Raw genomic sequence first — 144,179 nt, forward strand, 5'->3', positions numbered from 1 at the left:
CAAAAGTGTTGTCCCTTCGGAAAAGGAACAACAAATACAAATGTGTTGTTCCTTCAAAAAAAGGAATAGCAGAAAACCAAAGTGTTGTCCCTTCAGAAAAGGAACAACAAAAGCAAAGGTGTTGTTCCTTTGGAAAAAGGAACAGCATAAAACAAAAGTGTTGTTCCTTCGAAAAGATAATAGCAAAAACGAAAGCGCTATTCCTTCGGAAAAAGGAACAACAAAAAAATGCAAGTGTTGTTCCTTCGGAAAAAGGAACAGTGAAATGGTGAAAATGTTGTTCCTTCTGAAAGGAATAGTAGAATGCAAAAGTGTTGTTCCTTCAAAAAGGAACAACAAAAATGATGGAACTTCTGTTCCTTCGAAAAGGAACAGCAAAATGAAGAGGTGCTATTCCTTGAAAAAGGAACAACAAATTGGTGAGAATGGCGTTTCTTCCTAAAAAGAATGGCAAATTACAAATACAAAAAAAATATATACAGAAAATAATTTACGCTAACAAAACAAAAGAAGTATGTATAGAATGTAAGAACAATTGAATCACTTAATGAACCGGAGGTGAGGAATATTTCTCTTCCTCCACCAAAATATGCATGTCGGAGTCTTCGCGGAGTTGTTGGTAGAAGGATTCCCGAGTAAGTGGTTTGCGGTATAGTCGAACTCGGTGGTCGTTTGCCTTAAAGGTATGTCCAGATCCATCAATGGTGGTTAGAGTAATGGTGCCATTATCATGTACCTTCAGGATTTCGTATGACCCTAGCCAACGAGTCTGAAGTTTCCCCAGAAAATCGTGAAACCTAGAATCGTATAGTAGCGCCCAATCTCCTTCGCAGAAGACTTTCTTTTTAATGAGGGTGTCATGCCATTTAGTTCGATGTTGTTGGATCAACGCAGTGTGTTGAAGGGTAGAGAGAATGATTTCATCTAGCTCATTGAGCTTCTATAATGTATTAATCTGTGCCTCATTTAGATCTAGACTGACTTCTTGTGTTGTTCGCAGTGTCTGTATTTCGAATTTTATCAGAAAGATGGGTGTTATCGGGAAATCTAGTGTCTATGCAGAGCTGCTAGTCCCACTAAGGCTGGTAGCTACCTTAGAAACAAATAAACTAAAACCACTTTCGTTTTTCTTTATGAGAAGTAGATGAGAGAAGAATAAAGGAGAACAACCTCAGTCTTGCGCTTGGTTCCTTGCTTGATTCCTCTCCCTTCTAATAGATCTTTGCCACTCGCTTCCTCGTCTACCCAGCTTCAAAGAGTACCTGTAGAATCAAAGCAGCATAACACTATCCGAGAACAGAGATCTACTATCCTAAACAATATAGGACCAAATATATATTGACCACACAAATGCATAAATCATCAATCATACAAGAATGTGGAGGAAAACTTGAATAGTTTTATTGATAATCAAGAAAGAGAAAAGAGGATTACAACTAATTGTTCTGAACCAGTGTCATCCTCTCAGCAAGAAATCCCTTCTTCACCTCATGAAAAGCTTAGATCACCCAACAGTATGATGTTACACCAAGAAATCAGCAGCACTTCCTTACAAGATACAAAATTCCAGCCTCAAGATCTCTGGGATGAGGGATCCATATATAGATGTTTGTAAGGGAGGTGAGTCAGCTTCTGAGATTTGATTAGTGTCCTCTCTCTGATAGTTCTTGATTCCACTTGGAGATTGATGGTCTCTTACTCATCCCTGGGCGAATATAGAGAGGCAAGTGTCACAGGAAAAGTTTATGGAAGATTCCATGATCCTCCACGTTGCGGATTGAACTTGCCATTTGTCCACTCTCACCCATCGCACCTCATAGAAGGGATTTTCAACATGCATCACACCTACTGTGTGTCGGTAGGTGGGATGCAACGCACTTTGACCATGGAGCAGGTGAAATGGTCCAGTTCTGACCAGTTCTGAGTAGTTTTTCATGGAGAACTTTTGGGAGATGCTGTAATCAATTGACCTTGTTCTTTTAGGGTTTGGAACAACACCTTTAGGGACTTAGGAGCCCTTGGTTTATGGACATTTATGTTTGGGGTTGCAGTGCCCAAAAATGTCTATAACAGTTGCCCCCTAAAGCATGAGGTCGTTAATCTTTTGATGTCGGGTTAAATGCTTTATCATGAGGATCCAAAGTTTTTTCAAGATGGAAGGCGACCTGTAATAAGATACAATACAATACATTATCTTCATAATCTTTTCATGATCTAGCTGAGGTGGGCATTTCCCATGCTCAGCTTTATAAATTCATTTTCATGTACATAGGATAGACAATCGTCTGAGTGTAGACTGATGATTCTGGTAGAGCCATCATCCCTTAGATTGGATGATTATCTGTGCAGCAATGACGTACATTTGATGTCTTTATTTTCCTGAATATATATCGTAGCCCGGATGGATGAAACTAGATCCGGGGTCTTCAATCTCGTTCGATCTTCACTCAAAGTACAGGTCGATCCATGTGAGAGATGTTCTGGAGTCGAACATGGAAAGACATCGCCTGATTACCAACCAATGATGTAAGTTGTTAACAGGCACGAGAGGAATCATCGATAATGATGATGACCCTCAAGGTACTACAGTACAATTCACGTGGTGTGAATAAGGGACTTGGTGTCGAACACCACGAAAAATCTTTCGGATGAAGGCCATTGATGTAAACCTGTCACTGGAAGTGAGAAACTTGCCATTGAGGCATGCAGGCTTCAAAGTACTGAAAGGGTTGTTCCTATCGACTTCTTGGATAATGAGCTGATGTCGACAAGAAGTGATCCATCATAGGAGGGCCTTAGCTAATCCCACATCAATGACACGGAACGGAGCAAATGATTTTAATGGAGGTGAAAACAATCTGATGACATAAGGTTCAGGGTGGCGGTCATGAAAAGAATGGAGCGTGAATGTATTGCAGCGAATGAGACACAGGTGAATTCTCTGAGCAAACTTCTCTTGAACATATCGGTGACACTGACATGATGGATCGGTAGCATTAACCCCAAATATGGATGGTGTGATGGAACCATGGCGATGTGACCAGTGAATGGAACAACCCAACCTGACTCGGATGCGGAGTGAAAGTGTCATGTTCAAGAGCGACTTGCTACCAATAAAGTTTCTTCAAGTTTTCTTCCCAATTTTTCCCCAGTCATTGCTGACCAGTACCTCTTTATTTTTGTCAAGCTTGAGGAGGATAACATATGCTTGTTCTATAATTTTCCCTTCGGGCAAACCCATCGCTATGTTTTAACGAGCCTAGCAATAGTGAAACTCGTTCTTGTCTCTTATGGGCAAGTTTTTCGCTATTCGGTCTTAACGAATTTAACGACAAAGATAACTCTGTCCTTTTTAATTTTAGAGAGTTTGAAAAGGGACGTAAAGAAAACTCCAAAAATCCTTTTTCGTCACATAATCCCTTGAGTCCGAAAAAGTATAAAACAATACAAATGGGATGAATTTTCGGTACTTTTAACGAGCTGAACAAAACAAGCGCTCGATCTTTTTGTGTAATAATCCCTCAAGTCCAAAAAAGATTAAAATCTAAAGGAGGGATAGCACTTCCGGTCTCTTTAGCGAGCTGGAGAGGCCAATGGCTCTGCAATATTTTCATATTTTACGAGTCAGTTGAAAAGAGCTTAAAGGAGACTCGTTTTTTGAGGAACAAATGATAAATTTGGGTAGAAGCTAATTCCAGGTAAGGTTTGGAATTTTCCAATCACGGCAGTGTCACAAGGATGGCTAACAAGATCACTCTTCACAGCTATTCCTCAAAAAGGGTAAACAATCAAATGGAGGTGAATGATCGGCCAATACAGAGTGGAGGTGATGATGAGAATACGACCAAGGCTTCAAAAGTTGATGATAATATATTCACGATGGTTATTTACCAGAAATTGGTTCATTCAATTTTTTTTTAATGAGCTTAAACTCTGGAGGAACATCTGCTCATTGCTTATGTTTATTTTTTAATAAGCTTGAATTCCACGTTAAAACTGCTCGATAATCCAGTTGTATAATAAGGATGTCTCATATAAACGACATTTTTTCAAAGCTTTTCCCCGCATCCTTTCTTTATGCAAGTTAGGATACGACCAATCCTACGAGTTTAAAGGGTTAGAGGACCTATAAATTTAAAAAATAAATGGTCACTCTTTGCTTGCACGCCAAAAGGTTTGCATGCCCCCAGGTATAGTGAAGCAGAGTTTCGAGGTTACCCCTCAATTTGCAGACAAAACATTTTCTTTATCAGGAAAAGCCTACCTTTTCAGGTTACCCTTCAATTTGCAGACAAAACATTTGTTCTATCGGGAAAGGCTTACCTTCTCGCGGAGGTATCTTATTCCGGTCTAATCCCATTTTCCAAAATGGACGATTGTGTCAGACTAGTCATATATCCTCCGTGGAAACCTACCCTATACCCAAGGTTTTCCTGTCGAAACAGGCCAAGGTGCATGCCCCCTGGGTTTCAGTCATATCCTTCGAATCACTCGCGCTCATTGGGTGGACGGACTGGGGATTGATGAGACATTCCTTGCGTGAAAAGACCATTTAGGGATGCTGTATGACTATTTGCTATGTGTGAACCGTGGAATGAAAGCTAGTATACGAGCTTGACCACTCTTCCTTCATGCGGAAAACACATTACTCTAAAGAGTGACGAGACAATGGCTCCCATGCAATAAATATAGTCTCGTCCAAGGAGTAGATTATAATCCAAGGGTCCTTGGACTACCATTACGTTCATGTGAACGGTTTTCCTTCTCAATGTTATCGGCACATTGGGAAGGATCCCTAACAGTTGACTAGTTCCTTTGTCAAAGCCTGTTAGATTTCTCATCTCAGGAAAAAGTGATGGTGAACCAAGCGCTTTCCAAGCAGTTGAGCAAAGGATACTCACAGAAGCCACTTCATCTATGATGGTACCGGCCACGACCATTCTATATATTTGAGCAATGATTCGAAATGGTACACTAGCCAGTGAACGGGGTCTGCCTAGTAGATTCAAGTCAAAGGAAACAACCAGGTTGCTTGGAGGTGGGATCGAACAGACGGCTGGATATGACTTTGACGAACTTCCTTCCTGCGGTAAAGGAATGGGTAGACTGCCCCCATGTTCATCGGAGTTTGTGCTTACGAAGAGAATTTGAATGATGTCATTCTTGTTCTCTTCAGTGACTATATCATCTGAAGATTGATCCTCTGAAGGCAAGACCGTTTCAACTGCCACCTCGACCTTTTGACTTTCATCTAGTGTGGATTTAGATGGTTTATCTTCAATGATAGACGCTTTGACCGACCACAAGGGCGTGTCAACCAGATTTTCAACTAGTGACGGACTCGGAAAGAGTTTTTTATATCTAGGAGGAAGCTGTAACGGTGAAACCGGAAGGTCGTTCAAAACTCTTTTAGCTTCTTCTAAGAAGGGACAACGGTGGACGGCGTTATCGCCTTCACACAATTTACAAGGAAATTTATATTTTCCTTTTTGTCTAGGGGCTTCACTTTCACTAGTTGACGGTGTATGCTCAACATGATCATTAGAGGTTGATGACACCAGATTGTGCAAACGAGGAGACCAGTCCCTTAAGATCCGAGGGATGCAAGGGAAATCTCGATGATAGTGGTCTCCTTTGCAAATGACACATGGCGATTTAGGCCTAGATGGTGTAGTGTGTGGATTTTCGCTAGACGATGACTGGTCGCCCCTTTTCACCTTTAGCTCCTTCTTCTTCTTCTCTTTCTTCTTCTTCTCCTTCTTCTTCTCGGTTACATTATTTTTGGCTTTACCAGCTTCATCAAGCGAAGAGGAAGGAGGAGAGGAATAATTGGATGAGGTAGAGGGTTGGGGGGTAACTCTAGTATCGTTTATTTGCTAACTTGATTGTTCAGGAATCACGGTGTTCTGAACGACAGAAGTTGAGAAGAGCCATACGGGCAAGCCGATTTTCAATCCTGGAAGAGACAATGTGGCCATATGGGGTGCACCAACATCTCCCCAAGAGGAGAAGGGACTAGGATTTCCTCCAAAAGGAACTCCTTGGTTGGTGGACTCCATTTTTCTCAACCTAAGACCAACGTAGGAAAGGTGATGTTTATTCCGATTAAAATAAATTTTAGACGCTTTGACACAACTTGTTTTTTCAATTTTTAAGAGTCGAGAAAAAACAAAAGATGACTCTAGTCGCCTTCGATTTTTAATGAGCTTGAAGTGACAAGTGCTCAGATGGACCTTTTCCTTTAAGGAGTATGAAAAGGAATGAAAGAGACTACTCTGGAAATCTAGACAGAGGGATTACCAAACCAATCGCAAAACTGTAGAATACTTTTTATGGTACGGCAGTCAATCTTCCCGAATGCTGTGTTTAGTGCATTGCGATCGATAAGGTGGTAGACACGGCTTCCTATGGATAAAGGATATAGCCTATTGTGGTCTCCCAAAATATACTCGACGGTACGTGGGAGCACAAGTCCGTACTGGCGATTGTCGTCTCAAAGTGGAGGAATCACCCAACCAACAGTGAAAACAACAGTTACCAGGCTTTACGACGCCAGAATACGTCTCTAGCCTAGACTTCTAGATGTTGTGCGTTAGGTTCCAAAGCGTTTTTAGATTCATTAAATTTATTTTATAGTTGATCTTGCTTAAGAAATTTGCCTTTCAGGTTCACCGCGTGATGTAGATGTACAATTCCTAAAATGGAATCTAAGATGATAAACAATCGTTTAATATTCTTTTTGCAATGAAAATCCTAGCTACTAAGGAAAGAGAGATGATATTCTTTCAACATAGAGTAGAGAGCATATACTATATGCATTGTTCTAAATCAAACCAACAAACAGTCTAAATGCAAATGCAAATGCATGTATTTGTTTTCAGCCTTCTTAGTGTGTGAATGATAAAAGAAAGCTAAGTGCAAATCTGAATTATTTTTCAAAGCGACAATTACTAACAAGCTTCTTTTCAAAACAAAATGAAGACAATGATGACACTTTGCGATTTGGAATTGAAAACTTGCTTTTGACACTTGAAAAACTACTAATTCAAATCAAATACAAGAGTAACAGTGTAATCGACTTATCAAGAACAATCGAATTCTCTTCTATGAATGAAAACGACACTTGCGACACTTTCAAATCAAGAAACGACAGTTCAATTACGCTACTTCTTTGTAAAAGAGAACTGATAATGGCTCAAAATACATAAAAACATTTACTGTTCTTTTCATAATGGAGGTGGAATAATGGCAAGGAAGGGGGTTTCCAACAGAGGTGTACTGACTACAAGCAACAAAACTCTTGAATAGAGCTGAAAAGAGTGAACACAGAAGCCAAAATCTAAGAGCAAAAGAGGTCTGATCAGCGCACCTGTAGCACAGGGAAACTAAGATGCAACGCACCTACTACACTCGGGAAGTACGATGCATTCAGGTTCCAAAGAAGAGACAGTGCGATGGACCAGGGATGAGACTTTAGCTGGGTTCTGGGTCACAGTTTGCAGGTCAGTTCAGGGATTTAGGCCGAGCAAGTGGTAATCAGTAAATGAATCACAGGGGTAGATCTAAGGAGGTTACTAGAGCCACCACAAGGGCAATTTGAGAGCTTGTAAATCAATTGTTCAATTCATAAACAAAACCCGGAGATAGACTGAAGTAGCATTGATCTACTTTGTACTTGCATAGCAAATGCAGTTCGAAGGCTAGATGGCTTGACTTCAGGCTCTGTCTGTAAGTTTATAAAGTAAACAGATGCAGATAAACAAACAATCTATTCGCTCCCCAGCAGAGTTGCCATCTTGTTATCGGGAAATATAGTGTCTATGCAGAGCTGCTAGTCCCACTAAGGCTGGTAGCTACCTTAGAAACAAACAAAATAAAACCACTTTTGTTTTCCTTTATGAGAAGTAGATGAGAGAAGAATAAAGGAGACCAACCTCAGTCTTGCGCTTGGTTCCTTTCTTGATTCCTCTCCCTTCTGATAGATCTTTGGCACTCGCTTCCTTGTCTACCCAGCTTCAAAGAGTACCTGTAGAACCAAAGCAGCATAACACTATCCGAGAACAGAGATCTACTATCATAAACAATGTAGGACCAGATATATATTGACCACACAAATTCATAAATCATTAATCATACAAGAATGTGGAGGAAAACTTGAATAGTTTTATTGATAACCAAGAAAGAGCAAAGAGGATTACAACCAATTGTTCTGACCTAGCGTCATCCTCTCAACAACCTCATGAAAAGCTTAGATCACGCAACACTATGATGTTACACCAAGAAACCAACAGCACTTCCTTACAAGATACAAAATTCCAGCCTCAGGATCTCTGGGATGAGGGATCCATATATTGATGTTTGCAAGGGAGGTGAGTCAGCTTCTGAGGTTTGATTAGTGTCCTCTCTCTGATAGTTCTTGATTCCACTTGGAGATTGATGATCTCTTACTCATCCCTGGGTGAATACAGAGAGGGAAGTGTCATAGGAGAAGTTTCTGGAAGATTCCATGATCCTCCACCTTGCGGATTGACCCTGCCATTTGTCCACTCTCGCCCATCATGCATCATAGAAGGGCTTTTCAACATGCATCGTACCTACTGCGTGTCAGTAGGTGGGATGCAACGCACTTTGACCATGGAGCAGGTGAAATGGTCCAGTTTTGACCAGTTCTGAGTAGTTTTTCATGGAGAACTTCTCGGAGATGCTGTAATCAGTTGACCTTGTTCTTTTAGGGGTTGAAACAACACCTTTAGGGACTTAGGAGCCCTTGGTTTATGGGCATTTATGTTTGGGGTTGCAGTGCCCAAAAATGTCTATAACAATGGTTTCCTTTCCAAATACTAGTTGGTATGGTGAATAGCTGGTAGTGCTTCTCCATGCTGTTTTGTAAGCCCACAGGGCTTCCTACAATCTTGTAGCCCAATCGCGTCTGTGTGATGCAATGGTTTTTGTTAGGATTGCTTCTATTATTTTATTCATGCTTTCTACTTGACCATTTTCCTGTGGGTGGTATAGTAATTTTATGCTGGATATGATAGTTTTTTAGTGTTGCAGCAATTTTGTTACCAGCAAACTGTGGTCTGCCATCAGTAATTCTATCTCTTGGGAGGCCATATCACACAAATATATGGAACAGGAACTGTATGACAGAATCCTCTGTAGCTCTCACTAATGCCTCTGCTTCAACCCATTTGGTGACATATTCTATTGCTACCAAAATATATGTTTTCAGGTTTGATGATGGGTTAATTGGATAAAAAAAATTGAGGGCCCATTGCTCGAAAGGTTCAATGACTAGCTGTGGGTTCAGGGGCATTTCGTCAGACTATCCAGGGCATCCTGCTCTTTGGTAGCTGTCACAAGCTTGAACAAACTTCTTTGCATCTTTGAAGATCATGGGCTAATAATACCCTGTTTGCAACACCTTGTGACCAGTTCTTTGATCGGCGAAATGTCCGCCACACGGTTTGTTGAGACAAGCTTTCAAAATGTCAAAAATTTCATCTTCACGGACGCATCTCCTGATCTGCATATCTGCCCCTGTATGGAACACGTAGCCCCCAATCCAAGAAAATCGAGTACTACGCTGGACAATCTGTTTTTGTTCATTGGGGGTTAGATGTTTTGGTAATTTGCCTACTGCTAAATAATTTGCAACATCAGCATACCAGGGTGTTTTAACAGTGACAACAAACAAATGTTCAACTGGAAATTGATCTTCAACTGCTGCTGTGTCCATTGGTTTTGGCATTCGTGAGAGAAAGTCAGCTACAGGATTTTCTTTTCTAGGTCGGTCCTTTATTGTGATATTGAATTCTTGCAATAAAATCAGCCATCTGGTTACTCTACCATTTGTGATTGGTTTATTTGCTAAATATTTTATGGCAGAGTGATTTGTATACAAGATAACAGGATATCCAGTAATATAATGCCTAAATTTATTGACAGCATGTATTAGAGCTAAAAATTCCTTTTTAGTAACAGTATAGTTCAATTCAGCAGGAGATAAATTCTTTCTAATATAATAAATTGCATATGGTTTTTTATCTTCTTCCTGCCCAAGGACTGCTCCAATAGCTGTGTTTGAAGCATCTGATGAAATTTGAAGTGGCAGGTCCCAATTTGGACCTCTAAGTACTAGGGCTTTTGACACAAGCTTTTTTAGATCCTCAAAAGCATGGTCACATTTTTCTATCCAAACAAAATCAACATTACCTGTTAGTGCATATAGAGGTGCAACAATATGCGAAAAATGTTTTATAAATCTTCTATAATAACCAGAAAATCCAAGAAAACTGTGTACCTCCGTCTAAGTGGTAGAAGTGGGAATTAGCAAAATTATTTGAATTTTGGCCGGGTCTACCTGTATTCCAGCTGCTGAGATATAATGGCCTAAACTAAGTCCTGCGGTCATCATCATATAGCATTTTTCATGGCTCAAACAGAGCCTGGTGTTAATGCACCGCTGTAGCACTTTTTCTAGTGTGTCTAATGCTGGGTCAAAATCATCTTTGTATGGTGTAAAATCATCCATGTATACTTTGAGCCCTTCATTTATTAAATCTGAAAAGATGCTAACGAGAGACCTTTGAAATGTGGCAGGGTCATTGCATACGCCAAAAGGTAGAAATCTATAGGCAAACTTTCCCTAAGGACAAGTAAAAGTAGTTTTGTCTTGGTCTTCAGGGGCAATCTGAATCTGATTCTATCCATTGAAGCCATCTAAGAAAGAAAAGAATTTATTTCCTGCTAAAGTGTCTAATACTTGGTCAATGAATGGAAGGGGAAAGTGGTCTTTTTGTGTTGCTTTATTTAGTTCTCTATAATCTACACGAATCCTACATTTTCCAATCTTCTTTGGCACCACAAAAAGTGGAGAGACCCATTTACTATCGAAGAGAGGGTATATGAAGTTCACATCTAAAAGTTTTTGAAGTTCAACTTTTACAATGTATTTTAGATGAGGGTTAAGTCTCCTTTGTGGTTGGCGAAGAGGTCTTGCATCCTTCTCTATGTAAATGTGGTGTGTACATAACTGGGGATCGATTCCTTTCATGTCAGGGTAATCCCATTCAAATGCTTCTTTGTATTTCCTTAGTAGTTGGATCAGCTTCTCTTCTTGTTCGGAGGTCAAGTTGGCATTAATGTTTAAAGTCTTTCCTAGCTCAATTTCTATGGTTTTTCTATTTGAGACAGAGGTAGTAGGTATTGTTTGATCATGAGCATCTTTAAGAGGATCTTCTTCTAATTCATTATCAAACGCTGCTTCTATAATGTGACATTGTATGTGGGGTTTGGATTCATCTTGGCTAATAAAATTGTTAATGGCATCATCCTCTGTTTGATCATTGAAGTCGAGGGCATCTTCTATGGTTAATGGAGATCTAATATTTTCAGTGAGGTATGATACAGGATGTTTGTTAGTTTTTATTATTGTGACACTTGGTTGGGCTGGAGGATATAAATCTAGATTCTTGATATTAGCCCCCCTAGTTATGGTCATGCTACCTTTTCGGCAGCTAATATAAGCGTCACCAATTGCAAGCCAAGGTCTTCCTAAAATCAATGGATGTCCATAAAGTCGGTTTTTGGGGTTTATATCAGAAAATCGGCAGGATACGCCCAGGAATCAATGGATACCATGACATCATGCAGTGTGCCTTCTAGCCTAACCATGGATTAGTTAGCTAGTTCCAATAAAGTGGAAGTCGGTTCTACTAAAGTAATGCCCAGTTTTTGACAAGTGGTGGTTGTTAAGATATTGATTGAAGCTCCTAGATCAACTAAGGCATTTGAGAAGGTTTGTCCATTGATTTGTACTGTTACTATTGGATTACCTGGGTCTTCATATTTAACGGGTGTTTCTCTTCATGATAATAGATGGGATAAGGTACCAACTACTTGGACTGTTGGGTTATTTGTTATTTTCCTCCTTGGTTTTTTTATACATAGTTCTCTGATGGTCTTTGCATATGTTGGGATGTCTTGGATGGCTTGGAGGAGTGGGATTTTTATGTACAGATTTTTTAGTGCTCCTAGAATGTCAAAATCAGGATGTTGTATAGGTTGAGGTATAATTAATCGTTCTGGGAATGGGGGAGAAGATGTGGTTGCTTGATCATGAATTTGTTGTCTGGTCACATCCTCTTCTTGTGGTGGTTATTCTATAGGTAACTTATTTTAAACTTTAGCAGTTTTATTTCCCTCTGTCTCTACAATGCTCCGAGATCTTAATTGAAGATCATCACAATCCTTTAGATCGGTTTTCTGGTTCTGGTGTTTCAATTATTTGGATATATTGGACCGATCTATTATTTGGATTAGGGTTGGGCTGGGCCGAGAGTTGTGGTCTTAGGTTAGACTGAGGGTTTTGTTGTAATGTTGGCAGTGTAGGTTGAGGGAGTGGAATGGTTCCTACTGGCTGATTCATCGGTCTTTGCTAGTTTGTCTGCCAGGCTTGACTCTGTGAAGTAGGAGGGGACCATTGTGCTGGATATACATTGTTTTTCCAATATGGTGGAGTATAGGGAAAATTTCGCCAATTGTGTTGACTTGCTTGGTTTGGCCATGGTGATGATGAAGGAAATGGTTGTTGTGACCAATTTGAGAAGGGAGGTTGATTTTGCCACATTGTATTATATTGTTGAGCATGATATTGCGAAGGCTGAAAAGAAGAAGTTGGATCTGGGAACATACCTGATTGTTATGGCTTCCATTGATGGTGCTGATTGAGTAGGTACACCGGTTCTAGCTCTTCTTCTGCTTCCTTGTATACTGATTTCAATCCAGGAAGTGAGGGACAGCTCTCTGTAGAGTGGTCTTTTGTACAAATGGTGCAAACTTGGACTGCATCTAATGGACACTCCTTGTGGCTGTGTTTCTTTTTTCATCTGGGACAGAAGATTGCCAAATTCTGTTCTACCTCTGCTTGCTTCTGTTTGGCCTGCATAATATCAAGTTGTGTTGTCAGTGTCCCCAATATGTCAGTTTTAAAATTTTCTAATAAATTTCCAATTTTTGCATGAGTTACTCCTTCTGTAGAGATCTTGTTGTCTCTTGTAAACCTGTCATGTTCCGCTAGTTTTAGTCTTGTGCTACCTCTCGAGCTCCTGATACATAAATCAATAATGTCAGCAAAAGTTTCCTGATAAATATCTCCTTTTCCCATAATATTTAGTGTTTCAATCCATTGTTTCTTCATTCCTCTAATTAATGTTGTTTTTAATACATTATCATGTAAGGGTAATGATGCATAAGGAGATCTTTGAAGATTATACTTGAAACATTCAACATACTATTCTAATGTTTCATTCGGTCTAGCTACCATCTAAAATATTTCATCTTTTAATTCTCTAGATCTGCAATAGTCCTGATATTTCTTTAGAAAAGCATCTTTCATTTGATCCTAGTTGTTTATAACACCACCACCCAATCCCATAAACCATCTTAAAGAAGCCACTTTTAATGTAGAGGGAAACAATTTCAGTTTTTGGGGATTGGTGGTATAGTCATATCCTCTACACAACACATCAAATTCAAATAAGAATGCATCTGGATCTTTTGATGTAAAGCCATGGAATGTAGGGATATGCTGGAGAGGAATTGCGTTCATAGGTGCATTAGCTGCAGTATCCACAATGAGGTATTGCAGTGTAGAGGTTTGGGTGTTTGGCTGGTTCTGGGCCATTTGGTCAAATATATGCCAATAACCTTTTGGGATATCTAGGAGGGTATTCCTAGGCTGTCGAGGGGGAATGGCTTTAACAGGAATGGCCTTAACAACACTTCCTTTATCTGGGATGATGAGAGTGCCTAATGTCTGGGGGGATTCTGGTTCTTGAGGTTCTTCAACTTCGTTATAAATGATTTTTGCAGCACTTCCCTTATCTGGGCTACTTAATGGCTGAATTATCCCAAGAGGAGATCTTGGTTCTTCAATTTCTCCTGTTTCTCCTCTCCCTTCACAGAGGTTGCTAAGGTTCCCTTCTTGCAATGATTTTGGGCTAGAATTCTCAATTTCTTGAAAATCTTTCTCTTCGGTTTGACTATGCACCTCAGCAAAGGCTACAGATGGTGATCTTGTGGCCTGAAGGGAACTAGTAGGTTGTCTAGAAGCAACATGTCTAGGTCCTACTGAAGGTTGAGATTATGCTTTCTTAAGAATTTTGTCTATAAAGGTCGATCGGCCAAGGGTCACCGACCCCTTAGCTTTATCAGATTTGGGTAGTGGTTTATGATTCTTTTCAGGCTTTTTCTTCTTTGTCATGCACACAAATCGAATGCTATTTTCTACCCAAAGAACTGAAAGAAAATCTACAGGAAAGTGGGCAGGGAAGCAGGGCTATTACATGCTCCGTATGTAGGTTCTTACCTTCCATTTTTAAAACCCAGTTCTCTCCTAGCAGGTTCTTACATCACTCTGGAAAAGAAACAAATGGCTACACTCTTCCCCAGCAATGGCACCAAAATGTCGAGCAGTAAAAAGAGTCTTTTTCACCTCTACTTACACTAAATTAGCTTATCAATCCAAGAATGATTTTTTATCTCAAAGAGTGTACTCAGTTTGAGGTGGTCATTTGTCAGAGTAATGCTAGTAGTATAGTGCTCTAAATATAAGAGTAAATGGATGCTTGAAATAAGATCTACTTACAAAAAAGAACCTTAAAACTCAAATCATGCACTCATAAATCTATAGAAATTTATTAGTCAAGGGTACAGTAATGGTAACTCATCCCTCTGTAAACTGATGTAATTAAAAGACAATCAAGGAAAAGATCATCAATCTCAGAACTATAAAACATATGTCAATGCACACTACGGTCTCAGATTGTTCTGCACACCAAAGCAATGATAATACAAATGACAGGAAATGGAAGAGCAACTATTCTTCTCAACAAGATTGAACAGCAAAACCTTGATCTACAGAAATTAATGCAGCAATTATATCCTACAGGAATTAGGTAACAATCCTTACTTTGAAGATAAATCGGACAACAAACGGAAATAGAACGACAACTAACAGAGATGAAATATAGAACAACAACTTGAATCAATACAAATGTACAATAAACCAAGACGAATATCACACACAGCATGCTTAATATTGAAAGGGACAGTAATATGACTTCGATACAAAAAGTATAAATCACAGTTATAAAGAATAACAATTGTGATTTGTAATGGAACAACAATCCCAGTTGAACAATAATCGCGGTTAAGTGTAAACCATAGATAAATACAATAATACATATTTATAAATGTACAACACGGTTACTCTGTAATTAAGCAGCAATGGCAATCTGCAAGGAACAACAATGTTATATCAATGGTTAAAGGAACAACAATGTGTTATAAAATCAGAATGAACAACACAGCATTCCTGTTACAGAGAACAACATTACTTAGTTGAGCATAAAAAAAGTATAACAGAGTCGTTATATAAAATAGCAAAGCATGTCAGATTACTGAAAAGAGCTAATAACAAAAACCACACACGAATTAGAAATAATGGTATAGGAGCAAGTGTTCCACCAAGGTCAAGCCCTTAGCCTCTAGGGACACACCGCTTGAGATTACTCCAAAATCAAAGATGGAACGACAACCAGATTTATATTACAGCATTAAAACAGAGTTACAGTGGATCACTCTTCAACGAGAGTCGATGATCAAAGTTCCAAATACAAAGGAGAATTACATAAAAACAACAACAGTTCATTCCTCAGGCTAGTAGTGCTCCCCCTTCTTATAACATCCGAGCAGAGATATCAACGATACAAAATAACTAAGATAGCGATCCCTCAGGATCCTTGAGATTACTCCAGAATCAAAGATGGAACGACAACCAGATTTATATTACAGCATTAAAACAGAGTTACAGTGGATCACTCTTCAACGAGAGTCGATGATCAAAGTTCCAAATACAAAGGAGAATTACATAAAAACAACAACAGTTCATCCCCCGGGCTAGCAGTGCTGCCCCTTCTTATAACAGCCGAGCAGAGATATCAACGATACAAAATAATTAAGATAGCGATCCCTCAGGATCAAAGGATCCTGAGGGATTCACCAAACTATTAATTCTCACTTATCCTCTTGTTCTCTTACGCTGATTTGGTATCTCCTTTTCCCTTTCCTGGCTGATACGCTCCAATTTGGATCGCCTTGTTTGCATGCGGTTCCCTGTCAAAGGGAAAGCAGTTAACTTTGTCCTGTCTTTTCCTTTGGGATGACAATCTTCTGTTTTCTCCTTTTCCTGCATAAGAAAAGGGAAATTATTAGTTATTTTACATTACATACAAATCCTATAGATTTTATCATAATTTCTTATTATCTACCTAGTTCATGATGCAAAGAGGTTATGAGTTTTAAAGAAAAGATGACAAAATAAATGATAATAACATACCTTCTCCAGTGCTCAACAAAGACTACAGATCCAATCAATGATAAATGCTAGGTTTTGTCTTAGGAAAAAATTAAAATGATCACCATATTATATTTTCATGTTCTTGCTATTTTAATATATTTTTGCAAATTAGCTACAAAATGCAACCTCTTCTGCAGCTAACTATGGATTCCATAGCTACTCTCATGGTTTGGAAGGTTACAGGTGTCAAATGAAGAACTGGGCCACATGGGCACTTCCAAAATCATCTCCACATGGATTCTATCCTATTCACTTGGTCCAGATCGACAGAAATGGGTGCCTAAAGTAATTGTCAAAGATGGAGTCAAATACATTATCGAGAAGTAGTAGGACTCTTGATTTTCTCTTTTATATCTAATCAAGAGTCTAACAGTTCTATTGAAGATTTAATTAGAATTAAGCCACATGTAGTTGATCAAAAGTTAAATAGTCCTATTACAATTCAAATTAAGCCACCTATAGCTGATCCGAGGTTAAACAATCCTATTATAATTCGGATTAGCCACTTGTAGCAAGTTTTTCTCTTAAAACAATTATGTTATTTTCCTATAAATATCAGTTGCATGAAACCGAGAAGTATTTAGAAGCTAGAAGGGATTACATGCTTTTCACTGATACTTTGTATTCAGACTTTGTTTTGTAAAAAATACAAACTTCATTTTTGTCAATGGTGGTTTAAACTGCGTCTTTAACTAGCCAACATTCTAGCCACATCAGTTTTACAGGGCCCCTGCACTGAAGGAGGTTTTTCACTTGTTGTTTTCAGTTTAATTTCTATTACTCTTTTTTCAACAAGTTTGTTTTCTCTAATTTAGAATGATGTTTCATTTTAGTTTATAACCAATAGTGTAAGGATAAAATCACAGCTGTGTAGCCTTGTTCTTCTGAGATATATTATGGGAAAATGACTAAATGAAGATTGAAGTAATAAGAATACATAGTTTCTTAGTTTTCTTATTGTTTTGTTACTCATTTTCTTAGCACAGAACTGTCAATTAGCTGTATTAATAGATGTTCTCAAAAACCATTTCAAAATTATGATGATCCTAACTTAAATGGTTAAATATCTAATTCATGCGGTGATTGAATTTACTCAGTACATTGTTAGTTTTACATGCTTCTACCTCTCCTTTTGTACTTTCAGGTCCTTACTTAGTTGCATCACTTGACATTTCGAAAAATCATTTCAAGGAGATTGATTTCATCATATTCCAAGATTGAATGGTTGAAGGTTTAAATGAACACAATTACTGAGTTACCTTCAGCATCAATATTACTTATAGTTTTAAGAACTAGATCCATGGAGTAGGACAAATGATAAGATAAGATAAATGCTTTGTTTTCTTATTAGGTTCTAACTAGTTAACAATTCTTGGTCTATTTTTAGGATATTAGACTAACTTAGGAACCTTTCCTTTCTTTTAAAATTCACTAGATCCATAGATTGTATATTCTTAGACATCAAAGAGTAGAAACCCCCCAAAAAAACATAAAAATACAAAAACAACAAAGTAAGAGAAAAGATAACTAAGCATATATAGTGCATCACACTTCATCAGTCTACAAAATCCGGTTGATAATTCATGCAAGAAATTTAGGACACTAAATTGAATAAATATTTTGGCACCATTATCGGGGAAGTATAATTAGGTAACTTAATCTCTTACATCCAAAAAACGATGATATGCATAGAGATAGAGACTCTAGGGGTAGATTCATAGCTACAAGCAGGATTTCAATTCCTATAACACCAACTACTCCACCAAGACTAAGAAGAGATACATCTCCATCCCAAAATCATATTCACAGCCATAGAACTCCTGAAGTTGAAAGGTCAGAAATTCAATCAAAGGATCTCCTACTTCATCTACTGAGGCAGTCCTAGAGGAAGAAAACTTGAATCTCCAATAGAAGGAGTAGCCTTTTTCACCTCTACAGGAGAACATATTTTAGTTGAAGAATTAAGAATACCTAGTGGAGAAGAATAAGTAGAACTTTCCTTCCACATACCATTGATAGAGGAACCAACGGAAGAGAAACTAACCTTGCAGGTTGAATCTTATAATAACTCTGAAGAAACTATAATGGCAGAAGAAGGAGAGGATGGAGAATTTTCACTATTTGGAGGAGGAGGAGTTACAGGAAGAGGTAGAGGAAATAATGGAGAAGGTAGAGGAAATAATGGAAGAGGTAGAGGAAATAGGGAAGTTTATAATTCTTTTGGATTCCTTATAGTTGATGAAGAAACAGATGCCACAATGTAAAATATCTCACCTTCTGTCCTCCCAAATTTTCATGGATTAAGAAGTGAAGATCTTGAAACCCTGTTATTCGAATTTGAAGTCTTGTGCAGAACTTACCATTATTTACAAGACTCTCAAAAACTCAAATTGTTTTCTTCAACATTGAAAGGAGATGATTTAAAATGGTTCATGGGATTGGTCACTCGGTCTATTAGAACATGGAATGACATGAAGAAAGTGTTTTTCGACAGGTATTTGGATTATTGCATGCCTATCAATCACAAACATGAAGTATTCAAAATGATGCAAAGAGAGGATGAAAATTTGGAGGATTTAACTGAAAGATTCAACTATAACTTAAAAGGAGCAAAAATGGATAACTTAGATCAAGATACTTTAAAAGCTCTTTTATAAAATCCATTAGATATGAGTGGATAAACATACTTAACATGATGGGGAAGGGAGATATCTCTCAACTCCCATTAAGTGACATTTAAGAGTTATGTGTTCATATCTCAAGAGGAAAATCCAAAATTGGGAGATGTCCAAGAGATCCTTCTATTGTTAGAGTGAATAAATCTGCAACTAGTCAGTGAGTAGGACAGAAATTGGAAACATGCTTGATGAATTTAAAACAGATATTCTAGGGAGCCTTAGTGAACATATAGACACCCTTAAATTACAAAACAAGAAGAAATCTGACACTGATTCTTTAAATATTTTCTGTCCCAAATGCAGAAAGAAGCATGCTTTAAGAGAATGCCCTTTGGATGAAAAAATCATAGAGACTTGTGTGATTTGTTCAGAAAACCATGAGACCAAAAGTTGTCCTTCAATTCCTGGTCTTAAGGTTGTTTTTCAAGAGGAAACAATTTCAAATCCAACAAAATCTCTTTGCTTTGTCTCTAGAAGACCTTGGCAGGGGCAACAAAACCAGGGTTTTAACAACCAAATGTATATGCAGCCCCCACCAAATTGGAATTCTTGGTAGCAACCTTGGCCTCAATCTCAATCTCAAACTCAACCTTGGGCTCAAGGAATGCAAAATCCTTATGGAATATTCTCTCCATACTATCAATATCCTCCATCATATCTAAACTATCCTCCCCAACAAATTCTTCAACAAAATCAACAACCCCAACTTCAAAACCAAAACCCTCAACTTTCAATGCCATTTCCACAGAGACCAAATCAATTACCTACCCAACCATTACCAAACCCCAACAATAAAAATCCTCATAATTCCTATATGGTGGAAGGACAACAATTTCCAACTTACACAATCACTCCTTTAGATCTCAATGATGTCCAACTGAGATATGGTAGGATATTAGAAAAGAAAATGCCTTCTGTAGTTATTCAAGAAGAAGACAATTCTGAGGAAGATTCTCTACAAAAAAACAAAAGTTTTGAAGGAACATCTCCTCAAAACCAGAATACTAAAAATGAAAAATAAAAAGAACCAATAAACTCAACTCCTATCATAGAGCAACCACCAGTATCCACTTCTACACCTCCTTTTCCTGAAAGATTACAAGTTGATAGAGGGGTAGAAAAGCATATTATGTTGTGTAATTATGATTTTCTAGATGAATTGAAAAATGTCTATATCAAAATCACTTTGCTACAAGCCATTAAGGAGATTCCATTTCTAGCTAAAACAATAATGGAATTAAGCATGAAGAAACCAGGAAGAAAAACAAAAGAAGTAAAAATAATTCAGCTAGCAGGAAAAATAGTAGACATAATGATAGGAAAATTTTCCATACAAAAATATGTAGATCCAGGAAGTCGAGTTGTAAAAACACATATCAATGGAGTTGAAATTCCAAATACATTGATTGATTTAGGAGCATCAATAAACATTATGAGTAAACAAACCATGGAACAACTCAAAATTCCTAATCTTCTTTATACACCTACATTATTGCAATTGGCAGATAGATCTGTAATCAAACCAAATGGTGTATTAGAAGATATTTTAGTGTCCTTAGACTCTTGGGAGTACCTTATTTATTTTATGATCCTAACCCCAAATAACAATCTAGGAGGACATCCACTTATATTAGGAAGACCTTGGCTGGCTACAACTGATGCTTTCATTAGCTGTAGAGTTGGTGATATGTATATCTCTGATGGTAATTCAACTAAGAAATTCACTTTATATCCTCCAACAAGAACAATCATAGAGATAGATGACAAAGAATCGATTGATGATGAAAATGGTAATCAAACTTTCTTTACTATTTCAACCATTAGTGAAGATAGTCAAATCTTAAATACAATGGAAAATTTTGAATCATCTCCAGGATATGAACATGATCAATTTCAAGAAAAATCCAATATTGAATATCTGTCATCTAGGAAGATGTTTCTTTATTCTATGGAAGAATTTGGTAGCTCTATAGTTGAAATCTTTCCAGGAAAAACATTGAACATAAACAATAACTTGGAAAAATTACAACCGGAAAAGCTAATAAAAAATTTACAACAACATTCTTCTGCATATGCATGGGAATACAGTGACATGAAAGGAATTAGTCCTAGGACTTGTATACATCACAACTACATTGAGGATAATTATAAACCTATTAGACAACCTCAAAGAAAGATGAATCCAAATCTTAGGGAAATTGTGAAAGAGGAGTTGCAAAAATTGCTGAATGTAAACATCATTTATCCAATTTCAGACAACCAGTGGGTTTCTCCTCTAGTGATTGTGCCTAAAAAGAATGGTAAATGGAGGGTATGTGTTGATTATCAATAATTGAATAAAGCTACCTTGAAAGATCATTTTCCTTTGCCCTTTATAGATCTAGTGTTAGATACATTAGTAGGTAAGAAGTATTTCTCATTTTTGGATGGTTTTAGTGGTTACAATCAGATTCAGGTAGCACCTGAAGATCAAGATAAAACCACACTCACCTACCCACGGGGAATTTATGCCTACCAAGTACTCCCTTTTGGATTGTGCAATGCACTTGCAACATTCCAAAGAGTAGCACTCGGAATTTTTTTTGATCTAATACATGATTGTGTAGAGGTGTATATGGATGACTTTATAGTTTATGGGGATACATTTGAAGAAGCTTTAGAAAAATTGGAAAAAGTTCTTAAGAGATGTAAGGAAGAAAGCCTTTCAATAAGCGATGAAAAATGTTTTATGATGTTTACAGAAGGGATTGTTTTAGGACATCACATTTCAGGAGATGGAATTAAGGTTGATAAATCTAAAGTTGAAGTCATCTCTAAATTATCAATTCCAAGTTGTCAAAATGATGTTAGAAGTTTTCTAGGATTCACAGGATACTATAGAAGGTTTATAGAAAATTTCACTAAAATAGCATCCCCACTCTTCAAATTACTCACCAAAGATTGTGAATTCAATTGGAATCTTGATCACCAGTTGGCATTTGAGACCTTAAAAGAAAAAATTTCTCAGGCACCCATCTTAAGAGGTCCAAATTCAAAACTACCTTTTCACATTTCAACAGATGCTTCAGATACAGCTTTGGGAGTTGTATTAGGACAAAAATATTTCATCCCTTATGCCATCTATTACATGAGAAAGAATTTGACTCCCACTGTGTCAAATTACACTGTAACTGAAAAGGAATTCATAATTGTTGTTCATGCCATCAACAAGTTTAGACATTACATAATAGGCTATGAAACCTTTGTTCATACAAATCACTTTGTAACTAGGTACTTAATGAATAAACCTTTTACTAATGGTAGAGTTACAAGATGGTTATTACTCCTGCAAGAATTCAACATCACTGTTCTAGATAGACCTGGAAAACAAAACATAGTTGCTGATTTCTTGTTTAGAATTCAAAATATCAAAGATGACAGTCCAGTTGAAGATAAATTTCCTGATGATTATCTTTTTGCAGTAACTACTCAAAACCCTTGGTTTAAAAATATTGCTAATTACTTAGTCATAGGAAAATTACCTTTACATTTGTTTCCTAAGCAGAAAAAGAAAAATCATTCAAACAAGTGCAAGTTACTCATGGATTACTAATGAATTGTATAAAACAGGTCCAGATCTCATGATTAGAAGATGTGTTTGAGAACATGAAATGCCTGAAATTCTTAAGGCATGTCACGATGAACCTTGTGGTGGACACTTTTCTAACAAGCGGACAGCCTAAAAAATCCTTCATTTAGGATATTATTGGCCCTCCATCTTCAAAGATGCCAAAGAATATGTCAAAAGGTGTGACAGCTGCCAAAGGGTATGGAAACCTGCTCCTTCAGATGAAATGCCACTACAAACTCAGGTACTCATTAAACCTTTTGAAAAATGGTCCTTGGATTTTTTTGGACCAATTAATCCTCCATCTAAACAAAAGAAGTATATTTTGGTATGCACTTGATTATGTCACCAAATGGGTAGAGGCCAAAGCATTACCTTTTTCTAATGAAAAAATTGTAGTTAGTTTTATTTTTGAGGACATCTTCACTCGTTTTTGTGTTCCAAGAGAAATTGTGACAGATCAAGGATCTCAATTTACATCTAAAATGGTTGAGAGACTTGTGGAAGAATACAAGATAAAACATAGAAAGTCTACTCATTACCATCCACAAGAAAACGATCATGTTGAATCTACCAATAAGGTAATTGAAGGAATTCTCACTAAGACTATACATCTACACAAAGGAGATTGGGCAAAAAGGATTCCTGAAGCCTTATGGGCCTACAGAACTACATGAAGGAGCACAATAAGACATACTCCCTATGAGCTTATTTATGGGAAGCAAGTCTTGTTTCCTATAGACTTTCAAACCAGAACCTTCAAGATGGTAGTCCAATTAGGACTAGATTTATCAGATGCATAGAAACATAGATTGGAGCAACTCAATGAGCTTGATGAAATCAGGCAAGATGCAGTTCAAAGAACTAGTTTAGTCCAAAATAAAAGAGCTAAATGGGATGATAATTATATCAAGGAGAAGAAGTTTCAAGTAGGGGATTGGGCACTTTTGTTCGATTCAAAATTGAAAGATTTTCAAGGAAAGTTTCAGACTCATTGGCTTGGGCCATATGAGATTGAAGAAGTCTTTAATAATGGAGTAGTGAGAATAAGGAAAATAGATGAAAGAAAGGTACCTCTTCTTGTGAATGGTCATTGTTTAAAGATATATCATAAGCCAATTTCAAGAGAGGATTTTGTGAGAATTTTCCAAGATAACACTGAAATGAAGTTGGTGAAGAATAATTTTTCTTCTCTACTAACTTAGTTTTTCTTGTCTATATATATATATATATATATATATATATATATATATATATATATATATATATATATAAGTATGAAAACCAATTTTTCATTGGCATACTATACAGAAAATATAGGGTGAAGATTAGAGATTTCAGACATCCTATATTTTCTATTTTCTTTCTGTAACAAGTAGTGACATAAAGCTACATTCATTTGCAATTCCTAAACTGAAAATTCATTTCATTTCATTTCATCTCACTTCACTTTCATTCCCTTTCACTGTTATATTCCATTTCCATTTCATTTCACATTCATATTCCATAACCATACTTCATTTTTATCATGTTCTGCAGCTAATTTGATTCTGCAGCCATATCCCATTCCGTAGTTCTGTTCCAAACAAATGATGATTGCAAGGAATTGAAGAATCTTGTTTTTGAAGACTGATATGCTTAAAATAGTATCTGCAGATCAACATCAAAGAAAACAACAAACGAAAAGGTTAAGTTCTAAGAGGTAAAGTGCAAAAATTTATTTTAAATAGCAAGGTTAGAACATAAAGCATATATAATATGGGTATTCATATGTTTCCTTGATGAATCATCATTTGATTTGATTGCAATATCGATCCTACTGCATATCTGCCACAGCCTCCATATTTTGTCACATAACGGTTCATAATTAACTCCCTCATTGTTTTTAATGGTCATGACTACGATGTGACATACTTGTCCACGTTTCTCCAAAACCCCTACCATCTATTTATTTCATACAAACTTGTAGTTCCTTTCATCGTATTCACAGTCAGTCCATTTCATAAACCATGAAGGGTAATTCTGAAGGTTAAATAACTCTACGTAGTAGAAGGCATGGGGCTCATTGTTAGATGAGAACCGATAGGAGAAAAGTATATGGAGGGATACCCATAGCTCAAGGAAATATTGCAGAAGGCTGGATGGTTCAAATTCATTGAGAAAGTTGATGGTTTTCATAAGGAGATTACAAAATCCTTTGCTAGATCTTTTGATGGCACAGAGGTAGAAATTGGAGATATTAAGTTTGTAGTAACTGAGTCATTCATAACTGAGGCTACAAAACTTCCAAGGCATGGTGAAATATGGTTTGAAAATAAGGAATTCCACAGTGAATCATGGAAAGTAATACTAAAAAACCTAGGTATGGCTATCTCTATTTTCAGAAAAGGAATTCCCATTTAAGCTCTTAAAAGTAAGTGGAGGACCATGCTTTTGATATTACAAAAATTTATCACCTGTGAAGGGAGATTCAGTTGCATGTATGTATACCATATCCATTTACTAATAAATTTCCTAGAAAATAGAGAAATAAATCTTCTTTTATTCCTGCTAAATAGTTTAACAAGGATGGCCAAATATGTGCAAAAGAAAATAGAGTTCATAGATACAACCATGTGTTATAGCTCCAAATCTCACTCTTGATGTTTGTGATGCCGCACTCATGGCCTAGGGCAACCCTTCCTTCCAGACCTGGTCCAAATACTTAAAACATAGTGTTTTACTCCCTATACGCGACATTTCCCTGAGCTAAATGTGTGTGTCCATGGGTCTGTGTATACCCAACCTGCGTATATGTCTTAAAACACTTAAAAAGATTAAATCTCCTTAATTTTGGGTGGAGATTGTGAGTTTTACCTGCTGATTACCTATTAGTGCCTATGGCCCAACTGTTCCCAATGAATTCCCAACTAAAAAACTACTTTGGGAGAAGTATAAAAAGGCTTCAATGGGAAGGCCTAAAGGAGGAGAGAATAGAGAGAAAAATCACTCTGTTGAGATTATCCCAGATCAGGTCTGAAGATCCCTGTGCTTCCAGCACTTCCCCCATTACAGGAAACCCTTGTTTCCTTGAGTTATGATGTCTTTCCATTTGTTGAGATATCCTTGAGTGAGTTATGGAAGGAGATTGCTGAAAGATTGATATTGGACAAATCAGGAGGACGGTTCCGCTTGGAGCCTGTGAAAGGAAGACTTAGGTGAAATCATTCATTTCTGTACTTTAGTTATCTATAATAAAAGAAACACTTTTCTTGTTCCTGATATGAATCTTCTTCATGTTTATGATATCAATGTTATGATTTACAAATGAATGATTATTTCAATTGCATAACTAACTTTCAATATGATATGAAGTTGATTTCTTTATGATTTTTAGTCCATATACTGTTGTGCTTTCTTGAATTGATTGTTTTGCAGGTTGAAGGAGAAAAAGGAACTCCAAGAGGGTTTGGACCCTAGCTGGATCTTCCCAAACGAAGGACCCTTAGGTGCACCCCTCTTCTCGTAGTTTGTTTATATTAGCATCATGGCTGTGTGGAATGCTTGTTTTTCTTTATAGATAACCCCCATTTTGCTAGGGTATTAACCCAAGACCCTAGGGGACACTCTCCCTTAACACCATGTATCATCATGGGTTGATAAAGGTACTGATTAAGTTTCATTTAAAAGTTATAGGAGATACCTGGGAGAATTTCCTCATTAGAAACCATTTCCAAGAAGCACCAAAGTCACCTAAATAAGATAATGTTAGAAGAAGAAAAAGAAAGAAGATTGGTATAACTATTAAGAATGACCTGAGTCTTCATTACAGAAATATGATGAAAAATTAATCTCTCAAGAACTGATAGAAATCAGGAAGAAAATCAGCGCAAGAGGAAAAATAAGACAAGAACAAAAGGTCATAGAAGAGAAGAATGTAAGTCATCCACAACCTAGAAGAAGCTCTAGACTCCGAGGTTTGGTAAAGAAAACATCGTCAAAAGGGGCAGAGTTTATAAACCTAGACGGAGAAACCCCAGAAACATCTCCTTTTAGCATCCCTTCTGCACATAGTCCTCAAAATTCTCCTAATCATCATTTTGAAGGTAGCCCAAGCAGAACATCTCAAGGCATAGATCTAGTGTAGCAACAAATATATGATTATATAGAATCAATGGAGAAGAGAAGTGCCTCAATGAACCCAGAACCTTCTGTCAATCCACAAGAACCTCTAATTGACTCTCTCAAACATGAAATTTATGAATTAGAGATACTGAACAAACATATCAAACAGGGGAATGAATCCTTGAAGGAACAAAATAAATTGGACAAGGAAATTCATGATAATACCATTCTGCATCTAGGATTGTGGTATAAGAAAAACAAGTAGTTGAAAAGAAAGGATAAGATTCTAAATAGAACAATCATTAACCTCAAGTACAGGCTTCTTATGAAAAAACCCAAAATGACAGTCACTTCAAAGAAGAGCAAAAGAAGAAAATTGGATGTATTAGCACAGGTTTCTGAGCAAATGCATTAAAGAAGAAGAACTCACATTTTTGGCAAATTGCATGAGGACATGCAATTATTTTGTAGTGTCGGTATGTTGAACCTCAAAATTTCCTTCTCCTTAAAAATTGTTCTCACCTTTTTCTCTCATTTTCTCATAAGACTACAGATCCAATCAATGATAAATGCTAGATTTTGTCTTAGGAAAACATTAAAATGATCGCCATATTATATTTTCATACTCTTTCTATTTTAATAGATTTTTGCAGATTAGCTACAGAACGCAACCTATTTTGCAACTAACTGTGGATTCCATAGCTACTCTCATGGTTTGGCAGGTTATAGGTGTCAAATGAAAACTAGGCCACATGGGCATTTCCATAATCATCTCCACATGGATTCTATCCTATTTACTTGGTCCAGATCGACAGAAAAGCATGCCTGAAGTCATGGTCAAAGATGGAGTCAAATGCGTTATTTAGAAGCAGTAGGACTTTTGATTTTCTCTTTCGTAGCTAATCAAAAGTCTAACAGTTTTGTTGAAGAGTTGATTCAAATTAAGTGACCTGTAGCTAATTAGAAGTTAAACAATCCTATTACAATTTGAATTAAGAAACCTGTAGCTGATCAGAAGTTAAACAGTCCTAGCATAATTAAAATTAGCCACATGTAGCAAGTCTTTCTCTTAAAACAGTTATGTTATTTTCTTATAAATATTGGTTGCATGAAAACAAGAAGTAGTTAGAAGCTAGAAGGGATTACAGGATTTTTGTTGATAGTCTGTATTCAGACTTTGTTTTGTTCATAATAAAAACTTTGTTTTTGTCAATGGTGGTTTAAAGTGCATCTTTAAATAGCTAACATTCCAACCACATCAGTTGCATAGGGTCCCTACATTGAAGGAGGTTTTTCACTTATTGTTTTCAGTTTAATTTCTATTACTTTGTTTTTAGCAAGTCTGTTTTCTCTAATTTAGAATGATGTTTCATTTTAGTTTATAACCAATAGTGTAAGGATAAAATCACAACTGTGTAGACTTGTTCTTTTAAGATATTTTATGGGAAAATGACTAAATGAATATTGAAGTAATAAGAATACACAGTTGCTTAATTTTCTTACTGTTTTGTTACTCATTTTCTTAGCACAGAACTATTAATTAGTTGTATTAATAGATGTTCTCAAAAACCATTTCAAAATGATGATGATTCTAACTTAAATGGTTAAATATCTAATTCATGTAGTGATTGAATTTACTCAGTACATTGTTAGTTTTACATGCTTTTACTTTCAGGTCCTTACTTAGTTGCATCACTTGACATTCCGAAAAATCATTTCAAGGAGATTGATTTCATCATATTCCAAGATTGAATGGTTGAATGTTTAAATGAATGAAATTACTGAGTTACCTTCAGCATCAATATCGCTTCTAGTTTTAATAATTATATCCATGGAGTAGTACTAATGATAAGATAAGATAGATGATATGTTTTCTTATTAGGTTCTAATTAGTTAATAGTTCTTGGTCCATTTTTAGGAGATTAGACTAACGTAGGAACCTTTCCTTTCTTTTAAAATTCATTAAATCCATCGATTTTATATTCTTAGACATCAAAGAACAGAAACCCCCAAAACAAACATAAAAATACAAAACAACGAAGTAAGAGAAAATTAACTAAGCATATATAGTGCATCACACTTCATCAATCTACAAACTCCGGTTGATAATTCATGCAAGCAATTTAGGACACTAAATTGACTAAACATATTCCAAATCAATTTGAGTAGTAATTTATGGTTCCCTTTTATGTGATTGATAATACTTTCAGCAACCTCTCTCTTGTTTTCAACAAATAATACCAAACAGTGATACCAAAGAAAAATGAATAATGATGTCAAAGTTAGATAAGATTTATTTCGATACATTGTTGTAAACACATCATATGATCATTGTAAACAAGATTACATGTATGCATCATCGTCCATCACTGACTATTTTTTGGGAGAAGGAACACAAAACATAAAACAATTTAGAAAACTCACAAAGATTTCTAGCACCATTGCTTGAAAATAATTCTTTATTCGTACCTACCACCAGTTCAAAATGAAACAATCCATACACTGCACACCAACCATTGATCCACTGCACACTAATATGAAAATAACTAATTCAATCCGACACAACTTTACCTAACTGAAATGAAAATCTGCACTGTTAGGTGTAATCTTCTTTCCAATGTAACCAAGTGAGGAGTGGATTTATTGGTAGATCACTTTGCGAGAAGTTGAAAACTCGAAACATATTTACAATATAAAACTCAAACTCCACAGGCAACAGATACTTACATGTGGACTCAGAAAATTACATCCTTTCTTGATGTTTGAAACTTCTAGTCATCATCTAAAAGAAGAAAGACATTTTGTTGAATGCAATTATCGCTATGAAGATGAAAAACATGTAGTTGCATGCTATTATTATAGCCAGATATGAACTTATCATTTTGAACCAGCTGAATCTGGAAACCAATGGATTCGTCGTATGCCAAAGTGGAGTCATAGGTGAAATCAATGCAACCAATATAAATTGCCTAGTCTTTATTGACGAGTAAAGAGTAGATCTAGTCGTTATCGTTATCCAGTGAAAAATTTATTCGTCACTTCAATCCCTCGCAACGACACCAAATGTTGTACCTATTTCTCATAGGCATTCCTTGGCTGCAAAAACTATGCTAAGAAACCAACTCGACAAATCTGTAGGTTCAAGATGGCCCTTAAACCAGAGGGGACTCCCTCAATTTTTACGAGGCTTTGTTTAACGTTGTGTTCAAGATGGCCCTTAAACCAGAGGGGACTCCCTCAATTTTTACGAGGCTTTGTTTAACGTTGTTCATTATCACAAGCCAGTACCCTATGGAGTACAATGGCCAGATCTATGATTTAATTTTGGGTGGTTGCTGATGATTGTGCAATCTCTATTCATGAATAAATCCCTCTCTTGCAGAGTCCTTGGTCAAATCTTTGACATCTAGTTTGACATAATAACTTGTCATTTATATAATTTGACAGAAGAATATGAAATAATTCATGATAATTAAGCAATCATACTAAATACTTAATCAACTAGACAGTGGATGCATGTAGAATATTTCTACAGCTAAACAAAACACATTCAAGAGATGATAGAAGGCAGCAAACAAAAGATGTAGACGAGCTATCTCAAACATATTGTCCAATAAACTAATCTCTTTAAATGAGTATAACTTTGCAGGGGATTTCAGAGAGATTGAAACTCAATCTATTCTTACCCATAATATCCTATGTTACTTTGAATGTGTGCAGAACTAAGTTATGAAAACACTAGAAAAACATATAGAAAACACAAATTTTGTCATGAACTAGAGCCATAAGGATTTAATTAGGAATTCTGTAATAATTTTTTTACAAAGCTGATAGGTTTTGGCATCAAAAGCCAACCCTTGTTTATTACAAATTAAATAATGTATATAATAAATTTCTCATAAATTGTTACAATAATTCTGGAATAAAATGTTGAACAATAACTAAAAATAAAACAATATCTCTAATTTATTTGCTAGAAACGTTTAACTCTTTGCAAGTTCCATGCATTGAAATCTGGGATTGGTTCACTAACAATTGGAAATCTGGAAAATGATCCTCAATATGCTAATCTTTTGTTGTTATGTGTCTTAAAAATCTGATTTATTGCCTGGAGATATTGGTTATGATTTTTTTAATAGATGATGCTATTTGTCATCTAAAATTTAAGCTTCTAAATCTCTTCCTTAAAACCTTGAAACTAAATCCTTCATTTTGATCTCGAGAAAAATCTAATTCCTTTTTTATGAATATCTGTCTCTTCTTACCCTTCAAATTTTCCTTTCTTTTATTTTTATATTTTGAATATTTGAGTCAACATTTGACTTTGAAAGGGCTAAGAAATTTGTATTTGTCATGGATTTCAAAATGTAATCACCAAAACCCTCTTCTTTAATTGTTTTGCTTGCAACAAAAACCTTCGACTTGCCAACCTTGTAGACGACATTTCCTACAACCATTGATGGAAACACAAACACATTAACTTGTAAAATTCAACAATCAAAAAGGAGTTCCAAGGTGTCCTGTCTAAAAAAAATTATTCCTTCTTACTGTGGCAACCATCTTTGGCAATTTTGCTGTCGTCAGTGTAAGATTTTCCGAAATGTCAGAACAAGTTCTGACTTTTAAACCCTCAGAAGAAATTGCATCTCACTTCCAGATAGACCATAGATCAACAATGGAACAGTCCATAAGATGCTACAAGTCATAACCCGTTTCGACAAAGACTCCAACATACAAGGTTAGGAGCACTTGCCTAGTTAATATCAGAATCACTCTCCATACTATCAATATGTTCTCACTTCCTAGCACAATATTTAGCAATTTTGTTGCAACTTATAACTCCACCACCAGAGATAGACAATAAATTATCTAAAATTACTTTCTCTTTTACTCCAAATTTGATCTGATGTTGCACATCTTCTATGCAGATGATAGATTGTCTATGCATACATTATTTTTCTCCTGTGACTTCATCCAGTTCTATTGCATCATTCTCAAAAACACACACAGTTGTACTTCCACTAAATGAGGAGTAGCCAAACTCATCTCCTTTCTTCAGAAAGTTACCTTCATTTTTGGTGAATGTAATGCTTCCCACCATTGTTGCTCCATTGGAAAAAAAGGCCATCTTTATGAATTCTTCACTAGAGATAATGCAGAATGCACACTTGTTCTCAGTTGACACATTTCAATATTTATTATTTACCACTATAGGATTGACTGTATATAGAGGGCCAGGAATCTCAATGAACTTCCCTACTACACCACTGATAGGAACATGGAAATGAAGATAGTTCTATGGAGCCAGTCGAAAGATAACCAAAGATCCTTCACCAAAACCAGTTGAATATGCTTCATCTCCCAGGAGACCTCGAACATAAAATTTACGACCCTTTATCCAGAAATGTTTACTGTCATTTTCTCACTGAAATACCATCAATCGTGAATCATCTCCACAAACAACAACATAATCCTTGTCTTCATAAGCGATAAATCGATCACCTGGCTTGGTCTCTCTGATAAATAACTCATTGAATGTCTTGAAATGTTCAATGGGGATATTTAAATTCATCCAAAATTACGCAATCCTCAAAAATACTTGATGAAATTTGGTATATTTTTGGTGGAATCTGTAGTGTTGAGGTGCTTCCCCTCTTTATTCGATAGATTTTGTAGAAGTTCCCATGTACCTTTATCAATAAGACTAAGCCCAAGCACGTGTTGGTAAAGACCCCTCAATGATAATATAATCTTTCGGTCTATTAATTCCTCAACTATCATTTTTGTTATCTTGTTAAAAACTAGAATATGTGATGCATTTGATCCAGACTTCAGTCCAACATCGTAAGTAGAGACATGAGCCCATTCACTTAATTTGAACATTCATCCGTAAGATGCTTGATTTTCTGCCAAAATTCCCATGTCATAATCTGGTTTCCAGTTCCCTCATCAAAGCATAGATTGACATGAACCATGTCATTCAGACTATCTGATATACTCAGAGTCTCTCCACAAATTGGACACTTATTGATTAAAACTTCCTTTCCCTGATAAGTGACAAGAATGTTAGAAAGTTCATCAGTAGTAACACCGCCATTACCAGCATGGTACGCTTTCTGAAAAAGCTTCTCCAATTTATGGCTTGACACTTTATTTCCAAAAGCCTTGATCAAAACATATAAATCTTGTTGCGCAAATTGTCCATCTTCAATGTAATCCATAATAGTAAGTAGGCGTCGTGAAAAAACTCCTTTTGTAGTTAGTGAATCTCAGCACTACATGAGACCAGAATTTGTCCTACACTTTTAGTCATTGTATTTGGATAAAATAAATTAAGAGTTTCATGAGTATGATCAGCATCAGGATAAAAAATATTAGTTAAGTCAATTTCAAGTAGATCACAAGGTTACCCTTCTAAACAGGCTTGTATGTGTGATCTTAAATAACAGTTTTAAACATCTGCTCTCCTAGAGAGGCACACACAAACCATTTGTCTTTTTATTTTATTTCCGCCTTAATAAGTTCAATACAGGCTATCCCACTGAATTGATCTGTAGTGAAGGATTTTTTGTTATTGGAGTCTTTGTCATTGACACTGTCAATTCCACCTTTATTTCTCTTCAATTTGAAAAAAATTCTGCAACAAGATGAAGAATTTTCATCCTCTGTGTTGTCACTGAAACCATAAATGGATTTCGAGGGAGGAGAGGAGGGGGCGGTCTCTGCTGGTAAATGGTTTTGTTGCAGGGGGTGCCAAAATTCACCAAAGCACACCACATAATCATAAGTTGTTTCGAAAAAAAAACTTATTTCGAACCCACGTCCTTTATTAAATGTCAGAAAGCCTGTGGGGGCTAAAATCGTATATATATCGTTGATATTCATTGACTTTGTGTGGACTACTTATCACCGTTGAAACCTGAAATCCATTTAATCAACATCCTTACGCCGCTCACCAATGGCATACACAAGTCATATGGTGAGAGTCACATTTTTTCTTTTCTTCAATGTTTTGACTGCCTTCACAATGGCAGAACAAAAGTGTCCATCATTGCCATAAAAATTCATGCCTTCGTCTGGGGATTTTTCCATGAGCATACCAATCTCAAGATTGGCTTCATATTTCATAGTCACCTCATGTGGATCGTTGGGTATTTTATATTTTTCTCCTTGATATATTATTCACAATAGCCTCAATAAACCTGAGTTCCAAATATTATGGAGTAAGTTTTAATCTGTTTGCTTCAATTTATTTCATAACATTGTCAAAGTAAGAATCTGCAAGAATTCTTTCATGAGCCAAATATATTTCATTTTCTATTTCTGGTTGCATTTTTATGCTCTCTTTACCTTGTGGCTTGTCATGTTGTATTAGGCGCTTCTTTGGTGGACTAACACCAATGAATAATGAAAATTTTCATATAAACTTGAAGATTGGATGCTTGGTCCAATATTTTTTATGTTTCTTTTAAAAAATATAACCCATTAATAGCATTTTTCCCATAAAATTTGCATAAGCCTTAAGGTTTTTACCTATAATTAATTAGCAATTTTTTGAAAATTTGTAACATATTTTTGGTGTAAAAGAAAGTTACAATAGAACATATAAGAATACCTCCCTCATGTCGATTGTGGGCCTCACATAGAAGAAAAATATGATGATAGTCCTCCCTTCTACATTACCCATAATGTTCATAATAAAATGTTGCACAATTGTATGCTAGACTCGAGGGTGTCTCATAACCTCATGCCCAAGTCAGTCATGACATAATTGGACTGGACATTACCTAGCCATACCACAACCTTTACTTATTTGATTATCGAAGAGTAAAGTGTCTTGGTCTCATCATGGATGGTGGTTTCCCTCACCCAAATACCAAATAAGAGTTTATTCATGGATATAATTCTTACTGATATTCTAGCCTCATACAACATGCTTCTTTCGAGATCATGGTTTAAAAAATTAGGGGGAACCTTCCAAATGGACCTATCATACACTCCCATACTTATATTTATAGGGAAATAACATAGACTCTATAGAGAGGCCAAGATCTTATAGGCCATAAATGATGTGAAGAAGTCTAATAATATACCGGTCTATGACGCAAAAGAATCAATGGGATGTTATAGCCTATCAATCATCTGTGAATTTATAATTGAGACAAAATCCACCCTCGCTGAACATGAACAAACATATATACTATGTTATAGGGAATTTTGTCACATTTGGTCAATAGTGCTTCAAACAAGATCATTCACATCCTTTTAACACTTTGCTATCCTCCCTACACAAAGCCCTACGAATTCCTCTCTCATATCCTTGGGATTCTACCTAAAACTGCTTCATTTTAGTCATTTTTAGGACCAATGCACCCTGGACCTTAATTGGACAATGTTGAGTACTAGGTTATCCTACTCTGCATCTGCGCTGATCACCAACAAGTTTCTAAGTCTTGGGGGTTCCTTGATTCTAGACATTCTAGAAAACAAAAAATAATCCCAAAGCATCCTCTTCCAAAAGCTTCCAATATTTGTTATAACTATTTACCTACGATAAAACTCTTGAATCCTATCCTATTCCACCTTGGAGTTTTCATCCCTTATCCCTTGAGCTCATCCTCCCATCAAGAGTAGATCTCAAGCCAAGATTCGTAAAAGGATAATAATTCAAGAACTACCTCCCTCATCTATATAAATTTTACTACCATCCATTGAAAATGGGTTGGATTTTGGAGATTGATCTACCCTTGTGCTGCTAATATAAGAGATATTATTCCATGCATTAGGGTGACTAGAGGTGTGATTTGTGGCAAGAAAATGACAAGTCAACTTGGAGGAGCTCTTCTATAAGATGAACACCTATTTTTGGTTGTAACTCACTCCATTTCTATTAATGCAAAGAGTTTTGTGTTTTCCTATATATGATGTGTTGGGATGGGGTCCCTGGGGTCAATTTTGTTAAGTTTTGGGAAAATTTTGTAGTATCTTTTGTAATGAATGTAAATTCTCTGCAAAATGTGGAAGTGGAGCGTGAAGCTAGTAGAAGTCAAAAGCGGCTTTAGTCCCTTAGTTGCGTAGGTGATAGAGTTGTTTTGAGACCTGCATAATGAGTCTAAGTGGAAATCTAATAGTGAAGAACCATTATAAGGGCAAGGTGTTGAGGCATGAAAGGTCTATTTCTTGTACTTAGGCAAAAGGTGAAGGCTCCTATAGCTAAGTGTGCGGAGACCTTGGTAAGTTTGCAGGCTGAGTTCACAGGCCCCTGCAACTGAGTGCTCAAGGATAAGAAGTCTATAATTGAACGTTTATACTCAATAAAGACTATTTTGAGATTATTTTGATGCATCTGTGCCTTGTTAATTACTTTTGCTAAAGTGTATGTATCTTCTCTCTATGATATATTTTATATGATTTAATGCTTATTTGTTGCGTTAGACTAGTAGATCTGTAATATTTATGCATGATAAGTACAATTATCTACCTTCCTGAAGATCTGGAAGCCATATAGATAGATTTGCAGTAGTTATCTATTCGGAAGGATTAGAGCTACGTGAAGGCATATCTAAGCCATAAGAAACTCAGGAAACCATCACACAAGCCTCTCGATGCAAAAACTTGGTTCTAGCATGCCCAAATATTGCTTTAGGTGAGACTACACCCTGCCCTATGCAGGTTTTTCTAAAGGGATAGCAGTTAGGGTTTTGTTGGTTGATGCAGTTAAAGCTGAACCTGGGTCAGGCCCCATCAAGCCAACAAACGGTTCCATTTCCTAGACGGGGATTTATCTGAGGAATGTGTGATGTCAAATAATGGTTCCCTACCGAGAAGGAAATCAGAAAGTGGCTTGATCGAAACTTGCACGTGTTTGCAGCTCAAGAGAACAAAAATCCACGGTTATCCAAGGAGCAGTGGTGGAATAGATACTTGTACACAAATGAAACTGAAGCCCTTTTTTGTTTCTTCCCCTATGAACTACACGAGTGGCTATCTAGATTAGTGGACAATCAGAGTACATGGAGACTTGACAACCCTATTGTGTGCACTCCAGAGCTGGTGAGGTGCCTAAAAGCTTCATAAAAAAACATTGTGTGGGTTGTTGATTGCATATCAGGAGGAGTTTTCACCAAACTTGGGATTGACATGACCATCAGCTATAGAGAAGCAGAGCGCAGGCTCTTCAAGGGACCATGAGGTAAGTACTTAAAATATCTGAACACATCGATTAACATGTTAATATGTGAAAATTGGGTTATGCCATTACCTTGATGTTTGAGACTACGCGAAGTAGAAAACCCTTCAGAAGGAATGAAGAATCAGGCTCTGAATACAATTCACTATTAGGATCTTCTTCTAGCGATGACGAAGGGGCTATTCTGAGCACACCATGAAGCGCATTGTAGATAGTAAGTCAAGGTATCCTAAGGATACCTCTTGCATCCACTCCACCTCCACATCCACCTCCGCTGCATACACCTACACCTTCACCTCCACCTCCACCTCCACCTCTATATCAACCATTCAACATGGCGAACGTAATGAAGATGCTAATATTTAATGGGGTAGGAAGTGAAGACCCCAAACAATTCTGTTTTTTTGAAAATGTTGTGTGGACAGTGCAACAGATTACTGATGATAATATAAAGAAAGTGCAACTGGTCACAATGCTGCAGGATAGGGCGTTGACTTAGTATATTAAATTCTATCAAGATAGACCTGGTGTGACGTTGGCAGAGACTCAGAAAGCATTGAACAATGAGTTTAAGAAGCCCAAGTGTCAGGCGCAGTCATTAACAAAGTTTAAGGAGATAAAAAAAAGGTAAATGAGTCCTCGTGGGATTTCGATCAGAGGCTAAAATGCCTGATCCGGTAGGCTAATATGAACATCACAGATGATCAACACAGAGACTAGTACATTGCTTTGTTGTTGCCTCATCTAATATTACCATTATCACAACAAACGGCAGGAATGCATGTAGGGGTTGTGGATATCGGGATGAGGTTGGAAGCTGTTACACAGTAATTTGTCACCATTGGTCACCGTCCCTGTTACCCCTTTCCCGTACTTTGGAGGACTCATTCCGGGACCTGTGACCAGTGACATAGCTTAAAAACACTTGCATTATGTTCCCCTAAGTATGGACTTCATGTGCCCTGAAGACACCTCTTGCAAAATATCCCTGAAAAGTGCCCTTTTTCCATTGGCGCGGGTCCACAATATACTATCCGCGCCAATGAATGAGATCCTCAAAAGAAGGTGCGACCTTTGGCACTCTGTCTTAGAGTAACACCCGCGCCAACCAAGTTTGGAAAAGGTTTTTAACAAACGCGCGCCCAAATGTTTTTTCCCTTCAAGTCATGAAGTCTTTTGAGGATAAAGCTCATCTTCTAAATGTCGAGAGTCATCATCTATCCCTTACATCTATCCACAGTGGCTTTTTGGAGATAATGCCAATCTATAATGGGTGTCTTGATGCATTGTATCTTCCTCCCCTTCTCCATCTATAAAAGTCTGTCCTCATGCATTTGACAAGCTAGTTTTTGGAGTGATGCTAGTAGTGATAACGCTTGTCTTGAGTGATAGTAAGAGTCTTGGAGCATAGGGAGGTTATGCTGCCGGAAGTCTGAGAGAGAAAGGTCTATTGCAAGACATATATAGCTGCTCGCCCAGCCAAAGGAGAGATTCAACGTCAGAACTTTGGTTGTATCTTTCTCTGTTGATTATTCATTAATAAACGACTATCATTATGGTTCCGATCTTATTGTTCATTATGATAATGTTTGATCTATTTCCTTTCTGACTGATATATATTTGTATTTAGTGGATTTTATGCTTGTATTCGCTTCGTTCTTTGCATGTGCAGGTATCCATTCGCGGAGATCGTGAGGATCGTGACCTGCCGGAGCAAGGGAACGGGAGCATCAACTCTTCTATGACACTAGCGTCGGACTCCAGGTTGGTTCTCATAATCCATTTTCATTTTGCAACTAGGAACTTGCATGGTAGTGTTAATTGATTGTTGCTAGACCCATTTTGGGCTAGTGGGATTGCCTCTGTCCACATATGGGATTTACCTCACCAACAGAAGCCTCATGAGTACAGGATACGAATGCTAGAGTACAACAGATTCACACGTAGCCAGCAAGTCTGCACATGGAGTTGCAGAGCTTACTGATAGGGAAGGAAGATTAGCCAGAGGTGCGCACTAAAGTATGGTGTATAAAATTCAAAGATAAGGGACCTCATAAAGAAAACTACCCTGTTTATCAGAATTACTTGGTTAGAGAAGGTCTTGTGCCTCTAAAACTTTTTAACATCGTGGGACCAAGCACGAGAGTACCATTATAGTGCGTTATCTGCCAGATAGATGGGAAGCACAAAATTGATAAATGTCATCTCTTGAAAAAGTTCATTCAGACACCGCAACAAGTTTTTTGTACATTCTGTAAATCAGTTGGACATGATGAGTGAAACAATCGAAGTTACAAACTGTTGATGGAAAGGACCCCTACCGATCGAATGAAGGTAGAAAATTAACCTCAGGATCAGGGTGCCGGTGTAATGCATGGAGGATTTCAAGGCCATGGAAGAGGAAGAGGAGGAGGGGCTAGTAGAGGTCATGGAAAAGTTATTTGTTATAACTGTGGTGAAGTTGGACATTTTGTGCATGACTGTCAGAACCCAATGCATCCATCTTGTCAATATTGTAGATAGTTTGATCATGTGATAGAAGATTGCCCAGTACTGATTGCCAAGCTGCAGGAGAAAAAGACACAACGACCTATGCAAAACATATAGATGATGAGGGCAGATCCTCATGAAGAGGATCATAGCATCAATATCGTAACACGAAGTGGTATGGCCACAGGAGAAGATAAGGGAAAATGGCCAGAAACCGAAGGATGGGTATGCAAGGCTACTGAAGAGGAAGTCAGGTTTGACCTCCAACGAGCTAAAGAAACTTTTATGGAGGCCAAGAATAATTTTTCTAAATCTTCTACGTTAGGGAGTCAAGAGAAATTAGTTGGAAATGGTGACGTACAGGACGTGGATCCTCGCTATTAGCCACTTTTCTAAAAACTTGTATGAAGTTGTTAAGGGATAAGAAGGGAGTGGAAGGGGTCCAGGAGCTAATATACAATTGTACAGGAAAAATTAAGATTCTTTCATAACAAAACGCTATGAGGAAACTGGGTAAGCATAAGAAGTGAACAGGGTGTGAGATGAGGCTGACCAGGGAGATTGGAGAATATGAAATGGATTAAGTCATCCTGGATTTGGGTTTTGATGCGAACGTAATACCTAAACAGGCATGGGAGAGGATGGGGAGGCCTATGCTACAATGGTATCCTATACAACTATGCATGGCCAATCAATAGAAGATCATTCCTATGGGGTTCCTGGATGGGGTTACAGTAGACAGTGAAGGACTAAGTGCTCTAGTCGATTTTTAAGTAATTGAAATAATGGATGACAACAATCCTTATTGTGCGCTATTATGGATTGATGGGGCCTTCAAAATGGATGCCGTAATTAACTTGAAGAAACAAAGGATGACATTTGAAAGGAAGGCACTGTGATTTATTGTACCACTAGATCCTGTGGAGGGAGCACGCTACACTGAACCGGTCCACGACTATGTGGAGGACGATGACTTGGATAAAATATACAATATTACTACATGTGATGAAGATTGGATGAATTCCACTATAGATGGGCGATCACGTGGGATAGAGAAATCTCCTGTAACTCAGACTCAGATGAAGAGCTCGAACACTAGCATAATAGGTTGCATGAAGTCTCTACGCTACGTTGCAATATGATGACAAAATTGTTGTGGTGCATATCTATAGAGGTAAGGAATCTCCCGCATTATGATGGCTTAAATGATGTTAATTTATTTTTGGATGATTTTGGGAGGGAGGTCATAAGGAAAGCTTCGCTGACTGGAAGGAATACAAGTGAATGATGAAGCTACGTTTTGGATACACTAATACCGGTATGACTAAAAAATATAGTGGAAAGGATGATCCGCGTGAAGACTTGGTGCGTGGACTAAAGCTTGGGGAGAAGAGCCACAACCGGAATGAGCACATATCTTCTGTCACACCTTAGATAGTATTCCAATGAATTGGTACTTGGAAATAGATCTATGTCATGGGATGACCAAATGGGATATCTTGAGGGAAAGTTTCTTATTAAATTTCAGCTTTAAGGATGGATTTTAGTGCATTGATGAAGCACTCCAGAAAATTAAGGCCACTATCCTTACAATGCATGAAGAACTAGTAAAATGGACTCAACCGGACTGGAGTACGCAACTTTGCCATGCACTAGAATACTACAACGTAACATCAAGAGAATAAGAAGAAGATCCACAAAAAATCAACATTTCAGAGACTGAAGGATAGCGTGCGGTTGAAGTTCCTAAAGCAACGAACCCTGGTATAACAGAACCTTTGAAGACCAGGCAAGTAAATAGTGGGTTTGACGCATAGCCTAAGTTTGCAGAGACAAGTGATTATTGGGATGAAGATATAGTTGATAAAGTTGCAGAGTTTCTGCGCAAGTAAGAGGACTTGTTTCCCACCAAGTTCTCGGACTTGAAAGGAATAGTAGGGGATCTAGGAGTGATGAAGATCAACTTAAAGCCCGATGCGAAGCTCGTAAAATAGAGACCCTACCACCTAAACCTGAAGTATGAAGAGAAGGTGTGCAAATACCTGGACAAAATGCTGGAAGCTGGAATTATTGAGCCAATCGAAGAATATGATTGGGTGAGCCCTATGGTCGTTCAAGAGAAGAACCAGCACGGTGAAATTAGAATATGCATAGACCTGAGAAAGCTCAATGATGGATGCGTTCATGACCCATTTCCAACACCATTTACAGATAAATTTTTGGAGAATGTTGGAGGATAGAAATATTATTTGTTCACTAATGGGTTCTCAGGGTACCATCAGATTAAGATCACGCTGGAGGATCACAGCAAGATGATCTCCGCGATGGAGTTGGGATGCTTCTAGTACATAGTAATTCCATTCAGGCTGAAGAATGCACCCGCAATCATTTCAAGGGTTGTAATTGTAGTGTTCAAAGAATTCATCCATAAATTCTTCAAAGTGTATTTTGACGACTAGACTGTGTTTGGATTGGTAAAGTCCCACGTTACAAGTCTGTGCCTTATGTTGGGTACTTTTTGTAGATACCAAATTGCTCTGAACTTGAAGAAATGTATCTTTTGTGTACCTTATGGGATATTTCTCGGCCATGTAGTCTGCAAGTAGGGATTAATGGTAGATCCAACAAAGATTGTGGTGATTTTCAATTTAGAGGCTCTGAAGAATGTAAAGCAGTTGCACACAATGTTGGGCCACACCGACTACTATAGAAAATTTATCAAGGCTTATTCACAAATAAATATGCCGATCGAGAAATTACTAAAGAAGGACGTGAAATTCTATTGGGATGAAGAGTGTCAGCGCAGTCTAGATGTATTAAAGGAAAAGATGGTGACTGTGCCCATTTTGGTATTCCTAGATTGGACGAAATAATTTCATGTTCACGTGGATGCCTCTTGTATTGGATTGAGTGTGGTATTGACCCGTCCAGGCAAAGGTGAGATATATCACCCTATAGACTTCGTGAGCAAGAAATTGTCAAAGGCCGAGAAAAATTATTCAACTACAGAGCACGAAGGATTGGCAATGGTCTACGCACTGTAGAATTTTCGACATTACCTGTTAGGTGCATATTTCAAAATGTATACAGATTACTCCACTCTCAAGTACCTCATCAACAAGGTTGTGTTGGGGAGAAAGATCTGCAGGTGATTATTAGTATTTCATGAATATGATTTTGAGGTGATTATGAAGCATGGGCAGTTGAATGCAGGACTAGATCATCTATCCAGAATTGAGACAGGTGAAGAACCTACTAGTTTAGAAGGATTGACGGATGCAAAACTCTTCACTGTACATGTAGAAGATGATCTTTTTGCTTATATAATCTAGTTTTTGACTATTGGAATAGCCCTAGAAGGATACTCTACACATCAGAAAAAGGATTTGGTGGTCTGCGCAACTGACTTTTCTGTGATTGCGGGACATTTGTATAAGATGGGAATTGATGAAATACTGTGCCGATATGTTCTAGATTTCGAATGCTTTAGCATCCTCGCCGAAGCACATGTAGTAGTGGCAGGAGGACACTATGCAGGCCGAGTAACTGTGTAGAAGATTTTGTGCACAAGATTATGGTGGTGAATAGTGCATAAGGATTCTAGGACATATTGTATGGCATGCGATGCATGTCAAAGGACGAGAAAGCCATCATGAAGGGACGTATTGCCCTTAAATCCTCATATTTAATTACAGGAGTTTGAAAAATGGGTGATTGACTTTGTGGGTCCAATACAACCACCAGGGAAAAAGACGGGCACGTGATACATTATTATTGTGACGAAGTATTTGACAAGATGGGCAAAAGCACAATCACTGAAGGACTGTAGCACTTCTATAACTAGAAAGTTCATGTTTGGGTATGTATTGACAAGGTTTGGGTGTCCTAAGATACTGATGAGTGATAGGGGTATGCACTTTCTAAATGAAACTATTAACACGATGCTCTAAGAATTTCAAGTTTATCATCAAAAGAGTATGCCCTATCCTCCTCAAGAAAATGGTACAGTGGAAGAATCCAATAAAATTCTGGAAAATGCATTTACGAAGGTCTGTAATGTGCAGAGGAAAGATTGGGATGTGTGCATACCAGCAGTCCTATGGGCATATAGGATGACGTGTAAGAGGTTGACAAGACAAACCCCATTCAGGTTGGTCTATGGGATAGAGGCTGTGATGCCCATGGAGTATATTGTGCCAAGTATGTAGATTGCAACATTTATTGATATGGTGGACCGCAAGACTATGGAGGAGAGCCTCACACAATCGTTGGAGCTCGAAGAAGACAGGTTTTGAGTAGGATTTCAGCAACAGGTGCAAAAGGAGTGTGAAAAGACATGGCATGATCGACATATTAAGTTGCACACCTTCAAGGTGAATGATCTTGTCTTACTTGATGATAGAAAGTTCAGAAAGTTCCCTGGGAAGTTTCAGATGCACTAGTTGGGACCCTATATAGTCAAGGAAATTACAGATGGTGGCACAGTTCAGCTCGTGCAACTAAATGGGGAATTGTTTTCAGGAAGACTCAATGGAAGTCGACTGAAGTTATATCAACGGGATCCTGCTCCTACGCAATGACTACATGATGGCTGGGTAGTCTTAGTAATCCAGGTAGATGTGAGGCAGTAAGGACTATAAACTACAGTACCTGAAGACTAGGAACATGAAGTAAGGGGGTTGCGCGAGGGAAGCAAGACGTACAAAAGAGTTGCACCATGGATGATGGTGTTGTATAACAGGGTCCAAAAAGAGTTGTTGGATGCACTGTAGCTAATTGGATGGCGAAAATACTGTTAGGAGGACTGGGTACGCTACATTTATGGTGAAAATATTTGGAAATCTACTCCCATAGATTCATTTATGATTAGAAATTGGAGGGAATGATCGGATTTGAATTTGGAATTACCTATAAATCTGGCATGTTGGCCTGCAGTAGAGCACTTTTCCTTTTGAAAATTTCTTGTGAATTTTCTTGCCTTAAGTCTATGAACCAATAATATTGGTAGTGACTTTTTTCATAGCTAGAGTTCGTAAACTTGCTTGATTGGAGTCGTAAGATCCTCCTTGAGAAAATGACTAGTCCTACAAAAGTCGTTGTCTTTGAAGTTGCTCTCTCTAAAGCTGCAACCCCTAGAATTGCTTCGGTAATGGAAGATACACCACCTATTCCTACAATGTTGAGGTCGCCTAGGCCTAAACCATCCACTGCTAAGGAGAAACAGAAGAAACCACATGTTGTTCTAGTGAGGGAGTCGCCAAGGAAGAACCCTATGGAAGTTTGGCAGAAAGGAAAGATGGATAAGTCAAAACAACCACACGAACTCCTAGATCTGAACGAAGAGGAGCTTCATGAAGGGGTTGAAGATCTGGATGCTAAGGAGGGAGAGACTATCACTAGGCTCCCGAAGTATATCCCTTCCCAAAAGGTCAAAGCGAAGGTCTGAAAAGATGCTGATTCCAGAAAGCTTATGGTCTCTACACCGCTATTATCGGAGAAAGTTCCATTTGAATGCGCGCTCTTAGGGCACATTCCCGCACTCAAAATGGAGGATTGGGATATAGATAATCATGAGAAATTCCTATATTTGGAGACAAACAAATATTTGGTGAAGATATACTATGAGGAAACCAAAGTCAAGTGACTGGAACCCATGAAGTGGGTATTGGGGGCGGAAAAGGTTGGGTTCCTAATTATGATATGGGTACCCAATTTTTGCAAAACCACTATCAACATAGTGTGCATATGCCAATTCCTTACACTGGTTCATGATGGGTGTCTTTGGATGCGAGACCCCATTCCCATCACAAATATGTTAATCCACCGTATCACCATGTTTCCCTACCAGGGGGTGGATCTAGCTGAGGAGTTTGGAGGCAAGATTAAAGAAAAACAACTCGTGGATAGAATGAAGAACGAATTTGGCTTAGTGAAGAAGTCACATATATATTCTATCTGTTCCATCACAAACAAGGCGGTGTAGTTTTTCGCCCAAATTTTGGCTTGCAAGGTCATGAGAAAGTGTCGCACAGATGAGGTTCTGACGCCAGTCATTTCAATGGCTACATAATGCGTGAAGGGGGTGCAGTAAAATTAGGTGTAATATCTATGCAAAGAGTTTCTGTTGAATTATCGTGAAGCATAGGATGACGACAAGGAATTCCACTATGCCTAGTTGTTGTTGTTAATCACCCTAGTTGCATGGAGACTTCTAGAAGATAGTCATTTCCCCCCGCACGATGCCTATTTACTAGAGGCCGCAATGTTTTCTTCACTGTGGGAAAGAAAGGATCCAGAGAGGGTCATGGAGATGAAGATATTCTGGGTGATGGTTGAGATGGACCTCTACACAATGATAAGCGAGAGGCCGAGGCTATCGCCTACCCTATTTGAGCAGTTGGAGGCCTACATGAGTTTAAAGCTTATTTTTACAATGTATCCATCTGCGCGAAATGAGATACTAAGAAAGTATGGTACAAGTTTCCATACCTAATCACTAACGCAGATGTATAGGAAGTCATGGGAAAATGGCCAGGTGAGTGGTGGGAGCCATCAAATCTCGACGCAAGAACAAGCAAGGTCGGGGAAAGTTCATCCGCGCAGGCCACAATAGCACAGGAGCAAAAGGAAGCTAAGTAGGTTATTGCTCGAGAGAAAGCACTGTAGAAAAACAAGGAGGATGAGAAGGCAACAACCTAAGAAAAAGCATCACAGAAAAAGAAGGAAGATTATGCCAAGGTAGTTTCTACTAAGGAAACAGCCCAAGAAAAAGCACCACAGAAAAAGAAGGAAGCTGCTACCAAGGCAGTTTCTACTAAGGCAACTGCTAACAAGGAGCTTGTTGTGAAGGAGGTCACATTAGAGGTTAAGGAGTCTGCTTCTCAACATACTACAAACAAGGAAGGGTTCAATGAGGAAGGTGGTGGTGGTGAGGAGTAGAGAAATCCTTTCAAAATCACAAAGCACCAAAAGGAGATGACTTCCAGACCTAGGAAGAAGTAAAAGTAAAAAAATCACATACATGTAGATCCAATGGTCCTCACGGAGGGGGACTTGGATGTGATCAGAGATAAGGTCGATGACACAACAACGGAGTTGTGGAAATAATTTGAAAAACAATACCAACAGGCATTAGGGAATGTGCAGAAGGATCTACGTGCCTTGCAGATTCAAATAGGTTGACTTCAAGCGAGCATGGGATAGCCAAGCGGGATTCAAGTGAGAGTGCAGCAAGTGTTACAGGGAAAAGTGTCTATGTAGAACTGCTAATCCCACTAAGGCGGGTAGCTACCTTAGGAATAAACAAAGTAAAACTACTTTCATTTTCCTTTATGAAAGATAGATGAGAGAAGAATAAAGGAGACCAACCTCTGTCTTGCGCTTGGTTCCTTGTCCGATTCCTCTCCCTTCTGATAGTCCTTTGCTACTTGCTTTCTTGTATACCCAGCTTCACAGAGTACCTGTAGAATCAAAGCAGCATAACACTATATGAGAACATGGATCTATTATCATAAACAATCTAGGATCAGATGTAAATTGACCATACAAATGTACAAAACATAAATTACACAAGAGTATGGAGGAAAACTTGAATAACTTTATTGATAATCAAGAAAGAGCCAAGAGAGTTACAACCCGTTTTTCTGACCTAGCATCATCCTCTCAGCAAGTAAGCCCTTCTTCACCTCATGCAAAGCTTAGATCACCCAACACTATGATGTTGCCTCAAGAAACCAACAACAATTCCTTACAAGATGCAAAATTCCAGCCTCCAACCTCTGGATCTCTGGGATGAGAGATCTATATATAGATATTTTCAGAGGTGTGAGTCGGCTTTGGGTTTTTTATTAGTCTCTTCTCTCTGATAGTTCTTGATTCCACTTGGAGGTCTCATTGATCTCTTACTCATCCTTGGGTGATTCTGAGAGGCAAGTGTCACAGGAGAAGTTTCTGGAAGATTCCATGATCATCCACCTCGCAAACTGTCTCCGCCACTTGTATTTTCTCGTCCATCACACCCCATGGAAGGGATTTTTGAAATGCAACTCACTTCCCATGTGTACAAGGTGAGATGCATCGCACCCTGGCCATGGAGCAAGTGAAATGATCAAGTTTTGACCAGTTCTGAGTAGTTTTTCATGGAGAACTTCTGGGAGATGATGTAATCAGTTGACCTTGTTCTTTTAGGGGTTGGAACAACACGTTTAGGGACTTAGGAGCCCTTAGTTTATGGACATTTATTATTGGGTTTGCAGTGCCCAAAAATGTCTATAACAGTTGCCCCCTAAAGCATGAGGTCATTAATCTTTTGATGTCGGGTGAAATGCTTTATCATGAGGATCTGAGGTTTTTTCAAGCTGGAAGGTGACTTGTAATAAGATACAATACAATACATTATCTTCATAATTTTTTCATGATCTAGCTGAGGCGGGCATTCCCATGCTCAGCTTTATAAATTCATTTTTCATGTACATGAGACAGACAATCGTCTGAGTGTAGACTGATGATTCTGGTAGAGCCATCATCCCTTAGATTGGATGATTATCTGTGCAGCAATGATGTACATTTGATGTCTTTATTTTCCTGAATATATATCGCAGCCCGGATGGATGAAACTAGATCCGGGGTCTTCAATCTCGTTCGATCTTCACTCAAAGTACAAGTCGATCCATGTGAGAGATGTTCTAGAGTCGAACATGGAAAGACATCGCCTGATTACCAGCCAATGATGTAAGCTGTTAATAGGCGCGAGAGGAATCACCGATAATGATAATGATCCTCAAGGTACTATAGTACAATTCACGTGGTGTGAATAAGGGACTTGGTGTCAAACACCACGTAAAATATTTCGGTCGAAGGCCATTGGTGTAAACCTATCGCCGGAAGTGAGAAACTTGCCATTGAGGCATGCAAGCTTCAAAGTACTGAAATGGGTGTTCCTAGATCGACTTCTTGGATAATGAGCTGATGTCGACAAGAAGTAATCCATCATAGGAGGGCCTTAATGAATACCACATCAATGACACGGAATGGAGAAAATGATTTTAATGGAGGTGAAAATGGTCTGGTGATATAAGGTTCAGGGTGGCGGTCATGAAAGAATGCAAATGTATTGTAGTGGGTGAGACACAGGTGAATTCTCTGAGTGACTTCTCTTGAACATATCGGCGACACTGACATGATGGATCGGTAGCATTAACCCCAAATATGGATGGTGTGATGGGACCATGGTGATGTGACCAGTGAGTGAAACAACCCAACCTGACTTGGATGTGGAGTGAAAGTGTCATGTTCAAGAGCGACTTGCTACCAACAAAGTTTCTTCAAGTTTTCTTCCCAATTTTTCCCCAGTCATTGCTGACCAGTACCTCTTTATTTTTGTCAAGCTTGAGGAGGATAACATATGCTTGTTCTATAATTTTCCCTTCGGGCAAACCCATCGCTATGTTTTAACGAGCCTAGCGATAGTGAAACTCGTTCTTGTCTGCTATGGACAAGTTTGTCGCTATTAGGTTTTAACGAGTTTAATGACAAAGATAACTCAGTTCTTTTCAATTTTAGAGAGTCTGAAAAGGGACGTAAAGGAAACTCCAAAAATCATTTTTCATCATCTAATCCCTTAAGTCCGAAAAAGTATAAAACAATACAGAAGGGATGAATTTTCGATACTTTTAACGAGCCGAATAAAACAAGCGCTCGATCTTTTTGTGTAATAATCCCTTTGGTCCAAAAAGATTAAAATCTAAAGGAGGGATAGAACTTCTGGTCCCTTTAACGAGCTGGAGAGGCCAATAGCTCGACAATCTTTTCATATTTTACGAGTCAGTTGAAAAGAGCTTAAAGGAGATTCGTCTTTGAGGAACGAGTGATAAATTTGGGTAGCAGCTGATTCCAGGTAAGGTTTGGAATTTCCCAATCACGGCAGTGTTACAAGGATGGCTAATAGGATCACTCTTTGCAGTTGTTCCTCAAAAGGGGTAAACAATCAAATGGAGGTGAATGACCGGCCAATACAGAGTGGAGGTGATGATGAGAACACGACCAAGTCTTCGAAGGCTGAAGTAATACATTCACGATGGTTATTTCCCGGAAATTGGTTCATTTTTTAATGAGCTTAAATGCTGGGGGAAACACTTTCTCATTGCTTATGTTTATTTTTTAACAAGCTTGAATTCTACGATAAAACTGCATGATGTGGGTTTATTTTTTAATGAGCTTTAACCCTGCAGTAACCCTGGTGGTGGGTTTATTTTTTAACGAGCTTGAACCCTGCAGTAACACTGCTCGTGATAAGTTTGCATGCCCCCAGCATGATAACGCAAATCGAGGTGCATGCCCCCCAAGCTTCATTGCATTCAACTCGGTGGTTGGAATGAAGGTTTACATTTGAGATTTGGAAAGGGGATTTGTTTCATTTTTTAATGAGGTTGGCACAGTAAAAGAACTATCCTCATGACTCCTTGTTTCATTTTTTAACGAGGTCGACACGAGATAAGAACCATCCTCAACATCCACCGTATTTGTAGTATTTGATAGAAAATCAAAAACTGATGGATGATTAAGGTTGCTGGAATAATCTTCATGGTAATCCGGAAGATGGGAGCGATGGTGGTAATCTTCCCATGGTGCCTCTCCTATCATCATTGATTGAATGATTCCTTCGTCTGTAGAATGTACATGCGACCAAGGATCTGAAGAGGTGTCATATTCCTTAGACCTATCTATCCAAACACTCGATGAGCGTTGATTTGGGTTTGCCCCCCAAGCCAAGAAAATTGATTGCTACAATATTTCTAAAATGGTTATGATCCATGCTGACAAAATGTTTAGGAATCTTCCGAATCCAATAGATATAGAAGATTTCATATTGCAGGTTTCCACTGTGGCCACTTCCGCCAAATTACTCGGAGGCGGTAGGGCAAAAGTACCCATTAAGGCAGGGTCTTTTAGGAGGCCTACTCCAATATTTTGAAGTGAATGATTGCTTCCATGGATCATTGGAATGCTTCCCGTAACTTGTGAACTGTTGGGGAGAAATGTTTGTTGGTCGACGATTGTAATTCCTCCTTGAAAGGGAAATGCAATCTTCCTGAAGTAGGTCGACACAACTGCGGCGATCGCATATATCCAGGGCCTTCCCAGTAGGATGTTGTAATCGAGGTTTCCATCGATTACTTCAACATCAATTTATACTATTTCCCCCCTAGTTCAACTTGCAAGTTACTTAAATCCCATATGGAGTGTATGATCGTCCATCAAATGCTTTTAACATTGTTGATGATCGCGACAAGGGTGGTGAGCCTAAATTTTTCTAGCAACCCATTGACATAATACATGTAGATGCCCCCTCATCAATAATTGTTCGATGAACAGTTTTGTTGAGGGCTTTCACTTGAATAAGGAAAGCTAGTTGAGCTGGTAACTGAGGGTCATATTCTTTGTGATTAAAGGATACAAGATTGGAATCTGTTGGGTCAATCCCACCTATTACTGATAATAGATCCTGTTTTTGGGAGAGGCAATTTTGTGGTACCTTAAGTGTCGACATAGCGGATGGCGATTGGGCCAGGTCCTCTACTATATTATAATTTTGTGCTACTTTGGCACAAGGATTAAATGTCGACTTGTGTACTACTCCCTTTGGCGGCTTTATCATTGATTCAGGAATGATGGGTGGCACAACTTCGGTCAAAATTGTCGTTGAACTACTAGGTTGTTCATTAGCCTTGTTATTCGACAGCTGTGGATTCCTGTAATCTTTATTCCTTGTCAAAGCATCATTTTGCTGCTTTGAGATAGACAACATAAGCACATGGGATCGGGAAGCATTTTGATTAGCAACCAGTTTGGTTCCCGGGTTTGGAAACAGATTAGTCAATACCGCTGAGTTTTTTGAACTCTTAAAGAGTTTCTTAACTTTAGCTTTATGTTGACAATCTCTCGTCTGATGATCCTCATCACATATCTGACACCCCACAGGGGTTTTCCTTTGCCCAGAAGGGTTTGCAGAAGGTTTTTCAGAAGATGACTCATCCTGCTTCTTTTTTCTCCCTTTCTTTTTCTTCTTGCCCCCTAGTTACTTCAGTTGTTTCCCCTTCATTTGCATTTTGAATAGAAATCTTACGGGCCTTTTTAGATGTAGCCTTTGTTGATTTCGTGTTTTTAGTACCAATCACGCCATCGCCGGCATGAGAGTCATTATTCGATTTAGGGGGAGGAGGAACGAAAACTTCTGGTTTGGGAGCGTCAGGGATTTTATCGTAGAGCGTGCCAGACTGAGTATAAATCAAGTCTAAATATTGCGCACAAGCAATAACTTACTCTTCAGTGACGACTCCTCCCTTTGCCACATCTTCTGTTATGGAAGGTAATAATGACTTAATAGACCATTCAGCTAAAAGCTAATCAAGAACGTATGTTTTTACCATTCTACGACGACGTTGCCACTCATGAATATGATCAGATATGTGAGTGGCCGTTGTCTGTTTGAAATTGGTAAGAAGCTATGTTCCTATTTCGTACCTTATTGGTAACTGAAAATGGGTTAAAACGGTTGTGGCTAAGGTGCTGAAGTTATCAAATGAAGTTCTAGGCAATTCGATATACCATTTTGCTGCTGGACCAGTTAACGTTCGCTGAAAAAGGCGAAGCCTAATCGAATCATTGTTTAGAGTGTTAGATGAACACCATAGATGAAAGGTCATCACATGATTCGACGGGTCTTCACTTGGATTTCCATTAAATTTAGGAATATCTGACAGAAGTTTATGCGGAATCGCTGGCCACCAAGGGGCATAAGCAATTGGATCATTCGTCAGCCAGTTTAGATCTGGTAATTCTAGAGTTGCTACAAAGGGTAATTGTTGATTCAGGTTAGGTGAAGCATACCCAGGATAAGATGGAATCGCCTGCGCAATGGGTCTTTGCATACCAGCATAATGTATTTGATGCTGGTAACTTTGATAAGGTTGATGGGCATAACCATTATAATACGGTTGTTGATAACCGCTTTGGAAATGCGGTTGCCCATTACTTACAAAGACTTGTTGCTCAGGTCCTTGATATGATTGCTGGAATTGCAGTTGTTGAGATTGAACCAGCCCTGGTTGTTGGACCATTTGCTGTTGTCCAATACTGGATGGTTGACCAAGATGAGGAGTCATAGTACTTGTTTGAGCCTGAGTTGCTCCAGATAAGGAGGCACTAACCTGAGGTTGTGATTGAGTCATTGAGACAAGAGGCTGTTGTATTGCAACCTGAGAAACTTGGGGTTGACATATAACAGGTAGCGCTTGTACTTGCGACACAGTCACCATAGCAGGTATAGTGGGAGTATTCGACACAGGGTGGACTGGTTGTATTGAATATACAACCCTTGGTTGCTGAGGCAGTATTGGTACCCAACCGCTGGATGTAATTCCAGTTTGACCTGAACTTTGTTGTAAACTCCCATATGGTTGTTCTCCGAGAGGGAACAATGAAAAAGCATACTGCCCTCCATATGGTGGCAATCTAGTACTTAAAGGGTAGATTGGCCTTTGAAGACACATTGGATCAATTTGTTGAGTTTCAACATAAGAAATACCAGTTGATAATCCACATGAAGAAATAGGAACTGACCATGTCGTCGAAACAGTCCCTGATTGGACTCCGGCTTGTTGTTGATAACTTTCCGGGACAGATGGTATACCGGTGAACATTGTTGGAGTAGCAGCAGGAGGCTTGTTATAGACATTTTTGCGCCTTGCAGCATGAAGCATGAAATGTCCATAATCTAAGGGATCCAAAGTCCCTAAACATGTTGTTCCTACCCCTAGAGGAACAAGGTCAGCAAACCACAGCACTGAATATCAGTTCTCCACCTGAAAACACTCAAAAACAAGAAATTTCTAGATCATGTCAACTGCTCCACTGAGCATCTGCGATGAATGTCAACTGCCCCTCTCTGTACCTGCGTTGAATGTCAAATCCAACAAAGGCTACCTGCGCTGACCGAGATTGGACAAGTGGCACAGTCATTCCTCAAGGTGTCAATGCCCAGGAAGCTTCCAAAATGACACTTGGATCAGGGAATTCGCCTAGTGATGAGTAAGAGGTTCTTAAACTCCAAGTGGAAGCAAGGATCTCCAAGTGGACTCAATAACTGAAGTATAACTGAAGTGAGAGAGGACACTAGTCAGCTTGAAGCCAGCCTCAAGCTGACTCACCCTTTCTCCAAAACTCCTATATATAGAGCTCTCTCATGAGGTCTAAGGAGGCTGGAATTTTGTGAATGTAAGGAAATGCTGTTGGTTTGAGTTTAGAGCTATTGGGTGATTGCTTTGAAGGAGGTGAAGAGGAGATTTCTTTCTGCTAGGAGGTGTTGCTGGATTGGACCTCTTATGGTTGTAACACTCCTTGAACTTTACTTCTTCCATTAATAAAGCATTTGAGGTTCTTCTATATGCATGTGTCTCAATGGTGTATTGTTATACTTGTGTATTTGATTTATTCTAATCCTTGAATGAATTATGAATGTATGCTTCTTGTAGTTTCCCTCTCTTGCCTTTTTGCAGGATCTTTTTGTAGCTGAGCCAGTGAAAGAGCAAGGAGCTGGGAGCAAGCAGCAAGGAGAGAAGATTGGATCAATCATTAGCGAAAGACATCGGTTAGTGGATCCCTTTCTCCCCTGTTTTACTTTCATAAAGAAGAAATCTTAGATAGCTTTGCTTCGGTTGTTGCTGAGGTACTATCACCCTTAGAGTGGGATAGGGTCATTCCGTATTGGATACTTTTCCCTACAACAAATTGGCGACTCCACTGGGGATCGTATCTTGTTGGTTGTTTGTGTTTTTGCTATTCATTTCATAAACACAGGGAGTACCGAATTGAACTGCATTTGGATATTTCAAATGCAAAGTAGAGGGCAGCTACTCTAGCTCAGTTTCTGGGCATGTTTATGATTTGAAGAGCTGATCCACAAGGACTCTAAACAGCTCTTAGTGATAGATTTTCATCCTCCTAATTACCCTTTAGTGTGTACTTGATTGATAGCTTCTGATTTGGCCAAAAACTGTGAATTTTTGAGCAATCTGTAACCCGGAAACCAAGAGAAACGAAAGTTTCGTTCTTCAGTGCAGGCACTGTGAAGGTAGTCTGCATTTCAGCGCAGTTCCCGAAGGGGCTACCTGCGTTGAATGTCAAACTGACAGTGTACTACCTGCGTTGAACCAGTCTTGCCTTGTGCTACTGAGGTTCCCTGCTGTTTCTTGCTCTGTTTTCACCCTTGTTTTGCAGCCTGTTACCAGTCAATATACCTATCTGAAACCAACTTTCCTTGCCACTATTCTGCCTCGGTTGTATAAAGAAACTGTGTTTGTTCTTTGTGTATTTCTTACATCATTTACAGTTTCCCATAACGAAAAGCGAACTAGTCTTGCTGTGACCTCTTAGATCCAGAACTGTGATAAGTGTCGTAGTGATCTTAAGAGTTAGTTTGTTTGTTGTTCATAGCTGATTGAGCTTTTTCTTTCGTCATATGGTTTGAATTTATATATTTCTAGTGTCGAAACAAGTAAATCTTAAGGTGTCTTTTGATTTTGGACAAGCTTGTTTGCTTTCACTTGAAATTGAATTCAAAGTTATACAACAACTTTCTTTTTGTAATACATCAACATTAAGAAAGAGAAAAGAAATACCTGCATTGTGCATGTGCATTTTGACAACTTGCATGTTGATTTAGGGAAAAGTGCATTAGTGTGTGCTCTATGATCTGTGTGAAAAGATGATGTCTTTCTTTTCCCTCAGTAGTTAAGATTTTCAAAGTTGAAAGATTGAAAAGCTTGCTTATCATCTTAGACTGCATTTAGGAAGTTGTATATACATCTCGTGGTGATCCATAAAGGCAAACTGCTAAACAAGATCAACTTAAAATGAATTGAATTTACATAACAACACTTTGAAACATAACGCAAACACATAGAGGTCTAAGCTAGAGATGTGTTCCGGCGTCGTTAAACGTGATATCTTAGCGTTGAGTGGTTGGGTGATTCCTCCACGGTGAAGCAATAAGTATCAATACGGACTTGTGCTCCCACGTACCGTCGTGTATATATTGGGAGACCCCTATAGGAACAAAGCCTTTATCCTTAGGAAGCCGTGTCAGCCGCCCTACTGATCGCGATGCAGTGAACACAGCATTCACGAAGATCGACCACCCGTACTGTAAAACGTATTCTGTGGTTTCGCGAAAGGTTTGGCACACCCTCTGCCTAGATCTCCAGAGCAGTTTCTTTTGGCCTTTTTCAAACTCTGTAACTGAAAAAGTCCAACCGAGCATTTGTCACTTCGGGCTCGTTAAAACATCGAAGGAGACTAGAGTCATCTTTAGCTTTTTCTCGACTCTTAAAAAGTGAAAAAGCAAGTTGTGTCTAAAGCGTCGTTATAAAATTTATTTTAAACGGAACATAATCACCTCCTATTCCTGCGTTGATCTGTAGGTTGAGAACATGGAATGCCCCAACCAAGGAATTCCCCATGATGGAAATCCTAGTCCTTTCTCCTCTTGGGGAGAAGTTGGTGCGCCCCACATGGCCACATTGTCGCTTCCAGGACTGACAATTGGCCTGCCAATTTGGCTATTCTCAACCAATGTAGTTCAGAACACCATGGTTCCTGAACAGTCAAGTCAACAGTTAGATCAGTCTAGAGCTGCCCACCAGCCTTCTACTTCCTATAACTCTTCCTCCAATCCTTCATCTTCGCAAGGTAGAGCCGGCAAAAGCCAAGCTCCCATGGAGAAGAAGGAAAAGAAGAAGAGAGAAAAGAAGAAGAAGGAGCCTAAGGCGACTGGGGGCAAGCAAAAGACATCTGACAAAAATCCACACACAGCACAGATCGGGCCTAAATCGCCATGTGTCATATGTAGATGAGACCACTTCCATAGAGATTGTCCCTGTATTCCCCGGATACTAAGGGACTGGTCCCCTCGTTTGCACAATTCGGGAGCATCAACCTCTGATAGCCATGTTGAATGCTTACCGTCAACCAGCGAAAGTGAAGGTTCAAGACAAAGAGGGGAAGTAAGATCTCCCTACAGACTGTGTGAAGGCGATCACGCCATCCACCGTTGTCCCTTCTTAGACGAAGCGAAAAGAGTTTTGGAAGATCGTCCGGTTTCACCGTTGAGACTTCCTCCTGGATACAAAAAACTCGTGCCAAGTCCTTCGTTGGTTGAAAATACAGCTGGCCAGCGCAAGTGGTCGGCTGAAGCATCAGTCACTGAAAATGAACCTACTGAATCCAGACCGGACGAAAGTCCAAAGGTCGAAACGGCAGTTGACCCGGTTCTCCCTTCAGAAGTTTCATCTTCAGATGACACCGTCATTGAAGATTCATCTTCAAATGACACCCTCACTGAAGAGAATAAGGATGACACCATCCAGATTCTTTTCATCAGCACAGACTCTGATGAGCATCAGGGCAATGCGCCCATTCCTTTATCGCAGGAAGGAACATCGTCAGGGTCATATCCGGCCGTATATTCGGTCCCACCACTAAACAACCTGGTCATATCCTTTGATTGGAATCAACTAGGCAGACCCCGGTTGCCAGCCAGTATACCATTCAGAATCATAGTCCAAATCTACAGAATGGTAATGGCTGGCACTATCATTGATGAAGGGGCATCTGTGAGTATCCTTTCCTCTATTGCTTGGAAAGCACTGGGTTCCCCGGCGCTTTTGCCTGAGATAAGAAATCTCTCGGGTTTTGACAAAGGAACCAGTCGACCATTAGGGATCCTCCCCAATGTGCCTGTTACATTGAAAGGGAAGACCATTCAAATGAACGTGATGGTCATTCAAGGACCCTTGGATTATAACCTACTCCTTGGACGAGACTATATATATTGCATGGGAGCAATAGTCTCCTCACTCTTTAGAGTAATGTGTTTTCCACACGAAGGAAGAATGGTCAAGCTCGTAGACCAACTTTCATTTCCGGGATCACGCATCGCAAATAGTCAAATACCAACCCTGAATGGTCTATTCAATCAAGAAATGTCTCCACCCCCAGTTCTTCTTCCCGATGAGTGCGAGTGATTCGGAAAGATGGGACTGGAACCCAGGGGGCATGCATCCTGGTCTGCTTCAGGCAGAAGAAACCCTGGGTATAAGATAGAATTTTCGCGAAAGAATATGACTAGTCCGTACCCCGTCCGTATTTGGAAGAGGGGTTGTTCTAGAATAGGATTCTTTTGTCAAGGTTATGTGTTTGACAACAGTCATTCACCCTTGTCTATTTCGATAGACATTGCCGAGGAAGTGTTTTGTTTGAAATATTAACGAGACAATCTTTGCGTAACCAGAAAGGGGTAAGCCTCACCCTTTAAAACAAATGTTTTATCGGATAAGTAGGGGCAACCTTGAAATTGTATTTTATACCTGGGGGCATGCAAACTTTTTGGAGTGCAAGCAAAGAGCGGTTATTTATCTGTTTTTTGGATTGGTCGTTTCCGAACTTGCATAAAGAAAGGATGAAGCGGAGCATAGCTTCGTGAGATAAAGCTCCATAAAAAATAGCTATCTCACAGGAGACATTCTTATCTTATGACTGGTATAATCGAGCAGTTTTAGCACATAGTTCATGCTCGTTAAAAAATAAACGCAAGATCCGAGCAGTTTTAGCACATAGTTCATGCTCGTTAAAAAATAAACATAAGATTGTGAGCAGGCTTTCCCTTAGAGTTCAAGCTCATCCAGAAAAAATGAACCGGTAAATAACCATTGTGATCGTAAATTCATCAGCCATAAAAGCCTTGGTCGTGTTTGTGTACCGTCACCTCCACTTTTCATTTTGCCGATCGTTCACCTCCATATGAGTGTTCACCTCTTTTGAGAAACAGCTGCGAAGAGTGATTTCACCTAGCCATCCTTGTGACACTGCCGTGATTGGAAAATTCCAACCTGTACCTGGAATCTGCTGCTATCCCTGTTTATCACTCGTTCCTCAAAAGATGAGTCTTCTTTGAGCTCTTCTCAACTGACTCGTAAAATATGAAAAGTTTGCCGAGTTTTGGCCTTCTAGCTCGTTAAACGACCGGAAGAGCTATCCCTCCTCTAGATTTTAATCTTTTTGGACCTGAGGGATTATTGCACAAAAAGATCGAGATCTTGTTTTGTTCGGCTCGTTAAAAGTACCGAAAACTCATCCCTTCTATATTGTTTTATACTTTTTCGGACTTAAGGGATTAGATGACGAAAAAGGAATTTTGGAGTTAACTTTCTGTACCTTTTCAAACTCTCTAAATATGAAAAGGACCGAGTTTTCCTTGTCGTTAGACTCGTTAAAGTGATTAAATAGCGACAAACTTGTCTTTAGACGAGAACGAGTTTCCCTATCGCTAGGCTCGTTAAAATATAGTGATGGGCTTGCCCGAAGGGCAGGTTATAGAACAAGCATATGTTATCCTCCTCAAGCTTGACAAAAATAAAGAGGTACTGGTTAGAAATGACTGGGGAAAAATTGGGAGAACCTCAAAGCTTTAATGGTAGCTAGTCGCTCTTGAACATGACACTTTTCCTCCGTACCACATCGGGTTGGGTTGTTTCATTCACCGGTCTCATCACCATGGTCTTCGCCAAACCATCCACATTTGGGGTAATGCTACCGATCCATCACATCAGTGTCGTTATATGTTCAAGAGATGTCGTTCAGAAAGAGTCAACCGTGTCCCATCCACTGCCATACATTATCCTTCATCCATCCATGATCGCCACCCTGAATCATATGTCACAGATTGTATTCACCTCCACTAAAATCATTAGCTCCGTTCCATGTCACTGATGTGGGATTCATTAAGGCCCTCCTTTGACGGATCGCTTCTTGTCGACTTCAACTCATTATCCAAGAAGTTGATCTAGGAACACCCCCCTCAGTACTTTGAAGCTTGCATGCCTCAATGGCAAGTTTCTCACTTCCGGCGACAGGTATACATCAATGACCTTCGACCAGAAGATTTTGTGTGGTGTTCGACGCCAAGTCCTTTATTCACACCACGTGAATTGTACTGCAGTACCTTGAGGATCATTATCATTATCGGTGATTCCTCTCGCGCTTGTTAACGGTTTACATCATTGACCGGTAATCAAGCGATGTCTTTCCATGTTCGACTTCAGCGCAATTCTCACATGGATCGACTTGTACTTAGAGTGAAGATCGAACGAGTTTGAAGACCCCGGATCTAGTTTCATCCATCCGGGCTGCGATATATATTCAGGAAATATAAAGACATTTGTCATGTACATCATTGCAGTGGATGATCATCCTACTCAAAGGATGATAATTTCAGCAGAGAATTATCAGTCTACCATCAGACGATCGTCTGTTCTATGTACCAAAATGAATTTATAAAACTGAGCATGGGAATGCCCGCCTCAGATAGATCATGAAAGCAGAATGAAAAATAATGTATTGTATTGTATCTTATTACAGGTCACCTCTCAGCGATTGAATGAACTTCGGATCCTCCTGATAAAGCATTTCACTCGATAAACGACCTCACGCTTTAGGGGGAAACTGTTATAGACATTTTTGTGCCTTGCAGCATGAAGCATGAAATGTCCATAATCTAAGGGATCCAAAGTCCCTAAACATGTTGTTCCTACCCCTAGAGGAACAAGGTCAGCAAACCATAGCACTGAATATCAGTTCTCCACCTGAAAACACTCAAAAACAAGCAATTTCTAGATCATGTCAACTGCTCCACTGAGCATCTGCGTTGAATGTCAACTGCCCCTCTCTGTACCTGCGTTGAATGTCAAATCCAACAAAGGCTACCTGCGCTGAGCGAGATTGGACAAGTGGCACAGTCATTCCTCAAGGTGTCAATGCCGAGGAAGCTTCCAAAATGACACTTGGATCAGGGAATTCGCCTAGTGATGAGTAAGAGGTTCTTAAACTCCAAGTGGAAGCAAGGATCTCCAAGTGGACTCAATAACTGAAGTATAACTGAAGTGAGAGAGGACACTAGTCAGCTTGAAGCCAGCCTCAAGCTGACTCACCCTTTCTCCAAAACTCCTATATATAGAGCTCTCTCATGAGGTCTAAGGAGGCTGGAATTTTGTGAATGTAAGGAAATGCTGTTGGTTTGAGTTTAGAGCTATTGGGTGATTGATTTGAAGGAGGTGAAGAGGAGATTTCTTTCTGCTGGGAGGTGTTGCTGGATTGGACCTCTTATGGTTGTAACACTCCTTGAACTTTACTTCTTCCATTAATAAAGCATTTGAGGTTCTTCTATATGCATGTGTCTCAATGGTGTATTGTTATACTTGTGTATTTGATTTATTCTAATCCTTGAATGAATTATGAATGTATGCTTCTTGTAGTTTCCCTCTCTTGCCTTTTTGCAGGATCTTTTTGTAGCTGAGCCAGTGAAAGAGCAAGGAGCTAGGAGCAAGCAGCAAGGAGAGAAGATTGGATCAATCATTAGCGAAAGACATCGGTTAGTGGATCCCTTTCTCCCCTGTTTTACTTTCATAAAGATGAAATCTTAGATAGCTTTGCTTCGGTTGTTGCTGAGGTACTATCACCCTTAGAGTGGGATAGGGTCATTCCGTATTGGATACTTTTCCCTACAACAAGGCTCTGCCGCTGCTGCGTCAGATGACACAATCCTGGATGTCGACAGTTTTTCAGACATATCTAGTCTATCCAAAAGATTTCCTAGCGATTCTACAAGAACATGCGATGAAGGGAGACTAACTTCTAAGACCAACGAGGGAACAATGACGTTATTCTGATTAAAATAAATTTTAGACGCTTTGACACAACTTGTTTTTTCAATTTTTAAGAGTCGAGAAAAAACAAAAGATGACTCTAGTCACCTTCGATTTCTAATGAGCCTAAAGTGAAAAGTGCTCAGATGGACCTTTTCCGTTAAGGAGTTTGGAAAGGAACGAAAGGGACTACTCTGGAAATCTGGACAGAGGGATTACCAAACCAATCACAAAACTACAAAATACTTTTTACGGTATGGCAGTCAATCTTCCCGAATGCTGTGTTCAGTGCATTTCAATCGATAGGTCGGCAGACACGACTTCCAACCTGGACCATAACAGACAGGGATCCAGGGTCTTGCGCTCCGTCCCGATCCGAACAAAGTACAAGTTCAAGCATGTGAATATATGGGTTGAAGTCGAACATGCATGAACATCGTCTGATTACCAGTCAATGATGAAAACTATTAACAGACGCGAGAGGTACCACCAATAATGACAATGGTCCTCAAGGTACTATAGGTACAATCCGCGGCATGTGAATCAATGAGCTGGTGTCGAACACCCACGGAATCATTCGATCGGAGGCCAATGATGTAAACCTCGCGTCGAACACGAAGAACCTGCCATTGAGGCATGCAGGCTCTAAGGCACCTGAAGGGAGTCTCTAAGTCACTTTCCCGGATAATGAGCTGAAGTCGACAGGAAGGGACCTTGATCAAAGGTGGGCCATAATGTTTCCCACATCATCGACGCGAGACAGAGAAAAAATGATTTGTGTGAGATAGCATATGAGGTTGTATTATTGCAGAGGTCAACTTCTCTTGAACATATCGGTGGCACTGTAGCGGATTTGGCAGTATTTGACATCAAATGAGCAGAGGGTATAGTAATGATGGCAATGGGCAGATGAGAGGTCGAATAAGATAACCCAAACCCACGGAGGCTAGTGAAAAACAAGATGAGATGGTCCCACCCAAACACGAAGCAGAAGAGTGCCATGTTCAAGAGCGACATACTGCCGACACGACTATGTTTACAGTTCCATTTCCCCACCATTTCTGGCAGGTACCCCGGTTATTTTTGGAGGACAAGCTTGACGGGGATAGCATATGCTTGAAGAGTGTCATTTCGACAATGTCCGATGTCATCGAGTGTTTAACGAGCCTGACAAAGGAAAAACTCGGCGTCTTTTCTTGTTTAGAGAGTCTGAAAAGACAGCGGGAAAGGAGACTCCAGGGGGGTCCTTTTTCGTACAGTTGTGTCTATCGAGCCCGAAAAAGTATAAAACTATGCTCGAAAGAACCGCCCGATCATGACGATCGAGGAGTACTTTTCGTAAATAGCGTTCTTGACCCGAAAAAGTAAAAAAGCGGTCGAAAACGCGTCGTTTTAGAACCAATAACGAGTATGAAACGAAAAACACCCGGCAATCTTTTTAAGTTATACGGTCAGAAAAAGAGCTTAAAATGACCGCTTTTCTTTCCTTTTAACGAGCTAAAAAGAGGCTCGGCTATCTTCTCTTGTTTACTGTCGGAAAAGAGCTTAGAGACGACACTTTTTGGGGATCACATGAATGGTGGACCGGCATGACCAAGCTACTATACTTGTACCTGCACAAGGGCACTACCCGCATAAATCCATTCGATATACGTAAAAACACATTAAAACATGCTTAAAACAAAATCAGGGCTAGAGTTATGGTTAAAAATGGTAAAAACCCAAAAATATGGCAATTTAGGAGTTTTTACTATAAATAGGGGGGAGTAATAAGTCATTTTTACCATTTCACTATTCTGGAACGTGAAGGACGTGGAGGAGCCAAAAAGTTGACGGAGTGATTTCCAGCCCGTACGGAGACCATTTTCAGATCTGCTTCTTCCAGGTAGGTTCTCGTTCCCTTGCCCTGCATTCTGGTTCATTTTAGTAGGTTTTTAACGGTCGAATTGGCCCAATTGGGCATTTTTTATTTGCATGGATGCGCCCTCGGTCAGCGCGGATATCGCCCACGGGGTCGCGCTGACCGAAAAATAACAAACGTAGCCAACTTCGGGTCAGCGCGGAAAAGCCGTGTTCTTCCGCGCTGACCTCGAATTTTTTACAAAGAGCTGCCATTGTCAGCGCGGCTGTTTCTAAAACAGCCGCGCTGGCGCGGAAAAATTTTTGTTTTTGAAAATGAACGTGAATTTTTACATGGAAGCACTTCTAATTTGTTTTTATGGTTTGTGCAGGACATCATGGCCTTTCAATGGCAAGAGAGAGTTCACGATGTAGAAGATGTAGCTGCTTGGGGAGATGTGAATTGCTGCAACGCCATGCGGGCTTGCGGATTCATGAAATTCTTCCTTACGCCGCGTTTGAGGGCCCAGCATGATCTTCTGGAGCTGCTGATCAGAGCATGGAACCCTGTAGACCAGAAATTCACCATCCGTGGTCACGACATTGAGTTTGACCACATGGACATCTTTTTCTTGACTGGGTTGTCGCGCCGAGGTGCGAGGCCCATCTTGGAGGGGCAGCGACCTAGCGGCGGTACTCTGGATGACCTGATGGCTCAGGTTTGCCCGGGGGCGGTGAAAACGCGGAGTGGGAAGTGCTCGATCCCCACAGTGAGAGACATAGTGCTGCGCACCATCCTGTTCATGGTGACCCGGGCGGCGGGCAGCATGGCGAATCATGAGGCGTCCAAGACCCATCTCCTACTAGCTCTCGAATGCCTCGAGCCTACCGTGTTTGATTGGTGCACGGCAGTGTCCAACAACATGAAGAGGCAATTGAGCAACTGCCGTCGCGGGGAGACGAAGCAGTTCGGCTATGGATCGATCTTGGTCCCGCTCATTCTGGAGCGAGTGCCAGCCATGCGGCTGCAGTCTATGGCTGTGGATGCCCCCAGGGATCCTCGAGAGACGAGGGCCTCACGATGGGCTCGTATCATGCCACGTGGGGGTGGCGGCCGGCCACATAGCTGGGGAGCATTTTTCAGAGACTGGCTGGATCAGCAGGAGATCTTCGTGCAGGATTGGCCATATGCGGGGATGGATTTCCGCAATGATCCTGACTTGGTACTGCCTCCGGGTGAACAGTGGGACGATGCAGGTATGACACTTTTTGTCTTTTTGAGTTTTGCATTGTTTTTAATTTTTTATGTACATGTCCTAATAAATGTCTTGTCATGCAGATGTGGGGCCTACTAGACCGATTGGGCTGGCTGTCACGGCACGGAGAGAGGGCCAGGGAGCCGGAGCTTTGGCCTTAGCCCCTCCAGGGGCTAACACGTCGGAGACTGTGGCTCGCAACCTTGAGGGGTTGCTGGAGGGGGTGCCTGACTACCAGGGGGTCGAGGAGGTCCCCGTAGAGCATCAGATTCACACAGTGGGGGTGGAACCCAGAGTACACCGCCTTCTGAGGCGGGTAGCACGAGCAGCTGTGTACTACATAGAGCATCACCCAGCTGACTAGTCGCCTAGGCTTTATTTCCACTGTTATTTGAAACTCATGACTCAGACATACTGATTTTGGGACATATACACTTATTTTTGAGTGCCTTAGTGCACCGCACGATATATATATACATACCGGTTTTTGGATGGATCATTGTTACATATGATGATGTTTTGTTTATGTTATACATTCATTCAATGAAATTGTGATCTTATGTATGAATTTGCATGACACATGACCCATGGATTTTACATTTTTTTTGATGCAAGCTTACAAGCATCTATATGCAAACTATGCTTGAAATGATTTATTTACGTATGCTTAACTTTATTATGCTTTCTATGTCTTTTTGCATGATGTTTATCTGTTACGCAAATGTCTATCTAACACATGATTGGCCAATGCGTCAATCAACGTATTTAATCGTCTCGGAATGTGTTGATAAGTAATGTAATCAAAGTTCCGTTCTAACAATCTTACACGTAGGTACAACCTTAATATGCGCTGGTCTCTGACGGAATATTGCCCGTTGAGTTGATGGACAACTAGCTGGGAGTCCAGGTTCACTACCAATTCTCGGATGCCGAGGTCAACCGCTTCGGCAAGTAATTCAATTACAGCGCTGTATTCGGCAACGTTGTTAGTGGTACGACCTAGGCAGACCCCTTGAAGGTCTAACAATTCTCCGTGAGGATCGTAGATCACCCACGCCGCAGATGACAAATTGCAAGTACTACGGCAGGCGCCATCAGCGAAACCAACATAAGGTGCACTAGACATCTGCACAAGAAGAAGAAAACACAATAAGAGGAAAACACACTCGCACACCAAGGCAAAAAGAAAACATGCACAACACACAAAACACACGTATATACAAAGTGAGTGCGCGAAGTTATGCATAATATTTCTTCAGATACAGCCCGTTGCGGGGCTTGTCAAGAGGATTTCCTTCATAATCAATCAACTCATACGCGCCCTTTTGTAAAACTCTTTTCACAATGTAGGGACCTAACCACATAGATTCGAGTTTCCCTGCCCCCAGCTTATCCTTAGCTTGATCGTAGAGCAGTACTAAATCTCCCTCAACAAAGGAACGAGGATGAATATTCTGGTCGAAGTGAGCCTTGACTCTCTTTTTCTGTGCTTCGATAGCCAGAGAAGCCAAACGACGAGTCTCGTCTAACCGTTCCAGGTAAAGAAGCCGTTCCTCCACCGGAGTGGTGTTGGGGAGTAACTCGACAGCTAATTTTAATGAAGGAACCTCGCATTCGACGGGAAGGGTAGCCTCCAGTCCATAAACCAACTGGAAAGGAGTGAAACCGGTGGCATCCTTCACGGAAGTCCGGTAGGCCCACAAGGCTGGGAAAAGCATAAGGTGCCAGTTAGACTTGTGCGTATTGATGGTGCGCTGATCAAAACTTTGTTCACGGCTTCAACTTGACCGTTAGATTGTGGATAGTACGGTGACGAACTATCTTGGCGCAGGCCTAGCTGGGACGTTAGCTCCGTCATCATATGATTTCGGAAATGCTTTCCATGATCTATAACAATAGCCTGAGGGACTCCGAAACGAGTGATAATATGATTGAAAAGAAACTGCGCCGCTGTGTGACCGTCTTCGTTCAATGTAGGCATCGCTTCAGCCCACTTGGTGAAATAATCCACAGCAACGATAATGTACCCATGCCCCCCGGCCGAACGAGGGTTACAGGATGTATAATCGATGCCCCATTTGGCAAATGGACCTACGGTTACAACAGGGTGCAGTGGTGCAACAGGTGCACGCATCTTCCGGTGGTAAACCTGGCATTCGTGACATGCACGTACAGCAAGGATGCAATCCTTGAAGATGGAAGGCCAGAAATAACCAGCCCAGAGGATCTTCTGAGCGGTAGCATATCCGGACATATGGCCGCCACAAGCGCCGGAGTGGCAGTCATTCAAGACTCGCTCAGCCTCCTCGAGAGTTAAACAGCGGCGAAGAACAGAATCGACGCCGAGGCGGTACAGGGTATCGCCCAAGATACGATATGGTTGAGCTTGGTGACGAATTCGTCGTCGAGCATCTTTCGATACGTTAGGACGGAACGAAGACGTCTGTAAATATACGATAATATCCCCGTACCACGGGTCGAGGGTGCTAATGAGAAACAAAGTTTCATCCGGAATGTGCTCCTCTGAGGGGGATGGTGCAGAGTTAGATGGTAAGGAACAGAGCAGTTCAGCAAAGACCAGAGATTTCTTAGACTTGGCTGCAGTGAATTCCAAGTCGAACTCTTGGAGGATTACAATCCACTTCGAGTATTTGCCCCCCAGCAGCTGACGTGATAAAATGTAGGTCATGGGGTTGCAATCAGAGATCACGGTCGTTGTGCGCAACAGGATATAATGCCGGAATCGTTGGACGGCACAGACAACTGCCAATGCCAACTTTTCGACGTATGCGTAGCGAGTTTCTGTATCCCAAAGGTTGCGGCTGAGATAATAGATAACATGCTCGTGCCAGCATCATCATCCTGCACGAGAACCATACCGATGGTGGTGTCAGCGGCAGCCAGATAGAGAATATAGTCGCGGTGATAGTTCGGAGGTCTTAAGAGCGGAGCTGAGACGAGAAGGTCTTTAAGGCACTCGAAAGACTCCTGGGCGATGACATCCCAACGGAAGGGTGTGTCTCACTTTAATAATCGCGTGAAGCCTTTGGCCACCTCGGCATAATTCGGGATAAATCATCTGAGAAAATTAGCTTTCCCTTGCAAGCTCTGCAATTGCTGCAAAGAGGCAGGGGGAGGAAGATTCAGAATGGCCTCGACTTTTAGGGGATCCAGATGGATGCCTTCCCGGGAGACGATAAACCCGAGTAGTCGGCCAGCTTCCACGCAGAAGACACACTTGTGTGGATTAAGTCGAATACGGTAGTGTCGACAGCGGAGGAAGATTTCGCGTAAATGAGATGGATGGTCTTGACGTTTAGCTGAATGAGCTGGGAGGTCATCCAGGTAAGGCTGTACGATGTGTCGGATATCATGAAAAGCATACGACATCGCACGTTGGAAAGTGGCACCGGCATTTTTGAGACCGAAAGGGAGCTTTTTATAAGCGAAGGTACCCCAAGGACAAATGAAAGCTGTCTTGTGCTGGTCTGCGGGGGCTATGTTGATCTGGTTGTAACCAGAGAAGCCGTCCATAAAGGAATAAATCTCACTTCCTGCGCAGTCATCAATAAGTTGATCAATAAAAGGCGTAGGGAAGTTATCTTTTGGACATGCGCGGTTGATATCGCGGTAGTCAACACAGACCCGAATAGTACCCTGCTTTTTATTGACAGGGACTATGTTAGATACCCATTCCGTGAGAGGAATGGCATAGATGAAACCAGCTCGAAGAAGCTTTTCAACCTCGGCCTTGATGGCTGCTGCCTTTCGAGGGTGCACAGGACGTAAACGCTGACGAACAGGTTTGGCGCCTGGATAAGTAGGAATTTCGTGCACCACAATACTAGGGTCGATGCCGGGCATTTCCTCGTAAGACCATGCAAAGACATCCCGGAATTCACGAAATAAAGCGGTATAAAGCTGAATTTCCTCTGGAGTACAGGTGACTCCAATATGAATATGCTCGACAATCCCTGGTTTGACAGAGATGTCGATTGGCTGGGTTTGCGTTATATTTCCCAAATTGCCCTCCGACGACACTTGATATAGCTGGATAGGTGTTTGGAGAGGTGGAAATGGGACACATGAAGCAAACCGCTCGAGACATGCGGCCATTTCCGGGTGGGGAGGGAGAAATGAAGAGCGATGGTGGTGATCTGACCAAGGGAGCTCTTCTAGAGACATAGTCTCTAGAATGGCCTCATCGGATGGGAAAATCTTTTTCAAAGGGTCCGAAGTAGGCTCATCTCCTAACCATGGGAAATGATCGTATGAATCGGGAACACTGCTTAGAGAAGCAGGTTCAGGGGGTGGAGCTGATGCAGCGACAATCTCGATGTAATTGAGCTCGGCTAGACTCAATGGCATCATATCGCCCCAAGAGTCTTCCTGATTCAGGGGAGGAAGAACCCATGGATCTGAACGTACGGAGATCATATTGACAGAGGCGAAATTGGGAGGTGGGAGGGGAAAGACTCCCATTAAAGCAGGATCTTTGAAAAGTCCGGCTCCCACACTTTCTAAGGACTTGGAGGTATGCTCCACAAATGGCACATTACCTTCGGAGGAAGAGGCGAAGAAAGAGAGTTGGTCCACCGTGACAATCTTTCCTTGGTGAGGGAAACGAACGACACGGAATAAAGAGGACGCTACGGCCTGCATGGCATATGTCCAGCTGCGGCCGAGGAGGAGGTTGTACGTGAGATTTGCGTCAACGACCTCTACCTCTACTTCGACTGTCTTGCCTTCTAAGGAAATGGGTAAACGTTGGAGAATACCGTAAGGGCGAGATTCTCTCCCATCGAACGCTTCCAGGGTCGTAGGAGACTGCCTCAGAGCGGGGGAACCAATAGCCTTCCAGCAAGCGACTGACATAATACAGGTTGAGGCACCTTCATCAATAACGGTACGATGAATCGTTTTGATATTAATGATGACCTGAATAAGGAATGCTACTTGGTGAGGCAGTCTCTGGGAAAAACCCTCGAGATCAAAAGTAATCAAATCCGAATCTGCCGGGTCGATGCCACCAATGACTGATAACAGGGACTTCCTCTGTGAGGGGCAGCTCTGGAGGACTTCTAATGCGGACATAGCGGACGGAGCCTGAGCTAAGTCCTCGACAATGCTATAGTGCTGGGCGGCACGAGCATTAGGGTTATAGGATGACTTCCTGAGTACACCTTTAGGAGGGGGTCGGGGAATCGTCTCAGCGCTGGGCCGTTCGATGTGAAGGGGACCAGAACTGGACGGAGGAGCGCTGGAGGGAATCTCCGGCTCTTTCCCGACTGAAGAAGGGTAATCTTTTGCTCGAGTTGAAATATGGATGGGAATGGTGCCAGCCATGAACACTTGGGAACCGAACGAGGAAGAGGACTGAGAGGGGTCAGCCACCTGATGCGTCTGTTGGGAAGGGAATGGTTCTTTCAACACGGCAGGAGGTCCAGGAGCACCTTTCAATAACCGACTAACTTCGGACCGCCTAGGGCAGTCTTTGGTATAGTGATCCTCCTCACAGATGAGGCAAGGATACTTAGGTTTTCGCTTGGCTCCATCTTCAGATGAATTTTTAGAAGGTTCCTGCTTGGGTTGTTTATTCTCATTTTTCGGTTTGCCTTTCCCCTTCCCTTTCCCTTTCGAGGATTTGTCCGCCGCGGTGGACTGAACGGCGTTAACCTCTGAGGTACTAACAGGATTCGATGGGCCCTGAGAAGCAGTTTCGTTGGAAGCATGTTGCTTTTGCTTTCCAGGGTTTGCGGAGGATTTCTTCGACGACGAATTGACAGAGCCAATGACTCCATCTACTGATGGTTTCGGTGGAGCCTTGGTCTGTCCAGGCCTCGGAGCATCTGGAAAATACTCATATAGAGTACCTGACTGAGAATAGACTAAGTCTAGGTACTGAGCTCGCGCGATCGCTTGCTCTTCAGTTACACACGCTCCCATGGCAATATCTTTTGCGATCTTGGGCACAAAGGAGGTTGTAAACCAGTCGGTCAGGAGTTGATCAGGAATCCAGACTTTGATAAAACGACGACGCCTTCTCCATTCATGTATATGATCAGAGATGTGCGTAGCCATGTCCTGTTTCAAAGACGTGAGGAGATTAGTCCCAGTCTCGTACCGAATGGGCAACTGAAAATGGGTTAAAAATGCCATAGCTAACGAGTTGAAGTCTTGAAACATACCGCGGTTCAGCTCAATATACCATTTCGCAGCTGCACCGGTGAGAGTTCTCTAAAAGAGGCGAAGCTGGATAGAGTCATCAAGCCATGAGTTGGATGAACACCAAAGATGATAAGTCATAACATGCGCTTGAGGGTCCTCTCCTGCTTTGCCGTCAAACTTTGGACAATCACCAGGTATTTTAGTTGGGACCGGCGGCCAATATGGATTATGCAAAATGGGATCATTTGTTAACTTGGACACGTCCGGAAGTTCCAACGTCGCTAGAAATGGCAGCTGAGGATTAAAGGACATCCGAGGCTGAGGGTTCGAAGCAGTATTAGGGTTCCAACCAAATTGTGGTTGTCCCCAGGGATCTTGTCCAGATGGACCTGGCCCGAAAGGGCCTGGAGCATAAGAACTCTGTCCCGACGGGCCTGGCCCAAAAGGGCCAGGCGCATAAGGACCTTGTCCAGAGGGGTTCTGTCCATACGGATTTTGTCCATATGCAGACGATTGACCCTGATACTGCCCCCCAGCACCCCATGCATTAGCAGCTTGGCCCGCAGGTGCACCATATTGATAGTTTTGGTAAGGAGTGGCCTGTGGTTGCTGATAATTTTGGTAAGGAGCAAACTGATTCTGCCCCTGGGGTTGCTGGTAGCCGTATGGTTGCTGTGCCCCATACGGAGCCTGATAGGCAGGCTGCGTTTGGTAAGAAGGTTGATAACCTGTTTGAGTTTGAGGCCCAGGGTAATGTCCTTGAACCGGCTGAGGTTGAACCATCTGTCCCGAAGGTTGACTTGGTTGGATTTGAGATGGGCCTGGTTGGCCAGCAGGATAAACTTGCTGGGCGCCAGGCTGTCCATGCGCCACCAAGGGTGGTCTTTGCGGAACGGATGACTGAGCTGGCTGGGTAGCTGGTTGACGCCGAGGTTGGCCAGCTTGTCCGGCTGGACGATTAGGGCGGACAGCGAGTTGACCTAGCTGCACAACAGGTTGGCCCGTTTGCCCCCCTGGGTGACCAAACTGAGCGGAGGGCTGGGCTTGCTGCATAGCAGGCTGCCCTCCTTGGTGCATAGGCTGGGCAGAGGGTTGGCCTTGCTGTATAGCAGGTTGCCCCCCTTGCCCAGAAGGATTCATGGATTGAGCAGTGGGTTGACCTTGTTGAACATAAGGTTGCCCACCTTGCCCAAGAGGGTATCCCTGCTGGATTGCTGGTTGATTTTGAGGATTATAAGCTGATCCAGTTTGTCCAGATGGGTACCCTTGCTGGAAACCGGGTGGGCCTTGCTGAACGTAAGGCTGCCCGGTTTGTCCAGTCGGGTAACCTTGCTGAGCACCAGGTTGCCCTGGATACCCAGTAGGTTGACCTTGGTATGAATACGACGGACCTCCAATGGCCGAGGGTTGTCCCTGGTAGGGCTGTCCCTGTGGGCCCCCAGATTGTCCTGGGTCAGGCGGGCCATAAAGTGGTTGCCCCTGGTGTTATAGACATTTTTGTGCCTCGCATCATGGAGCATGGAATGTCAATAATTACAGGGATCCTCAGTCCCTAAACATGTTGTTCTTACCCCTAAAAGAACAAGGTCATCAAACAACAGCACTTCCAATCAGTTCTCCACCTGAAAACACTTCAAAACAGGCTAATTTTGGATCATGTCAGCTGCTCCACTAAGCATCTGCGCTGGAATGCAACTGCTCCTCTTTGTACCTACGCTGGAAGTCAAATCTAATGAAGGCTACCTGCGCTGGGCGAGATTGGCCAAGTGGCACAGTCATTCTGCAAGGTGTCAACTGCCCAGGAAGCTTCCAAACTGACACTTGGTTCATGAGATTCGCCCTGTGATGAGTAAGAGGTACTTGATCACCATGTGTAAGCAAGGATCTCCAAGTGGACTCAAGAACTGAAGATTAACTGAAGAGGGAGAGGACACTAGTCAGCTCTATGCCAGCCTCAAGCTGACTCATCCTTTCTTCTTCTCTCCTATATATAGAGCTCTTCTATGAGGTCTAATGAGGCTGGAATTTTGTGTAAAGCAAGGAGGTGCTGTTGGATTATAGTTAGAGCTATTGGGTGATTGTTTTACTAGAGGTGAAGAGGAGAGTTCTTGCTGCTGGGGAGGTGCTGCTGGATTGGAGCCATCATTGGTTGTAACCTTCTCAGAACCCTGTTACTTCTATCAATAAAGTTTTGCATGTTCTCCTATATACTTGTATTGCATTGATGTATTGTATTTACATGTATATTTGATTCACTCTAATCCATGCATCAGTTATGAGTACATGTATCTTGTAGTTTCCTCTCTTGTTTTGTGCAGGATCTTGTGTGTAGCTGGACCGGCAAAGAGAGAAAGGAGCTGGGAACAGGAGACAAAGAGAGAGGATCAAGATCGACTAAGCGAAGGATACCAGGTTGGTTGATCATTTCTTACCTCTCTCTGTACTTTCATAAAGGAAGACATCAAAGCTTTACTTTCAGTTGTTGCTAAAGACTGTCACCTTTAGAGTAGGGATAGGGTCATCCGCATCGGATACTTTTCCCCACAACAAACTGGCGACTCCGCTGGGGATCGAACCCAGAATCTCTGGTTTCGCAGACCAGTATCTTGTTGGTGTTTGTAGTATTTTGCTATTCATTTCTTGAAGAAAAGAGTACCAAATCGAAAAGCTTTTGACTATATCAAAAGCGAAGTAGAGGGACTGCTACTCTTGGTCATTTGCTGAGCAAATTCAAGATTTGAAGAGCCTATCTACAAAAGACTCTTTACTCTTTGTGATAGATCTTCATCCTCTTGATCATCCCTTAGCCTGTACTTGACCTATAGCTTTTTATTTCATCAAAAACAGTGCATTTTTGAGCTTTTTATGACCTGGAATTCTTTGTAGACGAAACTCTCGTGAGTCAGTGCAGGCTGTACACAGGCAGTCTGCATTACAGCGCAGGTACTCCCTTCGGGAACTGCGCTGAGAGTGAAATTGGCAGACTAGAACCTGCGCTGGTCCAGTTAGCCCTTGTCTTGCTCAGTCTTCCTATTGTGTCTTGGCCCTGTTTGCACTTGTTTTTGGCTGATTGCTTGCTGGTTATTGTACTTGCTGTAAGCCACTTCTCCTTGACATTATTCCGCCTTAGTTGTGTGATGAAACTGTGAATGTTCTTTCAGTATTTCTTGTTGCAGTTACAGTTTCCCATTGTGAAAAGCGAACCAGTATAGCTGTGACCTCTTAGATCCTGAACTGTAAAAGTGTCTTTGAGATCTTAAGAGCTAGTTTCATTACTGTTCATGGCTGTTTAAGTTTGTTTGTTTTTCACTTTATGGTTTGAATTCATATATTTTTAGTGTTGAAACAAGTACCTGTAAAGCGTTTTTTTTCATTTTAGAAAAAAATGGTTTGTTTACGCTTCAAATTGAATTCGAAAGTCATACAACAGTTTTCCTTTTGTCTACATCAACATTAAAAGGAAAAGAAAAGAAATACATGCATCTTGCATTTGCATTTTGATAAGTTTGGGTGTCTGATCTAGGAGAAAGTGCATTAGTTTGTGCTTGGTGCTCTGTGTGGAAAGATATTGTTTTTCTCTCCCCTCAGTAGTTAGGATTTTCAAATCTAAAAAGATTGTGAAAGCTTGCTTATCATTTTAGCTGCATTTAGGAATTTGTACCAATACATCTCGTGGTGATCCTGAAAGACAAACTGATAAACAAGATCAACTTAAAATATATTGAATGAATCTAAAAACGCATTGTAACATAACGCTCACAATAGAGGTCTAGGTAGAGACGTGTTCCGGCGTCGTTAAACATAGTGACTGTCGATCTCTACGAAGGTGGGTGATTCCTCCTGAGGGACGATAGCACTAATACGGATTTGTGCTCCCGCATACCGTCGCGTATATTGGGAGACCCCTATAGGCTTTTATCCTTTATCCTTAGGAAGCCGTGTCGACCGCCCTACTGATCGCGATGCAGTGAACACAGCATTCACGAAGATCGACCACCCGTACCGTAAAACGTATTCTGTGGTTTCGCGAAAGGTTTGGCACACCCTCTGCCTAGATCTCCAGAGCAGTTTCTTTTGGCCTTTTTCAAACTCTATAACTGAAAAAGTCCAACCGAGCATTTGTCACTTCGGGCTCGTTAATACATCGAAGGCGACTAGAGTCATCTTTAGCTTTTTCTCGACTCTTAAAACATGAAAAAGAAAAGTTGTGTCTAAAAGCGTGTAATAAAATTCATTCAATACGGAAACATAATTCCCCTTTTTGTATTTTAGTTGATCAAGTAATCCGCAACCGTGGAGGAAAGTCAATTAAAACCCCGTCATTCAGGGAGGCTTGCGAGTCAACCGCCTTTGTCTCCGGAACCGAGAGTAGTACGGACGAAGCGAACTCGCTTGACCAGGTCAAAATCTCCTTTTAAAGTTAGAACGGAAGTTCCAACAACATCTGAGATTCTGGTCACTCCCAGTATTTCTGGAATCCCTGCCTCTATTGAAGAAGTTCAACAGCAACAGAAGGACAGTGGTACTGATCCTAGTCTGAAGACAAGTACTTGCATAACTGAACCAGTTCCATCTGAAACCGGTCCACAGAGTCTTGTTTTTCAAACGACTGTCGTTGTCGAGGCAACCCCTTCTTCGGCACCAGAAATCTTTTACGGACCTGACGGTCTGCCTCTTCCTCCTGGTCTGATTGCGATAGAGGAAATCGTAGAGGACCAGCAAGCAAATACTCCAATTCATTTTGGAGTAGGTACCCCTCTTTTTCCTTCTTCATCAGAAGTTTGTCTATCACCACCAGAAGTTCCTGAAGAATCGTTAGGAAGTTTATTGGATAGACTTAAAATGTCTGAACAACCGTCGACATCTAGAACTGTGCCAAACGACACAGCGACAGCAGAAGTTCCTGCTGCCAATCCAACGATGTTTGCCGGCATACCATCCGTCCCGACTAGCTCTCATTAGCTAGAAGGAGTCCACCCAGGGACTATTATGACAACTTGGTCTGTTCCAGTTTGTTCTTCCGGTATAATACCCAGTAATTCTTATGTTGAAACTAGACAAATTGATCCCTTTGGGAATCATTTTGGGCCATCCAGTCCTCAAAGGCCATCTATACCCTTGAGCTCCGGATTGTTACCGTATGGGGGGCAATATGCCCTTTCACTTCCCCTTTCGGGGGGATACCCATACGGCAGTTTTCAACCACATTCAGGTTTGACTGAAGTAACGACGAGTAGTTGGGTACCTATGTTACCCCAACAACCAAGAGTTGTATATTCATGCAACAATGTGTACCTATGTCTAGTATCCCGACAACGCCAGCAATTGTAACCGTGTCGCAAGTTCAATCGATGCCTGTTGTATGTCAACCCCAAGTTGTAATGCAACAGCCCATTGACCCTGCAACACAACCACAATCGTTAACTGTCGGGACGACACAGATACAAGCGGGAACCATAACCCCGCATCTTGGTCCGTCGGTTAGTGTTGCACAGCAAAACATGGCTTCACAACCATGGATGGTGCAATACCAACAACCTCAGTTTCAACAGGTGTACCAAGGATCTGAGCAACAGATCTTTGCAAATAGTGGGCAACCCTATATTCAGAACGGGTTAAACCAACCACTTTACAGTGGCTAAGCCCACCAGCCATATCAGTCATATCAACATCAGTTGCATTATGCTGGTGTGCAAAGACCTACTGCTCAGGCGGTTCCATCATATCCTGGGTACGCCTCGCCAAACCTGAATCAGCAGTTGCCATTCGTGGCAACCTTAGAATTACCAGATTTACATTGATTGACGAACGATCCAATCGCCTATGCCCATTGGTGGCCAGCGATTCCTCACAAACTTCCTTCGGACATTCCTAAATTCAATGGAAATCCTGGCGAAGACCCGTCGAATCATGTGATGACATTCCATCTGTGGTGTTCGTCGAATACCTTGAATGATGATTCGATAAGGCTTCGTCTTTTCCAGAGGACATTGACTGGTCGGGTGGCCAAATGGTATATTGAATTACCTAGAGCCTCTTTCGACAATTTTAGTTCCCTAGCCACGACTTTCTTAACACACTTTCAGTTACCTATAAGGTACGAAACTGGGACAGAAATCTTGACCAATTTCAAGACGACAACAGCCACACATATATCTGATCATATACATGAGTGGCGTCGTCGTCGCAGAATGGTAAAGACCTATGTTCCAGATTAGCTATTGGCTGAGTGGTTTATAAAGTTGCTTCTGCCGGCAATAACAGAAGATGTGGCCAAGGGAGGCATCGTAACAGAGGAGCAAGTTATTGCTCGTGCTCAATATTTGGACTTAGTGTATACTCAGTCGGGCACGCTCTATGATAAGATACCTGACGCCCCCAGACCGGAATTTTCAATCCCTCCTCCTCCCGGATCGAATAGTGACTCTCATGCCGGTGATGGCGTGATTGTAACTGCAAACGCTAAGTCGAAAAGGGATTCGAATAAGAAAGCCCGTAAGACTTCGAATCAAAAAGCAAATCAGGAGATTCTTGCTTCGGAGGTAAATGCTGTATCTACGGATAAAGACAAAAACTCCAATCAACCAGGAAGCAAGAAGAAACAAAACAAAGGGAAGAAGAAGAAACAAGGTGGATCATCCCCTCAGAAAACTTCTTCAAACCCTCCTGGGCAAAAGAAACAATTTCCTCCATGTCAAATATGTGATGAAAATCATTCAACAAAGAACTGTCCGTTCAAAGCTGAGTTAAAAAGGTTCCTAAAAAGTTCCCAAACTTCAGCTGTGTTGACTGATCCGTTTCCCACCCCAGGTCAGAATATGGTTGATAGTGGAAATGCTTCCCCGTCTCAAGTGCTTATGCTGTCGGTTTCTAAGCAAAGTGATGCTTTGATCTCGACTAGGAATAAATATTATGGGAATCCGCCGGTGTCGAACGACAAAGGGAAAGATCAACCCAATAGTTCGACAACGACTTCGGCAGAAGTTGTACCCCCCCTCACGCATGAATTAACAATAAAGCCGCCTAAGGGAGTAGTCCACAAATCGACATTCAACCCTCGCACCAGAGCGGCGCAACACTATAATATAGTGGAGGATTTGGCCCAATCGCCATCTGCTATGTCGACTCTTGAGGTACTACAAAATTGCCCATCCCAAAGACAGGCATTGTTATCTGCAATTGGTGGAGTGGATCCTAAAGATTCCAGTCTTGTATCCTTTGATCACAAAGGATATGATCCTCAGTTACCAGCGCAATTGGCTTTCCTTATTCAAGTGAAAGCACTCAACAAAACTGTTCATAGAACGATTATTGATGAGGGCGCATCGACATGTATCATGTCAATGAGTTGCTGGAAAACTCTTGGATCTCCAACCTTGTCGCGATCTTCGATGACATTGAAAGCATTTGACGGTAGATCGTACACTCCGTACGGTATCCTAAATAACTTTAAGGTTGAACTAGGAGGAAAAACAGTGGAAATTGATGTCGAAGTCATTGATGGCAATCTTGACTATAACATCCTACTGGGAAGACCATGGATATATGCCATGGCAGCTGTAGTGTCGACATATTTTAGGAAGATCGCATTCCCATTTGAAGGGGGAATTACGATCGTCGACCAACAGAATTTCCTCCCTAATGGTTCACAAGTTACTGGAAGCATTCCCCTGATCCATGGGAGCGACCATTCGATAAGAGATATCGGAGTAGGCTTGCTAAAAGATCCCACAATGATGGGAACTTTCGCGTTGCCACCTCCTTCCCATATAATGGATATACCATTTGTAGCAACATGCAACATGGTATCTTCATCGAAGGTCGCAGAAGACAAAGTCGTCATGGATCATCAAGTGGTATTGCCTCCTAGCCCCATTGAAATATTGTAGCAATCAATGTTTCAGGCATGGGAGGCGAGCCCAAATGAACGCTCGTCAAGCGTTTGGGTAGATAGGTCCGAAGAATATGGTACCCCATTAGATCCATGGTCAAAAGTTCATGGGACTGACGAAGGAATCTTACAATCAATGATGATTGAGGGGGCACCATGGAATGATCACCACCATCGTTCCCTTCTTCCAGAGTGTGAAGAAGAAACTCATCACGACCTATACCACCCTTCAGTGTTTGAATTCCTAACAAATACTGTAAATACAGTGGATTCAGAGAGAAACCTATCCAATATTGAAGAGACCATAGCCATAAACATCTCGACAAAATCTGATGGTTGAGAATATTCATGTCGGCAAAAGTTGTTCCCCTTCAGAACTGGAAATATATAGTGCTCTCTTTCGCGAATTTAGAGATGTCTTTGCATGGTCATATGATGAAATGCCAGGCATTGACTCGAGCATAGTTGAACATGAGATTAAAATGTATCCTGATGTCAAACCAGTAAGACAACGGCTTCGGCAGGTACATCCGAAGAAAGCCGTTGCCATTAAGGCGGAAGTTGAAAAACTCCTCCATGCTGGATTCATCTACCCGGTTCCTCTAACCGATTGGGTATCGAATATTGTCCCTGTTATGAAAAAACAAGGGACGATAAGAGTGTGCATCGACTATAGGGATGTGAATAAAGCTTGTCCGAAGGACAACTACCCTACACCCTTCATCGACCAGATAATTGATGAATGCGCCGGATGTGAAATCTTTTCCTTTATGGATGGATTTTCCGGGTATAATCAAATAAATATCTGCCCACAGGACCAGTCTAAGACTGCATTCATCTGTCCGTGGGGCACATTCGCTTATCGAAAATTACCCTTTGGTTTAAAGAACGCAGGGGCGACGTTTCAGAGGGCAATGAATTATGCCTTCCATGACATCAAGAACATTGTTCAACCTTATCTCGACGATCTTCCGGCTCATTCGCAAAAGCGGACTGATCATCCGCGGCATTTGAGAGCAATATTTCTACGTTGCCGACATTATAAGATAAGACTCAATCCGCACAAGTGTGTGTTTTGCGTCGGTTCTGGTCGTTTACTTGGTTTTGTTGTCTCTAAGGATGGGATTCGTCTCGACCCCTGTAAGGTTCAGGCAATCATTAATTTGCCTCCACCTTCAAATTTGCTTCAGATTCAGAAACTCCAAGGGAAAGCAAACTTTCTGAGGAGGTTCATTCCGAATTACGCAGAACTTGCCAAAGGTTATACTCGTCTTTTGAAAAAAAAAATGTACCTTTTGTCTGGGACCAGGTTGCGCAAGCTTCCTTTGACGCTCTGAAAGATTGTCTAGTAAGAGCATCATTAATGTACGCCCCGGACTATCAAAGAGATTTTAACCTGTATTTAGCTGCAGCAGATACGACCATTGCGATGGTCTTAGTGCAAGAAGTCGATGGAATTGAACATCCTATATATTATTTAAGTAAAAACTTAAATGATACAGAAAGTAAATATTCCTATGTTGAAAAACTAGCGCTTGCTGCTGTTCAAGCGATTCAAAGGTTTCGACATTATGTCCTCTTTAGGAAAACTACCGTTTTGTCAGATTGCAACCCCATGACATATATACTGTCGCGACAGTTGCTTGGGGGCAAATATTCAAAATGGATAGCCATCCTTCTAGTTTTCGCGGAATTATTGTGCGATCTCCCATCGTCGTCCAACGATGAAACATCAGAAGAGTCAATCGTGGATGAAAATTTGTTTCTGATATCAGTAAGCGATGAGTGGTATGGAGATATCATTGTTTATCTCCAAACCCATAAATTTAGGCCTAATACCTCACACTCGGAACGGAAACGTATACGATACCAATCAAAAGACTACATGATCGTCGGTGATACACTTTACCGTCGTGGCGTCGATACGGTTCTGAGGAGGTGCCTTACCCAGGAGGAGGCCGAAAAAGCCCTAAATGATTGTCACTCAGGCGCGTGCGGGGGGCATCAATCTGGATATGCAACAGCACAAAGAATCTTACGAGCAGGATACTTCTGGCCAACTATGTTTAAAGATTGCATAATAGCTGTCAGAAGTTGCCATGCATGTCAGATCTTTGATAGCAAAACCAGAAGACCGCCCGCACCCTTACAGCCAATAGTTGTTGTTGGGCCGTTCGCCAAGTGGGGCATCGATTTCATGCAATGTAACCCCACCTCGACCGGGGGGCATGGGTATATTATAGTCGCTGTTGACTATTTTACCAAATGGGCCGAGGCGATGCCTACATTGGATAACACTGGTGAAACAGCTGCCCTTTTCTTTTTCAATCATGTAGTCGCCAGGTTCGGCGTTCCGCAAGCTATAGTGACAGATCATGGATCGCATTTTCGCAATCACATGATGTTTGAATTAGCTGCCAAACTAGGGCTATCTCACGACAGCTCTACCCCATATTATCCACAAGCCAACGGACAAGTTGAGGCAATCAACAAGGTCCTGAAGCGAATGTTGCAAAGGATGATAGGGGTTCACAAAAGAAGATGGCATCTAATCCTGTACTCAGCATTATGGGCTTACCGAACCTCGGTAAAGAACGCCACTGGGTTCACACCATTCCAATTGGTGTATGGCTTAGAGGCAGTCTTACCGATCCAGTGCGAAATTTCGTCTCTTAAACTCGCAATTGACCTCCTCCCCGGAACCTCAGAAGAAGAGGCTCGTTTCCTGGAATTAATCCAGTTGGATGAAAACTGTCGTGATGCCGCTTTGGCGAACGAGGCTCATAAGAAACGAGTCAAAGCACAGTTTGACAAGAATGTCAAACCACGCAACTTCTCTGAAGGTGACTTGGTTTTGCTTTACGACCAAGAATCCGATAAATTAGGAGCAGGAAAATTTCAGTCCTTATGGATGGGTCCCTATATTGTTAAAAGGGTGTTAGCAAAAGGAGCCTACGAGTTAATGGATTGTGACGGAATACCACTGGCGCAACCCCGTAACGGGTTGTACCTCAAGCGTTACTATGCCTAAATAGTAACCTGAGTGCTTTTGTTATATTTTGTTTTCGCTAAAATGTTTGTTTCGGTAGTAATCCACCCTTCTCGTTTGTTGCAGATGTCGAATTATTCTGATACATATGTGGGATATGCCGACGGAGCGAGTCGTAGTACGCAGAATTTGTCCTCCGCTGCCTGGGCCATTTTTGATCCAAGCGGCGAGTTAGTGAGTTTCAGAGATGCGTGTATTGGACGATCAACAAACAATATCACTGAGTATAGTGCGTTGATTGAACTCCTCTCTGATACCATCGCTCATGGTATACGCCGACTAATTGTCAGGCTAGACTCACAACTGGTGATACTACAACTCACTGGTATATATTCAGTCCGCAATCCGGCTATTTATCGTATGTTTCTAAGAGTTAAGATTTTGGAAAGAGAGTTTGATTCAATTCAATACCAACATATTTCCAGAAACTTGAACACATTAACAGATTCATTAGCAAACTATGTATTAGATAGACATTTACAACATATATAAAAAGAGATGCATCGGTGCTATGTAAGTGGATCACAAATAAACTGAAATAAACTCCGAAAATCAAAATATATAAAATTGTTTATAGTTTGTACATAATGTGCTGTAATCAAAACAAAAATCGGTCATATGACCGAGAACTCAAAAAAGATGCTAGGGGGCACCCTAGCCTAGTGGTGCTCATGAAAGTACGTCACGGTCTGTGCGATCATGCGCAAGAGACGAGTCCATCGTCTAGGCACGCCAATAGTGTGCCGCTGCAACTGTAAAGGTAACTCGTCAATCTGTACATCCGGAAGACCATGAGTAAGGCTCTCAACCTGCTCCTGCACAGCTGCAAGTATCTCAGTATCACCAAGGTCGCGAATAACAACTCTCCTAGCAGGCTCTGCTGCTGGGGCAGCAACTGGCGATCGTGGACGAGCTACTGGACGAACAGGACCAACATCTGCATGCACCCAAGAGTTTGATCAGTTTTGAACAGCAACATCATGAATAAAAAAAAAAAAAACAATAAACAGTGATATGGTCAAAGTTTTTACCAATAGCGCCCCATTGCTCGCCATCCGGAAGCACCAAGTCCGGATCACCTCGGTAGTCCATACCCACGTATGGGTACTCAGAAAATGCCATCTCCTGACGCTCGAACCACCTAAAGAAGGACTCAGTGAAAGTAATTTGAGGTTGACCAGCATGCCGGGACATATGGTCAACCCACCTCTGCATGCGTGGCTCGGTCGGAGAAGGCAAGTCAAGTATGATGTACTGAGGTTGCATCAATGGGATTTTCTCCAAGGCAAAGGCAGTCAGGATAGAACCAAAACCAAAGTTCTTGAGCCTCCCGTCCTTTACCTTGGTCAATTGACTTTTCATCTGAACAAGTACTGCATCACACCAGTTAAACACTTTCGGTTGGAGACACTCCAAAGCATGCTGCATGTAAGATCTGTTGGCAACATGTAAAGCTGCGCTACCGGCCATCCTACCAATAGTAAATAGAATAGACCTAAGAGACCTGTCAGTGATGTCACGGATATTGATCTTGCCGTCTTTGCTCGGCTGTGAACCTTCCCGGCAATACTGACGGATATAGTCTCTGGTGGAAGTAGTCCCTCGAGCCGTACCTGACAAAGAAACGGGGGCACCCTGCCTTGACAGCCCAGTCAAGAAGTACATGTCCTCTATGGTCAAGGGGATGGTCTTCCCCCTAATCTGGAATACTTGGTTAACAGGATCCCAAGCATCAAGCATATACTGTAGTAAAGAAATCTGTGCTCTCATGCTAGAGATACGGAAGAACTTCAGTAGGCCACAGTTCCGAAGCACGCTCACCGTAACCGGGTCATGGAGTGCAACCATGTCCTCTGCTTCATGTTCTCGTTCTCTCCATGTAAGGGACATTTTGTTCAAAGTTCCCTGCAAGCAAACAAGGGAAGGAGTAAGTTCCTAATTTTGATGAAAAACTGGCGAAAAAAATCATCAAAAAACACATGCAGGATCAGTCTTTCTAGGCCCAACGCAGGCAGAGAAGCTTCCCCTTGCGCTGAGAGGCAGTCTGCTTTAAGACCACCTGAAATACAACGCAAGTTTCGAAAGGGAAACCTACGCTGATGCCAGGGCGCTCTAATGAAACCCCTGGGGTCCAGAAACCCTGAAAAATGTGCATGAAACTGAAAAAGGAAACCATGAAAGTAAAGGGCTAAGGTTTAGCTCCTACCTGGTCCAGACGGCGCCGAAAATCGTCCACAGAATCTCCCGGAATCAGCTGGTGAAAATCAAGGAAGAAGAGGCACCTCCAGAGCTCCAACAAGCAAAATGCAAATGAAATGGTAAATGAGAGGTAAAAACACCTTTTTATGACTTTTTACACAGTTTAAAGTTAAAATTAGGGTTATAATCTCCTTTTCATGCAAATATTGTCCATTTCTAACAAAGTTTGTTGCAGCAATTGAATGTGGAGTACTACATTTGAAAAGAGAAAAGCTAGTAAAAGTAAAAAATCAAATTTGGCCATGAATCGAGCAGTTTTACCACGGAATTTATGCTCGTTAAAAAATAGAAAAGTGTGAGCAGAGTTTTTCCGCCAAAGTTTAAGCTCATTAAAAAATGAACCTATCTCGGTAAATAGCCATTGCGATCGCAAATTTATAAGCCTTAAAAGTCTTGGTCGTGTTTTCATCCATCACCTCCATTTCATTTGGCCGATCGTTCACCCCCATATGTGTGTTTACCTATTTTGAGGAACAGCTGCGAAGAGTGATTTCACCTAGCCATCCTTGTGACACTACCGTGATTGGAAAATTCCAATTTGTACCTGGAATCAGTTGCTATCCCTGTTTATCACTCGTTCCTCGAAAGACGAGTCTTCTTTGAGCTCTTTTCACTGACTCGTGAAAAATGAAAAGTTTGCCGAGTTTTGGCCTTCTAGCTCGTTAAACGACCGAAAGCTATCCCTCCTCTAGATTTTAATCTTTTTGGACCTGAGGGATTATTGCACAAAAAGATCGAGCGCTTGTCTTGTTCGGCTCGTAAAAGTACCGAATAGCCATCCCTTCTGTATTGTTTTATACTTTTTCGGACTTAAGGGAATTAGATGACGAAAAAGGAATTATGGAGTTGACTTTCTGTACCTTTTCAGACTCTCTAAAAATGAAAAGGACCGAGTTTTCCTTGTCGTTAGACTCGTTAAAATGATTAAATAGCGACAAACTTGTCTTTAGACGAGAACGAGTTTCCCTATCGCTAGGCTCGTTAAATCATAGCGATGGGCTTGCCCGAAGGGCAGGTTATAGAACAAGCATATGTTATCCTCCTCAAGCTTGACAAAAATAAAGAGGTACTGGTCAGAAATGACTGGGGAAAAATTGGGAGAACATTCAAAGTTTAATGGTAGCAAGTCACTCTTGAACATGACACTTTTCCTCCGTATCACATCGGGTTGGGTTGTTTCATTCACCGGTCCTATCACCATGGTCCTCGCCACACCATCCATATTTGGGGTAATGCTACCGATCCATCGCATCAGTGTCATTATATGTTCAAGAGGGGTCATTCTGAAAGTGTCAACCGTGTCCCATCCACTGCCATACATTATCCTTCATCCATTCATGATCGCCACCCTGAATCATATGTCACAATTTGTTTTCACCTCCACTAAAGTCATTAGCTCCGTTCCGTGTCATTGATGTGGGATTCATTAAGGCCCTCCTTTGACGGATCGCTTCTTGTCGACTTCAGCTCATTATCCAAGAAGTTGATCTAGGAACACCCCCATCAGTACTTTGAAGCTTGCATGCCTCAATGGCAAGTTTCTCACTTCCGGCGACAGGTATACATCAATGACCTTCGACCAGAAGATTTTGCGTGGCGTTCGACGTCAAGTCCTTTATTCACGCCACGTGAATTGTACTGCAGTACCTTGAGGGTCATCGTCATTATTGGTGATTCCTCTCGCGCTTGTTAACGGTTTACATTATTGACGGGTAATCAAGCGATGTCTTTCCATGTTCGACTTCAGCGCAATTCTCACATGGATCGACTTGTACTTAGAGTGAAGATCGAACGAGTTTGAAGACCCCGGATCTAGTTTCATCCATCCGGGCTGCGATATATATTCAGGAAATATAAAAGCATTTGCCATGTACATCATTGCAGCAGATGATCATCCTACTCAAAGGATGATAATTTCAGCAGAAAATTATCAGTCTATCTTCAGACGATTGTCTGTCATATGTACCAAAATGTATTTATAAAAAGCTGAGCATGGGAATGCCCGCCTCAGCTAGATCATGAGAATAATGATGAATGAAAAATGATGTATTGTATTGTATTGTATTACAGGGCACTCTCCTCAGCACTGGAACGAACTTCGGATCCTCTAGATAAAGCATTTCACCCGATAAACGGCCTCATACTTTAGGGGGCAACTGTTATAGACATTTTTGTGCCTTGCATCATGGAGCATGGAATGTCAATAATTACAGGGATCCTCAGTCCCTAAACATGTTGTTCTTACCCCTAAAAGAACAAGGTCATCAAACAACAACACTTCCAATCAGTTCTCCACCTGAAAACACTTCAAAACAGGCTAATTTTGGATCATGTCAGCTGCTCCACTAAGCATCTGCGCTCGAATGCAACTGCTCCTCTTTGTACCTGCGCTGGAAGTCAAATCTAATGAAGGCTACCTGCGTTGGGCGAGATTGGCCAAGTGGCACAGTCATTCTGCAAGGTGTCAACTGCCCAGGAAGCTTCCAAACTGACACTTGGTTCATGAGATTCGCCCTGTGATGAGTAAGAGGTACTTGATCACCATGTGTAAGCAAGGATCTCCAAGTGGACTCAAGAACTGAAGATTAACTGAAGAGGGAGAGGACACTAGTCAGCTCTATGCCAGCCTCAAGCTGACTCATCCTTTCTTCTTCTCTCCTATATATAGAGCTCTTCTATGAGGTCTAATGAGGCTAGAATTTTGTGTAAAGCAAGGAGGTGCTGTTGGATTATAGTTAGAGCTATTGGGTGATTGTTTTACTAGAGGTGAAGAGGAGAGTTCTTGCTGCTGGGGAGGTGCTGCTGGATTGGAGCCATCATTGGTTGTAACCTTCTCAGAACCCTGTTACTTCTATCAATAAAGTTTTGCATGTTCTCCTATATACTTGTATTGCATTGATGTATTGTATTTACATGTATATTTGATTCACTCTAATCCATGCATCAGTTATGAGTACATGTATCTTGTAGTTTCCTCTCTTGTTTTGTGCAGGATCTTGTGTGTAGCTGGACCGGCAAAGAGAGCAAGGAGCTGGGAACAGGAGACAAAGAGAGAGGATCAAGATCGACTAAGCGAAGGATACCAGGTTGGTTGATCATTTCTTACCTCTCTCTGTACTTTCATAAAGGAAAACATCAAAGCTTTACTTTCAGTTGTTGCTAAAGACTGTCACCTTTAGAGTAGGGATAGGGTCATCCGCATCGGATACTTTTCCCCACAACACCTGGGGGGTTTGCACGTAGAATGGCTGACCTTGATTGGGAGGTCCTATGGGCTGCCTGGGAGGATCCCGGTTCCCTTTGAACATATGAGTAGCGTGATCGTATGTGACATTCAAGGGTTCCTCGTTTTCTTCGAAAGGGCGATGAGGGAGGCCTGAGACGCTCTCGAGGAACTCACCGTTCTCATCATAGAAAAAGAAGGGACCTTCGTAATCTGGGTCTGTTATGGGTTCCCCATAAGCATCATACGGCCCTGATCCTGGAATTCCACCAACAAAGGAACCAGCTTGAGGGATTTCAGACGAGGAAACTGGTACAGCACTGATGACCGGAGTTGAAAGTGCTACACAGACAGTAGGTTGAGTGGGAACTGAGGTGATGGGCGTGTTAAGCCCTGTCGTAAGGGGTGTACTAAGGGGCTGCGAAACAAAAGGCCCGGTGGAGGCAGCGAGACTCGGATCCCATATAGTTGTAGAAGTCGTTCTAGTGGCATACCTATCCCTCAGTGATTGATATCGAGGGGGGAGGGGAGAGGAAGCCGGGATCGGGGTCCCGATGTCTGTGACCATGGGTGTCTCACCGGTGCTGGAAGCTGTCTCATCCATAGGGGAAGTAGACATCGGAGACGACATACCGAGAGGAGTACGAGGGGTACGAGGGGTATAATCGGGCTCCCAGATAGGATTCCAATCTTCTATATAATCTTCGTCGCCTGGGGCACGTACGTTGATAGGCTGGATACTCGGAACAATGGAAAGAGTACCGCTTACAACTGGTACCTCTGGAGCAACAGAAGATGGAGAATCCTGATCAATTGGACCGGGAGTTGACGGGTCAGCCAGGATGACAAGACCCCTTAGAAAACCTAAAGCAAACTAACGATAAAAACCCTACTCAAAACTAACGCACACAAGACCTAACAGGAAATGTTATCGTAGCCGAAATTTTTTTTTTAAGACATTGGAATTAGACTTGACCTTTTCATGTTTCAAGAGTCGAGAAAAGGACGAAAAGATGACTCCAGTCTCCTTCGAATATTTAATGAGCACGAAGTGACAAGATGCTCACTTACACCTTTTCATTTAGGGAGTCCGAAAAGGATCAAAAGTGACTGCTCTGGAGATTCTAGGTAAAAGGTGTGCCAGACTTTTCGCAAAACCACAGAATACTTTTTAGGGTACGGGTGGTCAATCTTCGTGAATGCTGTGTTCACTGCATTGCGAATCGTAAGGTGGCAGACTCGGCTTCCTATGTATCAAGGATAAAAGCCTAGTGGGGTCTCCCTATATACGCGATGGTACGTGGGAGCACAGTCCGTGTTAGACCACTATCGAGTCACAGAAGGAGGAATCACCCAACCGTAATGTGAAACAACAGTGACTATGTTTAAAGACGCCGGAACACGTCTCTAACCTAGACCTCTAGATATTTGCGTTTAGTTCCAATGCGTTTTTAGATTCATTCGGTTCATTTTATAGTTGATCTTGAGATTAAGTTTCGATTTCAGGTCCTATCGTATGTTCTCTCACAATTACCTAGATGCAAACTACATGTCAACGAGAGACATTTTGTTCGATGAATTCTAGCTATGGAAAGGTAAAGAGATTTCAATCAAACAAAACGAACACAATCAATCAAACAGCCTAATGCAACTAAAAGCGAGGAAAGGAAACTTTTCTTTTGAAAATGCAAATCAATGAAACATTCTTTTCCTTTTCAACTTCTTTTTTTTTAAAAGCAAAGCTACTAGTTTGATTTTCTTTCAGTGACACAAAGCATCCAAAATAATTTGGAGGAACTAGAACACCAAGTAAACTACTTAATGAAAACACACAAAGTTCCCGAAACACTCAACCAAAGTTTCCAAATCAAAAGAAACAAAGTAATGCACGAGCTATGTGATCTAAGCTCTGCAAAACAAGCAAGGATTGCAAGCAAGGAGGAAGCGAAAAGAGACCACTCGGAAACACAATCCAAAACACTCCGACAATCACTGGACAAATGCGAAAACAAGCCTAGAACCAGCTGGTCAAGCAAGCAAACAGAAGTCCTGTGGTAGGCTTGACACACACACACGGCCACCAGATGTCCTAGGGCTCAGAGTGCGAAATCAATAGAGAAAAGCAAACACCCGACGAATCAGAGTCACAACCAGTCGATTAGAGACTCAACACAATCCAGCAATTGCAAAAGTAAGGGTGCACACACAAACCAAGCAGCGAAAGCAAAAGAAGGGAAGGTATTTGCAAACTCAAAACTGAGCAAAGCGAAACCCTATGAAGCTAAGCTCTGTAATCAAACAGTTCAAAGTTCAGACAGTGAAAAACAAGTCATTAGACAGGTGGAGAGAAGAAGGGAAAGTCACAGCAAGAGGTTCAGGAGGCCAATTTGGTCAAAAATGAGTTTTTCAGGCTCAGCGCGGGTAGCCTTCAGCAACTTGGCGCTGACAGGGGGAGGCCTTCAGCAACTTTGCGACGTCAGCGCGGAAGGACAGGGAAAAAGCGCGCTGTCTCAGAAAAACGAGGTCAGCGCGGATATAAAGCACACAGACGCGATGACCGAAACCACAAAGAAGCGGGGGCGCGATGTCAGCGCGGAAGAACACGAATAAAGCGCGCTGCCCTTGAAAACGAGGTCAGCGCGGCTGTTAGACGTACAGGCGCGATGAAGAGAAAACCAAAGAACAGGGTCGCGATGTCAGCGCGACTGTTCAGAAATAAAACGCGCTGAGAGCAAAAAACAAGGAAAGCCAAAATAAAAACTTCCAAAACCAAAGGCAGGAGCTTTTCAATAATAAAAATGCTTCCCAGAAACACCCAGAAAGTTCATAAGCAACAAAGACAATCCCAAAAACTCGAAAAGAGGTCAATCAAAGCCAAACACAAAAGTGGACTCAAGAGACAAAAAGGCTGATCCCCAGCGGAGTCGCCAAATTGTTGGAGAGGTAAATCCCCTCTACGGATAGAGGCGATCCCTACTAGCCCAGCAAGGGTCTAGCAACAATCAAACAATGCTGCTATGCATGTTCCTAATTACAATTAAACAAGAGGCAAAGAGCACCTACTTGGATTCCAGCGCTGTTGTTTGGCGAAGAGATGTTGCCTTCGCTCCTTCGCTTTGGCTGGTCACAAACCCCCGCGATCCCCGCGAATGGATACCTGCACACACGAAGAGGAAACAAACACAAGCGTGAAATCTAGTAAAAGCAACCATACATCGGTCAGAAAAGACGTAATTCACATTTAACCATTGCAAGTACAAATGAGAATGGAACAATAATAGCAGTCATCTATTATTAATCAGAATAGAGAAGAGTACAACCAAATGTTCTGACGTCGGTAACCTTCTCAGGAGGGGCCAGTCAGCATGTATCTCAAGCATTCACCTTTGAGGATGATTTTCCCAAGACAAACAACTCTCTCTCTCACAAGCAACACAAAAAAACCTTCCCTAAGCAATCAATCACTTCCACACCTAGCACACCAAATACCTATAGTAGCAGCAATCTGAGCACTATAAGCTCTATACAATCCAAGCTATGTCTAACTAGCTGCTCATGGTAATGGTGCAAGTATATGTAGGAGAAGGAGCCTCCTAAAAGGGTGGAAGGATGAGCTTATCTTGAGGGAAACGGTTGCAAAGGGTCGAACAGTCATGCCATAGAAGGGAGTCGACATTCACAAAGCTAACAACCAAGCCTGGAGTCATCTGGAAGGCTGGTTGTTTGAACAAATTCGCCCAAACTGGATCAGCGCGGATTATTAGGAAACTGTCGCGCTGTCGGCGCATCTCAATAACTGGGACAGTCATGTCAGCGCGGAAGAACACGGGAAAAGCGCGCTGTAGGTCATCGCGGAAAAGTGATGTTCTTCCGCGCTGGAAGCGCACAGAATACACTGCAAGGCGCCTGTCATCGCGGTTATTTTAGAGACAGACGCGCTGATGAACAAAACTTTGGAAAAATGGGTTTTTAGCCAGTTCAGGGAGCAAGAACTTAGTGATTGTGGAATCTGGGCACAGCAGGGTGACTGACAGGAAGGCAGTGAGAAATTACTGTGTAACACTATGGATAAAGGATTAAGCCTATTGTGGTCTCCAAAAATATACTCGACGGTGCGTGGGAGCACAAGTCCGTACTGGCACTTATCGTCTCAAAGTGGAGGAATCACCCAACCAATAGTGAAAACAACAGTTACCAGGCTTTACGACACCGGAATACGTCTCTAGCCTAGACTTCTAGATGTTGTGCAGTAGGTTCCAAAGCGTTGTTAGATTCATTAAATTTATTTTATAGTTGATCTTGCTTAAGAAATTTTTCTTTCAGGTTCACCGCCTGATGTAGATGTACAATTCCTAAAATGAAATCTAAGATGATAAACAGTCGTTTTATCTTCTTTGTGCAACGAAAATCCTAGCTACTAAGGAAAGAGAGATAGTATTCTTTCAACAAAGAGAAAAGAGCACACACTATATGCACCATCCTAAATCAAACCAATCAAATAGTCTAAATGAAAATGCACATGCATGTATTTGTTTTCAGCCTTCTTAATATGTGAATGATAAAAGAAAGCTAATGCGCAAATCTGAATTATTTTTCAAAGCGACAATTACTAACAAGTTTCTTTTCAAAATCAAAATGAAGACAATGACAACACTTTGTGATTTGGAAATGAAAACTTGCTTTCGACACTAGAAAAACTACTAATTCAGATCAAATACAATAGTAACAGGGTAATCGACTATCAAGAACAATCAGGTCCTCTTCTATGACTGAAAACGACACTTGCGACACTTTCAAATCAAGAAACGACAGTACAATTACGTTACTTCTTTGTAAAGGAGAACTGAAAATGACTCAACAAATACATAAAAACATTTACAGTTCTTTGCACAATGGAGGCGGAATAATAGCAAGGAAAGGGGTTTCAAACAGAGGTGTACTGACTACAGGCAGCAAAACTCTTGAATAGATCTGAAAAGAGTGAACACAGAAACTAAAATTTAGGAACAATGCCTAGTCTGATTAGCGCACCTGTAACACAGTGAATTTGAAATGCAGCGCACCTACTACACTCGGGAAGTGCGCAGAATTTGAGATTCACCGAACAAACAGTGCGTTGGGCCAGGGACGAGACTTTGCTTGGGTTCTGGGTCACAGTTTGCAGTTTAGTTCAGGGATTTTGGCCGAGCAAGTGGTAATTAGTAAATCAATCACAGGGGTAGATCCAAGGAGGTTACTAGAGCTGCCACAAGGGCAATTAGAGAGTTTGTAAATCAGTTGTTTAATTCATAAACGAAACCCGAAGATTGACTGAAGCGGCATTTATCTACTTTGCATTTGCATAGAAAATGTAGTTCGAAGGCTACCTGGCTCAACTTCAGGCTCCGTCTGTAAGTTTATAAAGTAAACAAATGTAGATAAACAAACAACCTAGTCGCTCCCTAGCGGAGTCGCCATTTTGTTATAGGGAAAAGTGTTTATGCAGAACTGCTAATCCCACTAAAGCATGTAGCTACCTTAGAAACAAACAAAGTAAAACTACTTTCATTTTCCTTTATGAAAGATAGATGAGAGAAGAATAAAGGAGACCAACCTCTGTCTTCCGCTTGGTTCCTTGTTCGATTCCTCTCTCTTCTGATAGTCCTTTGCTACTTGCTTTCTTGTATACCCAGCTTCACAGAGTACCTGTAGAATCAAAGCAGCATAACACTATATGAGAACATGGATCTATTATCATAAACAATCTAGGATCAGATGTAAATTGACAATACAAATGTACAAAACATAAATTACACAAGAGTATGGAGGAAAACTTGAATAGCTTTATTGATAATCAAGAAATAGCTAAGAGAGTTACAACCAGTTGTTCTGACCCAGCATCATCCTCTCAGCAAGTAAGCCCTTCTTCACCTCATACAAAGCTTAGATCACCCAACACTATGATGTTGCCTCAAGAAACCAACAACAATTCCTTACAAGATGCAAAATTCCAGCCTCCAACCTCTGGATCTCTGGGATGAGAGATCTATATATAGATATTTGCAAAGGTGTGAGTCAGCTCTGGGTTTTTGATTAGTGTCTTCTCTCTGATAGTTCTTGATTCCACTTGGAGGTCTCATTGATCTCTTACTCATCCTTGGGCGATTCTGAGAGGCAAGTGTCACAGGAGAAGTTTCTGGAAGATTCCATGATCATCCACCTCGCAAACTGTCTTCGCCACTTGTCTTTTCTCATCCATCGCACCCCATAGAAGGGATTTTTGAAATGCAACACACTTCCCGTGTGTACAAGGTGAGATGCATCGCACCCTAGCCATGGAGCAAGTGAAATGATCTAGTTTTGACCAGTTCTGAGTAGTTTTTCATGGAGAACTTCTGGGAGATGATGTAATCAGTTGACCTTGTTCTTTTAGGGGTTGGAACAACACCTTTAGGGACTTAGGAGCCCTTAGTTTATGGACATTTATGATTGGGGTTGCAGTGCCCAAAAATGTCTATAACAGCAAGTGAGCATGATTTTGTTGGACGCAGATAGGAATCTAGACCTGAGAGTCATTCCATTAATAGAAGGTTCACTGCAGGAGGAGGCAGATGAAGCAAATGTCCAACTCAGATAGGTCAAGGATGTGGGTATTAACTTAGCTATGTTGCACATTAATACCCTCAACGCACTACATCTGGGGGTATTAGACGATCCCAGGATCAGAGAGAAGCATGTGCTATCCATTATTAGCGAGGTAAAGATGAAAAATGAGCATATCTTCTCCGAAAATTCTCAGGCATTGAAGGAAAAGGAAGAACTAGCTGCATGAAGCTAGAGCTTGGAGGAAGCAATTACACAGACCTATCAGATGCTCCTAGAACTTCACATTCTAGAAGATGTAGTAGTAGCAGTGAAGATTCAAAATTTGGCTACCGCGGTAAGAGAATCAAAGGATGAGGTAGGTTGAGTAAGATTTGAGTTCCAAATGAAGATTTCAGATCTCAAATTGAAATTGTAGCCAACTAGTCTGCAAGAAGTCCGGGATCTGTGTGAAGCAACCATCGGGGGGAGGATACACATTGATCTTCGAACAAGCAATGGAACTATGGACGACTCTATAGGTGGACCCAAACCTATATAGACTTGGCACAAATATCTGGGAGATGCAATTTTTTGTTGTTGATGAAATAGGGTGGTTGCACGCACTTTGGTGCCAATCTAGCCCCTCGCTCGACTGCAAGAAGGAAAATAGATGCAATAAAAAATTGAAGAATTGCAGAGAAAAGAGGTTGTTTTAAAGGACGGAATACAACCTTGGGCAGAGGAATCAAGCTAGCTTACTCTCTCAGTCTAAGATAAGTTGATGACACTCTAGCAAACACAACAGATGATGCACCTTGTGATGGAAGGCTCGACTACAGAAAATATGGTAGAGGAAGTGCACCAGGCCACGGTTCAGGGTACTGCTAACATACAAGTGTTGACGGTGGAGTTTAGCGACCTCCACCACAAGATAGATGCACCAACTAAGTGACTCGAGGGTGAGTCACCCAATTTTTGTTGGGGGCCTGTTGGGATGGGGTCCCTAGGGTCAATTTTGTTAATTTTTAGGAAAATTTTGGTAATATATTTTGTAATGAATGTAAAGTCTCTGCGAAATGTGGAAGAGGAGCATGAAGTTAGTAGAAGTAAAAAGTGGATTTAGTACCTTAGTTTAGTAGGTGATAGAGTTGTTTTGAGACCCGCCCATGGTTCACAGACCATGGTATTGTAAAGAAAATTATATAAATGGATGAGTCATAGCGAGTCTAAGTGGAAATCTAATAGTGAAGAATCATTGTAAGGGCAAGGTATTGAGGTAGGAAAGGTTTGTTTCCTATACTTAGGTGAAAGGGAAAGGCTCCTACAGTTGATTGCATGGGCCCCTCCAACTGAGTGCCCAAGGATAAGAATTATGTAATTGAATGTTTATACTTAATAAAGACTATTTTGAGACAATTCTAATGCATCTATGCCTTCTTAATTACTTTTTCTAAAGTTTATGTATCTTCTCTCCGTGATATGTTTTATATGAATTAATTCTTATTTACTTTGCAAGACTTGTAGATTTGTAATCTTTATGTAAGATAAGTACAATTAGGTACCTTCATAAAGATCTGGAAGTTGTTTAGATAGATTTTTAGTAGTTATCTGTTCGGAAGGATTAGAGCTATGTGAAGGCATATATAAGCCATAAGAACATCAAGAAACCATCACACAGGCCTCCAATTGTAGAAACCTAGTTCTAACATACCCCAATATTGCTTCAAGTGAGATTGTAGCCTGCGCTACACTGGTTGTTGCCGAAAGGGTGAACAGTTAGGGTTTTATTGGTTGGCATAGTTAAAGATGAGCTTAGGTCATGCCCCATCAAGCCAACATGATGTGATTATTTCATGTATTTCAATACCATGTTGATCTATTGAATAAAGTGATTATATGATGCTACATATATCCTGTAGATCGTTGGCTTGTGTTGTCTGATTTTATGGGTTCTAATTATAGCAATCGAAGCTAGGATTGGAGCATACACACCAAGGAGCAAAGCATACGATAGATTCTAGGTAGGATTCATCTCTTTATCTATTTACTTTAAGGAAAACATTATCTTCTTTGTCTTTCTATTGTTCTAGTTCGGTCCACTGGGCCTAGAGAAGATACTTTTGTTTGCATTCATAGATTTTGTATAAAACATTGGTGACGATACTGGGGAGAACAATGTATTCCCTTGGTGGTTTCATTTTCCATTATGCTTATTTTATATCTTCTTCAGACCTTTACTATCTTATTAAGTCAAGAAGGGACCTAGGAAGACCTATCACTAAGTTTCAATTACAGTTTTTTTGTCAGAACTTCGTGATGAGCACCAGTATTGCAGCAAGAATGATGTAACTCCTAGGGCTACTAAATTTACTTCATCAACCTGAGGTTTGTACAAACTTGGAGGTGATAGTGTTGTATACAAAAATAGATGCAATGGGTCCACTCTTTTGTCACTACTGAGCTAGGTGATATACCACTACGGTTTCTCAAACTATCCTTCTATTGATTTATAATAAGCTTGATTACCAATTGAGAAAGGAGAATTTTAACCTAATTGATAGAATTGAAATGCTACCTATTGTAGTAAAGAAAGACATAAATAGATGCTTAAAACACATAACTCACCTAGATGTTTGTTAAGATACCTTACCTCAGAATAATTCTAAGCCAATTCATGTGAAATCCTAGCTAACCTAAGAATGCAATCTAATCTAATCAAACACTTAACTATTGTGCACATGAATAAGCATACCAACATTTTTCTTTTCTTTCTTTCTCTTTGTGAAAACATGAATGTTAATCCTTCTTGATTGTATGGCAGGTGGGTTAGGTGTGGAGAGAGATGTTTGTGATGGTCATATGGCTTGGGAGGCAAGAAGGGGTCTTCTCTTAACTTTCATGATGCATTTCTCACAAATTGGACTCAAAACAGGCCACTACTGGTCGTCCTACAAGATGTTTATAGGATGTCCTAATTCACCTACAGGACCCTCTGTTTTCCTACAGGAATAGGGCGAAAGCATAAGGAGTGATTTGGACAGTTATATGGAGCTTAGGGAAGGTGAGTGACAGAAGGAATAAGGAAATGAAGTGGCTAGGACTCCCCCAGAACTCAAACCAAAGTTGTATGATGGTTGGATTTGCTCAACAAGCATGGAAAGTTGTCCTTGTGAAATGATAACTGGGATTATGGACTTAGTGGCTTTTGGTGATCATGGAATGGTAGCATTATGCTGAGGCTAATGATATGAGGTCTTCTCACACTATTGAAAATCCTGCAATATACACATCATTGTTGGCATTTATCCATAAATCATGTCAAAACAAGAAAGGTTTCCAACAACATAGGCAAGCATAATTTCATCACTTATTTGACTATTTTATGAATGGAAATGCTTGAAGCCTATTATGAAATCACCATGAAATCTAATACAAAGATTAAGATATCAGAAATGACAACTGCAACCTATCTTTTAAAATTGAAAGATGCTGACCTAATTAGCAGAAAAACCCTAAATTTCATAAGAAACTAGAATTCTATCCTTTTGGGATGAATGAGGGTTTTTCCTCAAACCATGGTCCCTAAAAGGAGGAATAAGGCAAGATTCACCTATTATCAACCTTTTTTGTATTTATTTATCCCTCTAAAGCTACTATTAAAGCTATACACAAATGGAACCAAACTAATCAAATTCGCCAATACTTGCAATGTAATAATGCCAAAATCAATTCAACAAGTAATATATGAAATAACCTAAGCATACAAGTATAGTAAGAGGAACCTATAATGCTAGGGTTGGGCCCTAACCAAGAGATTTAACCCTCTGTGTTATCGGGAAATCTAGTATCTATGCAGAGCTACTAGTCCCACTAAGACTGGTAGCTATCTTAGAAACAAACAAACTAAAACTACTTTCGTTTTCCTTTATGAGAAGTAGATAAGAGGGGAACAAAGGAGACCAACCTCTGTCTTGCGCTTGGTTCCTTGCTTGATTCGTTTACCTTCTGATAGATCTTTTCCACTCGTTTCCTCGTCTACCCAGCTTCAAAGAGCACCTGTAGAATCAAAGCAGCATAACACTATCCAAGAATAGAGATCTACTATCATAAACAATATAGGACCAGATATATATTGACCACACAAAAGCATACATCATCAATCATACAAGAATGTGGAGGAAAAATTGAATAGCTTTATTAATATCAAGAATAGAAAAGAGGATTACCACCAATTGTTCTGGCCCAATGTCATCCTCTCAGCAAGAAAGCCCTTCTTCACCTCATGAAAATCTTAGATCACCCAACACTATGATGTTACACCAAGAAACCAGCAACACTTCCTTACAAGATACAAAATTCTAGCCTCTAGATCTCTGGTATGAGGGACCCATATATAGATGTTTGCAAGGGAGGTGAGTTAGCTTCTGAGATTTGATTAGTGTCCTCTCTCTGATAGTTCTTGATTCCACATGGAGATTGATGATCTCTTACTCATCCCTGGGCGAATGCAGAGAGGCAAGTGTCACAGGAGAAGTTTCTGGAAGATTCCATGATCATCCACCTCGCAAATTGACTCTGCCATTTGTCAACTATCGCCCATCGCACCCCATAGAAGGGCTTTTCAGTATGAATCGCACCTCCTGTGTGCATTTAGGTGGGATGTAGCGCACTTTGACCATGGAGTAGGTGAGATGGTCCAGTTTTGACCAGTTCTGAGTAGTTTTTCATCGAGAACTTCTGGGAGATGATGTAATTAGCTAACCTTGTTGTTTTAGGGGATGGAACAACACTTTTAGGGACCTAGGAGCCCTTGGTCTATGGACATGTTTGATTGGGGTTGCAGTGCCCAAAAATGTCTATAACAGTTGCCCCCTAAAGCATGAGGTCGTTAATCTTTTGATGTCGGGTGAAATGCTTTATCATGAGGATCCGAAGTTTTTTTGAGCTGGAAGGTGACCTGTAATAAGATACAATATAATACATTATCTTCATAATATTTTCATGATCTAGCTGAGGCGGGCATTCCCATGCTCATCTTTATAAATTCATTTTCATGTACATAAGACAGATAATCGTCTAAGTGCAGACTGATGATTCTAGTAGAGCCATCATCCCTTTGATTGGATGATTATCTGTGCAACAATGATGTACATTTTATGTCTTTATTCTCTTGAATATATATCGCAGCCTAGATGGATGAAAATAGATCTGGGGTCTTCAATCTCGTTCGATCTTCACTCAAAGTACAAGTCGATCCATGCGAGAGATGTTCTAGAGTCGAACATGGAAAGACATCGCCTAATTACCAACCAATGATGTAAGTTGTTAACAGGCGCGAGAGGAATCACCGATAATGATGATGACCCTCAAGGTACTACAGTAAAATTCACGTAGTGTGAATAAGGGACTTGGCATCAAACACCACGCAAAATCTTTCGGTCGAAGGCCATTGATGTAAACATGTCGGCGGAAGTGAGAAACTTGCCATTGAGGCATGCAAGCTTCAAAGTACTGAAAGGGTTGTTCCTAGATCGACTTCCTAGATAATGAGCTGTTGTCGACAAGAAGCGATCTGTCATAGGAGGGCCTTAGTGAATCCCACATCTATAACATGGAACGGATCAAATGATTTTAATGGAGGTAAAACGATCTAATGATATAAGGTTCAGGGTGGCGGTCATGAAAGAATGGAGCGTAAATGTATTGCAGTGGATGAGACACTAGTGAATTCTCTGAGCGACTTCTCTTGAACATATCGGCGACACTGACATGATGGATTCATAGCGTTAAGCCCAAATGTGGATGGTGTGATGGACCAATGGTGATATGACCAGTGAACAGAACAACCCAACCCGACTCGGATGCAGAGCGAAAGTGTCATGTTCAAGAGCGACTTGCTACCAATAAAGTTTCTTCAAGTTTTCTTCCCAAATTTTCCCCAGTCATTGCTCACCAGTACCTCTTTATTTTTGTCAAGCTTGAGGAGGATAACATATGCTTGTTCTATAATTTTCCCTTCGGGCAAACCCATCGCTATGTTTTAACGAGCCTAGTGATAGTGAGACTCGTTCTTGTCTGTATGGACAAGTTTGCCGCTATTCAGTTTTAACGAGTTTAACGACAAAGATAACTCGGTCCTTTTCAATTTTAGAGAGTCTGAAAGGGACATAAAGAAAACTCCAATAATCCTTTTTCGTCTTATAATCCCTTAAGTCTGAAAAGGTATAAAATAATACAAAAGGGATAATTTTCGGTAATTTTAACGAGCTGAACAAAACAAGCGCTCGATCGTTTTGTGTAATAATCCCGCAGGTCCAAAAAGATTAAAATCTAAAGGAGGGATAGCACTTCTGGTCACTTTAACGAGCTGGAGAGGCCAATTACTCAGAAATGTTTTCATATTTTACGAGTTAGATGAAAAGAGCTTAAAGGAGACTCATTTTTTGAGGAACGAGTGATAAATTTGGGTAGCAGCTAATTCGAGGTAAGGTTTGGAATTTTCCAATCACGGCAATGTGACAAGGATGGCTAACAGGATCACTCTTCGCAGTTGTTCCTCAAAAAAGGTAAACAATCAAATGGAGGTGAATGATCGGCCAATACAGAGTGGAGGTGATGATGAGAACACGACCAAGGCTTCAAAGGCTGATGATAATTCATTCACAATGGTTATTTACCGAAAATTGGTTCATTTTTTAATGAATGAGCTTAAACTCTGGGGGAAAGATTTTCTCACTGCTTACGTTTATTTTTTAACGAGCTTGAACTCCACATAAAAACTGCTCGATCCAGTCATATAATAAGGATGTCTCATCTAAGATGGCATTTTTTCAAAGCTTTTCTCCACATCCTTTCTTTATGCAAGTTGGGAAACGACCGATCCTATGAGTTTAAATGGAAATAGTCGCTCTTCGCTTGCATGCCAAAAGGTTTGCATGCCCCCAGGTATAGCGAAAAATTTCCAGGTTACCAAAGATTGTTCTATCTGCACTGCAGACAAAACACTTCCTTGGCGATGTCTACCGAAATAGAAAAAGGTGAGCGGTGCAACTTGCCTCCACTCACATAAATTTAATGGAGGAATCTTATTCCGGTCTAATATCATAAACCGGTCATATATCCTTCGCGGAAACCTACCCTATACCCAAGGTTTTCCTGTTGCAACAGACCAGGGTGGATGCCCCCTGGGTATCAGTCATGTCCTCTCGAATCACTCGCGCTCATCAGGTGGACGGACTGGGGATTGATGAGACATTCCTTGCGTGAAAATACCATGCAGGGATGGTATTTGACTATTTGCTATGTGTGAACCGGGGAATGAAAGCTGGTCTATGAGCTTGACCACTCTTCCTTCATGCGGAAAACACATTACTCTAAAGAGTGAGGAGACAATGGCTCCCATGCAATAAATATAGTCACATCCAAGGAGTAGATTATAATCCAGGGGTCCTTGGACTACCATTACATTCATGTGAACGGTTTTCCTTCTCAATGTTATCGGCACATTGGGAAGGATCCCTAACGGTCGACTGGTTCCTTTGTCAAAGCCTGTTAGATTTCTCATCTCAGGCAAAAGCAATGGTGAACCAAGCGCTTTCCAAGCAGTTGAGGAAAGGATACTCACAGAAGCCCCTTCATCTATGATGGTACCGGCCATGACCATTCTGTATATTTGAGCAATGATTCGAAATGGTACACTAGCCGGTAAATGGGGTCTGCCTAGTAGATTCCAATTGAAGGAAACAACTAGGTTGCTTGGAGGTGGGATCGAATAGACGGCCGGATATGACTCTGACGAACTTCCTTCCTGCGGTAAAGGAACGGGTAGACTTCCCCCATGTTCATCGGAGTCTATGTTTACGAAGAGAATTTGAACGGTGTCGTTCTTGTTCTCTCCGGTGACTGTATCATCTGAAGATGGACCTTCTAAAGGCAAGACCGGGTCAACTCCCGCCTCGACCTTTTGACTTTCATCTGGTGTGGATTCAGATGGTTTATCTTCAATGATAGACGCTTCGACTGACCATGATGGCATGTCAGTCGGATTTTCAACTAGTGATGGACTTGGCAAGAGTTTATTTTATCCAGGAGGAAGCCGTAACGGTGAAACCGGACGGTTGTCGAAAACTCTTTTAGCCCCATCTAGGAAGGGACAACAGTGGACGGCGTGATCACCTTCACATAGTTTACAAGGGAATTTACTTCCCGACATTTCACTTTCACTAGTTGACGATGTACTTTCAACATGATCATTAGAGGTTGTTGACACCGGATTGTGCAAACGAGGAGACCAGTCCTTTAAGATCCGAGGGATGCAAGGAAAATCTCGATGATAGTGATCTCCTTTGCAAATGACACATGGAGATTTAGGCTTTGAGAACGCAGTGTGTGTATTTTCACTAGTTGATGCCTGGTTTCCCCCTACTGTCTTTGGCTCCTTCTTTTTCTTCTCTTTCTTCTTCTTCTCCTTCTTCTTCTTAGTTACTTGACATTGGGCTTTACCAGCTCCATCAAGTGAAGAGGAAGGAGGAGAGGGAAAATCGGACGAAGTAAAAGGTTGGGGGGTAGCTTTGGTATCGTCTAGTTTCTTACTTGATTGTTAAGGAATCATGGTGCTCTGCACGACAGAGGTCGAGAAGAGCCATACGGGCAGGCCGATTGTCAATCTTGGAAGTGACAATATGGCCATATGAGGTGCACCAACATCTCCGCAAGAGGAGAAAGGACTAGGATTTCCCCCAAGGGGAACTCCTTGGTTGGTGGACTCCATCTTTCTCAACCTAAGACCAACGTAGGAAAGGTGGTGTTATTTCGATTAAAATAAATTTTAGACTCTTTGACACAACTTTTTTTTTCAATTTTTAAGAGTCGAGAAAAAACAAAAGATGACTCTAATCGCCTTCAATTTTTAATGAGCTTGAAGTGACAAGTGCTCAGATGGACCTTTTCCTTTAAGGAGTCTGAAAATGAACGAAAGAGACTACTATGGAAATCTAGACAGAGGGATTACCAAACCAATCGCAAAACTGCAGAATACTTTTTATGGTACGGCAGTCAATCTTCCCGAATGTTGTGTTCAACGAATTGCGATCGATAGGGTGGCAGACACAGCTTCCTATGGATAAAGGATATAGCCTGTTGTGGTCTCCCAATATATACTCGATGGTACGTGGGAGCACAAGTCTGTACTGGCACTTGTCGTCTCAAAGTGGAGGAATCACCCAACCAACAATGAAAACAACAATTACCAGGCTTTACGACGTCGGAATACGTCTCTAGCCTAGACTTCTAAATGTTGTGCATTAGGTTCCAAAGCGTTTTTAGATTCATTAAATTTATTTTACAGTTGATCTTGCTTACGAAATTTTCCTTTCAGGTTCACCAAGTGATGTAGATATACAATTCCTAAAATGCAATCTAAGATGATAAACAATCGTTTAATCTTCTTTTTGCAATGAAAATCCTAGCTACTAAAGAAAGAGAGATGATATTCTTTCAACATAGAGCAGAGAGCACACACTATATGCATTGTCCTAAATCAAACCAACAAACAGTCTAAATGCAAATGCACATGCATGTATTTGTTTTCAGCCTTCTCAATGTGTGAATGATAAAAAGAAATCTAAGCGCAAATCTGAATTATTTTTCAAAGCGACATTACTAACAAGCTTCTTTTCAAGACAAAATGAAGACAATGATGACACTTTGTGATTTGGAATTGAAAAATTTCTTTTGACACTTGAAAAACTACTAATTCAAATCAAATACAAGAGTAACAGTGTAATCGACTATCAAGAACAACCAAATTCTCTTTTATGACTGAAAACAACACTTGCGACACTTCCAAATCAAGAAACGACAGTTCAATTACGCTACTTCTTTGTAAAAGAGAACTGAAAATGGCTCACAATACATAAAAACATTTATAGTTCTTTTCACAATGGAGGCGGAATAATGGCAAGGAAGGGGGTTTCCAACATAGGTATACTATTTACAGACAGCAAAACTCCTGAATAGAGCTGAAAAGAGTGAAGAAAAACAAAAGTCTGGAGGGAAAATTAGCCTTCTCTGATCAGCGCACCTATTACACAAGGATTCCAGTATGCATCCCACCTACAGCACACGGGAAGTACGATGCATACTGATATCCTTGAAGAGAGGGTGTGATGGTACAGTGCAAGACTTTTGATCCAGTTCTTGATCACAGTTTGCAGCACAGTTCAGGGATTTAGGCTGAGAAAGTGATAATCAGTAAGTAAATCACAGGGGTAGATCTAAGGAGGTTACTAGAGCCACCACAAGGGAAATTAGAGAGCTTGTAAATTGATTGTTCAGTTCATAAACAAAACCCGGAGATAGAATGAAGCAGCATTGATCTACTTTGCACTTGCATAGAAAATGCAGTTCAAAGGCTAGCTGGCTTGACTTCAGGCTCCGTCTGTCAGTTTATAAAGCAAACAACTATAGAAAAACAAAGAATCTATTCGTTCCCCAGTGGAGTCGCAATTTTGTTATCGGGAAATCTAGTGTCTATGCAGAGCTTCTAGTCCCACTAAGACTGGTAGCTATCTTAGAAATAAACAAACTAAAACTACTTTCATTTTCCTTTATGAGAAGTAGATAAGAGGGGAACAAAGGAGACCAACCTCTGTCTTGTGCTTGGTTCCTTGCTTGATTCCTCTCCCTTCTGATAGATATTTGCCACTCGTTTCCTCGTCTACCCAGTTTCAAAGAGCACCTGTAGAATCAAAGTAGCATAACACTATCCAAGAACAGAGATCTACTATCATAAAAAATATAGGACCAGATATATATTGACCACACAAAATCATATATCATCAATCATACAAGAATGTGGAGGAAAACTTGAATAGCTTTATCAATATCAAGAATAGAAAAGAGGATTACCACCAATTGTTCTGACCCAGTGTCATCCTCTTAGCAAGAAAGCCCTTCTTCACCTCATGAAAAGCTTAGATCACCCAACACTATGATGTTACACCAAGAAACCAGCAGCACTTCCTTACAAGATACAAAATTCTAGCCTCTGGATCTCCAGGATGAGGGATCCATATATAGATGTTTGCAAGGGAGGTGAGTCAGCTTCTGAGATTTGATTAGTGTTGTCTCTCTGATAGTTCTTGATTCCAATTGGAGATTGATGATCTCTTACTCATCCCTGGGCGAATGCAGAGAGGCAAGTGTCACAGGAGAAGTTTCTGGAAGATTCCATGATCATCCACCTCGCAAATTGACTCTGCCATTTGTCCACTCTCACCCATCGCATCCCATAGAAGGGCGTTTCAATATGCATCGCACCTCCCGTGTGCATTTGGGTGGGATGTAGCGCACTTTGACCATGGAGCAGGTGAGATGGTATAGTTTTGACTAGTTCTGAGTAGTTTTTCATGGAGAACCTCTGGGAGATGATGTAATCAGCTGACCTTGTTCTTTTGGGGGATGGAACAACACTTTTAGGGACTTAGGAGCCCTTGTTTTATGGACATGTTTGATTGGGGTTGCAGTGCCCAAAAATTTCTATAACACTTTGAGTCAACTCATTGCTAGATCAACGGAATGCTCATTTTCATTAACATATCAAAAAATAAATAATTGTGTTTTGTCACAATCCTTTAACTTGAAAGTGCTTAGTTATCTTGCATAAAAATATCTGAATCCTAATGAGGCTCTAGGCCTCCTTATTTATACAAGTAAAATTTCCAACAAATTTCTTAAATATAGGGAGGCTTGGCTCCCAATCTCAAGATAAACTGGTTCTTAACTATCACTGGCTCGGATTCCAATCATCGTCATGACTCAGCTGTCTGCAACTTCGAGCTGGTGTGATTTGATTAAGAGATCTTCGAATGAGTGAGGATTTAATGAGGAAGATCCATCTCCTATAATTTCTCTTTCTTGTCTCATTCGAGTTCCTACACATTATTTAGCCATAATTTTCCATAATTTTCTCCCAAAAACCTGTAATTAATGCACATTAGACCACTACACATAACATCTTACTTTTACTCATCTCATTAAGAAAAATATAATTAAAACATGTAACGAATTATGAGAAGAGTTGATTTTAGTAAGCTTGGAGGTGTATGAGGGTCCAATGTTAGGCGCGAGATCCCCCAAGGGAAGTTTTGGGGATTAAAGCCCATATTTTGGTCCAATTTTGTAATCCTAATGTAAAGACTGCGCATTTTTTTGTTAACAAGTCATAGGGTTGTTTGCCCTTATTTTGATAATGTAATGTCGATTGTGAAAGATCTACCCATGGTCTGCGGACCATGGGATTGTATAAATTGAGTGAAGCTCTAAGTAGTTAAGGTATAATCGATCACTAATCAATGACAAAGAATTGAGTCATATCTTTGGAGTAGAAGTCTAAGTTTAGGTCGTAGCGTAGGTGGAGGCTCTACAGCTGAGCGCATAGAGGCCTAGAAGTCCACAGCTAAGTGCGTGGACCCCTTCAGCTGAGTCTGCAGGGTGAGTCGAGTTTGTAGTCATCTAGAATTATCAATAAAGAGAAATGTTCTATAATTTCTGCATCTTTCATTCTTGTTTATGCATCTGTTATATTGGGTATGAATTTCACTTCTAATACTTATATGATGTGCGAAAATGTATAACTGTATTGGTTAAGTGAACACAAGTAAGAGAATCTGTTTACATGAAGCTAACTAAGATTTGTTAATAAGATAAGTAAGATACTTAGCATAGTTTGGGAAATATCACAATTCACTGCCCTAGTAGCATGAAAGAAAATCAACTTTTGGTTAGGGCTAAGCGAAAAACGATTGTAATAGTTCGTGAAGGTACTGAAGGGTAGAACAAAGGGATAAGCAACCTACATGAATACAGGTATAGTTGGAATAAACCGACATCACATCCATCTCAAGGGTGTGGAAACATGGTTCTAGCATCCCCCCATACTACCTCAGGTGAGACTTCAGTCTGCGCTCCGCGGATTGACACTGAAAGGGCCAGTAGTGTAGGGATTTGTTTGGCTAACTAACGTTGAACCTAGGTTAGGCCCCCATAAGCCAAAAAATGGTTCTGTTGTCAGGACCATAGTCTGCATGAGAGATTTGTGACGTTGTATCACTAGAATCCAACTAAGAAATAAATCGAAGGTTTGTTGGACAAAAGAATTCACGAGTTCGCGGTGCAGGAAAACAGAAACCCATGACTGTCAAAAGAATAGTGGCTAGACAACTACCTGTATACGGAGATCCATGAAATATTTTTCGCGTCCTTCCCTACTGAGCTATATGAGTGGATCGCAAAGCTTGCATATACCCTAGGAAGGTGGATGCTTGACAGTCCTATTGTGTGGATGCCAAAACTAGTGTGAAGGTTGGAAGCATCGAGGGATAAGATCAAACATGCCATCGATCACTCGCTTGATCGCATTATAGGAGGATTTGTTACGGAGTTCGCGGTCGACACCTCAGTTAGCTATAGCGAGGCAGAACGATGCTTTTTCATAGGACCACGAGGTAAGTACATAAAATATTTGAATACTCGGATTAAAATGTTGTTGTGTGAAAAACAGGTTATGTGGTTACCTTGATGTTTGGGACTACGCAAAGTGGAAAAAGTTACAGAAATGAGGGAAATAACGGTCCGGAGTACAGCCCCTTTATTTCACCACCGCGAGGGGATGAAGGAGCGATAACGAAGGCCTCGCTGTGGAGTGCTATACAGTTCATAAGATAGAGGTTTCCTCAAACACCACCTCCACCCAAACCACCTCCATCTTCATCGCCATCACCTCCAACTTCACCTGTACCACCTCCACCACCACCACAATTTAGTATGGCAAATACAGTGAACTTGCTTGTGTTGAAAGGTTTGGAAAATGAGGATTTGAACCAATTCTGGTTCGTTGTAAGGGATGTATGGGAAGTGCAAGGTGTTACAAATGACCATATAAAGAAAGCAACACTGATTAGCACTCTACAAGATCGCGCACTGACCTCTTATATTAAGTACTCCAACGATAACCCGAATTCAAGAGTCGTAGACATCCAAGCAATGCTAAATAGCGAATTTAGCAGGCCTAAATCTGAAGCGTAGTTGATTGTTGGATTCAAAGAGATCATGATGCTACTAGGTGAGATTCCTTTCGAACTAGTGTTGGGCGTGGGATCCCCAAAGGCAAGTTTTGGGGCTTAAAGCCCAAGTTTTGACTAAGTCCAATGTAAATACTCCACGATTTGTGGGCGCGGAGTGTGAAGTTGTAATTGAGTTATAGGGTTGTCTGCCCTTACTTTTGTAATGTAATGTCGACTTCTACCTATGGTCCACAGACCATGGAATTGTATAAATAGAGCGAGGCTGTAAGTTGTAAAGAGAAATCTAATTGAATCTAATCTAAGAGAATGAAGAAGAAGCATTGAGTCTGAGTGGAAGTGTAAAGTCACGTCTTTGGGTCGTAGAGTTGGAGAAGGCTCTGCAGTTGAGTGTGCAGAGGCCTAGTAGTCTGCAATTGAGTGCATGGACCTTTGGAGCTGAGCGCGCAGGGTGAGTCGAGTCTATAACCATTGGAGAAATAATAAAGAGAAGTTTCTTTTCATTCTGTGTATCTTTTCCCTGTTTTATGCATTGAACTATATTGGGTATGACTTACAAGTTTATTGTTTATTTGCTCCGCGAACTCATATGAATGTGTTGAATAAGTGAATATAAGATAAGTAATTGTTTATGTGAAGTTAACTAATAGTTATAAGAAGATCAGTAAGATCCGCGGTGTACTTGGGAGAATAGCGCAGATCGCTGCCTTAGGAGCGTGAAAGCATGTTAGCCCTTGGTTAGGGTTGAGAGAAGGAGATTATAATAGATCCCAAAGGTCTCGCAGATCAGGATAGTGCAGGAAGTGACCTACATGAAGACATTCCTAGTTGGACTAAGTCGACCCTTCAGACATCTCATGGGTGCAGAAACTTGGTTCCAAAATCCCCCCATACTGCTTCGGGTGAGACCTCAGTCAGCGCCCCATGGGATGTTGCTGAAAGGGCCAGTAGTACAGGGATTTGTTTGGCTAATTATCTTCAATCCTGGGTTAGGCCCCATCAAGCCAACAAATGGTTCCATTGCCGAGACTGGAATTTGCATGGAGATGTCTGATGCCGCATCACTGGAATCTAGCTAAGAAGGAGACTGAAGGGTGGTTGGACAGGAAAATCCATGAAATCGTGGCATAGGAGAACAGGAATCCATGACTATCGAAGGAGGAGTGGTTAGACTGCTACCTGTACACAGAGATCCACGAAATTTTCTTCGCATCTTTCCCTACTGAGCTGTACGAATGGATCGCAAAGCTAGCAGATAGCCAAGGAAGGTGGAAGCTTGACGGTCCTATTGTGTGGACCCCTGAATTGGTGTGTAGATTGGAAGCATTAGAAGATAAGATCACGCATGTTTTTGATCACTAGCTCGATTGGATTATAGGAGGATTGATTACTAAGTTCACGATAGATACTTTAGTCATTTATTGCAAGGTAGAGTGACGCTTTCTCAAAGGACTGCGAGGTAAGTACGTAAAGTCTCTAAACACTTGGATTAAAATGATATTGTGCGAAAAGTGGATTATGTAGTTACATTGATGTCCGGGGCTACGAGAAGTGGGAAAACTTACAGAAATGAAGGAAGTGCGGCACTAGAGACTAACCCCTTGATTTCACCTCTATGAGGGGACGAGGAAGAGCTCATGAGGGTCTCTCCGTGAACTGCAATCCATTTGGTAAGGCAGAGGATTCCATGCATACCACCTCCACCCACACCACCGCCAGTTTCACCACCATCACCTCCATCTTTGCCCATACCACCTCTGACACCACCACATTTTAACATGGCCAACATGATAAAGTTGCCTATGTTCGAAGGATTGGGAAATGAAGATCCGAACCAGTTTTGGTTTGTTGTAAAGGCTGTATGGGAAGCCCAGGGAGTTACAGATGATAATATCAAGAAATTGACATTGGTTAGCACTCTGCAGGATCGCACGCTGACCTAGTACATTAAGCACTCAAGTGATAATCCAAATGCGGGAATCACGGCTATCCAAGCTACACTAACTAAAGAATTCAGCAGACCAAAGTCAGAGGTGTAGTCTGTTAGAGCCTAGATTTACCTCAGGCTAAAAAGGCAGGATCCAGGACGAACATCAAACCATGCTCAACCTCGTAGCTAGCCCTACGAGGACAGGAGAGGGCTCTCTCCGGGTAAATCTCAGCAAATTATGATCTATGGGGCTTGAGGTGACTGAAATATCTTCTGATTTTAGGCTAGGTATGAAGTGCAAGGATTTGATTTGATTTTTTGGGGGTTTTGTTGGAATCAAGGGAAAGGCAAATTTGGGTCCAGGGATGAAGGCCAGTTTTGCAGAGTTCTGATTGGGGCAAGAAAGGAAATTGTTTTGATGCTTTGATTTGTAAAGATGGAGGGTTTAGACTGGTGAGAAGCTAAAGAGGGAAAGAGGGTATCAAGAATCCTCTTCACACTGAAGAAAACATTGAAAATTAAACAAAATTAAAAGGTAGAGCACCTCAAGCTAATGAATTATACCTTTGTCACTCATTTGTTTAATTTCAGAAACAAAAGAGAAAGGAAATGGTACACATAAATATCAGTGAACTTAAAAATTACATAGAGAAAAACACCATCAAAACACAGAGCCACAGGGATCCCAAAAAGTGCTACAAACCCTGGTCTTTCCTTTGCCAAAAATGCAGAAATCAAATGTACAATGGAGTGTCAAGCAATCCCAAGTGTCCAACCCTAAAAATGACTGAGAAATTACATGATATAGACAAGCCTAACTCCTTCCCATGACTCTAGGGGTCGAGCTCATCATTCTAGGAGCTATTTCAACCATATATAAATAAGGAACTAAAAAATAGGCAATGAAACGACTTGCCTCTATATAAAAGGAAACTGATTCATTCACTATCTTTTCACCTTTTAGTGAATGAATCTACATGGATGAGTATAAATGTGCCAAAATTACATCAAAGTCATGAATTTACATCAAGATAAGTCAAAATTTACATGAAAAAGTGAAACTAGTCAAAATTGGGCGAAATTCTGAGCTGCTGAGTGAAAAATAGGCCAAATTTCCCTATGCGCCGCGCCTGAAACCTGTATGGGTAGCACATATTTGAGGCTGATTTTGAGGGTCTTTCCGAAATCCAAATTGAGCTCAAGATAGCTCGTTGGAAAGACCTACCCGTCTACTTTCCAACCCAAGTGGAATTTCGTGATTTAGTGTCCATTTTCCCCTCAAAACATCCAATCTCCCAACACTGCTTCCTGTGGGTGCAAAAGGCGGCAGAGAGGTCTTTTTTTGCTTGTTTTTTACTCTTTAGGCAACCCAAAACTTGATGAAATCCTTAGGTAATTCATGAGCATGCATAAATTTTTATAAAAAATCTAGAAATACAAACTTTTCCTCTAGAGGATCTCCCAATTATAAGCGCGCGCCAAGTGGCGCTATGCGTTGGGTAGGAAAATCTGTTTTGAAGCCAAAAAATTCAAAATTGACCAAATTTTCTCCAAATTTGTTGAAATTTGGACTGAAGGTCCATCATCAAGTATCATGCTTAGACAAAGAAGCTTTGGCCAATATTTGGAGCCTATCATTCCTTTTGCGTCGTTTTAGTGCCCTCCTTAGTCTTGCCTTCAGGATTTTGATCCTCGCTTTGCAAACATGAGTTCGTGCCCAATAATGATTTTTCATTTGCCTGAGCATGTCCTTGTCTTTGTTTTCCTTTTCCAACAACTTCTCAAGATGAATATTTGTTGGGTGTGGAGCCTGATTATCTTCTATATTCAAAGGTATCGCCACATAAGACCCCAGTTCGAACTGTAAAATATTCACTGCAGGGGGGGCGCTGTGTCCTTTGGGAGCCCCCCCTAGCGGGGGTTTCGGGGGCAGAGCCCCCGAAGCTAAAAACAACTGTAAAATTGCCTTGTAAAAGTATAGTAACTTCTAGTCAATCTGGGCCATTCATTAGGCGGATGATCTGACGATAGAACTTATGTTTAGTTTAGGGTTTTTTTCCCTAGAAGGCAACCCCTCTCTTTGTATGAGGGTATTGTATTTGAGGCTGTGTGATAGATGTGTATTCTATGAGCGAGAAATAGAGAGGTGAGACTGTGAGAGAAAACAGAGGATATTACAGCGGATTTGCTGTAGGTTGTGTCTCTTCATTTTGCTAGATAATAGAAAGGAAGGACTGGCTGTTCGGGGTGGACGTAGCCCAAACTGGGTGAACCACGTATATCTGTGTCTCTCTTGTTTTGTGCATTTTCTGTGTTTATATTTCTGCAATATTTTATGTGTTCCATTTCTCCGTAATATATAATTTTCTAACAATATTGACCCTCTCAAGCCAAATCTCTTGATCAACCTCTATCTTCTGCTGAATGGGTGTCATCTCATTTAAGCTTCTTTGGGCAGCCTGCCGGTTTTCACGGATGTTTTGCAACTCCATGACTGTATGTTGATCCTCCAATTATTTGTTTCACTACTCCAAATAGTTTATGACCCAGTGAGCTCTCTGCAACTTTTTGGTCAATGCATCTATCTCGGCCTTCTGCTCCTGAATAATCTCCCTCAGCTTTGAGCTAGGAGAGCTAAAATCATCATCGATGAGTATGAAATCAGTGTCTTTGCCTCTTGAAGGGCCCTCATCCTGCATAGGCTTCTTGTCTTTGTCCTATACCTATGCTGCTGATGACAGCAATGAGTCCCCTTCCACCCCAGGTGGAGACAGTACTCGTCGGGTTGCTGCAAACAATCCTCTCATGCCTCTCTGATAGGTGACATATGTTGGCACACTAGTAGTCTCTGCTTCCCGACCTCCATATTGTTGTGAAGATTCACCCGCATCATGGACAACCTCCTGATGAGCTGCTGAAGCTATGAAGAACTCACGGTAATGAAATCTTCCCATGTGATACCCTGCAAGCCAAGTTGATGTACAACAATGATCTTGATGAGCACATAATGGTAAATGATGTTATACTTCCGTTCAGGAGTCTTCTTTTGTACAAGATTAGTCATCCTCTCGATGTTTCAGCACATGAAATATGGAATGTTAATCATCTTTACTCTCATCAAATGCATCAATAATCTGATATGGTATGCATAGAGGCATGAGAAGCGGCCCTCACAACTGAAGTATCTGATAATGAGTCTCATCAACGGCGCATAGGATTCTTTCAAAAATTGGAATGGGAACACCCTGCTGAGCTGTTTCACATAGCTGGGCCTGATGTATGGTTCATAATGTACTCTTTCTACCTGTTGTCTTTTGTTCCACTCCTCAACTACATTCGGTATTCCTGTTTCTTGAGAAATGGTCTCTGTTGTCAAGGTGAAATTTACACCAGCAAGAGTTACCTGACCATTATGCAAATGCAAAACAAACAACCGAGCCAACTCGTGATGATGTTGAATCTGAGCAATCATTCCACAGTACTGAAAGCATGACTGTTGTTGGAAACACGTCATGTCAAGTGGGTAGGCCTGCAATTGAGCCAATGAGGTGAGCTCTTCTTTGACATGTCTGCCACCCTTACGAGCCCTCCTCGGTGCATGAAGCTCTGTGCTAGAATCATTGTCTTGTTCATATGATGACTCAGTGTCTGTCATGGTGTTACAAGTCTATGCCAAGTGAATGTTTGACTTGTTGAAAATGAGAATTTGGTGCTTTGCTTCCAATTGCCAAATGTGTGCCAAATAGGAAAGGACTGTGGGGAATATGGACAGTGGGTGTATGTAATTACAGTCAAAAGTAATAACAGTCACTTGACTGTATTTAGGAATCTGAGGTTTGATATGGAAAAGTGAAAATTGTAGGGTTTAGGGATAGGGATAAATGGGGAATGAGTGACTTGGGATCATAAGGGAATATGGGATTGGGAATGATGATATGATTACAATGATGGGAAAGGGAAATAGGGGTTAGATTATTTTGGCACCAAAGTCAAATTTTTAAAACTCAAATTCAAACCCTAAGAGTAGTTTTCATAAGATGATAGGGTTTAAATTACATTCAAATTCTCCAAATCAAACTTCGAAACCACACCAAACACTATTCAATAATAGTGGCAAGATCAGTTGGACTTACTCGGGGCAAATGGGAGCGAAATGAAATTTCATTGAAGCAACGACGAAACCTACTTGTTGGCTCTGTGCGCCACGGGCATAACCCAGTGCACCGCGACCCGTATGTGCGCCGCGAATGTTGTAATTAACATAGTGATGTGCGGCTCAATGCACCGCGACTAGCCAATGTGCCGTGACCTTCTTCCTATGTGCCATGATTGAATTTCACCCACAGTCTGTTCTTCGAAACCCTGTTTTCATTCCTCCACGTTTGACTTGGCTTCTTTGGCATACCAATGAATTGTTAAAACACCAAAAATATCTTATATGCCCAATGAATTTGATTTTTAATTTCAAATAACCCACTTTGTAATGTTTGCAGAACTTTGGCACTTTCCCTTTTAATACAAACTCTGATTTTATTTCCACTTGATTTTTTGAGCTGAATGACGAAATTCTTGTCTATTTTTTGTAGGGATAGTTGACATGGAATTTGGCAAAGGCGACCAAGGCTGTGCCTGAAGAATTTGACAAATGATTTTTTTTTAAAATTACATGGCATTTATTACAAAAGATGAAATTGACGATTTTTCTAAAGTCATGATCAAGCATTATCACGATGAAATTTTTACAATGAAATCTTATTTGAAACTCCTTCATGTGCCTGCTGGCATTATTAGACATTTTGCAGACTGAATTAAGCGACACCCTAGACCTAATGAACCCTAAAACCTTAAAATGATTTTATGGTGAACATAAAACCAAGCATGATTGCAACTGACTTGAAAATGATTTTGATGAACTAAATTAGACTAGCAGGTACAAGACATGAGGAACGTGAGTGAAAAGCCTCCTCCATCAGATGATTGATGCTCCTAGCAGAATGCAGCTGATAGGACTGAATGAGACACCTAAGATGAAATGCAATAAACGATATTTTGATCTCTGACAGAGGGATGAAAAGACCGACTCTAACATTGGCTCCAATGGGGATGGTAGCTCCTTGGAGGTGCCAAGAACTATAGATCTCTAGGAGAGATAGGTAGTCCCTTCGTCCATTGGGCTATGGAGTCAATAACTTCAAAACACCCAAAAACCAATTACTACGAAACTTTGACTCAAGACTCGTAGTTGAACTGACCAATCCAAACTGAAACAAGACTCTCAAAAGATGAAACTGGACACTCGGCTGAAACTATCTTTAAACTGAATGAAACAAAAGACGACTCAAGATTGAATTAACTAAAACAAGTACTTACAAAGCTTTTAGATGGCAGCAGACCATCGAGATTTGAGAATTTCAAATCCTGATGACAACCACCTGCCTACTGATGAAATATGTACAATCATGTGTAGTGAGCCTTCCAATGTAACCAATCCAGTAGATGGCTATATATTGAAATTTTGCTCTCACTTGTTCCGAGTAGGTAGAATGATGTAAATGTAGGCAACTCACAATAACCACTGAAACCAAGGCTTATGCTAATGAACCAGACAACATTCATCTACTCTAGTGCTCGCAAAAGAATGTCAAAAGGATCTTGAAAGTCCTGAAGCACTATCTTGGCTTGAGATCCAGTAGCAAAAGTACAAGTACTCCCTTCATTTTGATCTGAAAGAACAACTGGTTGCCAAGTGATAGGAAGGCACAGAGAGTTATAAGCTTCTGCCATCTGAGTGTTAGCTGAGAATTCCTTGACCATGAGAAATTCTGGCATATTGTCTCTCTCAAGCTCATATTAATCAACTTCATGGTCTAGGTCATTCTTAAACAGAAAACAATCTTCAAGATTATCAAACATGACAGCCTTATCATCTTCATGAAAGACAATATTATTTGTTTGCTGATCTATAAAGCTAATTACAAGACTGCCATCATTTTCAAAAGAGGAAGAAGTTCCACCATCGCCTTCTTGACCATGTGCACACTGTAGATCTGTGTTAACTTGAGCTGTAACATGACCTTTCAGGAGTTGATCTATCTCATCTTCAGATAGAGGAGATAAGACTTTTTGTTTCCTTTTGCTCAAACAGTGATTGTATTCATGAAATAGCATTTTAAAACATGAAAAACTTGAATGACAGTCCTTAATTCCCTGATCTTTTGAAATTTGAAAACATTGTTGATCATCTTCATATGACATGGCAATCAAATTATCATTTACCACTGAGTTATCAAAAGAAGATTTTTCACTTACTTGAACAAAGGTTTCATCTTGTTTTTCATGAAATGACTCGATTAACTCCTTATGAAGGCTTTGGTCAATAACTCTGTCTTCTTCATTCCAGATGATCTTAATAGCAGAGCTCTCCTTCATGGGATTCAGAACAAGGTTTTCTTGATCATCATAATCTGAATCTAGATCTGAAACAGTTGACTTGACTTTATCACATTCTAAGATTGAAACTTGACTTTCCTGCATGATGTCTTCTTCTATGGACAGATCTGAAATAAAACCTTCTCTTTCATCATCTTCCACCGTACTAAGATCTTGATCTTGCTACAAATTTTCCTGATCATCTTGATAAGTATCACTCTCTTTATGCTGCTGAAATGGATTTTCATGCAAGGCTTCCATGATCTCATCATCCATGAAGTTATCATCGTCATAAACTTTCTCAAGATGTTCAATAAAACTATAAGCATGTTTGCAACAGTTCTGAACTAAATTTAATGATGGATAAGATTCTTTATACCTTTCAAAGAACATGGTATGAAAATATTTCAAAATGATAGTGGTAGGGAGGTAGTAAAGATGTGTCCAATACACTACTAATTGCTGCAAAACCTGCTGTGTGAGGATGACTCTACCTCCAAGAGTTAAGCATCTATGTGAAATCTGTCAACAATCCATACCCAATCATTGACGCTGTAATTATTTAGCTTGATACTGAAGCCCAAATATTTCAGTCCAGTGCTGATTGGTTTAGCTTCCACACCAAATAGGTTTGCGATATGTTCAATATCCTCCTGTTGTCCCTCCCCAAATAGTAAGACCGATTTGCCCTTGTTCATAAGAAGCCCAGAAGCGCTGCCAAACTTATAGAAAATGTTATGTAAGGTTGCCCACATCATCTTGGATATCATGCCAAAAGCAAGAATGTCATCGACAAAAAAAACCGTGTAAGATCCTAATTCCCCAGCCCGCCGTAAGTGCTGGCCATCCATGATTAAGATAAAAGAAGGCCATTCCATGAGGAAACCATGATCATTTTTCTACTATTACCAAAAGCAAAAAGAATCTATTTAGATAAAATCACATGGAGTCAATCGAAACTCCATATGGTCTATGATCGACACAACTCCCCGGTCTCTTAAACCCTCTAAGGTTTCCCTTTATCAACCAAGATTTCATTCCACCAACATACAGTTGCGGTGAGCGTGGATCGAACACGCGACCTTCAGATCTAAATAGTAAATACAAGCAAGCGGAAAACTTTCATACCAAGATCGGGCTTCACCTTCCAGAGTGGCCATGAATATCTTCATCAAGCAATCTTCAGGAAAATCAACCTTCAACTTGCGAATATGCATGTGAAATCTAACCAGATGTAAAGTAGCATCCTTCCTATCATCATCTTTAAATGTAGGCAAATTCCATTGCCAATTTACCTTTGGAATTTTATTTGGAAAACTTGGAATGTGATCTCGAATCATGGGAGCATACTGTTGAGCAAGAAAATCCATTTTTATAACAATGAATTGACCAAGAAATTCTTCAGGCTACTGATCCTTGAAGAGTAGAGTCGCCATAAAAATTTAGAACCTTGGGATTTTTCGATATTGGAGTCGCCATGTGAATGATTTCAGCCTTCTTATGTCTGACTGCTATCCACCATCAACAATCAGATCTGAAATTGATTACATTTTACTGAGGAAATATGCAAGTCAGATATTTCCGTTTATAAGACTAGACCGAAGATTGATAGAAGTAGATTTTATCTACTTGCGCTAATGCAAAGCAAAAGCATTTTGAAGGCTACCTGGCTAATCTTCAGACTCCATGTGTAGTCTATAAAACAAAGAACACTAACAAACAAATAAATGTTTCTTCCCCAGTATGGTCGCCACTATGTTAGAGCCTAGATTTACCTCAGGCTGAAAAGGCAAGATCCAGGACCAACATCAAACCACGCTCAACCTCGTAGCTAGCCCTACGAGGATAGGAGGGGACTCTCTCAGGGTCAATCTCAGCAAATTATGATCTATGGGGCTTGAGATGATTGAAATATGTTCTAATTTTAGGCTAGGTATGAAGTGCAAGGATTTGATTTGATTTTTTGGGGGTTTTGTTGGAATCAAGGGAAAGGCAAATTTGGGTCCAGGGATGAAGGCCATTTTTGCAGAGTTCTTATTGGGGCAAGAAAGGTAATTGTTTTGATGCTTTGATTTGTAAATATGGAGGGTTCAGACTGGTGAGAAGTTGAAGAGGGCAAGAGGGTATCAAGAATCCTCTTCAAACTAAAGAAAACATTGAAAATTAAACAAAACTAAAAGGTAGAGCAGAGAAAGCTAATGAATTCTACCTTTGTCACTCATTTGTTTAATTTCAAAAGAAAAAGATAAAGGAAATGGTACACATAAATATCAGTGAACTTACAAATTACATAGAGAAAAACACCATCAAAACATAAAGCCACAGGGATCCCAAAAAGTGCTGCAAACCCTGGTCTTTCCTTTGCCAAAAATGCAGAAATAAAATGTACAATGGAGTGTCAAGCAATCCCAAGTGTCCAACCCTAAAAATGACTGAGAAATTACATCATATAGACAATCCTAACTCCTTCCGATGCCTCTAGGGGTCGAGCTCATCATTCTAGGAGCTATTTCAACCATAACTAAACAAGGAACTGAAAAATAGGCAATGAAACAACTTGCCTCTATATAAAAGGAAACTGATTCATTCACTATCTTTTCACCTTTTAGTGAATTAATCTACATGGGTGAGTATCAATGTGCCAAAATTACATCAAAGTCATTAATCTACATCAAGATAAGTTAAAAGTTACATGAAAAAGTGAAACTAGTCAAAACTGGGCAAAATTCTGAACTGCTGAGTGAAAAATAGGCCAAATTTCCCTATGTGTCGCGCCTAAAACCTGTATGCGTAGCACAAATTTTGAGGTTGATTTTGAGGGTCTCCCCAAAGTCCAAATTGAGCTCAAGCTAGCTCGTTGGAAAGCCCTTCCCGTCTACCTTCCAACCCAAGTAGAATTTTTGGATTTGGTGTCCACTTTCCCCTCCAAACATCCAATCTCCCAACACTGCTTCCTGTGGGTGCAAAAGGTGGCAGAGAGGTCATTTTTTGCTTGTTTTTGATCCTTTAGGCAACCCAAAACTTGATGAAAACCTTAGGTAATTCATGAACATGCATAAATTTTTATAAAAAATCTAGGAATACAAAGTTTTCCTTTAGAGGATATCCTAATTATAAGCGCGCGCCAAGTGGCGCTACGCGTTGGTTAGGAAATCTGTTTTGAAGCCAAAAAATTCAAAATTGACAAAAGTTTCTCCAAATTTGCTAAAATTTGGACTAAAGGTCCATCATCAAGTATCATGCTCAAAGAGGCATCGGCCAAGATTTGGAGCTTATCATGCCTTTTGCGTCGTTTTAGTGCCCTCCTTAGTCTTGCCTTCAGGATTTTGATCCTTGCTTTGCAAACATGAGTTTGTGCCCAATAATTATTTTTCATGTGCCTGAACATGTCCTTGTCTTTGTTTGCCTTTTCCAACAGCTTCTCAAGATGAATATTGACCCTCTTAAGCCAAATCTCTTGATCAGCCTCTATCTCCTGCTGAATGGGTGTCATCTCATTTAAGCTTCTTTGGGCAGCCTGCCGGGTTTCACGGATGTTTTGCAACTCTATGACTGTATGTCGATCCTCCAATTGTTTGTTTTGATGCTCCAAATAGTTTATGACCCATTGAGCTCTCTGCAATTTGTTGGTCAATGCATCTATCTCGGCCTTCTGCTCCTGAATAATCTCCCTCAGCTTTGAGCTAGGAGAGCTCACATCATCATTGATGAGTATGAAATCAGTGTCTTGGCCTCTTGAAGGGCCCTCATCCTGCATAGGCTTCTTGCCTTTGTCCTGTACCTATGCTGTTGATGATGGCAATGAGACCCCTTCCACCCCAGGTGGAGATAGTACTCGTCGAGCTGCTGCAAACAATCCTCTCATGCCTCTCTGATAGGTGACATATGTCGGCACACTAGTAGTCTTTGCTTCTCGACCTCCATACTGATGTGAAGGTTCACCAGCATCATGGACAACCTCTTGATGAGCTGCTGAAGCTATGAAGAACTCATGGGAAATGAAATCTTCGCATGTGATACCCTACAAGCCAAGCTGATGTACAATAATGATCTTGATGAGCACATAACGGTAAATGCTATTGTACTACTATTTAGGAGTCTTATTTTGTACAAGAGTAGTCATCCTCTCGATTTTTTGACACATGAAATATGGAATGTTCATCATCTTTACTCTCGTGAAATGCATCAATAATCTGATATGGTATGCAAAGAGGCGTGAGAAGTGACCCTCACAACTGAAGTATCTGATAATGAGTCTCATCAACGGAACATAGGATTCTTTCAAAAACCGGAATGGGAACACCCTGATGAGCTGTTTCACATAGCTGGGCTTGATGTATGGTTCATAATGTACTCTTTCTACCTGTTGTCTTTTGTTCCACTCCTCACCTACATTTGGTATTCCTGTTGCTTGAGAAATGTTCTCTGGTGTCAAGGTGAAATTTACACCAGCAAGAGTTACCTGACCATTATGCAAATGTAAAACAAATAATCGAGCCAACTTGTGATGATGTTGAATCTAAGCAATCATTTTATAATACTGAAAACATGATTGCTGTTGGAAACACGTCATGGCAAGTGGGCAGGCCTGCAATTGAGTCAAGGAGGTGGGCTCTTCTCTAACATGTCTGCCACCCTTATGAGGCCTCCTCGGTGCATGAAGCTCTGTGGTAGAATCACTATCTTGTTCATATGATGACTCAATGTTTGTCATGGTGTTACAAGTATATGCCAAGTGAATGTTTGACTTGTTGAAAATGAGAATTTGGTGCTTTGTTTCCAATTGCCAAATGTGTGCCAAATAGGAAAGGACTATGGGAAATATGGACAATGGGTGTATGTAATTACAGTCAAAAGTAATAACAGTCACTTGATTGTATTTAGGAATCTGGGGTTTGATATGGAAAAGTGAAAATTGTAGGGTTTAGGGATAGGGATAAATGGGGAATGAGTGACTTGGGATCATAAGGGAATAGGGGATTGGGAATGATGATATGATTACAGTGATGGGAAAGGGAAACAGGGGTTAGATTATTTTGGCACCAAAGTCAAATTTTTAAAACTCAAATTCAAACCCTAAGAGCAGTTTTCATAAGAGGATAGGGTTTAAATTTCAACATTCAAATTCTCCAAATCAAACTTTGAAACCACACCAAACACTATTCAATAATAGTGACAAGATCAGTTGGACTTACTTGGGGAAAATGGGAGTGAAAGATTTGAAATTTCATTGAAGCAATGATGAAACTTGCTTGTTGGCTTTGTGCACCGTGTGCATAACCTGGTGCACCGCGCACGTTGTAATTAACACGGTGATGTGTGGCTCTATGCGCTATGAATAGCCAATGCGCCATGACCTTCTTCCTGTGCGCCGCAATTGAATTTCACCCACAGTTGGTTCTTCAAAACCCTGTTTTCATTCCTCCACGTTTGACTCGGCTTCTTTTGCATACCAATTAATTGTTCAAACACCAAAAATATCTTATATGCCCAATTAATTTGATTTTTAATTTCAAATAACCCACTTTGTAATGATTGCGTAACTTTGGCACTTTCACTTTTAATACAAACTCTGATTTTGTTTCCACTTGATTTTTTGAGCTGAATGATGAAATTCTTGTCTATTTTTTTCAGGGATAGCTGACATGGAATTTGGCAAAGGCAACCAGGGCTGCGCCTGAAGAATTTGACAACTGATTTTTTTTTAAATTACATAGAATTTATGACAAAAGATGAAATTGATGATTTTTCTTCAAAACAGAGTTTTGAAGAAAATTCATGATCGAGCATTATCACGATGAAATTTTTACAATGAAATCTTCTTTGAAACTCCCTCATGTGTCTACTGGAATTATTAGACATTTTGCAGATAGAATTACGCGACACCCTAGACCTAATGAACCCTAAAACCTTAAAATGACTTTATGGCTAACAGAAAACCAAGCATGACTCCAACTGACTTGAAAATGATTTTGATGAACTAAATTAGACCAGTAGGTACAAGACATGAGGAACATGAGTGAAAAGCCTCCTCCGCCAGATGATCGATGCTCCTAACGGAATGTAGTTGACAGGACTGAATGAGACACCTAAGATGAAATGCAATAAACAATATTTTGATCTCTGACGGAGGGATGAAAAGACTGACTCTAACACAGTCGATCATTAAGTTCAAGGAGATCACGACATTACTAAGTGAGAAACTGTGGGAGCTAGATCAGAGGCTGAAGTGTATGATTCACAAAGCTAATATGAATTTGATGGATGGACAACACCGCGAATGGCTTGTAGCATCACTTATGCCACATTTGAAGAACGCGCTTTCCTAGTAGAGGTTAAAAACTCAGGTACAAACTTTAGAAATCACAATGAGGTTGCATGAGACCCCAATATAGGATCTTAACTTGGGAGTTTAATAGATCCACGTGTAGTTGAAAGACTTATGCCTTGAGATGTAGAGTCTGAAATAGGATAGGATAGTTAGACCAGAAGTGTGCGAAGAGGTGTGGTGCGTAAAATGCAGGGGTCAGGGTCATGACAAAGACCACTACCCAGTGTCCATGAATTACCTCGCATGAGGAGGACTGATGCCGTTAAGATCAGAAGCACAAGCAGGACATAACATGGTGCCTGATCTGTGGTGCATGATTTGTCAAATAGGAGGAAAGCACGCTATGGACAACTGCCATTTGTTGTAGAGGTACATGCAGAATTCACAACAATTGTTTTGTAATTGCTGTAGGTCGGTGGGACACGATGAGCACACATGTAGAAGTTATGAGTTGATGATGGATAGAGCCCCCACCTACAAGGTTCAAGCTGAAACACGGCCCCTAGACTAGGGTGCAGTGATGGCGCAAACTAGATTTCGTGGGCGCAGATGAGGCTGAGGTGGAGGAGGACCTAGAAGAGGTCACGGATAGCTAATATGCTACAATTGTGAAGGGCCAGGACATTATGCCCGTGATTGTACGAATCCAATACATCCATCATGCTTGTAATATACCTTGTTTGATCATGAGACAAAAGATTGTCCTGTGCTGATAGCAAGGATACACGACAAGGGAGCACTACCATCTCCTTTGACTCAGAACCTACAAATGATGAAGTCTGAGCCACACGAGGAAGCACCAAATATAAATATTGTGCTCTGAAGTGGAACTACAATGGGAGATGATAAAGGCAAACAGCCCAAAGAAAGTACTTGGGTTCGGAAAGCTCTAGTGTAGGAAGCAGAGTTTGGTTTGGAGTGCACTTAGGAAGCATTTATGGAAGCTAAGAAGAGCTTCACTGATGCCTCCACTTCAGGAAGAAAAGACAAACTGGAGCCAGAAATGGACCCCTTGATGCTCACGATGTTCCTGGAAAAATGTATGAAGTTACTACGTGACACTAAGGCTGTAAAGGGATTACAGGAACTCATTAACAAATGCGCTGGTACTACGCCAGGAGAACCGCGTGTAGTTTGGAAGATTGGAAAGCATAAGATAAGAAAAGGAAGAGAAATGAGGTTAACCGTGCAGATTGGAGAATACGAGATGGACCAAGTAATTCTGGATTTAGGATCACACAGGAACGTTCTGCCAAAGCAGACATGGGAGCGCATGGGGAGGCCTACATTGCAGTGGTCTCCTATTCAGCTGCGCATAGCGAATGAACAAGAGATAATACCCCTGGGGCAATTGCAGGGAATTACAATGGATATTGAGGGAGAGAGTGCACTATTCAACTTTGAGATGACAAAGATTGTTGATGACAACAATCCTTACCCACCGGCCTTAGGAATTGATTGGGCCACTGACATGAATGGGGTGATTAAAATAAATAAACATAAGATGATTTTTAAGAAGAAGTCTCTATGCGTAGTTATACCCTTGGACCCTGCTGATGGATTGCGCTACACAGAGCCAATGCACGACTATGAAAGTGATGACCATTTGGACTGCATCTATAAGATAACTATGCGGGAGCAAGACTGGGTAAATCCTACTACAGATGGATGAATTTCATGGGAGCATGAAAGCTACTATACTTCAGATTCGGATAAGGAGATAGAGTGTTGGGCAGCAGATCCCCCCATAGCATGTTTTTGCGGCTTAAAGCCTGCGTTTTGGTCAATGTAATGTAAAGACCCCACAAAATGCGGGCGTGGAGCACGAGAGTCTAGGGTTGTCCACACTAAAATAATATAATTTAATATAGAATGTGCTGGCCTAAATAGAGTGAGGCTCTAAGTGTAAGGGAGTCTTAGTCTTAGATTTGAGAAGTAATATGGGTTTTGAATGGGGAATTTACTCTGAGTCTATAAATCTGATTCTTGGGTCATAGTAGTAGTAAGAGGCTCTGCAGCTGAGTGCGCAGAGGCCTAGTAGAGTCCACAACTATGTTCATGGACCCCTGCAGCTAAGTGCGTAGGGCGGAGTTGGGATTGTACTTGAATAGAGGATTAATAAAAGATAAGTTGATTCTAGAATACTATGTGTTTATTGCTTCTATGATATTTATGCATCTCTTTACATTTTCTGATTGCTCGCACTGACTATAAATGTTGAATGATTAATGAGAATATTGGGCCTACATAATTAAGTTAAGATCTATAATAAAAGAACAGTAAGGATAAAATATCTAGACAACACCTCTTCACACCCTTTGCAGAGCTACGCAGAAGCAAGTACACTAGTTGTGAAGGGCAGATGGTTGCACGGAGTAGCGCAAGCCTGTACGATCGATTTGCAAACTTCCTAGACATCATCAAGACATCCCTAGGGTGTGGAAACCTGGTTCCAGCACCCTCCCATACTACCTCGGGTGAGAACTCAGTCCACGCACCGCAGACTGTTGCCGAAAGGGCTGATAGTACCGGGATTTTCTTAGCTAAACTCACTACTGAACCTAGATGTAGCCCCACATAGCCAACAAATGGTTCTATTGTCAGGACTGAGATTTACATAAGGGATGTCTAATGTCGGGACACTAGAATCCAAAGAAAAATGAAATTGAAGAGTGGTTGGATTAGAAGATTCACGAGTTCGTGGCACAGGAAAACAGAACTCCGCAAATATCTAAGAAGAGGTGGCTGGATCACTACGTATATACAAAAATCCACGAGATCTTTTTCACGTCCTTCCCTCTTGAACTGTATGAGTGGATCACAAGGTTAGCTGACAGCCAAGGAAGGTATAAGCTTGATCAACCGATAGTGTGGAGTATAGAATTAGTGCGCAGACTAGAGACATCAGAAGATAAGATCGAATAGGTTGTGGACCATTGGCTCGATTAGATAATAGGGGGGCTTATCACTGAATTTGCGATAGACATGATCGTAAGCTACAATGAAGCAGAGCGATGTTTTCTCAATGGACCGCGAGGTACGTACATTAAATCCTTAAATACCTGGATTAAGATTCTATTATACGAAAAATGGGTGATGCGAATACATTAATGTTTGGAACGATGCGGAGTGGAAGGATCTACAAAGGTAGTGAGGAATTAGGAAATAGTCCCTTGATTTCACCTTCACGAGAGAGTGAGGAGGAGCTCCCTCGGGTCTCTCCGAGAAGTGCTGTCAGTGTGATAAGGCAGCACATTCCGCAGTTACCACCTCCACTTACGCCACCACCCACTTCACCTCCCTCACGCCCATCTCCACCCACTCCACCTCCACCACCCCCACAATTCACCATGGCGAGTGCAATCAAGCTACCCGCATTCAGAGTAGTAGGAAATGAGAATCAGGATGAGTTCTGGTTTGTGGTAAGAGTAGTGTGGGAAGCACAAGGGGTCACGGATGAAAACATTAAGAAGGCTACGTTGGTGATCATTCTGCAGGATCACGCGTTGACATGGTATATCAAGCATTCCAATGATCACCCAAATCTAAGAATAGTGGAGATCTAGAATGTGCTAAACAGAGAATTTAGCCGGCCAAAATCAGAGATGCAGTCAATCATCAGATTTAAGGAGATCACGATGCTTCCAAGTGAGACCCCCTAGGATTTGGATTAGTGGTTGAAGAGTACGATCCGCGAGGCTAATATGATGCTAACGGATGCGTAGCACGACACTATTACAGCAGAAGATTTCAACCTAGGCTGAGGCATTGGAAATGGCGATGAGGTTGCATGAAACATTGATACAGGATCTGGGGCTAGGATTTCAAAAAATCCACATGCAGCTACAAAATCTCTTCCTGGAAATGCAAAGCTTGAAGTAGGATAGGGCATCATAGCCAGAGGTGCACGACGAAGTATGGTGTATAAAATGCAAAGGTCAAGGCCATGACAAGGATAACTGTCTAGTATTCGCGAACTGCTAGGCAGGAGGGGGACCAATGCTGTTGAGGACAGAGGCACAGGTAGGGCCAAGTATGGCACCCATTGTTGAGATTACAACAAGATGATGGAGCTTAGTGAAAAGAGTGGCCTTCACTAAGTGGGCCCACAGGCAAATTATGGCGCAAGTTCTATTTTTGGATCCCAGCAGGGATGATCACAGCAGGAGCGACCACAGCAGGGATGATCACAGCAGGAGTGACCACAGCAGGAGTGATCACAGTAGGAGTGACCACAGTAGGAGTGATCACAGCAGGAGTGATCAAAGTCTATTTTTAGACTGGTTGTCCAAAATAGAAAAGTCAAATATTATTGTCTCATAATAATATTTGGACTATAAACTTGATCTTATTCTCTTGGAGCAATTCAGTTTGAGCTACATATGTGGCCCATGTATCTTTTAGAAGGAAGTATGCTTTTCTTATGAGTCAGTTGAGTTGTTGCATGCATGACTTTAGTTAGAACTCAATCAGTTGAGTTTGGTGGAGTTGATTGTGGAGTTGATGGAGTTGTGTTCAGTTTGACTTGGTTAAACTAGTTGTAGTTAGTCTAACTGCAAATAGACTAAGGATGAGTTGTTAAAATAATTATTAACTCATAATACAACTATAGAATACATCAGTTAACTCAGTTGCATGTCAGTGCATGTTCAGTTCAACAGGGACAGGTGTTAGAGAATCAGATTGCTATCAGTTGTGACTATAGTTGTGTATGAGGATTTGCACAATCAAGGGATTGAGTATGCCAATGAGTTTGCTCATGTACTTGCCTAGTATTATAGCCTCTGCTCACGTCTAACATAGTGTGAGTGATTCTTTGGAGGTGAAATAAGATTTTGGTAAACCATTCTCATTCATTCTTGAGTAGGTATTGAGTTGTGGAGGCAGGCAAGCAGCGGGGGAGATTTGGAGATCAGATCTGAGCTGTATTGTGTGTAGCATGTGGAGCTAGTACTGAGTACTTGTGAGGAGTATTGTACTATGTATTTTTACATGATTCAATCACTATAATATACAGATAGTTGGTGTTTTTAGCGAGATGCTTTCCCCGAGAAAATACTGTGTTGATATGTGTGATTGATGCTTCTATGTGCGCCTGTGAATGTTTCTGCTTCTGTAAATTGATGATAAACATAGAGGAGGTTATGTATTATGCATGTTCTGCTTATAAGTGTATAATCAGGATAATCTCTGTGAATATGTGTCATATTATTCAAAATTTCTACATGGTATCAGAGCTGTTGATCATCAGATCTACTATTCAGGAAGTGTTTACATTCTATTTCTTTAGGCAGAGTCTGTAATCGGGCCAGGTAGCCTCTGGATTCATCCTTCCTTTGGAAGGTGAGGTATCCGGTGAATGCCCATACAGTCAATCTCTGTATGAGAAATATTGTGTTCTCACAAATCTTAGATCCGAGGCGGTTGAGTTGGTTGTTGGTGGAATTTGAATTTGCAGCAGTGTTTTCTTAGTGGCAATGCAACAATGTCTTTCAACGGATTGCGATTGGAGTATGCTCTTGAGGGCAGCTCAAACTATATTGCATGGAAGGACAGGATGGAGGCAGTATTGGATGATAACGGGTTGAAGGAGTTCATAGATACAGATGTCCCAAAGCCTACTGATGCTACTCAAGCTGATGCTTGGAAAAAGAAGACCGCAAAATGTCGAAGGATTCTGTTGGAGGGCGTGAAGGATCACATTGTGTCCAACCTCCATGGAAAGGCTACTCCATATTTGATGTGGAAATCATTAATAGAATTATTCCAAAGCAAGAGTGATCAGAGGAAGATGGCGCTCAAAGATAAACTTAGAAACATCAAATGCGAGAAGGGTGACAGTATGCCCAAGTATCTCATGAAGTTCACTCAGTGTCGAGATGAGCTGGGAAGTGTGGGGGATACTGTCGATGATGAGGACTTGCTGAGCTTGGCTCTCCTTGGTCTTCCGAAGAGTTGGCATTCCTATCAGGACTCTATCAATGGTTAGGAGAAATTGCCAGGATGGGAAAGACTATGGTCAAATCTTGTGCAGGAGGAGATCAGGCGGAGTACCAGGGATAGATCTTCGTCAAAGGGAGCTGATGAAGAGAATTGTGCTTTGGCTGCCAAAGAAAAGAAAGGGAAGAGAAAGAAAGCTTCTCAGTCTAGTGCGAAAGGGAAGAAGTAGGATATGTCCAAGGTGAAGTGTTTTCACTGTCACCAGCATGGACACTATGCCACTAATTGTCTGCAAAAGAAGAAGAACAAGCAGGCTCCTGGATCTCCAGTAGGAGAGGCTCTAGCCTCACAGTTTGAGCTTGATTTTTCATTGATCGCATGCTTGGTTTCAAGTGTGATGGGATCGGTGTGGTTCTTGGACAGTGGTGCGTCTTTTCACATGATGGGAGATAGAGATTTGTTCTCTGATCTGGAGGACAAAGATCTTGGAGTGCACATCAAGATGGGAGATGATGGTAGATACAGTGCGACCAGTATTGGTACCATTTCCTTTGAGAGGGAGTCTGGTAAACCCTTCATATTGAAGGAATTCATGCATGTTCTAGGATTGAAGAAGAATCTTATCTTAGTGGTGATGTTAGAAGACAAGGGGTATGATGTTGTTTTCAGCGAGGGAAAGGCTTTCCTGCGCAGCAAGACAACTGGTGAGACCCGAAAGATAGGGGTTCGAGTGAGGAACCTTTTTCAGTTGCATGTAGATGGATGCGCAGCAATGGCAGGCAAGGCAGAAGGATTGATGAGCCAGGATGATGGTGAGTTGTGGCACAGGAGATTGGGTCACCTTCACCATGGAGCCTTGAAGATACTGCAGTAGATCACTACAGGGCTTCCTAAAGGCACACTTGCACAGTCAGATCAGTGCAAGGGGTGTACTTTGGGGAAGTTTGTGAAAGCCACCTTTCACGAGAAGGATAGTCGCGCCACGACGATCCTTGAGAGAATTCACACAGATGTATGTGGGCCTTTCTCAGTTGCTTCGACAACAAAACATAGGTATTAGGTAATTTTTGTTGATGATTTCTCTCGTAAGTGCTGGATCTTCTTCATGCAGAAGAGGAGCGAGAATATTCAAAGTTCTGTGAATTCAAAGCACTGGTCGATAAGGATTCGGGGGAGAAGGTGAAGGCTCTTAGGAGCGATAATGGTGGTGAATACATCTCGGACGAGTTCAAGGATTTCTGCAAGGCAAAAGGGATTTGAAGAGAGCTCATAGCTCCCCATAACCCACAGCAGAACGGTGTAGCTAAGCAGAAGAACAGAATGATTGTGGGTGCTGCACGGGAAATGTTGCATGATCAGGGCCTACCCCTTCACTTGTGGGCGGAAGCATGCAATACAACAGTTTATGTGCAGAACCTTTGTCCTCATAGGATACTTGGCATGAGTACACCCGAGGAGGCTTATTCTAGTAAGAAGTCAGATCTTTCTCATTTGAGGATTTTTGGTGCTAACGTTTACATGCATGTGACGAAGGATGCCAGGAAGAAGTTGGAGTCGACCGCAGAGGTTGGGATATTTGTGGGGTACACTGATACACCCCACAACTATCGTGTGTATTTGCCAGATAGTGGTAAAACTGTCGTGCGACAGGATATAAAATTTCAGGAGGAGAAAGCCATGAAGTGTTCGCTTGAGAGGGAGCTACACTTGCATGTAGATGAGGAGCTATTAGTTCCTAAGGATGAGGTTCAGGATGTGGATCAGCCACAGGACGAGGTTCATGGAGTGGAAGAGACCACTCATGCAGTGCCAACCATCAGAGGGTGAAATCACTTGACAGAAGCTGAGCGACTGGCTCAAGATGCAGAGAAAGTTGTAGGACCACCTACAGCCCAACGCAGGCAGAGACAGTCACCTGATCAGTACACTGGATACATGGCTCTTATGAGCAAGTGTGTTGTGACTGAGCCATCCTCTTTTGAGGAAGCTGTGGAGGACCCCGCATGGGTAGATGCCATGGTGGAAGAGTATGATTCTATTGTCAAAAACAGTGCATGGGAGATTGTTCCTAGACTGGAAGGGAAATCAGTGGTGGGTTCGAGATGGATCTACAAAGTTAAGTAGGCAACTGACGAGAGTGTAGAGAAGTACAAGGCAAGATTTCTTATCCGAGGCTTTTCACAGATAGAGGGGATTGATTATGAGGAGACCTTTGCACCTGTCACAAGGTATTCTTCCATATGGATGATTCTTTCTCTCTCAGTGCAGATGGGATGGCACATTCATCAGATGGATGTGAAGACTGCGTTCCTTAATTGAGTCATTGGAGGAGGGGGTGTACATTGAGCAACCCGAAGGTTTTGAGGTCTTCAACAGCGATTCGCATGTGTGCAGGCTCAAGAGAGTGCTGTATGGGTTGAAGCAAGCACCACATGCTTGGTACACATGGATAGACAGCTATTTCACAGGACTTGGATTCTTCAAGAGCGAGGCGGATCCTAACCTATACCAGATTGTGGTGGAGGGTAAGTTGCTTATCATTGTACTGTATGTTGATGATTTGATTCTAACGGGTGATGAGCTATTGATACTATCATGCAAGAAGGATCTTGCTACAGAGTTTGAGATGAAGGATTTGGGCCTCCTTCACTACTTCCTAGGATTGGAAATATGGTAGCGGAGTGGTGGACTATTTGTTTCTCAGGGCAAGTATGCTCGGGAGATACTGGAGAAGTTCAACATGCATGGCTGCAAGCCTGTTAATACTCCTCTTCCTAGAGGTTGGAAGAAGGAGGATGCCACTGTTTATCGATAGTTGGTGGGGTCGCTGATGTATTTGGTCAATACACGACCCAATATATGCTATGCAGTTAACTAGCTTTCACAAGCTATGGTTAAGCCTACCAAATTCTTCTGGAAGGCGGGCAAGCATGTATTGTGCTACTTGAGAGGCACATCGGGATATGAATCTTGATACAGACAGGAGGATACAGATTGGGCAGGGAGCTCAAGAGGGTGATTATATGGTAGCAAGGACATCAGGTACCATCATATCAGAGATTGTGTGCAGCGGAGGATCATGTTGCTTTCATACATTCCAACGGAGGATTAGGATGCTGATATTTTGACGAAGGTTCTCACCAGGAGCAAATTCGAGTACCACCGAGGCAGGATAGGGGTTGCTGATAATCCATATCTTGTTGAGAGGGAGTGTTGAGATTGCAACAAGATGATGGAGCTTAGTGAAAAGAGTCGCCTTCACTAAGTGGGCCCGCAGGCAAATTATGGCGCAAGTTCTATTTTTGGATCCCAGCAGGGATGATCACAGCAGGAGTGACCATAGCAGGGATAATCACAGCAGGAATGACCAGAGTAGGAGTGATCATAGTAGGAGTGACCACAGCAGGAGTGATCATAGCAAGAGTGATCAAAGTCTATTTTTAGATTGGCTGTCCAAAATAGAAAAGTCAAATATTATTGTCTCATAATAATATTTGGACTATAAAATTGATCTTATTCTCTTGGAGCACTTCAGTTTGAGCTACAGATGTGGCCCATGCAACTGTCAGAAGGAAGTACACTTTTCTTATGAGTCAGTTGAGTTGTTGCATGCATGACTTCAGTTAGAACTCAATTAGTTGAGTTTGGTGGAGTTGATTGTGGAGTTGATGGAGTTGTGTTCAGTTTGACTTGGTTAAACTAGTTGTATTTAGCCTAACTGCAAATAGACTAATGATGAGTTGTTAAAATAACTATTAAATCATAATACAACTATAGAATACATCAGTTAACTCAGTTGCATGTCAGTGCATGTTCAGTTCAACAAGGACAAGTGTTAGAGAATCAGATTGCTATCAGTTGTGACTATAGTTGTGCATGAGGATTTGCACAATCAAGGGATTGAGTATGCCAATGAGTTTGCTCATGTACTTGCCCAATATTATAGCCTCTGCTCACGTCTAACATAGTGTGAGTGATTCTTTGGAGGTGAAATATGAGTTTGGTAAACCATTCTCATTCATTCTTGAGTAGGTATTGAGTTGTGGAGGCAGGCAAGCAGTGGGGGAGATGTGGAGATCAGATCTGAGCTGTATTGTGTGTAGCATGTGGAGATAGTACTGAGTACTTGTGAGGAGTATTGTACTATGTATTGCTACATGATTCAATCACTATAATATACAGATAGTTGGGGTTTTTAGCGAGATGCTTTCCCCGGGAAAATACTGTGTTGATATGTGTGATTGATGCTTCTATGTGCGCCTGTGAATGTTTCTGCTTCTGTAAATTGATGATCAACGTAGAGGAGGTTATGTATTATGCATGTTCTGCTTATAAGTGTATAATCAGGATAATCTCTGTGAATATGTGTCATATTATTCAAAATTTCTACACCCATGCTATGGTGCATGATCTGTCAGATAGGAGGAAAACACGCGACAAACAATTGTCATCTCCTACATAAGTATACACAGACTCCACAGTAGCTGTTTTGTAATTTTTGTAGATCGGTGGGCCACGATGAGCACACTTGTCACAGCTACGAGTTGATGATGGAGTGGACCCCAGCCTATAGAATGCAGATATAAACACAAGGCCTTGACTTAGGCGCGGTGATGGAGTGCGCTGGATTTCAGGGTTGGGGTCGAGGACAAGGAGGAATGGGGCTAGGAAGTTAATCTGTTACAATTGCAGAGAACTAGGACACTACGCCCACAATTGTACTAATCTAACGAGAATTTCTTTTCATATTGCGATCATTTTGATCATGAAATGATAGATTGTCCTATGTTGATAACAAAAATGCATGAGAAAGGGGTACTCCAATCCCCTTTGACTCAGAATATCTAAATGATGAAATCTGAACCCTGTGACAAACACCCCAACGTGAACATGATGATCAGAAGTGGTGCGACCATAGGGGAAGACAAAGGAACCTGAGTTCGACTTAGAACATGCAAAGGAGACATTTATGGAAGCTAGGAAGAGCTTCATGAAGGCCTCCACTTCAGGTAGTAAGGATCAACCAGAACAGAGAATGGATCCTTCCATACTTAATACCTTTCTAGAGACATGCATGAAGCTGCTGCATGACAATAAGGCAGTCAAGGGACTACATGAGTTGATCACCAGGTGCGTAGGATTAGGTGAACCACACGTAGTCTAGAAACTGGGAAAACATACATTGCGCACTAGAAGGGAGATGAGATTGATAGTGCAGATTGGTGAATACGAAATGGATCAGGTAATCTTGGACCTGGCATCTGACATGAATGTGTTACCTAAGAAAACCTGGGAATTCATGGGCAGGCCTGCGTTGCATTGTTCCCCCATTCAATTACGGATGGCGAACCAAAAAAATATTTTATCCATGGGAAGGTTGCAAGGGGTAACAGTTGATATCAAGGCGCGAGTACGCAAATGGACTTTGAAGTAATAGAGATTGTTGATTACAACAATCCTTATCCCACATTGCTAGGAATAGATTGGGTGACTAATATGAATGGCATCATCAACCTGAAGAAATGGAAGATGATATTTGAGAAAAATTCCCTACGCGTAGTAGTTTCGCTAGATCCAACTGAAGGAGCACACTACACTAAACCTATGTGCAACGATGACAGCGACGATGAGCTAGATTGCATTTACCAGATAACAGTGCAAGACCAGGAGTGGGTGAACTTGACTGCAGATGGGAGAATCTCATGGGAACACAATAGTTCTTGTACTTCGGATTCAGATGAAGAAGTAGAATGTTGGCAGAACCAGTTGCACAAGGTGACGATACTAAATTGCAACATGATGATTAGATTATTTCATTGCGTAACAAAAAAAGCAAGGGAACTGCCAACATATGATGATGTGACAATGGTAGAGGAACTCCTAGACAAGGTTGAAAGCATAGTGCCAGAACAACAACAATACACTACGTTGGAAGAGATACTGTGCGCAACCCTTGTATGAGGATGAAGTACATGAAAAGAGACCATGGTAAGCTACTGCAAAGGTAAAAGGCAGATGTGATTATGGGTTGGAAGCCCCCATCATCGAACAAGAACCAGGCAGTCGAGACCGAGAAATCTGGGAGCTCACTTGTGTCGATGTGTACAAACAGGGGTTGTGCCATCCACAACCGCACACTCCAGAATATGGATCGACACTCAGAACCAGCTGCAGCAGCAGGAAGAGCGTTGCGCATCGCACAATTTCTACCTAGAAGCATTCAAGAGGGTATGCGGGATCTTGAACGAGGTTCACCAGACCAGATGGAATGACTGGGACTAGCGCGTACCAGCGGTTCGATGGGCCTCTAGGGCCATGTACAAGAATCTGAGTGCGGAAATGATCCTAAAGATGATGGGTAGAGTCGAGGCCATAGGTCTAGGAGGAAGGAATCCTCACATAATTGGAATGAGTCGATAGGACCAAGATGAAGGAATTATGCCACCACATGGGGCCAAACATATGCAGATTCAAGAAGCCATTCGGCAAGGGCACTTGAAAATTCATGAACTCGAAGAAGATCGAGTATGGGTGAGGAAGAAAAGCAGGGTCTTGGATGAAGAAATAAACAAATTGGAAACTGAAATTACATAGGTAGGTTGCTCCAAGAAACTAAGCCCGACAGAACAAAAGGTAGGCAACCACACTACCGCATTGGAAGGATTTGGGGTTTTGCTACCATGGTTGTGGCCACACCTCACTAGACAAAGGAATAGGGGGAGTGTACCATGTAAAAAAGAATGTGAAGTGCTGACTGACATCAGGGTAATTGCGGGGTACTCACGGACTAGGCTGGAAGGTGCAGGGAAGCCTCGTGCAGGTGGAGTAACCACTTGACTATCCGTAGAAAGAATAGTCTTAGCACTCCAAGCAGTTGGAAGAGAGCGCGGGACTATAAAAGAGTACGTATGGAAGCGGTGCGATAGGAGGACTGCGTGCAGGGCCAGTCTATCCCAAAGGTCGTGCCCATGCATGGGAGGCCACATTGTCATGTAGGTAGCCTGGGAAGTGACTGTTGGGGTCACTGTTCATGATAAGATATACCATTTAAGACAACAAGGAGCGGGTGGCAGGTAATTAAGACGCGACATCAAAACTCAATTTGAAATGATCTGCTGCTAATATGGCATTAATTAGCCAAAGGAGGGGGGAAGAGTTAAATTTGAATTCCAGTAGACCTATAAATCCTAGATGGTCATCCATCGAACAACCCTTGGCATCTTGAGAATTCAGTTATTGCATATGGACTTTACGACTTTAGAGGCTTTGAAAGTGAGTTTAGTGTTTGAAGCATTGCTGAAAGAGATGCAGGACCTTCTGAGCAGAGCGATGTCAACCGCCAAGGAAGCCACATTGAGCCCTATTTCACTAGTGGGGGATGTGCTGGAAATTCCAAAATCGCCCCAAACGCTGCGGATTAAAAAGGACCAACAAGGAGTGGGATCAGTCCGTATGTCTCCGTGCAACCGACCATTTGGGAAGCTGTCCATGGAAGATAAGGGAAAAACGGTTAATATTGAGAGAAGTGATGAGGAGGAGGATTTCCAAGCATTCGTAGAAGAGATTGAACTAGAGGTAGAAGTGGAGGAAGACATCCCACTAGTATGCGTCGTAGCAAAGCTGCCCAAGTATGTCCCTCTGTGGAAGGGGAGGGTAAAAGTCATTAAAAGCGCACTCAAAACCTCTTTCCTCCCCGAGGGAATTCTATTTGAAGGTTCAACTATAGGCTGCGTACCTATGATGAAGTTTGAAGACTTGAACCTCACAGATAGCGAAAAGTTCCCTCATTTGGAAACTAGCCATCTAATGAAACAAAGCAAGGAGGGGGCAGTTACAGAGCTACAACCATGAAAATGGTTGCTCAGGGTGGAGGAGGTCGGGCTACTCCACCTCCTATGGATTCGACACTTTCATCAGGCACCAATCATGATATTTGTCATCAGGCAACTGCTTTTCCTGGTGCACGATGGGTACTTGTGGCTGGAGGAGCCCATTCCCATCATGGCAGAGCTTATTAATAGGATTTCTTGGCTTCCCTATATAGGAAGGGACCCCGCAGAAATAACTAGCACAAGTGGAGACTTAGCGATTTTAGAGGCCATAAAAAAGAAGTACAAGTTGGAGAAAAAGCAGAAGGGTTACGTTATTACTAGAATTCAAGATAAAGGGGCCTGAGTCGCTACCCACTTGCTGGCAAGAAAAGTGATGAGAAAATGTCATGGTAATGAGGTACCAGTAATGGTCATCGTGCTGGCCAAGCATTGCGCTGAAGGGGTATGGTTCAACTGGGCATAGTTGCTCTACGAGGAATTCCTAACGAACTGTAGGGAGGCCCAGGAGTAGGGTAAGACCTTCCACTATGCGTGGTTGATCTTATCCATCCTGTTGGTTGTGGGAGAATTACCTAAGGATAGTCAGTTTCCTCCACTTGATCAATACTTTCCGGATGCAACAAAATAAACGTCGCTCTAGGTGACAAGGCATACCACGTACATCCACGAGATCAAGATCTTCTTGATACTCATGGAGGTGAGCATACGGATGTGGATCAACAGATGGCTATGCCTATCCCCCATGGTATACGACAGTCTGTGGAGCTTTGCAGACTTTAAAGCCAATACTCACAATGTGTATATCAGGGTGCAGAAGGATTTGGAGTAGAAATGGACCACACTCCCTTCATTGTAATTGACGACGTTGTTTTCACGGTGCTCGACTCATGGCCACCAGAATGGCACACACCTGATCTGGCGGTGCACGATGAGACGGTGATTCAAAGACAAAAGGATGCTGCCAAGCTGCTAGCACAACAAAAGTGGAATGAGCAGCTAGCTAAAGAAGTACAAGCTTCCCGTGAGGCAGCGAAGGCCGCCACAGAAAAGGCAACAACAACACTAGCATCTAAGGCAACCACAGGACAAGGGACAGATGACACAGCAACAGGTGCAGACCCACACACATCATCAGCACACCTAAAGTAGTAGTACAGTACGGAATGGACAGGGCGTAAGAAAAAGACCAAGGCTTTCAAATTAGATGGGGAACCTATTACACTGACCGATGGTTACCTATATGACATCGACGACAAAGTTCACGAGGTCACCGGGGAGGCACTCCAGGAAGCAATGACGAAGTAGCAGAATGTGTTGGGGGTGCTCAGGGTATAACTCCGGGAACTTCATGTGCGGTCCCCACAGCAGGGAATGGTAGCCATCTACGGGGCTATGGGTACATCATCAATAGAGTAGTTGCTCTGGGAAAAAATGGCTAATACCATCGCGCTATCAGAAGGAGCACTGACAGCGGACAACATAGAGGACAGAGCCGCGGTAGGATGACTCAAGGGACTTGGCCTAAACTTGGCTGCCCTTCCACGAGAGATATTATACCAGTTGTAGGATGGAGCAACTACAGAGCTCCGTGCTAGGGAAGGATGCATAGTATTGATGCTTAGTGAACAGTGAATCAACTTTAAGCAACTGAGGCTCCAACATGATGCAGCAGTAGCATAGAATTGGTAGTTGGAGAAAATTTTCGAGGAAGCATGTCATCGCCTCCTCGAGCTAGAGATTGCAACAAACTTACCAGTAGGTATGCGGATCCATAAATTGGCCAGTGGATTCCATGAGGAAAAGTAGGAAGAAATGAGGATCCAACTGGACCTCAACCTGTAGATCACGGAACTGCGACTGAAGGCACAACCCTCTACACCCCCAGAAGTTAGAGAATAGTGCCACTGCACCATTCAACTAGGGTTGGAAGCAATATAGCACGCCATACAATATTGCACAGGCTTGTTAGATTAGTCACTCTTCACCCTTCACTACAGGAAGACCCAATGCTACAGCGTTTAGAGATAGAAGTGCGGGAGTTGCAGCAGACCTATGACAATGTCTGGGGGACTGCGCAGATGGTCGCCCTTACTCAATGACTGGGCAATATGATGGAGTCCCTGGCTCTAAAGGAATAGGTGGACGCCGCACATCAGAAAGAAGCAGTGCTTCAAGCACACATCTAGCCTTGGCTCGAGGAAGCATTCAGGGTCACCGCCAAGATAGAGGGAAAGTTGGCATAGATGCAGGGAATATATGCACTCAGGCAAAGAATTGCACTTAAAAATGACCCATCAGAGATACACACACAACTAGTACATCAGACAGTGGAAGAATGTGCTATGGATGTAAATGAAGTGTAGAAGTTGCTAGATGGACTCCGCGCGAAGATCACCGCACTAGCCGAGTGACTCAAGACGAGTCACGATGATTGTGTTGGGGGCCTATTGGGTAGTGGATCCCCCCATAACATGTTTTTAGGTCTTAAATCTTGAGTTTTGGTCAATTTAATGTAGAGACCTCGCAAAATGCAGGCACGGAGTGTGAGATTCTAAGGTTGTCCACCCTAAAATAATATAATTCAATATAAAATATGTCGGCCTACCCATGGTCCGCAGACCATGGGATTGTATAAATAGAGAGAGGCTCTAAGTGTAAGGGTGTCTTAGTCTTAGCTTTGAGAATTAATATGGGTTTTTGAATGATGAATTTGCTCTAAGTCTATAAGTCTGAGTCCTTGGTCTTAGTAGTAGTAAGAGGCTCTACATCTAAGTGCGCAGAGGCCTAGTAGAGTCCGCAATTGTGTGCGCAGACCCCTTCAACTGAGTGAACAGGGTGGAATTGGGATTGTACTTGAACAGAGGGTTAGTAAAAAATAAGTTGATTCTGGAATACTATGTGTTTATTGCTTCTATGATATTTATGCATCTCTTTACATTTTTTGATTGCAGGCACTGGCTATAAATGTTGAATGATTAATGAGAATATTGGGTCCACATAATTAAGTTAAGATCTATAATAAAAGCACAGTAAGGATAAAATATTTATACAACACCTCTTCGCACCCTTTACAGAGCTACGTGGAAGCAAGTACACAAGTCGCGAAGGGCAGACGGCTGTGCGGAGGAGCTCAACCGTGTAGGATCAGTTTTCAAACTTCCCAGACTTCATCAAGACATCCCTAGGTTGCGGAAACCTAGTTACAACATTTTCCCATACAGCCTAGGGTGAGACCTTAGTCCACGCACTGTGGAAGATTGCCAAAAGGACCGATAGTATCAGAATTTGCTTGGCTAAACTCACTGCTAAACCTGGGTCAGGCCCCACGTAGCTAACATAGAGCAGTGGAAGAGCCAGTTACATGAGGTAACCACATTAAACTGTAACATAATGACAAGATCACTGTGATGTGTATCAATGTAAATGAGAGATTTACCTTCTTATTATGGATTAGGTGAGGTAGATTCTTTCCTGGACCAATTTGGGGGGGAGGTGTCAGAAAAACAACGTTTCGAAGCCTTGAATTGGGTACTGCACACTACGCCCGTGAGGTGGTGGGGTACACAAAAAGGAAACTTTGATGACTGGCATGCATGTAGGAGGATGATGCACACATGGCTTGGGAAACCTATAGGTTGGTTGGCAGATAGATACAATGGTTGGGATAGTTTGCGCACACATCTGTCCAGGTGGGTACATGCATATGATAAACAACCTGCACGGATGCACATGAAATTTGCGATGGGAAATATGATCAATAAGCATGTGTTAGGGGGAAAATGTGTGAATGACTCCTCAAATTGGAATGACAAAATGTGGAAAGAATGATCACGCAGAAGGTTGTCCATGTTGAAGCCTTTAATAAAGTGTTTGAAGCACTAAACAAGGTATGTAATGCACAACGAAGTGATTGGGATTATAGGGCGATGTGCAAGAAATTGACGGGACATATGCCTTCTAGGCTAGTTTATGAGACAAACAATGAAATACCGATGAAATATATCATGCCTAGTCCACACATAGCAGTGCCTGTGGATATGACGGATCGCAGAGCCTTGAAAGAAGGGATTGCCTAGTTGGAAGAAGAAGAATGATTGGGACTTAATGAAGAGATCCAATAGAGTGATCTTATGCTCCAAGAAATCATGAAGGAAAAATTTTTCTTGAGGGAGGAAAGTGCCATGGCAGAAGAAGAAGTCAAGAAGCCGGAGGAAGGAATAAAAAGGGATTTTCTTAAAATAAAGACTGTGGTGATACAACAGGATGCACACGATTACGATGATAAATTGGGAGACTACCACCACGAGTTGATCAGTTTGATGCCTTAGATTAGACTACATATTACTAAGGGCATCACAGATAGTGGCGCTATGCAGTTGGTAAAGTGCGCGATGCAGGTATTGAAGTTAAAAGGCAAACTTTTCCCAAGAAACATAATTGATTGTCGGTCGAAAACATATATAGGTGGCGTGGCCACCTGACTAGCTATGGGAAACATAGTCTTAGCACTCCAGGCAGTTGAAAGGAGGCGGGGGACTATAAACTACTATGCCTGAGAGTTGCACGAAGTCAGGGCTATGCGCAAGAGCAAAGTGTCACAGGGTCTGCGACAATGCAAGGGTAGCTGCACTGCCACGAGGGTTGGCTGGAAAGTGACTGTTATAGTCACTATGATGTGATTCTTTGTTTGAGACCAAAAGGAGTGGGTAGCAAGCATTTAAGGCAAGCTTTATGGGCCAGATTTGGGAAAATTTGCTGCCAAGGGAGCATTAATGGACCAGATTTGGGGGGAATGGTCGAACTTGAATTCAAAAGGCACTGTAAACTACAAAGGATTTCTCAACAAACAACACTTGGTCATTTTAGAATTGAGTTGTCATGCACCCAGAGTATTATGAACCGAGACCTGTTTAACCTATTAAGAAGGTTGTTTGAGCACCCGGTTGAACAGTTGAGAGATTTCTAGACAAACATTATGGCAGCGTCTGAAGAAGCCAGGGAAAGCGAAGAAATGACCGCCGAAGAGGCCATGCAAGCCATGACAGTAGAAGATGCCCCTGAGAGTGCCAAGATAGTTGTGGAAATCCCTAAATTGCTGCACATGCCGAGACCCAAGAATGATAAGCAGCCCATGATTCCGATGTGCGTGTCCTCTCAAAACCCGCTGCAAACTAAATTGACCATGGAAGAAAAGGGAAAGTGGTTAATTTGGAAACTGATGAGGAGGAGGAAGACCTTGAGGACATCCTAATAGAGGAGGATGAGGACGAAGACATAGAGGAAGAAACCGAGTGCGCAGACCCTCTAACCAAGCTACCTGCATATGTTCCTTAGTGGAAGGGGATGGCAAAGGTGCCCAAGGATATCTATGATGGTAAAAGCTCTCTATAGACTCCATTGCTACCCGACGATATCATTTTCGAAGGAGTGAACCTACGACATGTGCCGATTTTGAAGTTCAAAGATTTGGATCTCACCAACCATGAGAAATTCCCTCACTTGGAGACCGCGTAGTTCATGAAGCCAAAGAAAAAGATTGCGGCGGGAATCATAGAGTCGAAGCTGCGCAAGTGGTTGCTCGAAGTCTAAAAGGCAGGGTTGTTGAACCTACTCTGGGTGCTACATTACCGTCGCACCCCAGTAACTATCTTCGTCATTAGGAAGCTTCTCTGCCTAGTACATGATAGGTGCTTGTGGATGGAGGAGCCCATCCCCATCACGGATCACTTGATCCACAAAATTACCCAACTCCCTTGTAAATGGGAAGACCCAACAAACGTTTAGGAGGGTAGAAGAAGTGATTTGGCCATTGCAGAGGCCATGAAAAATAAATATAAGCTGGATAAGAAAAAGAGGGGCTACGCGATCTCCAGTATAAACAACAAGGTAGTCAGAGTAGTGAATCAGATACTGGCGAATAAGGTCATGCAGAAGTGCCACGCAGATGAGGTACCCACGCCAGTGGTTGCACTTGTCGAGTAGTGCGTAGAGTGGGTCCAATTTAACTCATCTGAATACTTGTGCATGGAGTTCTTGGAGACTTTCCACGAGGCACAGGAACAGGGGAAAACCTTCCACTATGAATGGATTGTGTTCTTCATAGTGCTGGTGGCTAGGGCATTGCCTGAGGACAGCCAGTTCCCCCCAATTACGAGGGATCTCCCAGAGGCCACGAAGTACACTTCACTGCGGGCCACTAAAGACGTGCATAGGATCTGAGACAGTAAAATATTCTAGGTGTTCATGGAGATGAACATCAGAATGGGTATTAACTGCAAGCTGCGGTTATCATCCACTATCTATAACATCCTACAAAGCCTCACGAAGTTTAAGGCAGACTTCCATCACATCTACATCGGGGCGCACAAGGACCCCCCGAAAAAGTGGAATAAACTACCATACCTGGCCACAGATGATGTTATCTTTGATGTACTTGAGGCGTGGATGCTAGAGTGGCGCACTCCAGCCAGCTCCGTGGTGGAAGCAGACAAGTCTACTGCACATAAAAAGAAGGAGGAGGCAAAACTCTGTGTAACATAGTTGGAAGAGAAGAGAAGAAAAGAGGTAGCAATAACAAAAGCGCATGAGGTGCGGGACGCTGCAAAGACAACAGTAGAATAGCATAAGGTTGCAATAGAAGCATAGAAGGTAGCAGAGGAGGAGCGCGAGGGCGGAAGTCACCTTCACCTGAGCAAGAACAATAGATGGAGACAGAGATAGAGGAGGGTTGCACAGATACATCGACACAGTTAAAGCACCAGTTCCCGAGAGACTAGGTGGGGCCGCAAAAGAAGTCAAAGGCATCTAAGACTTCTTTCGACCCGATCACCCTCACTGAGGGAGATATGCACGATATAGGAGAGATGTGCACAACGTCACCGCAGAGGCCCTCCAGCAGTTGGCGGAGGGGATTTAGATTGTGTTGGGAGCCCTCTGGGCATAGATTCAGGAGTTGCAGGTGCACACTCCTTAGGCTGGTACTCTCTAGACCAGCCTCATAGTAGGAATGGCCCTGTCTAAGGAAATGCTACGTGCCTACACGATCAACACAATAGTGATACTAGAGGGGGCACTAGTTACATAGAATGAGGCCGACAAGCCTATAGTTAGTGCATTGAAAGGAGTAGGAATCAACATCGCTACACTCCCTTGGGAGACGCTCTATGTTCTGTAGGACGGAGTTACTGCAAAACTGCGGGCTAGGGAGGTCTACACGCTACAAGTGTTGAGTGAACAAAGAATCAACATCGAACAACTAAGCCTGCAGCGCGATGAGGTAGTGGCACAGAACTGGCATATGGTGTAGGTGGTTGAGGAGGCATGCCAGATGGTCACTGAGTTGGCCATCCCAGCAGAGGCACCAGCAAAGGAGCGCATCCACTGGTTAGCAACAGGGGTGCGTGAGGCGCGAGAAGAGATGACCAAGGTTCAGCTGAAGCTAAACCTTCTGTTAACACTCAGATTTTCCTTGAAGTTGTTAGAAGAAGGAAAGGGGTCCGAGGTAACCACAAACCAATCTTTTAAGTACAGAATCTAGCCAATCTATACTCAGAGAGGGCTCTCTCTTTATGATTTAGCTTTGTTTATGGGATATTAGGCTAGTTATAAAAGCTTGGGGGGTTTTGATTTTGTTTGGTGGTGGAATTCAGGAGCAGATGGATATAACAAGGTATTTTTGGCCATTGAGCTATGGATTCAACTGGATGATGGCTTAGCTGGATCAGGTTGATTTAACAAAGGAGAACTTCACAGCGTAAGATAAATGAACAAAAGACAAATGGTAGCTTAAAATGGGTGGAATGGTCTTGAACAGGGAGGAAGGGAAATCAAGAATCCTTCAACAAAATACAAGATGAAAGAAAGTGGGTGCTCATTAACAAAAAGCAATTAAGTATTCTTTGTTAAATGGTCACAGTGATAAACTATGAAAGCAGGGAGCACTTAAGAATTCTCTACCTATAATAGTCTAGAAGAAAAAATTAAGAAAAATAAACAATTTGAAGATAGAATGAAGTAAAGCTCTTTCTAAAACATACCTTTTCATTTATCATTCAGATATGAAACAAATATGAATATTGATTAAACCATAAAAACTATAAAAACACAAGATATAGAAAACTTATTTGTTTCTCATTTGACAC

General features: G+C 41.2%; 1 pseudogene; it reads right to left on the reverse strand.

Moving 5' to 3' along the window:
- Positions 1-31,763: 31,763 nt before the first annotated feature.
- Positions 31,764-116,786, reverse strand: LOC149162245 (phosphatidylserine decarboxylase proenzyme 3-like; annotated as a pseudogene).
- Positions 116,787-144,179: the final 27,393 nt, after the last annotated feature.

The sequence above is a fragment of the Pinus tabuliformis genome, chromosome 5_2 (assembly GCF_031772625.1).
Source record: "Pinus tabuliformis cultivar Carrire ecotype Pingquan chromosome 5_2, CPIR1, whole genome shotgun sequence".
NCBI lineage: Eukaryota > Viridiplantae > Streptophyta > Pinopsida > Pinales > Pinaceae > Pinus > Pinus tabuliformis.